This window comes from Xenopus tropicalis, chromosome 8 (genome assembly GCF_000004195.4).
Source record: "Xenopus tropicalis strain Nigerian chromosome 8, UCB_Xtro_10.0, whole genome shotgun sequence".
Lineage (NCBI taxonomy): Eukaryota > Metazoa > Chordata > Amphibia > Anura > Pipidae > Xenopus > Xenopus tropicalis.
In genome coordinates this window covers 125,095,873-125,232,280 of record NC_030684.2, presented here as the reverse complement: position 1 = coordinate 125,232,280, position 136,408 = coordinate 125,095,873, and the positions used below count along the sequence as shown (strand labels likewise).

Here is a 136,408-nt window from a genome sequence, read left to right as displayed (position 1 = left end):
TTACAATTTCATAATTTTCATTATTATTTAAAAACCAAACTCTTGTAGAACAATAGTCAGCACTGAGAGGATAAAAAATCAAAAACTACTGCCCTCCTGGTTTTTCCTTTTACACTCCTTACATTCAAGGTCAATTTAAGCACCATAAAGTCACATCACCTTTACATACCACTGCATATATCTCCAAATCTGGAGCGAAGGTCAGTCTTTCTTCACCCACCAGCACTTCTCATTTAGCTATTACCCCACCAGAAATATCTTGTATTGAATCCTCTTGATCTTCCACATTTCCTACTACTCTTAAAGAGTTGTTATCTGAATCAGACCTACATCTTTTGCAATATGTTCTTTTTTGCTTACTAATTCTCCATCAATTCCAACTTCCTGTCTTTCTTCTTCTTATTTTCTATATCTACTGTTTCAACACACTAAACCCAAATAAACAAAGGTCATCTCCAAACGTTAGTCCTTGAAAAGGAACAATAGCTACAGTTTCTTCTCTTTGCACATCTGCTTCTTTTAGCTTAATCACTGCTGTTTCTTTCACTTCCTTCTCTCTTTTTCTTGCTTCCACTTTTTACCGCATCCACAAAACCCATTATCCTTTTAAGGCACACTCTATACATATGCCCACGTTTTGAACATTTTTTTCATTTGTACACTCAGAATGTCCAAATTCCAAACAATTTGCGCACATAGTTAGCCTTGATTCACAATCCTGTAGATACTAGTTATCGCACCTATGCCAATATTTCGGCATCCCACAATAAAACATAAAAGCCTGTTCTGTACCCACCCTAAAATTGGATGGGGGGGGGGGGGGTGTAACATGCCATCATCAAACAGGACCCTTTCATAAAACTTGACCCTGAACAATCTCTTCCCATTCCACATAGCAAAATGATTTACATTTTTCAGAAACACAATCTCATCTTCATTTTTATCAAATGTTTCGGCACTTCTTCCATTTTCGCATACAGGTTGTACATCTGCACTGTGAAGATTTTTGTTGTGTCTGGATGCAATAACTTTACTTCCACATCTTTGAATATGGCATGGTCTTTATTTGCCTTATATATATTTTTTTAACTTCCAATCCCCTCTGTTGTAAAGAAAACTTTATATAATCTACTTCTCGGAAATTCTGGAAGGCTAAAAATATCCTAGAGCTCAAGTAAACTGATCTTTATGACCATCTGTTTAAGCACCCCTCTGCAGTAAGTTTCAAGATCCTATAGAGATGATCACTCCCCACGCTTCATAGGCCTCTCCCTATAGCAGCTTGAGACTTTAGTCCCTTAATAAGTGGAAATATCTCAGAGCCAAGAGGTTACAAACTAGTTGCTGAACCTTCTGACACAATAACTGATTGTGCCAAAAGGCACATAATGGATTTTTACATAGAATTTTTTACATTCGCGTGGACTATGTTAAAGGAGAAGGAAAGGCTAGTAAAGAGTTAATCTCAAGCTGCAGGCATACCTTCAGTTGTCTCAATAGTGCCCTTAAGTCTCCCCATATTTCTCCCGTTCAGATGATCAGAAGCCAAACAGGAAGAAAAAAACGCTAAGCTGTGTAAAGAAAGTTCCCATAATACCTCACTCCTGCACCAAGACCCAGACCAGTGTACATGCTCAGTTAGTTAGACTATGGGGCACATTTACTAATCCACGAATCCGAATCACGAATGGGAAAAAATCGTACTGGAAACGAAAATTTCGTAAGATCGCAAATATCACGAAAATGCTTATGAAAAAATCGTATTAGTCACGATAATATCGTATTGGCGATCCGAAAGTCACGAAATTTTCGTACCGAACAATTGTAAACAGCGGTAAAACCTTTTCAGATTTTTTCGTGCAAACGTCCGAAAAAGTCGAGCGCCGTACGAAAAAGTCGTGCGGACGCCCGAAACATACGATCGCAGCGTTCGCATGAACGCTCGAGCGTTTGTGCTTTTGTAAATGTGCCCCTATGAGTCAGCTTCCTGCTGATTGGCTCAAATCCACATTCCTAAGGGGGGGGAGTGAGTTCTTAGCATTCTTGAGGGAGGGGGAGCAGGAGAGGGCTGCATGTCTCTGGCAGAGGAAAACAGACACAACAAATCTTTTGACAGAGAACTCAGTGCAGCATTTCTGTGAGTGCTTATGGCTGTATTTACATTGACCTTTCTGATAAAGCTTACTTAGTTTCTACCTTTCTTTCTCCTTTAATGTTAATTAACATGAGTGTCCAATTTTTAATTCCCCAATGCAAACAGTATCAAATCTTTTCATTCCAGAGTGAAAAATAAACTGGCAAATGTGTCTCAGAATGTGGTAAGTTTTACTGGATAGTTGTAATGTAAACATTAGGCCAAAACCCTAACGTTCTCCAGGCACTGATTCCAGATATTGCTTGTGTTAAACAGAATAATTCCCTTACAGTGATGTCACTGCCAGTATCTCAACTCCTCTTTAATGACATCATTGGACATATCCTGCCCTTCTGCTGATGCACAAATATTCAAAGTTCAAAGGTCTGGCTGGTTTGGGCACAGATATAAAAAGCACAGGCACTAGGAGTAGGAAATTCCTGACTGGTGTATATCACTACTGTACAGCTCCCTGCTTGCCAATGGGTTACACAATCACTTGTGGTTTTAACCTGTAACAAGACTATGATGTCATCACAACTTCTGATTTCACTTTCTTTGTCTTTAACCTACAAATATCAACATCTCAGAAACAGGTTTATGTGATAGTAATGATGTGCAGGTCAGCTGGAAACTCTCACTTGCTCCAGCACAAGGTTTGCCTGGTTTATGTGCATTTAAGAAATGGCGCTAAAACTAGGAAATACCTGGCAGGTCCATCACTGCACTTCTACCTGATTGCCAGTGTAAATGTATACATCTCAGAATGTAGTAAGTTTTATGGGATAGTAGTAATGTAAACGTTAGGCTAAAACCCTTTCTCCAGGCACTGATTCAGGCCTTGCTTGTGTGAAACAGAATCATTCCCTTACAGTGATGTCACTGCCAGTATCTCAACTCCTCTTTAATGACATCATTGGACATATCCTGCCCCTTCTGCTGATGACTCTGTGGGGTCAGGCACAAATATTTAAAGTTCAAAGGTCTGGCTGTTTTGGGCGCAGATATGAAAAGCACAGGCACTAGGAGTAGGAAATTCCTGACTGGTGTATATCACTACTGTACAGCTCCCTGCTTGCCAATGGGTTACACACTCACTTGTGGTTTTAACCTGTAACAAGGCTATGATGTCATCACAACTTCTGATTTCACTTTGTTTTTAACCTACAAATATCAACATTTCAGAGTCAGTTTTATGTGATAGTAATGATGTTACTTGCTCCAGGCGCAAAGTTTGCCTGGTTTGGGTGCAGATAAGAAATGGAGCTAAAACTAGGAAATACCCGGCAGGCCTATCATTGTACTGCTACCTGACTGCCAGAGGGTTAATAATCACTTATTGCCCTATAAGGCTGCTGACAGGCAGGGCACTTTCCTTGGCCCCAGGACAGGGGCCGAAGCGGGAATAACATTTATTAATCACTAATGCCTCCCTAAAGCGCCTCAACCTCCCTGCGCTTGCTTGCCTTTAGCTCAGGCCCTGCTCATGTCAGACTCTGAGCCCCCGCCCATAATAACACAAAGGGCGTTACACTCACTAAACTACCTAACCAGCGTAATTACTGTTTGCACACACATCCTACTCCCTTCAGCCAAACCCCCAACCCGAAACCCAGCCGCCTATCAGTGACCGGAAGTACCTCGCAGATACAGAGCGGCCATCTTGGTAAAGGGAAAGCATGGTTCTTGAAGGCAGTGACATTGCGGAAGTACTGCTCCGCGATCCTGACCGGCCATTTTGGTAAAGGGAAAATATCGTAGCCGGTGCTGTTCCTCTTTCCTTTTTGGGAACAGGGATCGGGCGGCTGGAGATGCAGCGGCTGCCCCCGGGGGACCTGGACAATATGGTTAAGGTGGGGGAAGGAGGTTTCGGGATGGTGTACAGAGCATGGAGCCGGGCGCTGGGGATGGAGATTGCGCTGAAGAAGTGTCAGCAGCATGACGGGAGGTGAGAGACATCTGACTAGAAATGAGAGACATCTGACTAGAAATGAGAGACATATGACTAGAGATTGCGAAATATGACTAGGTGAGAGACATATCACTAGAGATGAGAGACCTGTGACTGGAGGTGAGAGACCTGTGACGGGAGGTGAGAGACCTGTGACGGGAGGTGAGAGACCTGTGACGGGAGGTGAGAGACCTGTGACGGGAGGTGAGAGACCTGTGACTGGAGGTGAGAGACATATGACTAGAAATGAGAGACATATGACGGGAGGTGAGAGACCTATGACGGGAGGTGAGAGACCTATGACGGGAGGTGAGAGACCTATGACGGGAGGTGAGAGACCTATGACGGGAGGTGAGAGACCTATGACGGGAGGTGAGAGACCTATGACGGGAGGTGAGAGACCTATGACGGGAGGTGAGAGACCTATGACGGGAGGTGAGAGACCTATGACCGGAGGTGAGAGACCTATGACGGGAGGTGAGAGACCTATGACGGGAGGTGAGAGACCTATGACCGGAGGTGAGAGACCTATGACGGGAGGTGAGAGACCTATGACGGGAGGTGAGAGACCTATGACGGGAGGTGAGAGACCTATGACCGGAGGTGAGAGACCTATGACCGGAGGTGAGAGACCTATGACCGGAGGTGAGAGACCTATGACGGGAGGTGAGAGACCTATGACGGGAGGTGAGAGACCTATGACGGGAGGTGAGAGACCTATGACCGGAGGTGAGAGACCTATGACGGGAGGTGAGAGACCTATGACCGGAGGTGAGAGACCTATGACCGGAGGTGAGAGACCTATGACGGGAGGTGAGAGACCTATGACCGGAGGTGAGAGACCTATGACGGGAGGTGAGAGACCTATGACGGGAGGTGAGAGACCTATGACCGGAGGTGAGAGACCTATGACGGGAGGTGAGAGACCTATGACCGGAGGTGAGAGACCTATGACGGGAGGTGAGAGACCTATGACGGGAGGTGAGAGACCTATGACGGGAGGTGAGAGACCTATGACGGGAGGTGAGAGACCTATGACGGGAGGTGAGAGACCTATGACGGGAGGTGAGAGACCTATGACCGGAGGTGAGAGACCTATGACCGGAGGTGAGAGACCTATGACGGGAGGTGAGAGACCTATGACCGGAGGTGAGAGACCTATGACTAGAGCTGAGAGACCTATGATGAGAGGTGAGACATAGTGGAAGCACAGGGCGTTACTGAGCTTATGGGACATTCACTACTTGAATTCATTCCGTTTGTCTCCTTCTTTAAGCCCAAAACATAAGCAGGACAGATATAGAGTGCACAGGCAGACTCTGGCTTTCACTTTTTGTCCCAGGTGGTTAGAACTGACCAACTGCATAGGAGTATTTCAAGGATCATTGGTGTAACTAAAGCCTGTAGGGAAGGGGCCAACTGACCCCCCCCCCCCGCCCCCATCAGGGCAGCCAATTACTTTCACTTTTCATTCAGCACTTTGTAGATGTCACCGCTCTCCTCACTTTCTCCCCCCCCCCCCACTGTCTTATTGTGTAGTCAGTGCATGGCCATCGGCATCAGGTCCCCCATTCTGGCACGTAAACAAGATTTTGGCATGGTGCAAAGCTTTCTTTCCTAACAAAATGGCGCCTGCCAAGATTTCAATCATTTATATAGTGTAAGTCAAGTTTATTATGCTTGACTAACCCGATAGAAAAGAATGGGAAATTATTTCTTGGGTGACAGGTTTCCCTTTAATCTTTCATTCTTCTTTAAACCTAATTCCCAAGGATAGTCATACACTGTATATTGCTACACAAACACTATGTATCTTTAGTTTTATCCCTACCTGCCCCTTAACATGATTATTATTTGGTTCCAGTAAACTGGAGGATCTCATGAAGGAAAGAGATCTGATGCACAAAGCCAATTTCACATACGTCCTTCGTCTTCTTGCCATCTACGAGAGTTTGAATGGAGGGTTCTGCGAGTACGGCCTCGTCATGGAATACATGCCTCACGGATCCCTCCACACCCTTTTTGAGAAGATCCCAGATGTGCCGTGGGCCCTGCGGTTCCGTATCCTTCATCAGGTGGCCCTCGGCATGAACTATCTCCATCACATACTAGATCCTCCTATCATTCATCGAGACCTCAAACCCCGGAACGTTCTCTTAAACAAAATGTTAGACATTCAAGTGAGTAGAAATTAGACTGATTGTTTTACCAACACAAACGCAAGAATGCAGATGATTGTTATTTTCCAATACACAGAGCCATATTCACTAAGGTACAAATCCGAATCACGAAATCCAATCGTTTCTGATGATCGCAAATGTCATGAAAATTCTTTCCATTTGAATACGAAAATTTCGTAATACGATCCGAAATTTTCGTATCCAAACGATCATAAACGGCTGGAAAACCTTTCTGACTTTGGTCCTTCTGTGCATGATTTTGAAAGCCTCCCATAGGGCTCAATGGCACTCTGCAGCTCCAACCCGGCCCAAGGAAAGTCTCCCATAGGGCTCAATGGCACTCTGCAGCTCCAACCCGGCCCAAGGAAAGTCTCCCATAGGGCTCAATGGCACTCTGCAGCTCCAACCCGGCCCAAGGAAAGCCTCCCATAGGGGTCAATGGCACCCTGCAGCTCCAACCCGGCCCAAGGAAAGTCTCCCATAGGGCTCAATGGCACTCTGCAGCTCCAACCCGGCCCAAGGAAAGTCTCCCATAGGGCTCAATGGCACTCTGCAGCTCCAACCCGGCCCAAGGAAAGTCTCCCATAGGGCTCAATGGCACTCTGCAGCTCCAACCCGGCCCAAGGAAAGCCTCCCATAGGGGTCAATGGCACCCTGCAGCTCCAACCCGGCCCAAGGAAAGTCTCCCATAGGGCTCAATGGCACTCTGCAGCTCCAACCCGGCCCAAGGAAAGTCTCCCATAGGGCTCAATGGCACTCTGCAGCTCCAACCCGGCCCAAGGGAAGTCTCCCATAGGGCTCAATGGCACTCTGCAGCTCCAACCCGGCCCAAGGGAAGTCTCCCATAGGGCTCAATGGCACTCTGTAGCTCCAACCCGGCCCAAGGAAAGTCTCCCATAGGACTCAATGGCACCCTGCAGCTCCAACCCGACCCAAGGAAAGTCTCCCATAGGGCTCAATGGCACTCTGCAGCTCCAACCCGGCCCAAGGAAAGCCTCCCATAGGGCTCAATGGCACTCTGCAGCTCCAACCTGGCCCAAGGAAAGTCTCCCATAGGGCTCAATGGCACTCTGCAGCTCTAACCCGGCCCAAGGAAAGTCTCCCATAGGACTCAATGGCACTCTGCAGCTCCAACCCGGCCCAAGGAAAGTCTCCCATAGGGCTCAATGGCACTCTGCAGCTCCAACCTGGCCCAAGGAAAGTCTCCCATAGGACTCAATGGCACTCTGCAGCTCCAACCCGGCCCAAGGAAAGTCTCCCATAGGGCTCAATGGCACTCTGCAGCTCCAACCCGGCCCAAGGAAAGCCTCCCATAGGGCTCAATGGCACTCTGCAGCTCCAACCCGGCCCAAGGAAAGTCTCCCATAGGGCTCAATGGCACTCTGCAGCTCCAGCCTGGCCCAAGGAAAGTCTCCCATAGGGCTCAATGGCACTCTGCAGCTCCAACCCGGCCCAAGGAAAGTCACCGTACCGAAGCTTTAATGAATCCGAAACTTTCATACTCGTTGCGGCAATACGATTTTGTCCCACAAATTGTCACAAAGTACAAAAAAGTTGCTCAAATTAACAAAAAAAAAATAGCAAAAAATATGTACAGTTCAGAAACTTAGAAAAAATATGATTTTTTTGTATTCGGACTCAATCGTACTTTGATGAATGTGCCCCCTAATTGTGTATTTTTTTCCCCTTTCAGCTGACAGATTTCGGTTTGTCCAAAACCTTGACTTCAACATCCAACTACTCATCAGGTGGGACGTTGGCTTACATGCCTCCAGAATCTCTAGATGATATCAACTACAAACCAACCAAGGCGTTCGATGTGTACAGGTGTCTCTTTAACTTTATATAATTAGGGAATGCATTGGTAAAAAAATTTAACTCACAATGTCGTATGTGGCTACCCTCTGTTTACTGGGGAAGGTAACTTTCATGTTGACTTTTAGTATGTTATAGAATGTCCTATTCTTTTCTGCCTCTTTGCAACTTTCTATTGGGGGTCACTGACCCTGGCAGCCAAAATCCTATTGTTCTGTGAGGCTACCCTTCAGTGATGTCAGAGATTATCTGAAGAACGATGGCTTGTCGGACCGGGTGCGATTGACAAGTGGGCGGGTTAGGGTGCAGGTAAACAAAAACTCTTAAATCCCTGGGACTGTGTCAGCACTATGTTTTGGGCAACTCCTGCTTGAAGCCAAATTTCTTCTTCTTTAAAGGAGTAGAATAGTAATTTTAGCATTTTACTGCCAATAGATTTGCCACATTAGTGCCACCTATAACGCTATGTTTATTTTGCAGAAGTTTGTTTAAGACTGCAGCTGCCATTTTAGCTTGGTCTCAGTAGCTTCCTGTTGCAGGTCTAGCTGCTGGTAGGTCAGATCACACATTCCTAAGGGAGGGGGGAGCAGGAGAGAGCTGAGTAGACTCTGGCCCCCACAATGAAGGATTTTTCTGAGAGAGGAAGTCTGATACCGAAGAACATGTTTACAAAAAAGGAGACAAGAAATCCTGTGTTTCTTTTGATAGAGGACTTCTGTGAGTGCTTATTGCTGAATTTATATAGACCTTTCTGATAACGCTTACTTAGGGCATAGCTTTTATGTTTACCTGGCAGGTGTGGAGCATTGATGCAGTCCTCTCCTAATCAATCATGATAGTCTCCATTAGGATTAAATGTTGGCCAATCTTACCCCCTGAGTGGCCAAATCAGACAGTGATCCGCTCATTTGGTGACCTCGCTAGTGAACCGATTCATCAGTGTATGGCCAACTTTACTTTTCTGTCATACGAGACAAACAGTCAAGACTTTGATTCTCCCATTTCATTGTGTTACAGCTTTGGCATCTTAACCTGGTCAGTATTGTCAGGTCAGGAACCATATTCTGGTACGTCCTCTTCATATATTCATCCCTTTTTGCTTCTTTTCTGCCACATACATCCTTTCTGTCATCAACCAATTAGCAGGTTCAGCAACCAATCAGCAGGTAGCATTTCCTGGTCACTTCTTTAAAAGCAAACTTGGTTATGGTCACTATGGGTTACTTGCACCTGGGCCTTTTATTACCGGGCCGTTGCAGTTTTCTCATGGGGTTTCAGGTAAGTGATTAACATCACTGGGGGGGGTGGGGTCTAGCATTTTGCCCCCCCCCCCCCCCAGTGATTGTAATTTCTTCAAGTAACAGCACTCTGAATACATTTTTAAAAAGCCTTAAATTCTCATATTTTCAGGGCAGCATAGTATTCAGCGTTTCGAGTGGCACTCGAAAACACCATTAGACCACATGGCCTTCTATACTCTTGGATATTCTGCCATCTAGTGTTGTAACTTTTAATTACACATTAGAATGTATCCCGCATTAATAAGTTACGATATTATTTTAAAAGATGCCACTTATCTGGCCATGTAAAATACAGAATATTCTTGTCACAGGCTACAATGTATACAACCAATTAAAATATAGTTAACATTGAAATCCTTATTATTTAAATAGAAATGGATGCAAATTATATCCGTGATTAAGCCTGAGGGTGGGACAGAGCTCCTAATTATATATCCATAATGCCCCCCCCCCCCTCCGTAGTAATTATTTGTCCCTGTTCCCTCCATGCCTCCGTTATGGTATTGAATCTAGAACTTGAAACCTCAGTTGGCTTATGGTGCGGCCGACAGGTTTTGTCACAAGGGCATTTAAAGGGATACTGTTTACATGGCAAATAATTACTCTACTATTTAAAATTTTATTCTTGAACCAAAAATTGTATTTTTTTTTAGCTGTAATATTGGTGTGTAGGTGCCATCTCAGTGCATTGTGCCTGAGTCTGAGCTTTCAGAAGGAGCCAGCGCTACACATTAGAACTGCTTTCAGCTAACCTATTGTTTCTCATACTCCCATGTAACTGGAGGAGTCCCAAGCTGGACTTGGATTTCTTACTATTGAGTGCTATTCTGATACCTACTGGGAGCTGCTATCTTGCTCCCTTCCCATTGTTCTGCCGATCGGCTGCTGGGAGGGGGGGGATATCACTCCAACTTACAGCTCAGCAGTAACGTGTGACTGAAGTTGATTAGAGCACAGGTTACATGGCTGTGGCACCCTGGGAAATGAAGAATATGGCTAGCCCCATGTGAGATTTCAAAATTAAATATTAAAAAAATCTGTGTTTTTGAAAAACAGATTACAATGCAGGGTTCTGCTGGAGAAGCTCTATTAACTGATGGGTTTTGAAAAAAACATGTTTTCCCATGACAGTATTCCTTTTATTTCATTAGCGTCATAAGCAGATGCACACGTGTAGTAACCGCTAATTGCAATAGGGATACCCCTCAAAGGGTGATGTATCCATTCTCCTTTCACAACATCTCGACACTGACTGCGAGCACATAAAGGATAAGTTCTTTGGAAAATTCCTTTTCAAAGGACCTTTTGATATAAGGCAAATGATATCCCTTTGCCTTAATTTTCTTCTCCATTTCTTCCAACCTTTCAACTAAAAGATCAGGAACACACAGGTACTTGCACAATGCTGTGTGTCCCGGTGCACTCTATCCTCCTAAACTACCATTTTTTGGGTCTTAAATTCTGCCTCTAGATGGGGCCTAGCCGCTAGAGTGTAAAGACTTGCCAGCAAAACACAATAGAAAACCCCATAGACCACGCGTCACCTGGTAGCAATTTATTTTTTTCTTTCTCCATGTTAACTGGAAGAGACATAACTCAACAACATGATAAAGGCACTTGTCTGCATCTATATACAGGTATGGGATCCGTTATCCGGAAACCCTTTATCCAGTAAGCTCAGAATTACCGAAAGCCTTTCTCCCATAGACTCCATTTTAATCAAATCAGATTTTTAAAATTGATTTCCTTTTTCTCTGTAATAATAAAACAGTACCTGTACTTGATCCCAACTAAGATATAATTACCCCTTATTGGGGACAGAACAATCCTATTGGGTTTATTTCATGTTTAAATGATTCCCTTTTCTCAGTAATAATAAAACAGTACCTGTACTTGATCCCAACTAAGATATAATTACCCCTTATTGGGGGCAGAACAGCCCTATTGGGTTTATTTAATGGTTAAATGATTCCCTTTTCTCTGTAATAATAAAACAGTACCTGTACTTAATCCCAACTAAGATATAATTACCCCTTATTGGGGGCAGAACAGCCCTATTGGGTTTATTTAATGGTTAAATGATTCCCTTTTCTCTGTAATAATAAAACAGTACCTGTACTTGATCCCAACTAAGATATAATTACCCCTTATTGGGGGCAGAACAGCCCTATTGGGTTTATTTCATGGTTAAATGATTCCCTTTTCTCTGTAATAATAAAACAGTACCTGTACTTGATCCCAACTAAGATATAATTACCCCTTATTGGGGGCAGAACAGCCCTATTGGGTTTATTTAATGGTTAAATGATTCCCTTTTCTCTGTAATAATAAAACAGTACCTGTACTTGATCCCAACTAAGATATAATTACCCCTTATTGGGGGCAGAACAGCCCTATTGGGTTTATTTCATGGTTAAATGATTTCCTTTTCTCTGTAATAATAAAACAGTACCTGTACTTGATCCCAACTAAGATATAATTACCCCTTATTGGATGCAGAACAATCTTATTGGGTTTAATTAATGTTTTATTGATTTTTTTTAATAGACTTAAGGTATGGAGATCCAAATTACAGAAAGACCCTTATCCGGAATACCCTTGGTCCCGAGCATTCTGGATAACAAGTCCTATACCTGTATTGTAAAATACCTTTCATAGAGGCAGCCGTATATAATAAACATGCATAAAGTAAATACACACAGATGCTAAAATGAGACTTGATATTTCTTAAAATAAATGTAATTATAAAATAAGACACAATGTTGCAAATATATTTACACTTAATCACCAGATGATAGATACTCTGTAAATGCCAGTTTTGCCATAGACGCTTTCAGGAATTTAGGAACTGTTAGGGGAAAAATCACTGGAACAAATATCAATATGCATGAATTTCTTTTTTTCTCTCTTTTTTTATTTTAAAGTCTCTGCTTATGAATCTACAAATCTAAAAGTTTAGCTCTTATTTCAGGTGTAGGCAGCAGAATGGTTGTATTCCGTATACCTCAGGGTGATAGGCCATCGGAGAAAGAGGTTGACAAGTGGGCAGCTGAGAAGATGGTCCCCCAGGCTATCAAGCTGATGAAGGAATGCTGGGATGGCCGGGCAGAAAAGCGACCAAGCTTCAGTGGTAAGGCTTGTTGCATCTGTACATTATTCAGGAATTCATAGGTACTAAGCAGTCATTTCTACTAGTCTAGTAACCCATAGCAACCATTGAGCAGCGGTAGTATTAACTAGTAAGCTGTTAGAAAACATCTTATTGGTTGCTATGGGCTACTAGATATACAGAGTTTGTTTTAGCTGAGATAATGGCATTTGGCAGTTAAAAAGCATGCATGCAGCCTTTGCCCTTGCTTCTACATAGCACAGCCAATAACATAGATATGAATATCCAAGGACAAATAAAGTAAAAAACTACTGGGGGGTGCCAAACAAGAGGTACACCAGCCCAGGGTACAAGGTTAAAGGAGAAGTAAATGCATTTTGGCATTTTACTGCCAATAGATTAGCCATGTTAATGCAAGCTAGAGCACAATATTTATTATGTAGAAAACTTTACCATACCTGAGTAAACAGCCCTAAAAGCTCCCTCTGTTTAAGATAGCAGCTGCCATTTTAGTTTGGTCTCAGTAGCTTCTGTGCTGCAGCTCTCGCTGCTGGTAGCTCAGATTACACAGAGTTGGGAGGGGGAGCAAATTCTGATGGGAGGGGAAGCAAATTCTGATGAGAGGAGCACAGGAGAAAGGAGGGGGAGAGGAAGAGAGGAGCAAATTGAGCAGATTCCTGCCCATGCCCTAAAGGATTTTTTCTGAGAGCGGATGTCTGACACTGAAGAACATGTTTACACAAAATAAGAAAATAAATCCTGTGTTTCTTTTGATAGAAGACTCAGTGTAGAGTTTCTGTGAGTGCTTATGGCTGAACCTTACTTAGACCTTTCTGATAATCATAGTTTTTACCTTTCCTTCTCCTTTAATGTCTTAACTTGACCTTTAAATAAAAATCTTGGCCTTTGTCTATATTCAAACAAGTACTACTCAATAGAAAAAAATTCTCATGCAAAGCACAGTACATATCATTTATTTTAGATCTTTCTTTTTAATCTTAAATACACAGACTCTAATGGTTTCTGCTTTTATGTCAGACTGTAAACAGGTAACTGAGTCCATGGCAAATGAATACATCGGGCAAATCGATTCAGCTGTAGAAGAAGTGTTCAGTCGACTTAAGGACCTCACTGCACAGGTATTCCAAGAAGTCTCTCCTTGTTCAGCTGCTGATGTTCTCATTGAATTGACGTAGAAGTTACACGGGGACTACCCTTTTTATAAAAATGGCACAGAGTAATTTAGGTATAAAGTTGGATACTATGACTTTTTTTTTTCCATCTTGTCTGGTATATAATATATTTGTCCCTACCACCAAGATCTTCAGGCACATCTTCTCTAGTGTAACCAATGCTGGCTTGTTTACAATATCTTTGTGGTCAGAATCTTAGTAAACTCCAAACTGTGTGGATTCTGATGACTGAAGGGACATAACTGGCTGGTCACCTAACCCTAACCCACAATGGCATGTTATGGGTAGTAAGCTTTTATATGGTGGGAGCGTTCAGGAGGACATACATGGACCAATAAAAGCTTCCATATAGACAAGTCAGTGGCTTAAGAAAAAATAATCTAGGCAGCACTTTAAGCAAAAACTCTAATAAGCAAGTTTCAGCTCATGAAGACTCTGTTGGGGAAGAGCTTCAGCTTTTCTAGACATGTATTACAGATATAGGATCCAGAAACCTGTAATCCAGAAAGCTCAGAATTACAGGAAGGCCCTTTCCTATAGACTCCATTGTAGTCAAACAATTCAAAATATTAAAAATGATTCCCTTTTCTCTGTAATAATAAAACAGTACCTGTACTTGATCCCAACTAAGATATAATTACCCCTTATTGGGGGCAGAACAGTCCTATTGGGTTTATTTCATGGTTAAATGATTCCCTTTTCTCTGTAATAATAAAACAGTACCTGTACTTGATCCCAACTAAGATATAATTACCCCTTATTGGAGTCAGAACAGCCCTATTGGGTTTATTTCATGTTTTAATGAGTTTTAGGTAAACCAGGTATGATGATGGAGAATCACCTATAAAATGCAAATACCAACTATAATTTGAGCAAAGGGTTGCACTTGATAGTTGTTGCATTTATTTCAGTGTCAGCAACCACATTTATATGTATGAACAATTATTATCTACTTATGAACAATTCACATTTTGCATATTCGTATGCAGAAACAAATAAACAATATTCAGCCTTGTATTGACTTAAAGTGGCCATACAGGGGCAGATTTTATGATTTTATTATCTGCCCGTGTGTGGGCACCCCCAACAGACCTTCCTGACCGGTATCTGGGCTAAAATTTCCAAATCTCGATTGGGCAGGTTTGATTTTCCCTTCGAAACGGGGACCACATTGGCTGATTGATGCCTTTTTAATTCGATGGGCCCTAGAGCCAAACGGTTGAATTAGCCCAATATTGGAATCATGTATGGCCACCTTTATTCAGCCTTAGAGCAGTGAATAGGGTTATTACTGTTCATTGTTTTTATCAGTTAAAACTAGGGATGCACCAACCATTATTTTGGGGTTTAACACAAGTCCTATTCATTGCACTCATGTTGAACAAGGGGCCGAACAAGGCACTATTATGTGGGCAGAGGTTTAAATCCTGAATGAAGCATCCAGGGCAGAGCAGATTGGCACACACTTTTACGTTTACATAGGCCATCAATATACTGTTACAGGGAAGCAAAAGGTTTGTTCATAACCCATTATGGATTCTCAATCTTCTGCAGGCTAACCAGGAACCCAGCTTTGTGGACTCGAGCACTGTCAATATGACATCTGGTACTTCTGCAGGTCAGTCGGCCAAATCATTTACTTTATTATTTTTATTTAGCATTTTTCTTCTTCCTAAACTTTCATTTTCACTCTGGTTTTAGACATCAGCATTTTTCGCCACATGCTGAAAGATACAGTTGATGGACCACCTCCGAATGTAAGTTCTTTTTCTCCTGATGTCTCCCAAAATGTAGAGCACACTGTAGGCAAGGAGGGTCACCTTTAGAATATCTTTCCGAATGAGGCATGCCAGAGAGAGGGTCTTACAACTCTTCTGCCCCACCTTTGCTCCATAAATTCTCCAACCCAAACCCTCTCCCTCAGTTCTGATCGCTTTGTGCTGCTGCTCAGTGGCCAGAATGGAAGGGGAAGTGTTGGTAGTTTTACCTACCAGAACCTTATCTTATATAACAAGACTCAGAGATAAGGTCGTTTAGCAGAAACAGCTGCTTTATTGTAAGCCAAAAAATACAGAGTCTTGGGAAGCATTCAGCCACACAGAATAACATGTATCACAGAAGACTTCAAATGTGGCTTTACAACTCACGGCTTTTATAACAACTGCAAATGACATGAGATGCACAAAATCACTAGTAAGAATCTTATAGGTTAATGCTAACCCACTCAGAGGATCCCATTGGCCTAATCTAGTCTACTCAAAGAAGTTCTGCATAGACAGCATTTATAGCATTTACATGGCCTGTTAACTACTAAAACTGCAGTGCAGAGATAATGGGTTTTTAGGTAAATCATCTTTTTGTTCGGTACATCTTTTGCCTATACAAGGAATGGTTTATGTGTCTGTATTATGTAATATATTTGTATATTGCGTATCCCAGTATGTCTCACCTGCCTAAGTTCGTCTTTCAGGTGACACCTATGGGGATCTTAAACCAGTTTGGACAGATAGCAGAGGGCTGCTCTAAAATGCCATAAACAGTTACCACTTATTATACTGATATAAGCCCTTTGGGGCATTGTTTACCTATAATACCAAGGCCTAATTTAAATTCCAGTCCGGACATGGACTCAGGTGTCCCTTCAGAACGTACCCGTCATCAGTGTGTGTCTAAATCAAAAGCCTCCAGCTGAACTTTAGTCCCAGCCTTTAGAGGCTCATATACAGCTCCTACAAAGCAAAGAAGAGTCAAAAGTGCTGTGCCCCCCCCAGCTCACATTTTTCATGAGCTGTGTGACTATTCCTTTGTAGAAGGCAGCAGTAGGGTAGCTCCTGTATATGCAATAAAGAATGTACTGGAGATAACAGACTGGATATCTAAAGGTGGCCATACACAGGCAGATCTACTTGTTTAGTGAGGTTGCCAGACTTGCAGATCTGGGCCCAATTTTGCCACCCTTGTGCTGGGCCAAATCATGATGATCGACCATTGGCCATAGTGGAGCCCACGGAGAGCTGTTACGCTTCTTGTTGGATGGGAGTTGCCTATTTTTTGCCCAGATACCTGTCGGAAAGGCCTTTAGTTGGAGCCCGTGTCATTGGGCCAAATAGCTACCGGATTGTGTGGAGGGACCAAGTTGGCAGTCCTTTTTTGCCCGTGTATAGCCATCTTCAGGGCAGCCTATTTTAGTTCAATAGGTTGCTAATAGTTTCTCATACGCTCACCCTTATTTCTGAGATTCAAAAATAGATTAATTGTTCATTTTTTTTCTTGTTTGTAGGTGAATTCCACAAGGAGAACAAATTTTAATGCCCCCCAAAATTCTAAAGGTGAGTAAATACTGCTTTATATTATGGCAGTGTGCTGTTTTTATTGATAATCTCTATTCCAATACACTTGTATTCTCCTATTCTGAGAGCGTTACTGTAAACTCTTCCTTCTGCCTCCTGGAGATCTTACCCTCTGCTTTGTCTCCATTTACAGAATTCATAAGGAAGAACTTTTCCACCATTGTTCAGGGCCGACCTGACATCAGTGCCGTCTTGCCCGTTCTTTTCTCTGAGAGGATCTTCAACCAAGAGGAGCTTAGTGTCATTGAGAGCAGTGGGACTGTTGAGAATCAGACCAGGAGAGCTTTGCTAGACATCATAAACAAAGGCCAGCGGAGTTGCGTTAGATTTCTGGAACTGTTGGCAGAGCACCACCCTGCTCTAGTGGAATCCTTAGCACCCTTGTAGAGGATTTGTTGCTTTCTTTTTAGGCTCTGATCTTTCAGAATGTTCACCCTCTTCTCGTAACAGTATTCAAGGTATCACTTGTTACCCTTCATCATCTACTAAACTGTACGATTACTCTACCAGCATTTATTGTCTCTGTTTTTGAGCAGCAGATCCAACGCCTGTCATGGGCATTGGGGAGCCAAGAAAACCATTAATGATTGCATTGACTGGTTCAGTGCCCTATACTGGTACCTATCAATTACAGATGCACCAGATCCAGTATTCGTCTGAGCTGAATACGAACCCATAAAGTCATGTGACTTTAAAGCTCTGGGCAGCTGAATGCAATCATTTTAGTGTACCTTTGGCAGTGATATTCTGTTCTTTTGCGCCATCCTAGCATCCAGGCAGTGGATTTAATGACACACTGATGAGAAATTATTTAGTTTTGCATTCCCAACTCTCTAGTTTCCCAGTTATCCTAGTCTCTTATTTCCTACAGTTTCTTTATTTGATCTGTTCCTTGCTGGCATTTCTCCACTGCTGCTCAGAAATAACCAGCAACTCCTTTATGAAATAGTAATAGTGTCTCTTGGAGTGTTGGTGACCAGGTTACTGGCCCTTACCCCTGTAGTGTGTTTAAACAAGGATAGACTTATCTGTATAAAATAGCCCCTTCTTTCCTCTAACTGCAGCTTGGGTCTCAGTCTTACAGAGAAGGAGCAGTTTGTTATGTAGGGAGTTTAAGTGGGGCTTTTTCCTTCTCTCATATCTGATGCGGTGCAGTAGGGTGCATTATATTTAATATGCAGCTTCTGTACTTCACAATATGCAGTAGCGGCACATCTCTTTAGGCATTGAAGAGGTCCATGGAAGCCAGAAAGTCAGTAACGGCTGTTCAGGGAGCTCTCCCTTAAAGGAAAACTGTACCCCCAAACAATGTATCTATAGGTCTCTATAAAAATATATTGCATGAACAAGCTTATTTGTAAAACCCTGCTTCATCTAAATAAGCCATTTTCATATAATACTTTTTGTAGTAGTAGGTGCTATGGGGTAATCTTAAATTGAAAACTGCCATTGTAAGAATTAAGGGCCGCCCCCTGGGATCTAGGCCCCTTCAGCCAATGAATGTGAGTTGTGCCTTTTGCTCCCACACTACTTCCTGTTACGGTTAGAGCTGCATTATTGCTGGTCATGGGATCTCTGATAAAAAGAAGAAATTATGTATTGGCTTTAGTTGCCCACCATTATATAACCTATTAAATTGCTGTAACACTATAATATATGGCTGCTGAATCAGTATGGGCATGCAAAGTACTGAAATGGTAGGTAACGCAGCTTTGTCACCCGATTTAAACAGAAGAACCAGCCCAAATCTATCGCTGTTCTTTGGTACTGAAGTGGGCCTTGTTTATTCCCTCTGTATAAATCAGGGGTACATGGCAAATGCTGGTATTCGGTACAATTCTAGGGAACTTCTAGTTAATTCTCCAATAAACTACAATGATATAAAACTTACTTTCTTGCCTTATAATGATCCCTCCCTCGGTTGCCAGTTAATACTTCGCCACAAGCAGTTATTTACAATTGGAAGCAGAACGTTGCAGGAAGGGAACCCTCCTCCCCACTTAACAAATCTAAATATGGCCGACAGCCCTGTCTGTGCCGGAGCATTCACAGAGAAATATATAAACTACACAGTCGCCAATTCCCAGCGCAATTTTGAATTAGCTGCTAAAGGCCTATTTTGAATATATTGTCTGACCATGGAGAAATCCTATGGAATAGTTCCGAAATGATACAGCGAGATTTATTTGACTGGAGGCCAAAACTAAATAGAAATTGGTGTAGTATGTGGTGGCCTAATTCCTTGTGCACTTCTGCCATCTAGTGTCCAAACAGAACAATGGCAGTTGCATGGATAGATGAACATACACAGAGAGACCCACCTGGGCCCCAATGTAGCTCCGTTCATAATAAGGGCCTGTTGGGAGAGGACTGGCTATTCTAACATGTAGTTGACTCTTCTAAACTGATATTTTTGCTATTGCCAACTGCATTTCATACATTTTGACTGTCTAGAGAAGATACCTCCTTCCCTCCTATGGGAAATATTAGGTCAGGAAAGGAAATACTTTATATCGGGTGGCCACCCAATCTAACATGTAAACAATTTGAATTCACTAATTTGGGGGGTGAGATATTTCAGATTAATATATCTGGGGAAAAGAAGGGGCCCTGTGTATTGGGACAAGCCAACAGCCTGCCCGAGGCCAGTTCAAAAAATATCCCTTACCAGAGGAACGTACTGACGTGATGCTGCTATCCTCTCCCAACTGCCATATGTCTGTTTGGGCACTAGATGGCAGATGTACAGAAGGAATTAGGACAGAACATAATTTCTATTTAACTTTGTCCGACAGTCAAATAAATCATCTTGGAAATATATAGGGGTTTCTTACAATGCAGGATGCAGTGAATTGCCTCATGCTTCGGCACTTTGTGCTAGCCCCAACTGCTAGAACAGAAAGCTGCATGTGATAGGCTGTGCTTTATCCATGATGGCCGAGCAAGGCACAGAGACGTCCCCACTCACCCATCCCCTAACTTGCAAATGCCCCTACTGCCCCCTTTAACTGGTGCTTTAGGCAACACTGGCAGGCACAAGGGAGCCCATGCGCTGCACCTTATGCTGGATTTTTAACCCGCCATGAAGTTGAGAGTGCAGGTATGCCCCTGATGCCAGTGCTTACTAAATGGGCAATGAGAGGTGCTCTAGCACTGGCATCCAGGGCATACGTAAATGAGGCTAATAGACTGGGGCACATTAGCTGTTCTTAAACTGCAGAATCCCATCATATTTTGTATCTGCCAAAGAATTCCTCCGAATATCCGACTGCAGCAGTCACTCTGTTGAGTCAGATTTGTGACTAATGGATACTATATAACTTTTATTACTACAATTAAAATGACCTTATGTCAAAAAAGAAAACAGATTCAAATAACAGCGCAGAAAGGTAGAATAGGAGATTTACCGTTTCTCCCATAAACATTGGTATATCAGGGGACCCCTTAGGGAAATATATCACCATGGATATTGTTCAACACTCGTATTACTAGCCCACCACCATTTTATCCATTTATGAGTCACAAATCTGACTCAACAGAGTGAGTGGTGCAATGTATGGATCGCTTAGTGACTTCTTTTCACAGAAAATGTTTCTAAGCACTTAGCAATTTTTTATTTCCTGCCACAAATGTATTGTTATTGTTACTGTTTATTACATTTATTTCTGTTTAGGTTCTTTATTATTATTAATATTAACATTTACTTATAAAGAGCCAACATATCCCGCAGCGCTGTACAATAAGTGGGTTACATACATTGGACATACAGAGTAACATATAAAGCAATCAATAACCAATACAAGAGGTGAAGAGAGCCCTGCCCAAAAGAGCTTACAATCTACAAGGAGAAAGGGTTGAGACACAAGGTGTGGGAATGGGCATGACCAGAGTTGTGAGAGGTGGGGCACAGGGTATTGCTAAACTAGATTAGGGTAAGCCTCTCTGAATAAATGTGTTTTTAGAGATTTCTTGAAGGCAGAGAGATTGGGAGAAAGTCTGACAGTTTGTGGGAGCGAATTCCAGAGAAGGGGGGCAGCCCTTGCAAAGTCTTGAATGCGAGCGTGTGAGGAGGGAATGAGAGAGGAGTTGAGGAGCAGGTCAGTAGAGGAGCGTAACAAGCGGGTTGGATGGTACCTAGAGGTAAGTTCAGAGATGTAGGGTGGGGCAGAGTTATGGACTGCTTTGAATGTGAGAGTCATTAGTTTGAATTTTATCCTGGATGGTAGGGGAAGCCATTGCAGGGATTGGCAGAGCGGCACGGCAGAGGAGGAGCGGTTGGAGAGGTGTATGAGCCTGGCAGCAGTATTCATTATGGACTGGAGAGGGGACAGTCTTTGGAGGGGAAGGCCAATTAATAGGGAGTTACAGTAGTCCAGGCGAGATATTATAAGAGAGTGAATAAGAATTTTGGCAGCATCTTGGGTGATAAATGATCGGATTGTGGAGATATTTCTTAGGTGGAAGTGACATGATTTGATAAGTGATAGGATATGAGGAGTGAAGGACAGGGTAGAATCAAGGATAACCCCAAGGCACCGGGCCTGGGAAGATGGGGTGATGGTAGAATTGTTAACCGTTATGGATACCTCGGGAACAATGTGGGCGTTGGATGGGGGAAAGAGAACCAGTTCAGTTTTAGAGAGGTTTAATTTAAGGTAACGTTGGGACATCCAAGTGGAGATAGCGGACAGGCAGGAAGAGACGCGAGTTAGAAGCTCTGGGTTGAGATCAGGAGAGGAAAGATAGATCTGAGTATCGTCAGCATAGAGGTGGTACTGAAAGCCAAAAGAACTGATTAATTTGCCATTGAGGAGGTATAGAGAGAAAATAGTAAGGGGTCCAGGACAGAGCCTTGAGGAACCCTGACAGAAAGAGGCAAGGGAGAAGATGATTCCCCATTGTAAGAGACACTGAAGGATCGATCTGAGAGATAAGATGAAAACCAGGATAAGGCAGTGTCACGAAGGCCAAGAGAGCGGAGAGTCTGGAGGAGAAGAGGTTGATCCACAGTGTCAAAAGCAGCGCAGAGATCGAGAAGTATTAGTAGCGAGTAGTGTTTTTTGGCTTTAGCCGAAAGAAGGTCATTTGTTAGTCGGGTTAGAGCAGTTTCGGTGGAGTGTTGTTGTCTAAAACCAGATTGTAGGGGATCCAGGAGGTTATTGTCAGAGAGGAATAGCGTCAGTCGGTTGTATACTAGGCGCTCAAGCAGTTTGGAGATGAATGGGAGCAGAGAGATAGGTCGGAGGTTAGTAGGATTGGAGGGATCATGGGAGGGTTTTTTCAGAATAGGTTCTCTATTTACTGTATATCCCAGTCTCTCTTTCAAACTACTGCCTGGTTGCTATGTTAAATTGGCCCCTAGCAACCAAACTGGAGAGCTGCTGCACGAAAAGCTAAATAATTCAAAAACCATCAATAATAAAGACCAATTGCAAACTGTCTCAGAATAACCTTCTCTACATCATTTAATTAGCATTTGCTAAGCGTCGTTATGTTGCTGGACTACAGTAATGCAGGGGCTTTTCTAGTGGGATGAGACTGCGTTACCCTTTGCCAACAACTCAGAGGTAATAACTGCTTTACAGAGGGACACACATTCATGGTAGTGAATTGCAGAACAGCTGCAATTATTTTGGAAATTCTGGGGGGGGGGTAAAATACATGGCAATTTGCATCCAGAACTGTATTTGCATTGGTTAATAACCCCTCTAGTCTGCCTGGTTGCCGGCTTTGCTGACACTACAGTTACAGTCGGGGATTTTATAGCAAACATTCATTTTTTTCCTTCAGTTTCAGAGCTATTTAAGTTTTTCTTTTGGCAATATAATATTTTTTTTTTTTAAACCAGTGCCACCTGCTGGTCAGTTCCTGTAACTGTATAGTAAGACAGAGAGATATGCCTTCAGAAGGGAAACAGAGAAGGGTTCTGATGTTGCTCTGCTCAGGAAGAAGATGGGAAAGGGCATCCGAGGCTTCTAATGCCCTTCCTGAGCAGAGCAGCATCAGAATTAGTGATACATTTTTTGCCAGGTTTTGTCGTGAAAAAACACCCATTGACTTCAATGCATATTCATACATTTAAAACATTTTTTTAGCAAAGCAAAATGGGACAGACTCGCTCAGGACTAATCAGAACCCTTCTCTGTTTCCCTTCTGAAGGCATCTCTCTCTGAGTGTACAGTTACAGGAACTGACCAGCAGGTGGCGCTGTTGTTACAAAATATATTATATTGGCAGTTAATAAAAACTTAAATAGCTCAGAAACGGAAAAGAAACAAACAAAAATAAACAATAATGAATGTAAAATTTCAAAAGTAATTAGAAAACCACCTTGAGAAATTTTACCTTCAGTTTAAATGGTCAAGTGTGAGTATGCTGTATTCCTGTTCTGCATATATGTATTTAGTGGGAGCTGTATCATTTCTGGCCTCTGCTGATACGTGTGTGTCAGTTGAGCCCTATGTATTTCTATGTTCCTAGTGAGCAGCAGCGTTGGCCAATCTCTATGCTCTCTGGGCAGCTGTATGAATGGGATCCGGCTGCAGTAATGGGATTTGCTCACAAGATGGCAGTAGAGCACTTCTGTTGAAAATCTCTGGCTACATTTGTAGCCTTTTTCCCCCTTAATTTCTGTTTCTAAGAACTATACACCCTGTCTGGGAAATCTCAGAGGAGAGTAAGGAGGAATATAGTGGTGTGTCAGAAAGTGTAATAAATAGAACGGCTATTCACTCTGTAACAGAAACTGCAGCCGCTAATAAATTGTTTCCTGTGACATATAATTTAGTGCTGGGGGAGAAGGTGTTTTGGGAATTGATTCATGGGGATTAGAGCTCTGATTCATCAAACTGTCCAAAAACTTTCTTTTTTTCATGAGAAGGAATAGATATTTCATCTTCTGATTCACTCTCTATCAGGGAGGTAGTTTAGTGCTAGGGTTTGCAGCCATAGATGATATACAGTAATAGCCATGGAACATTTCTATATTTAACCACTAAACTGCCATAGAATGTAGACTCCGCGGCTGTCAAGGACCTTACTGCTTCATGCCATAGAGTCACCCTTTCCACTTCCCATTCTCTATCCTGGGCCCAACATTGTATTGGGTTACTCTATTCTATCTCAAATCCCTTCATTGCTGTTCTACTGCGGCCCCATCTCATACCCTGCCCAACTGCCCCCTGCGTCCCAAAGGGGTTGGCCTTGTCAATAAGTGGGTGGGATTCTGGGCAGAAAAGGGTTTGTAATTGGAGAACAAGGTGTGTTAAGGAAGTATGCCAACCATATTGATTCTGGGAAATTATATTATTTGACAAGAGGCAATACAAGCCCTTAAATGTAACTGTGTATTACCATCTACCCAGTGGTGACACTAGGGGGCAATGTGGAGACCATTTCTGGCCTGTACCTTATTGCCAGAATGTATTTGTATGTAACTTTATTTATAAAGCGCCACAAGGGTACGCAGCGCTGTACAGTCTTACAGAATACACAATTACACACAGGGAGGGCAAGTGTTATAATAAATAAATACAGTAAATATAAATATATATATATATATATATATAAGTGGCATGTGGTATGTGACACAGTGGGAAGGAGGTCCCTGCCCCGTAGAGCTTACAAGTATTTTAATATGTGGGACCTGTTAACTAGAATACTTGGGACCTGGAGTTTTACAGATAACGGGTCTTTATGTAATTTGGATGACTATACAATATGTTTACTAAAGAAACATTTACACATTAAATAAACCCAATAGGATTGTTTTGCCTCCAAGAAGGATTAATTATATCTTAGTTGGGATCAAGTACAGGTACTGTTTTATTATTACAGAGAAAAGGGAATCATTTAACCATTAAATAAACCCAATAGGGCTGTTCTGTCCCAATAAGGGGTAATTATATCTTAGTTGGGATCAAGTACAGGTACTGTTTTATTATTACAGAGAAAAGGGAATCATTTAACCATTAAATAAACCCAATAGGGCTGTTCTGCCCCCAATAAGGGGTAATTATATCTTAGTTGGGATCAAGTACAGGTACTGTTTTATTATTACAGAGAAAAGGGAATCATTTAACCATGAAATAAACCCAATAGGGCTGTTCTGCCCCAATAAGGGGTAATTATATCTTAGTTGGGATCAAGTACAGGTACTGTTTTATTATTACAGAGAAAAGGGAATCATTTAACCATGAAATAAACCCAATAGGGCTGTTCTGCCCCAATAAGGGGTAATTATATCTTAGTTAGGATCAAGTACAGGTACTGTTTTATTATTACAGAGAAAAGGGAATCATTTAACCATTAAATGAACCCAATAGGGCTGTTCTGCCCCCAATAAGGGGTAATTATATCTTAGTTGGGATCAAGTACAGGTACTGTTTTATTATTTCAGAGAAAAGGGAATCATTTAACCATTAAATAAACCCAATAGGACTGTTCTGCCCCCAATAAGGGGTAATTATATCTTAGTTGGCATCAAGTACAAACTACTGTTTTATTATTACTGAGGAAAAGGGTAATAAAAAAAAACACAGAATCATTTTATTGAAATTGAGTCATTGTGAGATGGCCTTTCTGGATAGCAGGTTCCAGATACCTGTATGCTACAGAGGGACATGTGTTATTCTGATAGCAGCTCTGGTTAAAGGAATTCTGTTGTGGGGCTAGCCATATTCTTCATTTCCCAGGGTGCCACAGCCATGTGACTTATGCTCTGCTAAACTTCAGTCACACTTTACTGCTGAGCTCCCCCTCCCAGAAACTGATCAACAATGGGAAGGGAGTAAAGGTGGCCATACACGGGTCGATTCTAGCTGCCAATATTGGTCCCTTAGACCGACTCGGCAGCTTATCAGCCCGTGTAGGGGCACTAATGATGGGCCTGCCCGACCAATATCTGGCCTGAAATTGACCAGATATCGATCGGGCAGGTTAAAAAATTTAGTCGGATCAGGGACCGCATCAGCTTGTTAATATGGTCCCCGAACCGACTGCGCCTATTCTGGCATTCTAATTTGATCATTTGGCCCCATGGCCAAACGACCAAATTAGCCTAAATTCTGCTGATATCACCTACCTGTCAACCGAGTGGATCTTAACGCGTATGGCCACCTTAAGATAGCATCTCCCAGTAGGTATCAGAATAGCAATCAATAGTAAGAAATCCAAGTCCGGCTTGGGACTCCTCCAGTTACATGGGAGTAGGAGAAACAATAGGTTAGCTGAAAGCAGTTCTAATGTGTAGCGCTGACTCCTTCTGAAAGCTCAGACTCAGTGACACTTTACTGCTGCGCTGCAAGTTGGAGTGATATCCCCCCCCCCCCCCCAGCAGCCGATCAGCAGAACAATGGGAAGGGAGCAAGATAGCAGCTCCCAGTAGGTATCAGAATAGCACTCAATAGTAAGAAATCCAAGTCCAGCTTGGGACTCCTCCAGTTACATGGGAGTAGGAGAAACAATAGGTTAGCTGAAAGCAGTTCTAATGTGTAGCGCTGGCTGAAAGCTCAGACTCAGGCACAATGCACTGAGATGGCACCTACACACCAATATTACAGCTAAAAAATACAATAGATGGTTTAAGAATAACATGTTAAATGACAGAGTGAATTATTTGCTGTGTATACAGTGTAATTTAGAAATAAAAAGTACTCCATAAAAATCAGTATCTCTTTAAGGAGGGTCATAAATAATAGAGCTTGATTTGTTTCTCTGGCTGGATTTTACCTGTGGGGTACCTGGTCCATAAAGCTCTGTAATGGGTAAAAATAGGGACAGCTGCCCTGGATTAGGAAAGTAAGCCCTTGAAAAGGGAGCCCTGTAGAATATAGAGTATAGAATTTTGGAGTGGAGGAAGTGGGCCTTTCCGTATAGGAGCCCCATGTTGGGGAGCTTGCCCTAGGCCCCTAGAGAACTGGGGGCTGCCAGTCTATGGATAAGTTTCTTTAGTTGTAGAAGAATGTCTACACAACCTCAGCACTAGTAGCTGATGACTAGTAGACATTACAACTGAGGACTGGATAAGTAACATAAGCACCCCAGGACCCCATTCACACATGGCAGGCCTAGAGGCTGCTGGCTCCTTACCTCTGTTTTTATGTACCTCTCTGTTAAGAAATCCTGCCAATTAGATCTGCAGTTGGTCTTGATTTTGCATTATTTGTAGTTTTTTGTTTTTACGAAAACTCCAGTTTGAAATTTCAGCAGCTATCCGGTTGCTAGGGACCAAATTACCTTAGCAACCAGGAACTGGTTTGAAACAGAGACAGGACTAGTAATAGGAGAGCCTAAATAGCAAGATAAGTAATAAACAGTAACAATAACAATAAATCTATAGCCTTACAGAGTAATCGTTTTTTTGGCTGCCGGGGTCAGTGACTCCCATATTAAGATTGAAAAGAGAAGAAAAATGAAGGAAAAACTATAAAATATAAATAATGATATCCAATGCTTAAAGAGTTTCCCCCTACTCTGGTGTGGTTCCCAGGTTTATTATTCTACTACAGGCTATGGATAAAGATGGTAAGACACACTTAGCCAGATAGGAGTCAATGTAATCACTTAGATTATAAACTGGCTTGAAAAGCGTCCCCCGCACAGGGCAGTTTATATTACGGTATGTACCAAGCCTGAGCTGGTTCAGTGAATTCTTAAGATGCCCAGGCCCAGATTTATGGAGAGGCCACAAAGGCCTGGCAGAAACCTGGGGGCGCCCCGCCGCACAAAGATCTAAAAATTTGTGTTCCCATACGGAGCAATGCTCCCCAAGCGCTCGCACCCCCCCCCTGCAGTTCACGCATGCACGCTCGCACCCCCCCCCCCCGGATTTGTAAATCCGCCCCTGGGGATGCCAACCCTGCTATTAGCTTCTACTTCTCTACTATGTTTCCTTGTCCTTGAAGCAAAGGCTTCTTTCAAGGATGCTCTATTTTCAATTGTATAGAGCTCTATAGTCATTTCCACAAATAAAGACTTATTGCTCCACAAAGAAGAAGCCTACCCGGCAGAGGAAAAGGAAGCCATATAAACTCACCATGTAGGTTTTCCAGGGGTTACTCCTGGATTGGTTAGATTTCAGAAGAAGACATGGATAAGTTCAGCTGGGAACAAAGCGTGATTCTGGAAAGAGGTGGTTCAACGAAATGTTTATGAAGACATTGGCATGGTCTTTATAAACAGCTTGCTGGATCTGATTGGGTTTAAGGATCAGGCTATGGTGGGGAGCCAGGACCTTAATTATAAGGAATGCAAGTCCTATTGTGTAGGCCCAGTTACAAAGGGCAGCTCTCCAGTAGATCAGAAATGATATCAAGAAACTCCAAAAGCAATATCCATGAAGCTGTCTGTGACTGTAGAGGCAACAAAAGCTGTAACAAATATTACTTTGGAACCCAGTGGGATCTGGGTAGGACACAGGAAATGATGCGTGGCTCTTTAGGGAGAACATTCAATACCCAGGTGAGCCAACTCACATCTAGCTACTGGCATTTCCCTGGCTTTTGTGGGCAGCTATTGGCAAAGTGGACTCACCCACTAAGATGTTTCTTCAAGAGTCTTTTTAATTTTGGGGCCAGTATAGGCTGGAATCAACTGCCACTTTCCTTCTCAGCCTGATGTTCATGAAAGTTTCTACTTTAATACTGAGAACAAAGACCTCCACTTTGATGGGTATCTTTGAGCTTATCTGTCAAGCCTTGCCAGAAATTCCACACTAAGAACTCATCATTGTAACACAAGTAACTATATGGTTCTTTTAGGTTTTTTAGGGTCTATCAACTCTTTTTCTTGATATAAACCTTACTTAGGACCCAGTGTTATTGGAAGCTTTCTATGTTGGGTCTGGCTTACTTAGACCACCAGGAATAAAATGTTTATTCAACTGAATATAGCTCTGCTTTTTCTTCTGCATCTTCAGGACCTCTGCAGCAAACACCTGGACTCTACGTTACACTGAGACAGTATTTGTCAAGATTTACTGCCCTTCATCAGGACTCTGGCCAATGAACTGGGGAGAAATGTGATTGTTATATTTGTTATTCTGTTAATGCTGTGGGAGATGATGGTGGTATATAAACATTAATAATATTTATATTATATTAATTAATAAATTACTGCACTAGAAGAGCTACTAGAGGATCCATCTGCAGTATAAAACTGGTCTCAGTCTAAAGGTCTGATGGGAGATTTGTCGCCTGAGTTAAAAGTTCACCGCGGGGGACAAATCTCCCCAAAAATGCCTAACACTTCATTAACCTTGGAAATGCAGCAAGTATGGTAATTTGGTTCTTTTAGGGGTTTTTTTTGGTCTATCAGCTTTGTTTTGGAATGGGAATAGCCACAACAAAATTACATTGCCTGTATTCACAATTTTCCGTGATTGCGCCGTAATGTAATTTACTTGCAGTAATTTCCATGTTAGTGTAGGCAAGGCATTTGCAGGGAGACCTGTCATTTCTTTGAACCTCTAGGAACTTATAGTTGCCATATATTTGGTCATGATTTTTGTCTATTCATCTGCCTATCTCAACATTAACTTTATGATTCCAATGCCACCTCAAACTGAAGCTAACAAAAAGTGAACTAATGATCTTTCCGCATAAGCCTGGTCCTACCCCCCCTTTACTATCTCTATCGATGGCACGCTCATCAACCATGTCAATTCGGCACATTTTCTGGGGGTGATCTTTAACTCCAGTCTCTCCTTCTCTGACCATATTAACACCACTGTCAAAAACTTCACTTTTTCTTACGCAATATTGCCAAAATCCATCCCTTTCTTTCTACTGCAACAGCTAGGCTGCTCATGCATGCTCTCATCCTGTCCCGACTGGACTACTGTAACCTGCTACTAACCGGCCTCCCTAACTCCCGTCTTTCCCCCCTACAGTCTATATTAAATACTGCTGCCAGAGAACCATTTACTGTTTCTTGGCATCGATACACATGGCATACCAACAGTCTCTGCTCCTAACTTGACTGTCTGCTCATATAATGACTCCTCATAATATAAATTCAAAATTACAAAATCTGTTTAGCAAATTTTTTTTCCGCCACCAAAGTTGTGGCGTAACTTGGACCCAGCGTGTGCGCATACATATTTGCATATCCAGGATGCTCTGAATTATGGGAAGTCCATCTCCCATTGACTTTTTCTCTGTAATAATAAAACAGTACCTGTACTTGATCCCAACTAAGATTTAATTACCCCTTATTGGGGCAGAACAGCCCTATTGGGTTTATTTAATGGTTAAATGATTCTTTTTTCTCTGTAATAATAAAACAGTACCTGTACTTGATCCCAACTAAGATATAATTACCCCTTATTGGGGCAGAATAGCCCTATTGGGTTTATTTAATGGTTAAATGATTCCCTTTTCTCTGTAATAATAAAACAGTACCTGTACTTGATCCCAACTAAGATATAATTACCCCTTATTGGGGGCAGAACAGCCCTATTGGGTTTATTTAATGGTTAAATGATTCCCTTTTCTCTGTAATAATAAAACAGTACCTGTACTTGATCCCAACTAAGATATAATTACCCCTTATTGGGGCAGAACAGCCCTATTGGGTTTATTTCATGGTTAAATGATTCCCTTTTCTCTGTAATAATAAAACAGTACCTGTACTTGATCCCAACTAAGATATAATTACCCCTTATTGGAGGCAGAACAGCCCTATTGGGTTTATTTCATGGTTAAATGATTCCCTTTTCTCTGTAATAATAAAACAGTACCTGTACTTGATCCCAACTAAGATATAATTACCCCTTATTGGGGCAGAACAGCCCTATTGGGTTTATTTAATGGTTAAATGATTCCCTTTTCTCTGTAATAATAAAACAGTACCTGTACTGGATCCCAACTAAGATATAATTACCCCTTATTGGGGGCAGAACAGCCCTATTGGGTTTATTTAATGGTTAAATGATTCCCTTTTCTCTGTAATAATAAAACAGTACCTGTACTTGATCTCAACTAAGATATAATTACCCCTTATTGGGGCAGAACAGCCCTATTGGGTTTATTTCATGGTTAAATGATTCCCTTTTCTCTGTAATAATAAAACAGTACCTGTACTTGATCCCAACTAAGATATAATTACCCCTTATTGGAGGCAGAACAGCCCTATTGGGTTTATTTCATGGTTAAATGATTCCCTTTTCTCTGTAATAATAAAACAGTACTTGTACTTGATCCCAACTAAGATATAATTACCCCTTATTGGGGCAGAACAGCCCTATTGGGTTTATTTAATGGTTAAATGATTCCCTTTTCTCTGTAATAATAAAACAGTACCTGTACTTGATCCCAACTAAGATATAATTACCCCTTATTGGGGGCAGAACAGCCCTATTGGGTTTATTTCATGGTTAAATGATTCCCTTTTCTCTGTAATAATAAAACAGTACCTGTACTTGATCCCAACTAAGATAGGCAAAACAATGCTATTGGGTTTATATAATTTGTACATATTTTTTTAGTAGATGTTGATGATTTCATGGCAGGGATTATTTTACTGTCAATATAATAAAGATAAAATTCCATATTTGTTTATGTTACATGCACTTCTAAAACTTTCTACAATACACGGCAACTAGTTCCTCGCTCGGCATTGCATCATGTCAGCGACTTGTTTACCATCTGTGCCTGGGTTTATTAATACACCGGCTAATTCTGCTGTGTGTGTGTGTGACGTTAATGAAGGAAAATGAAAATTACAGAGGAAGGGAGCTCGGAGACTTGCCGAGGGCAGGCCGGTCCCAGCTCTCTAAGGATGAATCAGAAATAAACAGTAGCGAAGCCGCCAATGTCCCCGCAGACCCTGTTTCTTTTATTATAGTAATTGGCTAGGGGTGGCGCAGGGCCACGCAGCTGGGGTCCGGGTCCCGGGAGGAGGGATACGAGTGTACGACATGCTATTAGTAACAGAAGCAATTACGGAGAGCACAAAGAACCAACATGGCTGCACGGTGTTTTGCTTCTATAGCTACAAGGGCCCCGGAGGGACGTGCCTTAATTGCACCAAGTCTGCACAACTGTTTCCTATTCTGATATTTTAACTTTTAATTCCTAGTTACTGTATATGTCTCTGACTGTCACGGGCACATGGGAAATCTCTCTTAATCCTCCCTTCCAGCCTGTTTCTGTTTTACTGTATTGTACTGTATTGCTTCCCAGTGCTGAGTTTCCACAATGATGATATGCAAGTAGCACACTTGCATATGACCCTTTAGTGTGTGTCTTTTCAAATTGTATATATATATATATATATATATATAGTAATTATAGGCCAGGGGTCCCCAACCTTTCTTACTCGTGAGCCACAGTCATATGTAAAAAGACTTGGAGAGCAACACAAGCACCATAAAACAGTGCACTTCTAAATCAGTCGTGCTGGCTGATACATTATATAACTTTAAGAAGGGGCTGGATGGATTCTTAGCAAGTGAGGGAATACAGGGTTATGGGAGATAGCTCTTAGTACTAGTTGATCCAGGGACTGGTCCGATTGCCATCTTGGAGTCAGGAAGGAATTTTTTCCCCTCTGCGGCAAATTAGAGAGGCTTCAGATGGGGTTTTTTGCCTTCCTCTGGATCAACTAGTAGTTAGGCAGGTTATATATAGGCATTATGGTTGAACTTGATGGACGTATGTCTTTTTTCAACCCAACTTACTATGTTACTATGTTACTATGTAAAAGTTCATGGAGGAGCCAAATAAGGGCTGTGATTGGCTATTAGGGGCCTCTATGCACCCTATCAGCTTACAGGGGCTTTATTTGGTAGGAAATCTTGTTTTTATTCAACCAAAACTTGCCCCCAAGTCAGGAATTCAAAAATAACTCCCTGGTTTGGGGGCACTGAGAGCAACATCCAAGGGGTTGGGGAGCAACATGTTGCCCCAGAGCCACTGGTTGGGGATCACTGGTAAAGGCCTTGTGGTCATTTTTACTACAGGCAATAAAATAGGAATACAGTAAAAACTGAAAACCTTAAATAAAGGCCCTTCTATTTGAAATAATTTAATATACACCTGTAAAATATTTATTTGTATACAGCAGTTATAATTGGCACTTAGTGATATTGTGCCGGCTAAGTTCCCGCATACTTTATTCATAAAAAGCTATTTCATTTGTCAGAAATTATCTATCTCATTAAACCATGCTGATTATTACTAATAATGCCATTCTTTTCAGAGCTGATCCAGTCACTCTGGCTTCACTATTATATAATACATTAAGGAAAAGAACTGATAAAGCCCATTTGGTTTTTCATGGGTTCCTTTTAACCAAAATATATCTTTTACTTGAAAAATTGCAAAATGCGGCTACCACAGAGCAACACCAGAACCCTTCTCTGTTTTCTTATCACTGACTGTATAGTTACAGGAACTGACCAGCAGGGGGCGCTGTTGTTACATAATGTATTAGTAGCAGTTACTAAACAGCTTAATAGTTTTGAAACAGAAAAAAATAAAGTAAACTGCACAAGTGCTTAGAAAACATTTTGTAACCCAAAAACTGGTTAAGAACCAAATATATATCTCATAATTATTGGGGATGTGCTAAATCCAGGATTCGGTTAGGGTTTAGGCCAAGATTTTGCTTTTTTCGTCAGGATTCCGATCCGGCCGAATCCAAGGGCCTGGCCACACCCAATACAAATTCATTTTTTCCCCAACTCTTTACAGCTTTCAAATGAGGGGGTCACTGACCCCAGAAGCCAACAAACTATTGTTCTGTAGGGCTACAATATTATTGTTATTGTTATATTTTATTACTTGTCTTTCTATTCAGGCCCTCTCCTATTCATATTCCAATGTTTCACTCACATCACTGATTGGTTGCCAGGGTAATTTGGACCCTAGCGACCAGATTGCAGCTAAAATTCCAAACTGGAGAGCTGCTGAACAAAAAGCAAAATAATAAAAAAAAAAACCCACACACTATAAAAAATGAAGACCAGTTGCAAATTATTGTTGCTAAATCTTTACGAAAGGAATCGGGGTTCAGCCGAACCCAAAAAGAGTGGATTTGGTGCATCCGTAATGATTAGAACTTATTTTATCATAGGAAGACACTTCACATTATTAAAGGGGATCATAGGGGATCCACTCTAAACAATGAGGGGTCCCAGTTTTAGGCCTCAACACATAAGTAAAATGTCCCTGAAGATATTGGAGCATATTGGAAAAGTGATCCCTAAGCACAGTGGCATTGCAACAGTCTCCCCCCCTCGTAATTATTCCACTGGCGTCTGGGCCCCTACTGACATACTGACCCCCGAGGTACATACTGGCACCCCATTCTTTTACCATTTAGGCAAAGAACCCCTTATGTTTTACCACAAAGAAAATCCACTTAGCCGTCAAGGTCCTAATATAAGTCTGATATATCTTATATATATATATATATATATATATATATATTGCTGCTCTGCCCATTCATCATTAGTTCTGTGGGTTCACACAAGGCCCAAGCTCTCTTTATTCAACTCACTCCCTGCTGAACCCCGTATTACAGTATATCAGTGCTCTCCAGCTGGTAAAGTACAATATTGGGAGCAGCTGGGGGGTGAGCAATGAGGCTTGCTGGTCTGGGGGCTATCATAGTGGCTCATCTGACATTATAACTCGATGCTGATATCTATTGTGGCCATAGGGCAGGTGGTAAGGACAGGGTCTGTTGTGGGCTTCCTACTGCTCTATAATGTGTTGGCAGTGGAGCCCCCTCTCTCCCACTTCGCGCTTTAGTGTTGGAGCGGGTCCAGAGGGGGCCGCAATGCTAGTGCAGATAGCACTAATTTGCACTAATGTAGCAGAGCAAAATTTTTATTTAAAAAAACCAAAATGTAAAGCCTACATTTGCCTACAATGTACCGGTTTATCAGTTGGGCCCGTCTCCCCCACCCTAATGGCTTTATTTGTACTGCATATATCCCCTCTGCTTGCCAGCACCATCACATTTTCCTAAAGCAAATAGCAGCTTTCACCCGGTGGCCATTTTCCCTCTGATACATAATCAGATACATTTAAATCTGCAAACAGCATACACACACAGACCCTTATTCAGCATACATTGCATCAAGAATACAGGCTCACACAGAACTGTCTGATAAAATTTCTGCTTTGTTTGAGCTGAGCTCAGGAGAGGAGGTTAGGAGAAAAAAACTGAAGCAGACAGCTTGAGCTGAGTTTCTATGGGAACCAGCAATGTAATCTCTTCACTGGCTGCTAGACTGGAGGGCGTGTTTAGGAACCTGAGCTTAGACCAACTGAGCATGTCTGGCAAGTCAGTAGTCAAAGCAAATACCTGAGGGAGGGGGCGAGTGGGTTACAGGAGGAGAAGGAAATCTAAGTGATTAAGGGGACACCCAGCCTTACTATTAACATCTGCACAACCAGTCTGGCAGGTATTGAAAGGTTTCAAAGAGACTGTTCACTGATTACATTTTTGTTTGTGGGGTTTACATGTCCTTTAAAGTTACCAGAGATGGCTTTTTGCCGCACCTGGTAACTGGCTGCTCACTGCCATCTAAGGCAAGAGCAGCCCTGTGTTTAGGGGTACCGGTAGGGGGACCTACATGTTCCCCCACACCCCTCCTCACAGTCATCATTTAAAGGACTAGTCGCAGGTCTCTGCACTCTGAAATGGAGGCACCGCTCCATCCAAGAAAGGCAGGCAGGGCGGAATGTATACCCCACCCCTACCTATCCCTTAGTATGCTGCTGATTGCATGCCGCTGAATATTCGGTAGGACCCCACCTAAGTCCCCCCTGAGTGCTGACCCTTGTATCACAGGTGTAAATTGCACCCAAAAAAAATGCTAAATTCACTATCCTGTGCAATGAAAATATGCAAAAAAAATAGTCCACTGTACCGTACATCTACTATAAAGACACTCCCTCCCCCAACAGGTAGGTTCCTCCTCACAACTAGGGGCTCTATACTGGTCGGCACACTCAGTGTAACGTACCCCCTACAGAAACTCCATATTGCCTGAAAGTGTTACTGGTTAGAGTGCAATGTGTGTGCACATTCATACTCCTATTTATCCTATAATAATCATGGCTGTCATAGCAGAGAGAGAAACCCCGAGGTGCAACCACTTTGCTTAGCTCGTCTGCATGGAAACTATATATAGTTGTACCAGTTCCTTTTATTTCTGTTTCATTCTCTCCCTTTAGTGCTGTTATATTGACTGTGCCTTCTGAACCTCCTCTCTAAGTCCCACCAGCCTCTCAGCATCACCGGGGCCTCCAATCTGGGTCTGTTTTAGAACATTAAGATTGACAATTCAGACCCTGAAGGCAGCCAAGTCCATTCCAGCCCATAATTTTGGGTTTTTTCACCCCCCCCCCCCCCACATAAGCATTTGACACTTGTGTATAAAATGGTGTCATCTCTTTCAGTATAGCCTTGGGTGCAAAGCCAACCGTCGCCTCCCAGTTAGCTCTATCTCATTCATGAAAAACTTGGAGATGCTAAAAGGACATGTAACCCCCCCCCCCCCACACACACACACACAAAAAATATATTTTTATATTTAATTTTGAAATTTCACATGGGGCTACCCATATTCTTCATTTCCCAGGGTGCCACAGCCATGTGACCTGTGCAGTCACACTTTACTGCTTAGCTGCAAGTTGGAATGATATCACAACAAAACACGCCCTCCAGTCTAGCAGTGATGAGATGGCATTGCTGGTTCCCATAGAAACTCTGCTCTAGCTGTCTACTCTCCTAACCTCCTCTCCTGAGCTCAACTTAACCATTACAGTGCATGTGACATGTCCTTCACAATCAGACTCACATTTTGGTCTAAGTATTGCACTCGACTTGGACCTGCAGAGATTTCAGCATGGCATGTGTTCCATTTTAGAGGTGAAGGTTGGAAGTTAAGTCTTTGGGTGCTCACAGTAGATACAGAATTTGACTTCTTTATTTTGACCTCTTATCTCTGAAGTGCAGACACTTAGGCAGCCATCACTTCCCCTCTTTATAGATTAAAAGAATACCAGGCATCTACCTGTTTACAATATGAGTATCAAGCCCATTAACCTCTGGTAGCTGCTTTCTGCCCGCCATAGCCCAGAAGCCCTATAACACCCAGACGCCCTATAACGCCCAGACGCCCTATAACACCCAGACACCCTATAACGCCCAGACGCCCTATAACACCCAGACGCCCTATAACGCCCAGACCTCCTATAACAGTATCCAGACCTTCAAAGTTATCCACATTTATTTGCTGACAACTGTGGGCCCACTTGGAACACAACCTCTAGGGCCCATCTGATCACTCCGACCACCTTAGATCTTCCCTTCTAAATGCACGCTGCACCCCACACCTACTGCTGTAGGTCTCCCCCATTTAAGGCATTCCAACCCAACCCCACCGACCAGCTTGCTCATTGCTACCTTCATGCAGGCAGGTTAACAGATGAACTAGTAGGGGGCCCAACTAGACCAGGGCCCACCAGGATTTGTATCTGGTATACCAGTGGCAACTCCTAATACATTTAGTCCCCCATTTAAAGAGCTTTTTTAGGAGCCAATGAACGTGTCTGGGTGTTTGCATACAGGTGTAGGAGGGGTATGAGGAGGAAACCCCCAGAAAATATACAAACACCAGGTAGATGATGTCTTGGTCAGAATTAAAGTCAGGAGCCCAGCACTGCCCTCCTACCTCCCCTTTCTGTATTACACAGTGTCTCCTATTTATATCTACCCTGTCTCCCCTCTCTTTATTATACTGTTCTCCATATACTATATATATATATATATCACTCTCTTTGTCTGTATCATCCTCCTTGTGTTGTGTGTATTAACCCTATATTACTGGGTTCTGAATGTTTCCTCTGTGTACTACAATTCACTCTATTCTACCTTAGGTTATACTGTATATGCATGTTATATCTTATATTGTACCTTGTACTGTGCATCCTCTCAGTATATCCTCTATATAGGAGGTATTTATACATTCTGAATGCCCCCTGTGTTCCCCCTATTGCATGCCATGGCAGGAGTCTATCATTGCTCTATACACAGTGAGGGCTTACTAGGCATGCATGGCTGTCTCACTATGCCTTTATATTGAGACGTATAAGGAACCGAGTGACTGTAGCTGGATATACACAGTATTGCTGCCCTATGTCAGTGTAGTGTGATGCTCTGCTATGTGGTCTCTCTCCCTCGCTGCCTCTCCCTCTCTCCCCCCAATGTGCCAGTGTTTCAGCCATGTCTCCCCTCCCTACAGGGCATGTATGAGAGCGCAGCGCATACATTTATCCTCAGATTCCCCAGCACATTCCCTCCCCCCCTACAATCCCTTCCATATGGATGAGCTGTCAGTCTGATGTCTCTGCCTGTATCCTCTCGCATCAGCATCCGCTGCTCCGCTCCGCCTTTTCTGCCTCCCCCTGCTATCAGCCTATGTGCCTTGCCTTGTTAGGGGGATGCTCCTGCATACCCAGTTAACCCCTTCCTCCCCTTACATACCAATCCTGCAGCCGGCGAGTGCCAGCACGTGGTGCCGACGGTGCATTCCAGCATCCTGCTTTTCCAGCATTCCCTGGGAGAAGGGGGGATGCAGAGATGATGCAGAAATGATGCTGAGGATGCAGAAGGTATGTTCTTTTTCAGAGCTGGTGCTGATGCTGAGCGTGCGGTGAGGTCTCTGTGGCGCAATGGACGAGCGCGCTGGACTTCTAATCCAGAGGTTCCGGGTTCGAGTCCCGGCAGAGATGGTTCCCACTGCGTTCTTTTGCTTTATAATCAAAATGTATTATTCTTGGAAATATGCTGTATGCGCGTCCATAAATCCTATGCAATAAATCCCAAAGTGCAGATTCATTTTTTTCTTTTATTGTCATTGATTTAGTATCCTCGGCTGAATGTATTTAGACAACTCTATATAAATCAATCATTTTATATCTGCAGTACAATAATCCAATTTGTATTTTATGAATTCTAATGTATGATCAACTACTTTCTGAGATATTCTGAAGCAATAGGCAAATCACATGTTTTCGTAGTTTTATTGCAGCTCTTAAACTAATATAGGCACCAGCTCTCCCTACTATACCTGCTATCCCACAGCCCCAGTCCCTTCCCAGAGGCTATTATCCCCCCACTGCTACTATAGGCACCATCTCTCCCTACTATACCTGCTATCCCACAGCCCCAGTCCCTTCCCAGAGGCTATTATCCCCCCACTGCTACTATAGGCACCATCTCTCCCTACTATACCTGCTATCCCACAGCCCCAGTCCCTTCCCAGAGGCTATTATCCCCCCACTGCTAATATAGGCACCATCTCTCCCTACTATACCTGCTATCCCACAGCCCCAGTCCCTTCCCAGAGGCTATTATCCCACTGCTACTATAGGCACCATCTCTCCCTACTATACCTGCTATCCCACAGCCCCAGTCCCTTCCCAGAGGCTATTATCCCCCCACTGCTACTATAGGCACCATCTCTCCCTACTATACCTGCTATCCCACAGCCACAGTCCCTTCCCAGGGGCTATTATCCCCCCACTGCTACTATAGGCACCATCTCTCCCTACTATACCTGCTATCCCACAGCCCCAGTCCCTTCCCAGAGGCTATTATCCCACTGCTACTATAGGCACCATCTCTCCCTACTATACCTGCTATCCCACAGCCCCAGTCCCTTCCCAGGGGCTATTATCCCCCCACTGCTACTATAGGCACCATCTCTCCCTACTATACCTACTATCCCACAGCCACAGTCCCTTCCCAGAGGCTATTATCCCCCCACTGGTACTATAGGCACCATCTCTCCCTACTATACCTGCTATCCCACAGCCCCAGTCCCTTCCCAGAGGCTATTATCCCACTGCTACTATAGGCGCCATCTCTCCCTACTATACCTGCTATCCCACAGCCACAGTCCCTTATATAATTTAATGCAGTTTGTCTGACTAAACTGAACCATTAATCGACACTAAATGTATGTGTATATATTGGCTCAAGTATCTTTGTGAATAGCATTTATGTGTGCACAATTTTGCAAATATTTTGGGTTCTGCACTTGAAATTGCTATTCTGCATATCCTGTGCATGTTTTGGTGGACTGAAAGTTTAGTAACCCTTTATTCGGTCAGTCCCCTAAGATTATGTTATTCTTAAAGTATTTTCCTGGCAGTTCAGTAATTAGCCAGGAGATTTCATGGTCCTAGTCCTTCATGGGGAAGCCAACGTGTTCTCGGCCTATTCGTATCCCACCTGTTGGAGGAGGTAGATGGTACTCAGAGTCTGGGAGGGGGTAGGCCAAGTAGGTGAAGATAGTTGAGGATAGTTTTGTAATAGCTTGCTCTAGGAGTGAGAGTTAAGGTTCCCATACAAGGGCCAATTCTAGCTGCCGATATCGGTCCCTTGGACTGATTTGGCAGCTTATCGCACCAATGATGGGTCTGCCCGACCAACATCTGGCCTGAAATTGGCCATATCTCGATTGGACAGGGTCCACTTGTACAGGAGGAGCTGTACTTGTACACTTTAGAGTAAAGCAGGCCATACACACACCGATATTATCGTATGAAACGAGGTTTACGTGTATGGTGAATTGAAAAAGCGACCAATATCCCAAAACCCTTGGATATTGATCGATCGGGTGGGACAAAAGATTTTTATCAGGAGCCATTGAAGGTGCCCGAGCAAAGGCAAATGTTTAGGGCTGAATCTACCTGTTTCTACCTCCATATAGTGGAGTATAACAACAACTACTGGTCGCAGGAAAGATCATAATTGTAACGCGTATGGCCACCTTTAGAGTAAGGGGCATAATTATTATAGTCTGATGGTGATGGTGCCCATAGCAACCAACCAGCAATTAAATTTGAACAGTCACCTACAATTTAGACAACAAAAGTAAAGCTCTGATTGGTTGCTATGGGCACCATCACCGGTGACGTTTATCACAGTTTACGAATAGGAAACTCACCTCCTGGATGGAGCCTAAAACCAATTATTACACCCCTTCTTAGTATCTAAAGATGAAAGCTAAACCTTATTATTGCCACCTCGCGTGCGTCGGTCCCAGGGAACCGGTTATAAGACACCGGCGTTCCCATTGCTATAGTCATTACTTCTGTTTAAGTTTTGTCCCCTTGTCACACACCGTGTCGCTGCCTCCGCGCATTTATTGGCGACTCTTTTCACCCGGAGTTTTTCCATATTTTCAGCATTTTTGCTGATTCGCACTTCTGAGCATCTGACAGATATTAAATATTCAGGAGAATCTGGGCAGCCCAATCTACAGGATCAATACCAAATAAATGACATATTGCATAATTCATAGGCCGCGGATCCTTGGCCGCAGCGGTATTTTCTCAACCTGCCATTTATGTGATAAAGCTGCGCTTGGGATCATTCTGCGGGACAGATACAGAATAACTCAGTGCTTCTCTGTTAAAGGGCAACTAAACCTTCATGTTTTCTCTTGCCCTTATTTATCTGCAATAAAATGTACATATAACTTTCAGTCTATTGAAAATGTTGTTTCAAATTACATTTTCTTTTATTATGTAAAAGAAAAAAAAAACATCTTGGATGGAGTTCCCCTCTAAAAGATGAAGTACAGGTAGGGGATCCCTTATCCAGAAACCCATTATCCAGAAAGTTCAGAATTATGGAAAGGCCATCTCCCATGGACTTCATTATAAGCAAGTAAATTTTTTTAAAAAATGATTTCCTTTCTTGCTGTAATAATGAAACAGTACCTGTACTTGATCCCAACTAAGATATAATTAATCCTTATTGGGGGCAGAACAGCCCTATTGGGTTTATTTAATGGTTAAATGATTCCCTTTTCTCTGTAATAATAAAACAGTACCTGTACTTGATCCCAACTAAGATATAATTACCCCTTATTGGGGGCAGAACAGCCCTATTGGGTTTATTTCATGGTTAAATGATTCCCTTTTCTCTGTAATAATAAAACAGTACCTGTACTTGATCCCAACTAAGATATAAGTACCCCTTATTGGGGGCAGAACAGCCCTATTGGGTTTATTTCATGGTTAAATGATTCCCTTTTCTCTGTAATAATAAAACAGTACCTGTACTTGATCCCAACTAAGATATAATTACCCCTTATTGGGGGCAGAACAGCCCTATTGGGTTTATTTAATGGTTAAATGATTCCCTTTTCTCTGTAATAATAAAACAGTACCTGTACTTGATCCCAACTAAGATATAATTACCCCTTATTGGGGGCAGAACAGTCCTATTGGGTTTATTTAATGGTTAAATGATTTTTAGCAGACTTACGTTAGGGAGATCCAAATTACAGAACGATTCCTTATCCAGAAAACCCCAGGTCCCGTGTATTCTGGATAACAGGTCCCATACCTTTACTAATTATTTCCCTCTGTAGCTTCTATAAAGGTGTTGATGAATTGGCTTGTGGCCACCTTGGCAACTATGTCACCTACCTGACTCTATTTGATGTAGCCTGCCCTATGCCTGCCCCAGTTGTCACTGTGATAGCAATCCATTTGATGCTGCAGCCATTAGGCAGCTCCCATATTATTTAATATTGCTTTTATTAAAGTTGCTATTTACACCCAAAAGAGGAAGGGTTGACACCATTACTTTCTGCCAAAGTCCAGAGATACTGTGGTGGGGATGTGCCCTAAGGTAGAGCTGTTTGCACCTATAGCACTGCATTTAGCTACACAGTCATTATACTAGCCACTATAGGGCTTGCACCCCTGTCCCATCTGATGGCAAACATCTTGCTGGGGGGCACAGACCCAAGAAGGCAGCCGGGTACATGAGCGATCAACGGCAGGTTAGCAGTTACTGGCCACAATTTATTGCATCAACATCGGCTCATTATTTGTATTTAAAATGTATTTCCAGACAGATATATACACATGGCACAGAGTTGTTACTAATGCTAATATAAATCCCGTGTTAGGTTGGTACAACTCTCCTATACTATGGGCAGTGGCACCAGTGCAGGGACCCAGTTTTTGCTCCTATATAACTCATACACAAAGCCCTTGTGGTCCTGCCCAAGTACTGACTGTGCTCTGCCCCATGCTCTGGGCCGAGTGCAGTAAGAGAGGGGGATTGATCAATTCACACTCCCTGGTCCCCTGTTTCATAACTAATTTAGTATCTATGCTAGTGCATGTATTTTCAAAAAACAGGGGTTTTTAGTTACAAAATTATGATTATAAAACTGGTAAGCCACCATTCCACCCCAAGGTAAACCCCATATGGTGGTCCTATCTATTTACCTCTGGTCATATTTTTCAAAGACTGGCACCTCCCTGCAGAGCAGCATTTCTTGGCATAAGAACATTGGTTTTACAGGCTTAATACTCCCCCACGTGTGGCTTGTAAAGGAGATTATACATGCAAGGGAGCCCTGTACTTAAAACTTGCCCCTATATGGCACTGTAAGTTTTATTTACTATCTTTGGACAAATTTGCACCTACAGGCACTGAAGCAGGGGCACAGTAACTGCAGAGATATTGTCCAACCTGCAAGAATGTTTAAAGAAAATGGAATCCTATACAGGTATAAGACCTGTTATCCAGAATGCTCGGGACATGGGGTTTTCCGGATAAGGGCTCTTTTCGTAATTTGGATCTCCATAACTTAAGTCTACTAAAAAATAATTTAAACATTAAATAAACCCAATAGGGCTGTTCTGCCCCCAATAAGGGGTAATTATATCTTAGTTGGGATCAAGTACAGGTACTGTTTTATTATTACAGAGAAAAGGGAATCATTTAACCATGAAATAAACCCAATAGGGCTGTTCTGCCCCCAATAAGGGGTAATTATATCTTAGTTGGGATCAAGTACAGGTACTGTTTTATTATTACAGAGAAAAGGGAATCATTTAACCATTAAATAAACCCAATAGGGCTGTTCTGCCCCCAATAAGGGGTAATTATATCTTAGTTGGGATCAAGTACAGGTACTGTTTTAATATTATAGAGAAAAAGGAAATCATTTGTAAAAATTAGAATTATTTGCTTATAATGGAGTCTCTGGGAGATGGCCTTTCCGTAATCTGGAACTTTCTGGATAACGGGTTTCCGGATAAGGGATCCCATACCTGTATATTATAACTATAGTAATCCAAATTTAACTTGTACAAGACAGTATGGAATAGCCTTAGGGTGCTGAGTTCAGTTCTGACCAGGGCACTTTAATTAAGGAGCTTGTTTGGTCTCCCTGTGTTATTCCTTCCACCTAAACCAACCAGAAAAGGAACTGTGCTCTTCTCTGCCTTATATAACACTGATGCTATTAGCTGGGCACACAGAGGCATCTAGTGGCCATTTTTGAGTACTGGCAGCAGGATATCTAGTATTTTATTCATGTTAAACCAAGTACATATCTTGTTAAAAAGTAACTATAAACAACACTAGAAAGATATTACATATAAAATAAAGACATATTTATAGTATGGTATGGGATCCATTATCCAGAAACCCATAGACTCCATTTTAATCAAATAATTTAACATTTTATTTTCTCTCTAATAATAAAACAGTACCGTGTAGTTGATCCCAACTAAGATATAATTACCCCTTATTGGGGGCAAAACAGCCCTATTGGGTTTATTTAATGGTTAAATGATTCCCTTTTCTCTGTAATAATAAAACAGTACCTGTACTTGATCCCAACTAAGATATAATTACCCCTTATTGGGGGAAAAACAGCCCTATTGGGTTTATTTCATGGTTAAATGATTCCCTTTTCTCTGTAATAATAAAACAGTACCTGTACTTGATCCCAACTAAGATATAATTACCCCTTATTGGGGGCAGAACAGCCCGATTGGGTTTATTTCATGGTTAAATGATTCCCTTTTCTCTGTAATAATAAAACAGTACCTGTACTTGATCCCAACTAAGATATAATTACCCCTTATTGGGGGCAGAACAGCCCTATTGGGTTTATTTAATGGTTAAATGATTCCCTTTTCTCTGTAATAATAAAACAGTACCTGTACTTGATCCCAACTAAGATATAATTACCCCTTATTGGGGGCAGAACAGCCCTATTGGGTTTATTTCATGGTTAAATGATTCCCTTTTCTCTGTAATAATAAAACAGTACCTGTACTTGATCCCAACTAAGATATAATTACCCCTTATTGGGGGCAAAACAGCCCTATTGGGTTTATTTCATGGTTAAATGATTCCCTTTTCTCTGTAATAATAAAACAGTACCTGTACTTGATCCCAACTAAGATATAATTACCCCTTATTGGGGGCAGAACAGCCCGATTGGGTTTATTTCATGGTTAAATGATTCCCTTTTCTCTGTAATAATAAAACAGTACCTGTACTTGATCCCAACTAAGATATAATTACCCCTTATTGGGGGCAGAACAGCCCTATTGGGTTTATTTCATGGTTAAATGATTCCCTTTTCTCTGTAATAATAAAACAGTACCTGTACTTGATCCCAACTAAGATATAATGAATCCTTACTGAAGGCAAAACAATCCTATTGGGTTGATTCATGTTTAAATGATTTCTGAATTGTATCCAAAATACAGAAAGACCCCTTATTTAGAAAACCCCAGGTCCTAAGCATTTTGGATAACAGGTCCCATATCTGCAATAGGCAACTTCCAGTAGGAGGCATTAAACCATGCACATATATAGTGGCTGGTATCTGTTTTGGTTGGTTAACCCTCTCTAAAGCTTTATTATTTTCCATGTAACTGTACCTGTTAAGACTTCAGACTTTGCACCTGTGGAATTTATAAATGAGACCAGGATTTTAAGCTGCAGGGTGGACTGATTTACTAATATGCTGTAGGTGCTACATTGCATACATACAATCAACCAATACAACCAATGGCAATCACTTACTATAGCTTACAAAAAAAAAAGAAATGGTAAGAGCCCTATGCCACATAACAATCAAATTAGAGTTAGATTCAGTTAAGGCTTCTTTCTCCTTTATTACTTGCTCATAATAGCTTTTCTATAGCCTACATGCACAATGAAGCTCACTCAGACATGGGGATACAGATATTTTACCAGCAAGAATAATGTTTTAGGGTTCCCTAGACGCACATTACTAGAGGTAGTGCCATGACATTTTATTCATTTCAACATGAGAATGTGCCATTTTCCTTGAAAGATTCCACTTAAAGCTATCTTCATTTCATTGTTCCGTAAACTAAAAATGATAGGGTTCAGGAAAGGGGTGAATACGGTATAAACCAGGGAAAATAGCTTTTCATAGTTGGCAGTCTGGGGTCCCTTCGGGCTGCCGTAAACACTAAAAGCAGAGCCGTAAATAATTGCCACGATGATCAGATGAGAAGAACAAGTGGAGAAGGCCTTCATTCTCCCTGCGTTGGTCTGCAGCTTCATAATAGCCCATATAATATTTATATACATGATTAGGATAAATATGAAATTAAACATGATGGCAAAACCTATGACAGAACTGTTAATGGCAATGGTGAATGAAATGTCTGTGCAAGCCAAGGCCAGTAAAGGTGCTAGGTCACAGAAGTAATGATCTATAATATGAGCTCGGCACAGAGGAACATTTATAGTCATTGCCAACGGAATGCTTATAGTCAGAAAGCCAAAAGCCCAGCTGAGAGTGGCCAGACATCTACACATTCTGTCATTCATGATAGTGGTGTATCTCAGAGGGTTACATATCGCCATGCAGCGATCAAAGGCCATTACAGCCAGTAGGGCACAGTCCGTCGTGCCCAAACTATGGAACATATAGAGCTGAGCAAAGCACCACCCATAGGAAATTCTGTTGTCTTTGGAAAGTAAAAGGGACAAATGCTTGGGAGCCGTGGACGATGTGTACCATATCTCCAAGAAAGAAAGGACCTTGATGTAGAAGTACATGGGTGTATGAAGACGAGCGTGACACTGCACTGCCATGATAATTAACATATTTGCTGTCAGAGTGAGGAGAAACATGGAAAGGAAGAAGACAAAGAGCAATATTCTTATATCTTCAATGTCTGACAAACCCAGCAGGATGAAGCCATTGAATTGTGTGCGGTTCATCTCCTCCATGATTCTTTTAATCAAGTATTTTCTGCATGGTGGAACCACATGAAATTTGTTTAGATGTAGAAAATATACATGCATGTCCCATATCCAGGCATTTCAGGTGTCTTCAGATCTTCTGTGTTCATGGCTATAAAGAAATGTCAAGAACAATTTAACATGTGCCATAGTATATTGTACTAGAGCTGCACAAAGAAAAGGTCCTTCAGGTATGAAATTGATTCATACTGGGGCAGATTATTAGAAGAGTGTGGTCTAACAAGTGTAATTATTAGTCCTGATGCATGAAGTTAATTCATTGGGTCAATGTGATGGACCACATTGAAGGTTGAAGTCCTATCGGTCATTATTTAAATACCACTGCATATAAGAGTTGGACAAATAGCAATATTATGAATTGTAATGACCCCCTCATGTCCCCTGGGTGAAGCACAAAGAGGAATGATGCTGTGTCAGTACTTTAGCTCACATAAATCTACTCCATTTAGGATACTGTGCAAATTTACAGACATGGACATCCTCCTACTCACTAAATAAATTCTAAGTTTTAATAAGCAAAACCATTGAAGCTGAATCCCTTCCACCATGTCATGGGTAACCTCCAACATTGGCTATTTCTCAAGCAGACCACATCTGTAGATCAATGACTCGTAACCTATCCATATGGGTCATCAGCTCCTATATGGAGACACATCTATGCCCACACCACCTAGATCTGATAGATACTCAATCAGTTATCAATAAAGAAGGTCACAAACTTCCTTTATGGATGTAGTCTTCTCCAGGCTGGTTTGAACATGGTCTCTATGTCATTAGAGGTGACCTACTGGCCAATCAATCAAATAGACTTGATCTGCCCAGCAACCTTTGTGATCCATCAAATGGTACAACCTCTCCTAGTTTATAACAAGACATATGAAATCAATTACAGTAATAATAATTACAGTGCTGCTGTAGTTCCATAGAGATTACATGGGCATCTCCCATCACTTTATGGGACATTACAGCATCCCCTATAACTTTGACATTGTCATCTTCAATGTTAATTGTCTTACAAAATGATTTCATCCCGTTATCCACAACCAATTAGATGTTATAGTTACCCACCTTGTGTCTTTATGAGTGCTGGGAAAACAAACCCTCCCCTGCAAGTGCTCTATTTATACCAAGTAGTAAGGGTAAAACATGTACTCATGTCTCTTGATTGGAGGCAGAAGGGTTTCCGGATCTGGGACTCTGGGATGTCACTACCATTTGTTTACATCATTAAGCGTAATTTTAATTTGGCATTAACTAATTAACCCTCTGAGTCTTGTTATTTATCAGTAATGTCTTTCTGTATTTGTGTTGTGGGAGTAATGGCACTATAACATATTCTGAAGCAAAACCTCTATGGAGCTGCTTCTGTAAAGCAACACTCTCTACAGGGCCCCAGTTCTTTTACTGATGGTACATGCAGCTTATTCCCTGCCTTCATTTTTTTCAGCCGTCAGGGAAGTCTCCAAAACCACTAGTGCCATCTGGCCAAAAATTGCACTGGTTTTGGGGCAAAAACAACCTGTTACCAGCAGTTTTCGCCAAAGCTTTATAGCCTCTGACTATAAAGTGTTGGTGGAGGATGAACCCCATGTCATCCCAACTCCACCCCCTAACTATAAACAAAGCCACAAAATTAAATGACCTCTGACTCTGCATACAACAGATTTGTAACCTTGCAACCAATCAGATATCTTCTGTTATGCATTAGACTGACCAATGCAAACTCCTGTTGCCATGGGTTACTGCACTGGAGCAAATGTGCTCTTGAAATGGACATGGGTGAAGAAGCGCAAATGTTAAACAATAGCAAATAAATCAGCTATGGAGAAAAGCTATAAATGCATTGTGCAGTTATTGTGGGAAGATGTTGTCTTGATGTTGGCTCTCTAGCTGCTTAAAGAAGAGCTTCGCTTGAATTCACATGATCACTTTCTTTTTTTAACCATTGAGTTTTATTTAGAAACAGATTACAGACATAGTTTCCAATCAGGACATGAAACATGATCACTTTCGGATCACTGCTGCTCTACTAAAGTCCTTCTATATGAGAGATCAGAATGGAGAAGAATGAATGCTGAGTGACTGATTTCAGCACTCTTATGGGGGTGTCATTTCACCATCAATCTCGCCCCCTACTGAAGAGTTATTTCTGCTCCCTTGAGTTGTGCAGTAGTGCAAATGTATAGGCAAAGCTTGCTGTAAGTTGGGTGCAAAGTGCCTGTCTCCCTTGGCTGCTCTTCTACTGGTACTTTATTTTACAGACACAATGTCCTTATGTAGGTGCTTATGGATCCTGGAGTTTGTGTGCCCTAAGGAAGAGTTTCTTTGCACCTTTTGCATTGCAGTTTGCTAGCCACTATGGCACATTCATCAATTCCCAGCTGGCTTCCTTGACCTTACCACAGCATTGGTCCCAAAGAACATGCTACAAGACACACACCAAAATGGAAACCATAATCTACTCTATGGGGCTGGCCAGTCAGGTACTTGACTGATCGAAGGCAGGTTAGAACTTACTGGCCAGACTATTGCATCCATATCAGTTTATCCTTAGCAGCCAGATAACCATATGCACATGGTACAGAGTTGTTGCTATGGCTAATATAAGTTGTTACACCTCTCCTATGCCATAAGCAGCTGCACAAATGCTGGAGCTCACTATTTGCTCCTCTTACAGCCCATACACTACTCACTTGTGGCCCTATCCAGGTTCTGATTGGGCACCCATTATACATGCCTGTCATTATATGGCATTGTAAAGCTTATTTATTATTTGCCCATGCACAGTAACGGATCACAACCAGTTAGAAGTTAGGTTTAATAAGTCAACTGCAGGTAGAATAATTTGTAGGTAGATCTCTGATTTTTATATCAGGGTTTATTTGCCCGGTTTGAATAGGGCCCCACCCTCATAGGCACCAAAGCAAGACACATCTAGTGCTCATTTTTGGGTAGGGGCCGCTGTTTACAGACACCGGTATTTATTTACATTATACAATATATATATATTTTGTTATAAAATAAATGTAAACAACATGTAAAATACACATACAATACCGACATATTCAAAGCAAATACCATTTCATAGTGTGGCCTATAAAATCAGTTTATAAAACTTCTACTACATTGTTACCCCAAAGCAAAATATTTTGCTCAAATTATATATCAGGAGTATTTTGTTGCCTTATTCCTCCTTTCTACTGCATATTTATGTGCTTTCAATAATAGCAGACACCACCTTTTTTTTAATAATGAGCACAGTTGATACCTTTTGTAAGTGGAATAAGACTCCTTCAATAGCCCTTTAGTGAAGCTAATCACCATTGGACGAATAAGGACAGTAGAGATAATGGGAGTGTGAGGCAGGGTGCACAGTTAAATAAGTGGGTGAAAACTACCATGTTTTTAAACTTTGGGCCAGATTCGGTTCAATGAGAAAAAGTTTTTTCATGGTTTATCACGTGAAATCTCATGGAAGAGATTGAGAAAAAACTTTTCTCCTAATCCAGTTCCATTTTTTCCCATAGATTTCAATATAGTTTTCACGTGATTAGGGCTTCCAGGACAAAGAGCTGGCTTCCAGGACAAAGAGCTGAGGGAAGAAGGGGATTAAACAATTGGTACATGTCCCATTGGGTAACACATTCAGTGAATAGCTGGGGTTGGAGCAGCATCCCGCCCAGCCATTGTAATCCAGAGAGTAGTGCGGCTCAGTTAAGGGGGTTAGGCTGGTCATGTGGAGTATGTTGTTGCAGTTTTCTTAGCAAGGGAGTGCTTACCAGAGTGGGGGTAGTAGTCCCCCATTCGGTGGAGTTTGATTGATTCATCCCTGAGTAACAGTCCCGGGAGGTAAGGGTTTGAGTGAGGCTCACCTGCTTCTACTTGCCCATCCGAGTGCAGCAGCACAGGGAGGGCTGGCTTGGCGGGGGCCTGTTTCCTTGGTGGAGTACATTGGGCAAGTATTCCGGTTGAGTAATGTTTGTGTTTTTTGGAACTGTCACTTTACGGTTACATGTTGGTTAAATTGTTAATAAAGCTGGGGCCTAGTTCAAATCTATCCAGGTCTCCTAGTGTCTTTATTTCTACTAGGTAAAGGGAAGGTCAAAGCAAGGTAAGGACAACCGGTGGCCTTGACCAGGTCAAAACTTTGAGATAAGTTTTTAGAATTTAATTGCATCTCAAATTGAATCTCGTCTTTGAGTTTTCGCATGATAACACTTTTTTTCAATGAATTAAATCTGGTCCTTTGTGTCCTGCCCATAGACCCAGGTCTTTACACTCCAGAAAGCACAACAGACACCCATGCCTCTCCCATGTATACATCACTATCTGCGCGTAGTAGCACTGTATTCATTAGGAGCAGGCCAGGGGGATATGCGGCTGTCCCCTTGGATGCCCCCTACGTTGCACATCATTCAGAGATAATCATTCAGAGGCAATGCCAACCATAATTAGTTTGGGTGAGACTATTATAATAATGAAAGCAAAGGTGTGATTGCTATTGGCAACTGTACTGGACCAATGTTAGCACTTATGTTGGTAAATAAGCCCCATGGAGTAATATAACAGCCCTTTGCCAATTAACAATCATATTAGGGCTACATAGAGGCTTAAGGCTTCAGTTCCCCAGGTAACTGAGGATTTGGTTATGACTTGGTTGTATTACTTTGGAGTTATTCACAAAAATAGCATGCATGCAAAATATGATTCTGTATTCAGGCTGATACTGTACCATTAGATGATGTCAAGGTGTTACAGTCACTTCTACCTTTTCAACTATTCCAACTATATTTAAAAAATGCTCAATATTTTCTTTTCATGCCACAGTCACACAGTCCCTAACCATCATCTCTAAGACCTTTCAACTTCTGCTTAACCTACCTTCATCTCCAACTCAATTTATCCTACTAAAGTACTGTTAAATAACCAGATAATATGTTTAAGGCTTCCTGGTAGGTTTTAGGGCTTCCTAGTGGTAAAAAAGACCTTGATATCAGGTTCTCTGGTGGGTCCTCACTGCCCCAGATCAACACTGGGAATAATTCAGACTATAGAACATCACTTTAAACATGATCATTTATCTTATACCTAAACATTTTATGAACTATTTCATTCTAAACATGTGTAGTTTTCCTTGAAAGATTCCCCTTATAGCTGACTTCATTTCATTGTTCCGTACACTATAAATAATGGGGTTTAGGAAAGGGGTGAATACGGTATAAACCAGGGAAAATAGCTTTTCATAGTTCACAGTCTGAGGTCCCTTTGGGCTGCCGTAAACACTGAAAGCAGTGCCGTAAATAAGAGCCACATCAATCAGATGAGAAGAACAAGTGGAGAAGGCCTTCATTCTCCCCGTGTTTGACTTTAACTTCATAATAGCCCATATAATATTTATATACATGATTAGGATAAGTATGAAATTAAACATGATTGCAAAACCAACAACACATCGATTAATGGCAATGGTGAATGAAATGTCTGTGCAAGCCAAGGCCAGTAATGGTGCTATGTCACAGAAATAATGATCTATAATATAAGATTGGCACATTGGAACCTTTATAGTCATTGTCAATGGAATGGTTGCAGCCAGAAAACCAAATGCCCAGCAGATAATGGCCAGAACTCTACACATTCTTTCATTCATGATAGTGGTGTATCTGAGAGGGTTACATATCGCCATGCAGCGATCAAAGGCCATTACAGCCAGTAGGGCACAGTCTGTCATGCCCAAACTATGAAACATATAGAGCTGAGCAAAGCACCACCCATAGGAAATTCTGTTGTCCTTGGTTAGTAAAAGAGACAAAAGCTTGGGGGCCGTAGTCATTGTGTACCACATCTCCAGGATAGAAAGGATGTTGATGAAGAAGTACATGGGTGACTGAAGATGAGCATGACACTGCACTGCCATAATAACTAAAATATTTATAGTCAGAGTGAGGAGTAACATACAAAGGAAGAAGACAAAGAGCAATATTCTTACATCATCAATGTCCGAGAAACCTTGAAGAATGAAGCCATTGAACTGAGTGTGATTCATCTCCTCCATGACTTCTTAATCAATTATTTTATGCATGGTAGGGCTGTGGGAAATCTTTTTAGATGTGAGAATATACATGCATGTCACATATCTAATCATTCTTTGTCCAGACCTTCTGTCTTCATGGCTGTAGAGAAATGGCAAAAACGATTTAACATATGCCCATTAAAATAGGGTTGCAAAAATATACCCCAGTGACCTGTATAAGGCCAAATACAATGACATCTTGGCAACAAGTTCATTTCTTGAGTCTAAGTGATGGCCCCCATGGAAGGTGGAAGTCTAGTCAGCCATCATTTAAAAAACTGCATATAGCAAAATTCTGAATGCTAGTGATTTACACAAAGAGTGGGATAATGTTGCACATAATTCTACTCCCATTTATGATACTGTGTAAAAATGGCAGACTTGGACATTCTGCTAATATCTAAATACACTATACTTATTCATGAGATAAACTATTTAGCTAAATCTATTCTATTGTGTCATTGGTAACCCCCAACATTGGCTATTCCAGACCACATCTCTAGATTAATTCTTAACCTGACCATACATGGTTGCTGGCTTGGAAAATTCCTGACTTATCAGCTTATATGTGGGGTCAAATATATTCCCACACCAAATATACTTGATAGGTACTCAATCTATTATGATAAAGAAATTGCCAAACTCCCTTAATAGCCATCCATTGGGCTATGGATGTACTCTTCTCTCAACATTGGCTATTCATCCTTGTTACATCAAGCAGGCCACATCTCTAGATGAATAACTCTTAATCTGACCATACATGAGAGTTGGCTTGGAAATTCCTGTCTGACTTATCAGCTCATATGTGGGGTCAAATATATACCCACACCAAATAAACTTGATAGATACTCAATCTATTATGATAAAGAAATTGCCAAACTCCCTTAATGGCCATCCATTGGGCCATAGATGTACTCTTCTCTCAACATTGGCTATTCATCCTTGTTATATCAAGCAGGCCACATCTCTAGATGAATAACTCTTAACCTGACCATACATGGTTGCTGGCTTGGAAATTCCTGACATATCAGCTTATATGTGGGGTCAAAAGATACTCAATCTATTATGATAAAGAAATTGCCAAACTCTCTTACTGGCCGTCCATTGGGTCATAGATGTACTCTTCTCTCAGGTGGTTTGGACATGGCTCTATGTCACTGAATAAGTGGCCCAGGGGGCAGTCAATCATATGAACCTGACTTGCACACCATTTTTTTTAGTCCAACACTGGTACAGTCTTGTTAGCTCATAAAGTTACAGATATATGAAACCATGGTCATTACAGTGCTGCCATAGTTCTATGGATACTACGTGGGCATCCCTCTTCACTGTTCTCGATTCCCCCTAAGACAGCCAGACACATAACTTGGGCATCAGCATCTTCAATGTCAATCACAGGTTACAAAATCCTTAAACCTCCTCACCCTGAAGATATTATAGGTACCCACCTTATGTCTTTATGTGTGCTGGGAAAACAAACCCTCCGCTGCAAGTGCTCTATTTATACCAAGTAGGTGTCTTTAGCTGCCATCGGTCTGTTACCAGGATCCCAAGGTTGCGAGTAAATTCTCAAGTCTCTTGATTGGCGGCACAAGGGTTTCCAAATCTGTTTCTCTGGGATGTCATTCCGGATTGTTTACATCATTAAATTTAATTTGATTTTGGCATTAACTAATTAACCCTCTGAGTCTTATTATATATCTGTAATATCTTTCTGTATTTCAGTTGTGGGATCTATGGCACGGTAACATATTCTGAAGCAAAACCTCTACAGAGCTGCAAACACTCCAGGGTCACAGTCCTTTAGGCCAATGGTATTTGGGACATATTTTCTGTCTGTATTTTTCCAAGCATCAGAGTAGCCCCTAAATCCAATAGTGACACCTGGCACAAAAATCTGTTGGTGGAGGATGCGCTCCATGTCACCTACAAGGTCCCACATAACAACAGATATTCTGGTTTTAAATTGTTTCTATTTTACCCCACCCAATAAATCTACATGTACTCCTGCACTACAAAGGACGTGTGTGACAATCCCATGTTTTAGGCAGTGTCAGTAGGGGCCTTGCTATTCTGTGACCAACCTAAAATGGAACCCAACTCCACCCCAACTATAAAGACACCCACCTCAGACCCTATAGCAGATACACAACCTTGCAATCTATCAGATACTTTCTGTTCATTATAGACAGCTCCTTACACCCAAAAAAACTTGTCATATTAAGGATCCCTGCACCCTTACGTACATAGTAAGCAATACACAGCAAAGCTCAAGGGCTGAATATATATATATTTATATGTATATTTGAACCAGTTCTTTGGTTAGTATAGTGCAATTTCATGTGCAAGATGGAATGGTTTTTTTTTTATCAGGATACAGGCTATTGGGGTGAGGGCTGCATAAATAAGCCAATGTGGTCATCACTCCAACAAGATTTTAAAAATCTGTGCAATTAATAGCTGGCCAATTTTCAACCAGACATCAGTCCCACTGGAGTGCCCCATACTCAGGCAGATAAGCTGCCAAATTAAACTGATGGAGCTGAAACAGCAGCTAAAATCTGCCCATGTATGGGTACAATGTATGGGTACCTTTAGAAAGCTTTGTATGGGGAAAAGGAAAATGGGAGCTTGATCTGAGGTTTTTGCATGCCAACAAATTTATCAGAATCCCTGCTAGTACTGTGAGGTATCGGCCAGATGTTCTAGGTATTCTTTCTAATAGCTGGTAGATAAGCCTCTCTAGTAGTGAAGGAAAAGGAAAAGGATTATGGATATAGTAGATTTGATTATTAGGAAAACAGGTAGGGAAATCTGTCATCCAGATCTCTACACATTATTCGGTGGGGCTGGGCATGGCCCCAGCTGTCTTTGTACATACTGGTTATAATGACAAAATTAATGGTAGATTAAATAGTGAGTTCAGGGATCTAGGATGTAAGATTAAGAAAAGGTCTTCCTATGTTATTTTATGTGAAGTTTTGCCTGTGCCATGTGCATCTTTGGAAAGATAGTAGGAGCTAAATGCTGGGTTAATGTTTTGTTTGGGATCCTAGAGCACTAGAATAATTTTTTCTTGGTTTACAATTTATATAGCCATAACAGATTGTACCTCACCTCAATGGAAGGGGGTCCACTGTACAATGGGAGAGAGTGACTAGGAGGCTGGAGGAGTGTTTAAAGTAGGCAAGTGGGAGGGAGTATCAGGAAGCTAGTGTAGATAGGGCTGTGGGATTAGAATAGGGGCAAAGAGGAGGAGTGAGGAGGGCACATACCTGTTAAGGAGAGGCCTTACCACTAGGCCAAGTTTTTATTAGTGAGGAGCGAAACTGGCCCATTTTGCTTTGCCCAAAAAAGGGTATTCCAGTAAGGAGCAAAATATATCAAAATTATTTTTTACATTTGTAAATAGAAGCAAGAAGGTTTGGGACTCTTAGTATCAGAGGGAGTTTTTTTTGTCTGTCTACACAACTAAGAAGCCAACTAATAAATGTTTCCTGTTTAATAGGAAAGCTTTTGGAGGGGTTTAAAAGGGATATGACACTGGAACACTTTACAAATGAATACTAAGGCTAGTGCCACAACAGGTAGAGGCTCAGCCCATTGAGAAACAGAGACCAAGGATCAGTCCTTCTCTCATAACTGCTGATGTGCACAGAGAGAGAGGATGAGCAGTAACCTAGACTCCAGGGTGGCAGTGGATGTGATCTGCTTAGATTTGGATTTTAGAGAGTACCATACAGACGGTTACTGAATAAATTAAGGAAATTGGCCTAGAATACAATATTTGTACTGGCTGAAGGATAGATTACAAGGATGGAACATTTTCTAATTGAACCAGGGTTGTTAGTGGAGTACCCCAGGGGTCTGTCCTTTTGTCTTTCCTTTTTCATTTGTTTATTATGTCTAGATTTTTGCTGATAATAGTAAATTGTACAAAACAATAAATTCAATGCAATTCAATTTTGCAAATTGGCAAATGAGGTTCAATATTGATAAATGCAAGTTTATGCACTTTAGTAGAAATAACATACATGCAAACTATACAATAAATGGAGAAGGAAAAAGCTAGTAAAGAGTTAATCTCAAGCTGCAGGCATACCTTCAGTTGTCTCAATAGTGCCCTTAAATCTCCCCATATTTCACCTGTTCAGATGATCAGAAGCCAAACAGGAAGAAAAAACACTGAGCTGTGTAAAGAAAATTCCCATAATGCCTCGCTCCTGCACAGACACCCAGACCAAGTGAACATGCTCTGTTAGTAGGACTATGAGTCAGCTTCCTGCTGATTGGCTCAGATCCACATTCCTAAGGGGGGGGGGTGAGTTCTTAGCATTCTTGAGGGAGGGGGGAGCAGGAAAGAGCAGAGAGCTGCGTGTGTCTGGCACAGGAATTACAGACACAACAAATCTTTTTTCAGAGAAGTCAGAGCAGTGTTTCTGTGAGTGCTTATGGCACATAGACCTTTCTGATAAAGCATCCTTAATTTTTACCTTTCCTTCTCCTTTAATGAAGAAGGATTTGGTGATTTTTGTGTAACTCTGTCAAGGATGGGATTGTCTTTTCTGGAGGAAAGGCACTTGTGAAGGGACATGATTACTCTTTACAAGTGCAATAGAGGACATTACAGACAGATAGTGGAGCAATTTGTTTCCCATAGAAAATATCAAAGAACAAGAGGTCACCCCTGAAACACAGAATTGTTAAAGTTGGACTTTCATTAGAAGCAGCCAAGGTGGTTTTTCCACGGTGGAGTCAGTGAGGTTGTGGAATGGCCTGCTTGGTGATGCTGTGATGGAAGATTCCATTAATGCCTTTAAGAATGACATAATATACAGGGCTATTTGTGATCTTGTGATCTACAGTAAGTTTTGTATAGTTGTCGGTATTTTATAGTTTACATATGTAAGTGCATGAATAGATCTGTATAAGTATGTGCATATATACATACACTGGGGTTCATTTAGAAGGGTTGAACTTTATGGACCTTTGTCTTTTTATAATCTAAATAAACTATGTAACCTATTATGTAACTGCAATCCTCCATTCCCCTCATTAACCAAAGCCTCCCTTCTCCACATCATATTCAACTCCATAGTGTCTGTTTAGGGCAATGGACACTGGACTGTACAACATACTACATACAATATAGGGAATGGGCTCTCCTGCTTTGCCATTCAAGTGGGTGGATTTTCTGCTTTGACACATACAGAATATACCATACCAACAGCTTGTGGCCCTTTGCAAGATTTTTCTGTACAGTGACTTTGGGCATAGCTCAACTTTGAGCCCCCAAAATGTCCTTTCTTCTCTTCTGTCCCTAGAAGCTTCTTACTTCTATCCATCCATGCTACAGATTTTAGCCATGCAGAAAGATTCAAATCATGAAACATTACTTTTAGTGTGTGAATATGTTTATACTATGCACAAAGATGAAACATTTTAGTCACTTTAACCTGAATATATCTAGCTTTCCTTTAATGATTCCTCTTAAAGCTATCTTCACTTCGTTGTTCCGTAAACTATAAATAAAGGGATTTAGAAAAGGGGTGAATACAGTGTAAACCAGGGAAAATAGCTTGTCATAGTTTACAATCTGGGATTTGTTTGGGCTGCCGTAAACACTAAAAGCAGTGCCGTAAATAAGAGCCACGACAATCAGATGAGAAGAACAAGTAGAGAAGGCCTTCATTCTCCCCGTGTTTGACTGTAACTTCATAATAGCCCATATAATATTTATATACATGACTAGTATAAACATGAAATTAAACATGGTTGCAAAACCAATGACACATCTATTGATGGTATTGGTGAATGAAATGTCTGCGCAAGCCAAGGCCAGTAAAGGTGCTAGGTCACAGAAATAATGATCTATAATATGAGCTCGGCACAGAGGAACCTTTATAGTCATTGTGAATGGAATGGTTGCAGCCAGAAAACCAAATGTCCAGCTGAGACTGGCCAGACATCTACACATTCTGTCATTCATGATTATGGTGTATCTCAGAGGGTTACATATCGCCATGCAACGATCAAAGGCCATTACAGCCAGTACAGCACACTCCGTCATGCCCAAACTATGGAACATATAGAGCTGAGCAAAGCACCACCCATAGGAAATACTATTGTCTTTGGTAAGTAAAAGAGACAAAAGCTTGGGGGCTGTAGTCATTGTGTACCACATCTCCAGGCCAGAAAGGACAGTGATGAAGAAGTACATGGGTGTGTGAAGACGAGCGTGACTTTGCACCACCATGATAACGACCATGTTTCCAGTCAGTGTGAGGAGGAACAAAGAAAGGAAGAAGACAAAGAGCAATATTCTTATATCTTCAATGTCCGAGAAACCTCGCAATATAAAGCTGCTGAATTGTGTGTGGTTCATCTCCTCCATGACTTTTTTAATCAAGTTATTTGTGCATTGTAGCACTATGTGAAATCTTTTTAGATGTAAACAGTATTCATGTATGTCCCATATCCAGGCATTTCAGCGATTTTTTTCTTCTGTCTTCATGACTATAGAGAAATGGCAATGAAGAATGAATCTGTGCCAAATTACAAAATTAAATAGGATTGCAAAAAAATAAAACTATCCATCAGGTTAAATGCTTTAACATCAGTGACCCATATCAAGCCAAAAATATAATGAATTGATTCATACTGGGGCAGCTTTATTAAGCTCCAGAAGAATAAGTAATGTGGTCTCACAAGTGTAATTATTGGGCTTTTACACTATGCTGCATTAGGTGACAATGTGAGTGATGGGCCCCATAGAAGAGCTATGTCCCATTGGCTGTTTACAATGTAAGATGCACTTCATATTGAAGTTTACAAAATAGCAATATTTTGCATGGTATTCATCACTTCATTTGCCCTGGGTGCTGGACATTTCTGACATCACTCCATTGTTATCTGATAGAGGTATCCACCATCACTTGGTAGGGTCTCCCTTAGGTCATAAAATGCTACAGATGAAATCATGGTCATAACAGTGCTGCTGTAGTTCCATATATATATATTACTTAGACGTCCACCTTGCCTGTGTTGGACTTCCCTTAGATGCCAACCCCAAAGCTTAGTGTCCAACAGCATTCCAGTATTTTCAGTGTCAGTCACAACCTAAAAAAATCCTTGAATCTCCCAGCCCATAAACAATTAGACATTATAGTTACTCACCTTTTGGTGCTGGAAAACAAAACCACCTCTGCAAGTGCTCTATTTATACCTGGGGGTCATTGACTGCTGTCAGTCTGTTACCAGAATTCCAAGGTAATGGGGGAAGGCTTTTATCCTGTCTTTTTATTAGTGGCCACACTGGGATGTCACTCCCATTGTTTACATCATTAAATTTAATTTGAGTTTGGCATTAACTAATTAAGCCTCTGTTATTGTTATTGTTGTATTGTTATTTATCAATGATACATTTCTCTTGTGGGATCAAAGGCACTATAACATATAAATATAATAAGTTATGGATAACACTGGGGTAGATCATATAGTAGGCAAAAGCAAACAAATGTTGTACAAGAAGCTGTACTTGGGTAAAGGGGCAGAATTTAAGATGACAGGACCCCTTGTATGTAGGGCTAGGGCTGTATCATAGGAGAGGAACATTACCTGAGGATCTGAGGATGTATGTTCAACCTATGGTCCTTTAGATGTTGTTGAGTTCCACAACTTCTACGATCCCCTCCAACAGTCTATACACAAGGGAAGAGAGTTGGCATTACCCAGGTACCACTCAGTACCAGTTAGAACGTGATAAATGACATAAGTAATAACTTGCACCAGTGGAGTTACCAGTAGAAGCCAGTCAGGATTTAGTTATGGTTGTTATGGGCAACTGCATTTGTGCACTTTAGAATCTATGTTAGAAAATCAGCCTAGCTCTCTCTAACCTAACAAAATAAAATACATGATGGTTTAGCATGACGCTTGCTCTAGCTTTATTTAATGCTACAAACAGTGCAAAATTGTAAAAGTTTATTACTGAGAAAATGCTTCTCCAGAAGTGATCAACACCACCCTCTAACTAACCCCCCTAAGATATGCCCAAAGCAGAACCTCTGTAGGGCAGGAGGAACACTGAAAGAAAGAAGACAAAGAACAATCTTCTTACATGATCAATGTCCAAGAAACCTGTATAAGTATGCCATTGAACTGTGTGGGGTTCATCTCCCCATGACTTGTTTTTTAATCAATATTTTCTGTGAGAACTTTTCAAATGCAGACAGTCTTTGTCTAATTCTTTTATCTTCATGGCTGTAGGGACATTACAAGAAAGATTTAACATGGGCCATATCACATTGTTAATGGAGAGCTAAAGCTTAACTGAAGAAGAATCTGATTCGCGAAACAGAGGAAAATTTGTGTAGTGGTGAAAATGTCATGAGTCAAAAAATTTTTCCCGAGAGACATGACGCACGTCTCTTTTTTTTGACACAGGAGACAATTTGATTTTTTGCACAGCAAATTTTTCAGCTCTGACTTTTGTCGTGTGGTGGAAAATACGCCAGTGGCGAAACGTGGAAATTTACCACAAATCCACGTCTGCCAAAAAATTTTGCCCTTCACTATTTAGTAGGGAAAATTTGTGCCCCCAAAGATGCCCCCAGTAGCCCCCTATCTTCTTTCCTGCTGATTCCCTACACATCCTCTGTGCTGCTGGCACTTACCTGAGCTTAGGGTCCGACTCACTATTTACTGTATATATACACTATAACTGTCACACTATACTGTATATATACACTATAACTGTCACACTATACTGTATATATAGAATATAAATGGCACACTATACTGTATATATAGAATATAAATGGCACACTATACTGTATATATAGAATATAAATGTCACGCTATCCTGTATATATAGAATATAAATGTCACACTATACTGTATATATACAATATAAATGGCACACTATACTGTATATATACACTATAACTGTCACACTATACTGTATATATACACTATAACTGTCACACTATACTGTATATATAGAATATAAATGTCACACTATACTGTATATATAGAATATAAATGGCACACTATACTGTATATATAGAATATAAATGTCACGCTATCCTGTATATATAGAATATAAATGTCACACTATACTGTATATATACAATATAAATGGCACACTATACTGTATATATAGAATATAAATGGCACACTATACTGTATATATAGAATATAAATGTCACGCTATCCTGTATATATAGAATATAAATGTCACACTATACTGTATATATACAATATAAATGGCACACTATACTGTATATATAGAATATAAATGGCACACTATACTGTATATATAGAATATAAATGTCACGCTATCCTGTATATATAGAATATAAATGTCACACTATACTGTATATATACAATATAAATGGCACACTATACTGTATATATAGAATATAAATGGCACACTATACTGTATATATAGAATATAAATGTCACACTATCCTGTATATATAGAATATAAATGGCACACTATACTGTATATATAGAATATAAATGGCACACTATACTGTATATATAGAATATAAATGTCACACTATACTGTATATATATACAATATAAATGGCACACTATACTGTATATATAGAATATAAATGGCACACTATACTGTATATATACAATATAAATGGCACACTATACTGTGTATATAGAATATAAATGGCACACTATACTGTATATATAGAATATAAATGTCACACTATACTGTATATATAGAATATAAATGTCACACTATACTGTATATATAGAATATAAATGGCACACTATACTGTATATATAGAATATAAATGTCACACTATACTGTATATATAGAATATAAATGTCACACTATACTGTATATATAGAATATAAATGTCACACTATACTGTATATATACAATATAAATGGCACACTATACTGTATATATAGAATATAAATGGCACACTATACTGTATATATACAATATAAATGGCACACTATACTGTATATATAGAATATAAATGGCACACTATACTGTGTATATAGAATATAAATGGCACACTATACTGTATATATAGAATATAAATGGCACACTATACTGTATATATAGAATATAAATGGCACACTATACTGTATATATAGAATATAAATGGCACACTATACTGTATATTTAGAATATAAATGGCACACTATACTGTATATATACAATATAAATGTCACACTATCCTGTATATATAGAATATAAATGGCACACTATACTGTATATATAGAATATAAATGGCACACTATACTGTATATATAGAATATAAATGTCACACTATACTGTATATATACAATATAAATGGCACACTATACTGTATATATAGAATATAAATGGCACACTATACTGTATATATACAATATAAATGGCACACTATACTGTATATATAGAATATAAATGGCACACTATACTGTATATATACAATATAAATGGCACACTATACTGTGTATATAGAATATAAATGGCACACTATACTGTATATATAGAATATAAATGGCACACTATACTGTGTATATAGAATATAAATGGCACACTATACTGTATATATAGAATATAAATGGCACACTGTACTGTATATATAGAATATAAATGGCACACTATACTGTATATATAGAATATAAATGGCACACTATACTGTATATATAGAATATAAATGTCACACTATACTGTATATATACAATATAAATGGCACACTATACTGTATATATAGAATATAAATGGCACACTATACTGTATATATACAATATAAATGGCACACTATACTGTGTATATAGAATATAAATGGCACACTATACTGTATATATAGAATATAAATGGCACACTATACTGTGTATATAGAATATAAATGGCACACTATACTGTATATATAGAATATAAATGGCACACTATACTGTATATATACAATATAAATGGCACACTATACTGTATATATAGAATATAAATGGCACACTATACTGTATATATACAATATAAATGGCACACTATACTGTGTATATAGAATATAAATGGCACACTATACTGTATATATAGAATATAAATGGCACACTATACTGTGTATATAGAATATAAATGGCACACTATACTGTATATATAGAATATAAATGGCACACTGTACTGTATATATAGAATATAAATGGCACACTATACTGTATATATAGAATATAAATGGCACACTATACTGTATATATAGAATATAAATGTCACACTATACTGTATATACACAATATAAATGGCACACTATACTGTGTATATAGAATATAAATGGCACACTATACTGTATATATAGAATATAAATGGCACATTATACTGTGTATATAGAATATAAATGGCACACTATACTGTATATATACAATATAAATGGCACACTATACTGTATATATAGAATATAAATGGCACACTATACTGTATATATAGAATATAAATGGCACACTATACTGTATATATACAATATAAATGGCACACTATACTGTATATATAGAATATAAATGGCACACTATACTGTGTATATAGAATATAAATGGCACACTATACTGTATATATAGAATATAAATGGCACACTATACTGTATATATAGAATATAAATGGCACACTATACTGTATATATAGAATATAAATGGCACACTATACTGTATATTTAGAATATAAATGGCACACTATACTGTATATATACAATATAAATGTCACACTATCCTGTATATATAGAATATAAATGGCACACTATACTGTATATATAGAATATAAATGGCACACTATACTGTATATATAGAATATAAATGTCACACTATACTGTATATATACAATATAAATGGCACACTATACTGTATATATAGAATATAAATGGCACACTATACTGTATATATACAATATAAATGGCACACTATACTGTGTATATAGAATATAAATGGCACACTATACTGTATATATAGAATATAAATGGCACACTATACTGTGTATATAGAATATAAATGGCACACTATACTGTATATATAGAATATAAATGGCACACTGTACTGTATATATAGAATATAAATGGCACACTATACTGTATATATAGAATATAAATGGCACACTATACTGTATATATAGAATATAAATGTCACACTATACTGTATATATACAATATAAATGGCACACTATACTGTATATATACAATATAAATGGCACACTATACTGTGTATATAGAATATAAATGGCACATTATACTGTGTATATAGAATATAAATGGCACACTATACTGTATATATAGAATATAAATGGCACACTATACTGTATATATAGAATATAAATGGCACACTATACTGTATATATAGAATATAAATGGCACACTATACTGTATATATACAATATAAATGTCACACTATCCTGTATATATAGAATATAAATGGCACACTATACTGTATATATAGAATATAAATGGCACACTATACTGTATATATAGAATATAAATGTCACACTATACTGTATATATACAATATAAATGGCACACTATACTGTATATATAGAATATAAATGGCACACTATACTGTATATATACAATATAAATGGCACACTATACTGTATATATAGAATATAAATGGCACACTATACTGTATATATACAATATAAATGGCACACTATACTGTGTATATAGAATATAAATGGCACACTATACTGTATATATAGAATATAAATGGCACACTATACTGTATATATACAATATAAATGGCACACTATACTGTATATATAGAATATAAATGGCACACTATACTGTATATATACAATATAAATGGCACACTATACTGTATATATAGAATATAAATGGCACACTATACTGTATATATAGAATATAAATGGCACATTATACTGTGTATATAGAATATAAATGGCACACTATACTGTATATATAGAATATAAATGGCACACTATACTGTATATATAGAATATAAATGGCACACTATACTGTATATATAGAATATAAATGGCACACTATACTGTATATTTAGAATATAAATGGCACACTATACTGTATATATAGAATATAAATGTCACACTATACTGTATATATACAATATAAATGTCACACTATCCTGTATATATATAATATAAATGGCACACTATACTGTATATATAGAATATAAATGGCACACTATACTGTATATATAGAATATAAATGTCACACTATACTGTATATATACAATATAAATGGCACACTATACTGTATATATAGAATATAAATGGCACACTATACTGTATATATACAATATAAATGGCACACTATACTGTGTATATAGAATATAAATGGCACACTATACTGTATATATACAATATAAATGGCACACTATACTGTATATATAGAATATAAATGGCACACTATACTGTATATATACAATATAAATGGCACACTATACTGTATATATAGAATATAAATGGCACACTATACTGTATATATAGAATATAAATGGCACACTATACTGTATATATAGAATATAAATGGCACACTATACTGTATATATACAATATAAATGGCACACTATACTGTATATATAGAATATAAATGGCACACTATACTGTATATATAGAATATAAATGGCACACTATACTGTATATATAGAATATAAATGTCACACTATACTGTATATATACAATATAAATGGCACACTATACTGTATATATAGAATATAAATGGCACACTATACTGTATATATAGAATATAAATGTCACACTATACTGTATATATACAATATAAATGGCACACTATACTGTATATATACAATATAAATGGCACACTATACTGTATATATAGAATATAAATGGCACACTATACTGTATATATAGAATATAAATGTCACACTATACTGTATATATACAATATAAATGGCACACTATACTGTATATATAGAATATAAATGGCACACTATACTGTATATATAGAATATAAATGGCACACTATACTGTATATATAGAATATAAATGGCACACTATACTGTATATATAGAATATAAATGGCACACTATACTGTATATATAGAATATAAATGTCACGCTATCCTGTATATATAGAATATAAATGTCACACTATACTGTATATATACAATATAAATGTCATAATATAAGGCTTATTAGTAATAAATACAGATACATACTACATGGCAGCTCTAAAACAAGTAAACTAGCATCAGAATTTAATAATCCCTGTAGCATCAGTTTATATGACAAACCTCATTTTCTGCTTGATAATTTGTGACGACCCCTAAGCTTCGCTTCCCAACAGCTGCTCCGACTGAGCATGTGTAGCGTCACTGACACTCTAAACAGAATCCAAAATGAGAAGCTCCTGTGACAAGTTTGAAGGCCTGATTTATTGCTTCTATAGAGATGCTATACCTTTAGGCTGGTGCAAAAAGTTCAGTATATACAATATGGTATTTCTAGCCATTTTTGTTTTTAGGGTTTAGTTCTTATTTATAATAGAGGTGCAAAATTACAATTGTCCATGAAATAAAACCCTTTAACATCAATGACCTGCATTACTTACACTACTGAGGCAGAAGAATTAGAAGAGTGTGGTCTCACAAGTGTAAATATTGGGCTAATATACTATGCTGCATGAGAGAACAAGTGAATTCCTTCGACCAAAGTGATGGACCCCATTTTCGAGGCAGGTAGAATGCAAACATACCATTGGCCATTTAAAATGTACAAACTGTTGCATATTGGAGTTGGAAAAATAGCTGTATTTTCAGTGGTAATCACCACTTCATTTCTACTAGGTGATGCACAAAGACATCATTTTGCATTGGTTCTACTCCCAATTAGAATATTGTCTAAAATGACTGACTTGGCCATTCTCCTAATATCTAAATAAAGTTTAGCTCACGTGTTATTGAAATGCCCTAATTCAATTTCAAAATTCCACTTGATTTCATTCGAGATGAACCATTTAGCTGAACCTCATCCATTGTGTCATGACTAACCTGGCTATTCATCCGTATTACAGCAATTCAATCACATTTATAGAAGACTGATTCTTTAGCTAACCATACATGGTTGGTTGCTTGGAAATTCCTGACGTTAGTTCATCAGCACATATACGAAGTAAAAATTATGCCCACACCATGATATCTAATAGGTACTTGATTAAGTATCAATCAGGAGGTTTGGAAACGCCTATCAGTGTTGGACTGGCCCACCAGGATACCAGGAAAACTCCCGGTGGGCCCAGGGTACAGTGGGCCCTCCTGCTCCTGACCATTTGGGTTACTTCATGGTCATTACCTTATTCTGAATTGGAACAAAGAGGAGAAATAGATGGAAGAATAGATGCTGGCATGTAAATAAAAGAGACTATAAGAATAAAGAGATTGAGTAAGGAAAGGAGGAAAAGAGTTTGTAGACTATTGGTCTATGGTTTCTGGTGGGCCCCTGGGGTCTCAGTCCGACACTGATGCCTATAATGGTAGGAGAGCATTGGGCCATGGATATAGTCTTCCTCTAACTAGTAGATGTAGTCTTCATCCAACAATTGGATCCTGCTGATCCCCCCCCATCCTTTGTAGTCCAATACTTAGTATGGCCTCCCTTAAGAGTCAACTTGTTTCTGTCTATCTATCTATCTATCTATCTATCTATCTATTATCTATCTATCTATCTATCTATCTATCTATTGAGAAGAGGAAGGGCACATTGTGAATGTGGCCACATTGCCATTGTAGATGTAAAAAAGTTTTGAGAATGGGCTACCTGAAATCAGTTACCCCAGCTGGTATACCTTAGTGCAGGGGTCCCCAACCTTTCTTACTCGTAAGTCACAGTCAAATGTAAAAAGACTTGGGGAGCAACACAAGCACCATAAAAGCCCATGGAGGTGCCAAATAAGGGCTGTGATTGGCTATTAGGCAGCCTCTATGCACCCTATCAACTTACAGGGGGCTTTATTTGGTAGGAAATCTTGTTTTTATTCAACCAAAACTTGCCCCCAAGTCAGGAATTCAAAAATAACTCCCTGGTTTGGGGGCACTGAGAGCAACATCCAAGGGGTTGGGGAGCAACATGTTGCCCCAGAGCCACTGGTTGGGGATCACTGTCTCAGACCCAGTCAGATTGGGTTTAACTTGCAGCAACATCCGGTAGGGCATGTGTTACAAGGCACTCTTCTCTCTCAGGCTTCTCTTTACTGTTATAAGAAGGGTTACACTGTATCATTCCCATAAAACAGATAGTAGTAGTAGTTCTTTAAAACAATTCTCTATAAAGCTGTTATTTAATTACATGACATATAGGAATAAAAACATCTATGCAATGAAACAGACTCACTTTTATCTACTTAAGGTTTTATTATTATAAAGTGATTTGACAAAGCTCAATGAACATTTCAAGGGAACATGTAATGTTACACGGGATGACACAAGGACACAGATACACATGTATACAGTATGCTAGTTGATCCAGGGACTGGTCCGATTGCCATCTTGGAGTCAGGAAGGATTTTTTTCCCCTCTGCGGCAAATTAGAGAGGCTTCAGATGGGGTTTTTTTGCCTTCCTCTGGATCAACTATCAGTTAGGCAGGTTATATATAGGCATTATGGTTGAACGTGATGGACATATGTTTTTTTTCAATCTAGCTTACTATGTTACTATGTATACAGTGTTCGTCCCCCCACACACAAAAAATAACAATAAGATTTTTCTGTTAATTACCCTGCAATCTCTATGAGTTACTATTCGCCCAAGAAAAGCACACTGGTGCCCGTAAACCAATATGTGATAAAAGGTTGGCCCATTTCACAGGTGGTGGTGGCGCTTGGTAAAAGATCTCTATCACTATAAACTCAAAAAAATTAACTGATGCAAAGTTACTCATAGTAGTCCTTGGAGCACTCCCGCATTTTGCATTAATATTCTATTTTAGGTTGAGTGTCTCAATGAAGTGCAAGGTAGGGGATGGGAGGATGCCTATGATTACAGTGTTGCCAAACATACACAGTGCTCTGTTTATTGGTGTGACTGCACCTCTCCGCTTTCTACAAAAGAACACAGAGACCTAAAGCAATTTATTAAAGCAGGGAGGCAGTGTTAATTGTCCACAAATGGAGGATTGTGTCTGTTTTTTGAGCATTGCAATTGCTCATAATGAGTCTAAAAATGCTGTTAGCAGAGAACACTAAAATAGAGCATAAATGTACATTAAAAAGGAACTTAGAGAAGCTTACATTAATTCATTATTTTTTATTTAGACAAAGCCTTTCTTTCTAATAGCATTAATACATAGTTGTGTGTTGGGGAGCCACACAAGCATGAAAAAGGGGATGCCAAATAAGGACTGTGATTGGCTATTTGATAGCCCCATGTGGACTGCTGGCCTGCAGGAGACTCTGCTTGAAGTAAAACTGTGTCTATGTGCTTCTAAAGCTTGCCTCCAAGCCAGAAATGTAGTAATGGGCACCTACTTTGAGGCCACTGGGAGCAACATCAATGGAGGGGTTTGAGCAACATGTTACTCACGAGCCACTGGTTGGGGATCACTGATGTAAAGCATCAAGAAGATTGGTCAAACTTGCTGGAAAATCCACTATTTTGACATCCATTAAGAATTTCCCTTCAACACATGCATGCAACTCTTTTCTACGGATGCTATGAAGGTCGTGGGCAATGGATAGAACATTACTTTATTCATACATTTTGTTGCTCTGCCCAGACTTTCATGGTTACACAAACCTGACGTTTACCCATTTTCTTTGTACAATTCCCTTTAAAGCTATCTTTATATCATTGTTCCTTAAACTGAAAATGATAGGATTTAGTAGTGGGGCCAGTACAGTATAAACCAGGGAAAATAGCTTGTCATAATTCACATACTCAGGTCCTTTAGGGCTGCCATAAACAGCAAAGGTGGTGCTATAAATCATCAGTACGACAGTCAGATGAGAAGAACAAGTGGAGAAGGCCTTCTTTTTCCTTGTGTTGGACCCTAATTTCACAATAGAAACTATAATATTTAGATACATGACTAGGATAAATGTGAAATTGAACATAATAGCAAATCCAATGACACTTCTGTTAATCATAACAGTGACTGAAATGTCTGTGCAAGCCAAGGCCAGTAGAGGACCCAGGTCACAGTAGTAATGGTCTAATAGATAAGGCCCACATAGAGGGACCTTTATGGTCAATGTGGTGGGAATGGTTGCAACCAGGAACCCAAATACCCAACAGAGAATGGCCAGAAGCGAACACATTCTTTCATTCATGATAGAGATGTATCTCAGTGGGTTACATATTGCCATGAAACGGTCAAATGCCATAATAGCCAACATAGTTCCCTCTGTAATGCCCAAACTGTGGAACATATAGAGCTGGGCAAAGCACCACCCATAGGAAATTCTGTTGTCCTTGGTTAGTAATATAGATAAAAGCTTGGGACCGGTGATCATTAAGTACAAGAATTCCAGGACAGAAAGGACGGTGATGAAAAAATACATGGGGGTATGAAGACCATTGCGACACTGAACTGCCACAATAATGAGCATATTTCCAATTAGAGACAGGAGAAACATAGAAAGGAAGAACATAAAGAGCAATATTCTTACATCCTCAATGTCCGAGAAACCCAGCAATATGAAGCCACTGAATTGCGTGTGGTTCATCTCTCCCATGTTATTTATGATTAAGTATTTAATACTATCATATCCAGGCTTTGCTCATGATCTTTGTCAACATCTTCTTGCTTCAATGCTGTGGAGACATATTGATAATTACTTAATGTAATATAGACAATAAAGGGGCAATTTACCCACTTAAAAGTTAGTATTTTCAAATGTTTTTCTAGATTTTACAGTTTCATTTGTTTAATATACTGCCTTTTGTGGTTTCAGGTAGTGTCTGAGCAAGCTGATTGGTTACTTTATAAAGTGTGATAATTCTATACAAGGCTGTACATGGCATGGCTAAGCTCCAGCTCCAGACCCAACTGAGCGCGCTCCCAAAACCTTGCTAATATCACAGTGATAACATTTGATGCATTAATTGCTGGTATTTCTCTGACACTGATCAATTAATGCCTCATATAATCACAGTTTAACCTATTTGCAACCTAGCTCGCTGAGCGTATGTGAGAATGAGGAAAATTAAACAAATTCATAATTAAAACTGAAATTTTTTAAAAATGGTAAACAATAGAAAATAGATATGAATTCGATATTGGTCAGCCTCAGATCTATGGCTGATTTAGTTGTTCTAAAGCCATGATTCCTGAACTCTCAGGCCAGCCTTACCTGTAAGAGTCATTTGCAATCCTGGTGAGACCCTTGCTCAATATGATACATTACCCAAGGTATGTTTAACCTAACTACAATTCCAAAGAATGGCCTGGTATCTACATCATTCCTCTGTACCTTAAGCGACTGACTTGTTCTAAAAGATCATTCTTAGTCTTGCTATTTGCTCAAAATTAACCACCAAGCACTGAAACTTGCACCTTCCTGTTGGGTGAGGCTTTTTTCTATGGAGACATACGTCCATCAAGTTAAACCATAATGCCATTATTCTGTATAACCTGCCCAACTGCTAGTTGATCTAGAGGAAGGCAAAAAACCCCATCTGAAGCCTCTCTAATTTGCCTCAGAGGGGAAAAAATTCCTTCCTGACTCCAAGATGGCAATCGGCCCAGTCCCTGGATCAACTAGTACTAAGAGCTATCTCCCCTACCCCTGTATTCCCTCACTTGTACTGAGAGCTATCCCCCATACCCCTGTATTCCCTCACTTGTACTGAGAGCTATCCCCCCTACCCCTGTATTCCCTCACTTGTACTGAGAGCTATCTCCCCTACCCCTGTATTCCCTCACTTGTACTGAGAGCTATCTCCCCTACCCCTGTATTCCCTCACTTGTACTGAGAGCTATCTCCCCTACCCCTGTATTCCTTCACTTGTACTGAGAGCTATCTCACCTACCCCTGTATTCCCTCACTTGTACTGAGAGCTATCTCCCATACCCCTGTATTCCCTTACTTGTACTGAGAGCTATCTCCCATACCCCTGTATTCCCTCACTTGTACTGAGAGCTATCTCCCTTACCCCTGTATTCCCTCACTTGTACTGAGAGCTATCTCCCATAACCCTGTATTCCCTCACTTGTACTGAGAGCTATCCCCCCTACCCCTGTATTCCCTCACTTGTACTGAGAGCTATCTCCCCTACCCCTGTATTCCCTCACTTGTACTGAGAGCTATCTCCCATACCCCTGTATTCCCTCACTTGTACTGAGAGCTATCTCCCATAACCCTGTATTCCCTCACTTGTACTGAGAGCTATCCCCCCTACCCCTGTATTCCCTCACTTGTACTGAGAGCTATCCCCCATACCCCTGTATTCCCTCACTTGTACTGAGAGCTATCCCCCCTACCCCTGTATTCCCTCACTTGTACTGAGAGCTATCCCCCCTACCCCTGTATTCCCTCACTTGTACTGAGAGCTATCTCCCCTACCCCTGTATTCCCTCACTTGTACTGAGAGCTATCTCCCCTACCCCTGTATTCCCTCACTTGTACTGAGAGCTATCTCCCATACCCCTGTATTCCCTCACTTGTACTGAGAGCTATCTCCCATAACCCTGTATTCCCTCACTTGTACTGAGAGCTATCCCCCCTACCCCTGTATTCCCTCACTTGTACTGAGAGCTATCCCCCATACCCCTGTATTCCCTCACTTGTACTGAGAGCTATCTCCCATACCCCTGTATTCCCTCACTTGTACTGAGAGCTATCTCCCCTAACCCTGTATTCCCTCACTTGTACTGAGAGCTATCTCCCCTACCCCTGTATTCCCTCACTTGTACTGAGAGCTATCTCTCCTACCCCTGTATTCCCTCACTTGTACTGAGAGCTATCTCCCCTACCCCTGTATTCCCTCACTTGTACTGAGAGCTATCTCCCCTAACCCTGTATTCCCTCACTTGTACTGAGAGCTATCTCCCCTACCCCTGTATTCCCTCACTTGTACTGAGAGCTATCTCCCCTAACCCTGTATTCCCTCACTTGTACTGAGAGCTATCCCCCCTACCCCTGTATTCCCTCACTTGTACTGAGAGCTATCTCCCCTACCCCTGTATTCCCTCACTTGTACTGAGAGCTATCCCCCCTACCCCTGTATTCCCTCACTTGTACTGAGAGCTATCTCCCCTACCCCTGTATTCCCTCACTTGTACTGAGAGCTATCTCCCATAACCCTGTATTCCCTCACTTGTACTGAGAGCTATCTCCCATACCCCTGTATTCCCTCACTTGTACTGAGAGCTATCTCCCATACCCCTGTATTCCCTCACTTGTACTGAGAGCTATCTCCCATACCCCTGTATTCCCTCACTTGTACTGAGAGCTATCTCCCATACCCCTGTATTCCCTCACTTGTACTGAGAGCTATCTCCCATACCCCTGTATTCCCTCACTTGTACTGAGAGCTATCCCCCCTACCCCTGTATTCCCTCACTTGTACTGAGAGCTATCTCCCCTACCCCTGTATTCCCTCACTTGTACTGAGAGCTATCTCCCATACCCCTGTATTCCCTCACTTGTACTGAGAGCTATCTCCCCTACCCCTGTATTCCCTCACTTGTACTGAGAGCTATCCCCCCTACCCCTGTATTCCCTCACTTGTACTGAGAGCTATCTCTCCTACCCCTGTATTCCCTCACTTGTACTGAGAGCTATCCCCCCTACCCCTGTATTCCCTCACTTGTACTGAGAGCTATCTCCCCTACCCCTGTATTCCCTCACTTGTACTGAGAGCTATCTCCCATACCCCTGTATTCCCTCACTTGTACTGAGAGCTATCTCCCCTACCCCTGTATTCCCTCACTTGTACTGAGAGCTATCTCCCCTACCCCTGTATTCCCTCACTTGTACTGAGAGCTATCCCCCCTACCCCTGTATTCCCTCACTTGTACTGAGAGCTATCTCCTCTACCCCTGTATTCCCTCACTTGTACTGAGAGCTATCTCCCCTACCCCTGTATTCCCTCACTTGTACTGAGAGCTATCTCCCCTACCCCTGTATTCCCTCACTTGTACTGAGAGCTATCCCCCCTACCCCTGTATTCCCTCACTTGTACTGAGAGCTATCCCCCCTACCCCTGTATTCCCTCACTTGTACTGAGAGCTATCCCCCCTACCCCTGTATTCCCTCACTTGTACTGAGAGCTATCTCCCCTACCCCTGTATTCCCTCACTTGTACTGAGAGCTATCTCCCCTACCCCTGTATTCCCTCACTTGTACTGAGAGCTATCTCCCCTACCCCTGTATTCCCTCACTTGTACTGAGAGCTATCTCCCCTACCCCTGTATTCCCTCACTTGTACTGAGAGCTATCTCCCCTACCCCTGTATTCCCTCACTTGTACTGAGAGCTATCCCCCCTACCCCTGTATTCCCTCACTTGTACTGAGAGCTATCTCCTCTACCCCTGTATTCCCTCACTTGTACTGAGAGCTATCTCCCCTACCCCTGTATTCCCTCACTTGTACTGAGAGCTATCTCCCCTACCCCTGTATTCCCTCACTTGTACTGAGAGCTATCTCCCATACCCCTGTATTCCCTCACTTGTACTGAGAGCTATCTCCCAAACCCCTGTATTCCCTCACTTGTACTGAGAGCTATCCCCCCTACCCCTGTATTCCCTCACTTGTACTGAGAGCTATCTCCCCTACCCCTGTATTCCCTCACTTGTACTGAGAGCTATCTCCCCTACCCCTGTATTCCCTCACTTGTACTGAGAGCTATCTCCCCTACCCCTGTATTCCCTCACTTGTACTGAGAGCTATCTCCCATAACCCTGTATTCCCTCACTTGTACTGAGAGCTATCCCCCTACCCCTGTATTCCCTCACTTGTACTGAGAGCTATCTCCCCTACCCCTGTATTCCCTCACTTGTACTGAGAGCTATCTCCCCTACCCCTGTATTCCCTCACTTGTACTGAGAGCTATCCCCCCTACCCCTGTATTCCCTCACTTGTACTGAGAGCTATCTCCCATACCCCTGTATTCCCTCACTTGTACTAAGAGCTATCCCCCATACCCCTGTATTCCCTCACTTGTACTGAGAGCTATCTCCCATACCCCTGTATTCCCTCACTTGTACTGAGAGCTATCTCCCCTACCCCTGTATTCCCTCACTTGTACTGAGAGCTATCTCCCATAACCCTGTATTCCCTCACTTGTACTGAGAGCTATCTCCCCTACCCCTGTATTCCCTCACTTGTACTGAGAGCTATCTCCCCTACCCCTGTATTCCCTCACTTGTACTGAGAGCTATCTCCCATACCCCTGTATTCCCTCACTTGTACTGAGAGCTATCTCCCATACCCCTGTATTCCCTCACTTGTACTGAGAGCTATCCCCCTACCCCTGTATTAATATAATTGACCAATAATTTTATCTGTTTAGATAATGTAATTACCCACCTTGTGATTTTCCATGTTCTAGAAAATGAATCCTTCTCCCCAGATGTTCTATTTATACCCAACTGGTGTCATTAACGGCAGTCGTTCTGTTGCCAGGACCACAAGGCCGTGGGCAGAATATTTTACATTTCTCCTGATTAGAGAGGATGGGTTTCTGACGGTAGCACTCAGGGATGTCACTCAGTTGTTTACATCGTTAAATTTAATTGAAATTGCCATTAATTAGCTAATCCTCTGAGTCTTATTATTTATTGTTTACATCTTTTGTATTTTTGTTGTAGGAAATATGGCCTTGTTACATATAGACAAATATTGCTTCCAAGGAATCTGCACTTTTGGGCCTTACGAGGCTCAGGAGCGCCAACGCTTTGGGAATAATATTTAGACTTCTTTTAATGATGCGACATAAGTGTCTGCTGCATTCATAAAAAAGTGAGTGTTAAAGATGTTGGGTAGACCCTATACCAGTGACTTTTTTGGGGGTGCAAGCCCCTGTTTGTGGTCCTATATTCAGTCACATATCCATTTAATTCACAAGAAGATTGGCAATGTATAGGTTAATATTGCTATATCAGTTATCCTGTTATAGTTCAGGGAATATTTAGGGTACTTGGGTAATTCTCAGAAATCTTACACCAATGAAACAATAAAGTATGCTGTAGGGAATATCACTGACTACAAAAAGTATTCATTCCAACTATCACTCTAACTGGCCTTCAGGCTGTTATCCTATCCATGGCTTTGGGCCTCACTTGTGGGGGCAACAAAAAATAAAACCGAGGGAAACTTTGCTGTATTCTGAATGATTGATATTCAGTTTATATTCAAATAATGCAGAGGAGTATATAATGAGTATATAGCATGTAATTTACCTACATCACAATAAAAAGGAATATTTGTGTGACAGCATACTGTATCTAAATGGGTTAGGATGCTTTTGCTGTAAGAGTTTAAAGGTGCCCATACACCTTAAGATCCGCTCGCTTGGCGATGTCGCCAAGCGAGCGGATCTTCTCCCGATATCCCCACCTACGGGTGGGCAATATCGGAGGAATTTAGGCATAGGCAAAGTCGATCTAAGGGACCGATATCAACAGCTAGAATCGACCTGTGTATGTGGACCTTAACGGTAACAAGCTTTCAGACCTCACAGGGCCCTTCTTCAGATCGAAAGGACAGAAGGCAATGAATGTAACTTAAGGTCCCCATACACGGGCCGACTATAGCTGCCGATATGGGTCCCTTTGACCGATTCGGCAGCTAATCGGCCCGTGTATGGGGAGAGCAGAGTGGCCTGGCCGACCGATATCTGGCCTGAAATTGGCCAGATCTCGATCGGCCAGGTTAGAAAATCCAGTCGGCTCGTTGATGCGGTCCCTGATCCGACTGCCCCATTGCCGCCCACATAATGGGCCAAACAATCAGATTATTTTTTTTTTCCCCCGTAGGTGGGGATATCGGGGGAAGATCCACTCGCTTGCCGACATCGCCAAGCGAGCGGATCTGCTCGTGTATGGCCGACCTTTTTGGTCGGACTCTGGAGTAACTCATTGGGGTGATTGCACAATGATATCTAAAAAAACCCTAAATAACTCTTTGGTCTCTAGAGAAAGACTAACCACTCTCTGATCACTTTACAGGAACACAGCTCTGACTGTAACAGGAAGAAGTGTGGGAATAAAAGACACAGCTCTGTCCATTCATTGGCTGATGTGACCTTGCGTGTATGTGTGCCCCAAGTTTGTAAGTTAGTACAGTGTTTCCTATGATCCAAAGGGTTGCAATTAGTGATGAGCCAATATTTTCACCAGGCATAGATTCGCAGCGAATTTTGTCATTGGTGAAATATTTTGCGAAACTTCTGAGAAAAAAAGCATGCAGTCGCTTCAAAATGGGCACGGGTGACAAAAAAAGACGCGGGCGACAAAAAAAATCGTGCAACAAACATATTTTGCGGATTTTTCTCCGTGTTAAGAATTTTGCTTTAGTTTCGCAAATTTTTTGGCGAAATGGGACAGATTCACTCATCACTAGTTGCAATTTTTCAATGTGGGCTTATGCAATGGCACATACTATTATCAAAGTATTATATCAAAATACTTTATTTCAAAATACTGTTTTTGGGCTGTTTTTGTGATTTATTATCATAGATCCCAACAATGTTTGGGGGATATAGTTTAACTTTTTTTTGGGTGTCAATTATTGTGCAGTGCATAGAATGTTTCACATAGGTTATTCAATACAAGTTCCAAGAGCATACAGGTATCGGACCCCTTATCCGGAAACCCGTTATCCAGAAAGCTCCGAATTACGGAATGCCCGTCTCCCATAGACTCCATTTTAATTAAATAATTCAGAATTTTAAAACTGATTTTCTTTTTCTACGTAGAAATAAAACAGTACCTGTACTTGATCCCAACTAAGATATAATTACCCCTTATTGGGGACAGAACAGCCCTATTGGGTTTATTTCATGGTTAAATGATTCCCTTTTCTCTGTAATAATAAAACAGTACCTGTACTTGATCCCAACTAAGATATAATTACCCCTTATTGGGGGCAGAACAGCCCTATTGGGTTTATTTCATGGTTAAATGATTCCCTTTTCTCTGTAATAATAAAACAGTACCTGTACTTGATCCCAACTAAGATATAATTACCCCTTATTGGGGACAGAACAGCCCTATTGGGTTTATTTCATGGTTAAATGATTCCCTTTTCTCTGTAATAATAAAACAGTACCTGTACTTGATCCCAACTAAGATATAATTACCCCTTATTGGGGGCAGAACAGCCCTATTGGGTTTATTTCATGGTTAAATGATTCCCTTTTCTCTGTTATAATAAAACAGTACCTGCACTTGATCCCAACTAAGATATAATTACCCCTTATTGGGGGCAGAACAGCCCTATTGGGTTTATTTCATGGTTAAATGATTCCCTTTTCTCTGTAATAATAAAACAGTACCTGTACTTGATCCCAACTAAGATATAAATAATCCTTATTGGATGCAAAACAATCCTATTGTTTAATTAATGTTTTATTGATTTTTTAGAAGACTTATGGCACTGAGATCCAAATTACGGAAAGACCCCTTATCTGGAATACCCTTGGTCCCGAGCATTCTGGATAATGGGTCCTATACCTGTATTATCATTGTGCATTACTCCAATTGTCTAGTTTTATGGTATCTATATGGCTTGGGAAGATCCACGTATTATTAAAAAGCAGCTGTTTCTGTCATAAAAATCGTGGATCACTGGATGCACTGCTAAGGTATAATTGTTTGTTGTAATAGACCTTTAATTTTTTTTTTTTTTAAAGTCTTTTAAAGGACATGAACACCCTGATTCTTTAGGGGGTGCCAAATTTCTATTTGTTTTCCTGCAGCCATTTTACTTACCAGCATCCCGGTGTTTGGTGTGCAAGTGTGCGCTCTATTCTTTTAGTGCAAGTGCACTGTGCAGAGGGAACCCTGGAGCTACCATTTGGTCAGGAGGCGGCAGTAGCTCCAGGGTTCCCCCATGTCCATAGGCGCTGTGGAACAGAAGGCAAGAAGGACTGAGCAGTGCTGAGTGCAACGTATATATATATATATATATTCCCCAGCCAGTGCAGAAACAGGAAAAACGTAATTTGATTATCGGGGAAGGAGAGTGCCTAACATATTGACACCCATAAGTAAATAAGGGTTTCTGTGTCCTTTAAAAATACCATAATTAAGACCTTCTAATGTCCCTGAGGTAGCTCAACTGTGTAACTACCAGCCCCTTCTTTATTTCATATTATTTCCCAAAAGGCCATTCCCAATTGGAGCCACCCATCATTGGCTTTCTCCAGGCTGTTCCACTATTTCTCCTGCTGCTTTACCCATTCCATATACTCTCCTCCTGCAAAGTCTGGGGCTTTTTATAACTCCCTATAGTTTTGTGTCAAAATTGTGGTAAATTGTCAAGCAAAAAGTGTCATGGCGGTCAAATCACTAGCAGCAGGTAAAATGTCCACCTCCTTATTGCTGGGAGACTAAAGGTGGCCACGGGCCGATTCTAGCTGCCGATATTGGTCCCTTAGACCGATTCGGCTGCTTATTGGCCGTGTATGGGCACTAACTACAGGCCTGCCTGACCAATCGGGCAGGTTTGAAATTTAGTTGGATTGGGGACCACACCGGCTCGTTGATGCGGTCCCTAAACCGACGGACGCCTATACCTGTCGTTCAAAATCGATTGTATGGCCCCAGGGCCAAACAACCGAATTAGCCTGATATTGCCCACCAGTAGGTGGGGCTATTGGGAGAAGTTCAACTTGCTTGGTGACCTCGCCAAGTGAGTGGATCTTAGCGTGAATGGCCAGTTTAGCATGTGTGTGGGGAGGGTAAGGTGGGCAAGGGTGGCATTCACATCCCCCACTGATTATAAGGTTGCCATGTATATTTCTAAGGAAAGACTGGAAGGTGTGGGGAAGTCCATGAATCTATAGGTTGAATTAAGATAGGAAAATAAGTAAAAGACAAGGGCAATTATACAGGAAGGTTGTTATATCATAGCATTAATCTAAGGGATTATCATTTTGAAGAAAATGTGAAAAAATATTTACCCTCAATGCTGTAATTCTGGGATTATAAAAAATATAACCCGTAAGAGTAAATGTGAATTATGATGGTTCAGTATAGGGGTGATTGTATTACTGTTGTGCTAAACATTTATAAATTCAACTAAGGCGTAATAATTAACGGTATTGTTCTCTCCTTTACCTCCAATGGCAATCATTTAGACATTTGCTTACATTGTTATACTCAACTGATGAAATCTCTAGGGATTCACATGACAAACAAAGCATTGCTAATGCCTAACAATGTAAAGGTAAAATTAGATGTGAAATGACATCATGGGAATAAACAGACAAACACATATCAAACAATTATACATTATTTTACTAATATGTACAAAGAGAGGATATTTTAAAAACATTTTCTAGAAGGCCCTAAGGGTTCCCTGTAGTATATATCTTTCTCTATGCATCTGAGAGTTAGTTCAACAGACAAGGTAAAGCACTTATTATTATTAAACATTTATAAAGCACAAACAAATACTGACAGATAAAGGAGGCAAAATAGACACATCACACCTTTATATTTAATTAGAATAAGAACTCTATTCAGTCATCTTTAATATGGAATATTGTATCAAGTAATAGCAATTCATTTGGCAATGAGTTCACAAAAGTATTTTTCAAATGTCCGGTGAAAAGTCTGATAACTGCTACGTAGTGGATGTATAGCCTATCCCACATATTTCATTAAGTGTGTCCCTGTGTAGAACTAGCACATTGGATGACTGGCATCTTAACAAACCTGAAATTGTAATAATGTTATTTACAAAGATGGGAATAACACCATGTAATTAGCAAGAGATGTGACCCATATCGTATAGTTCAGGGGTGGGCAAACTACGGCCCATTTGCCTTTTTAATCCGGCCGCCGACTCCTGATTGGTTGCGCCCCGTGCATGCGCGTGACGTCAGAACGCACGGGGCGCAACAGTATAAAACTTCAGATGCAGCGGGAGCCGGGGGACTGACACAGCCGGAGGAGGCAGGAGGTCTTGGAGGATGGAGCCAAAGGAAGCAGTAGGTCGCGCGGGGGGGGGGGGGGGCGGGGGGAGCTGGTGGGAGGATGTTGAGGAGGATGATGGGAAGAACGCTGGGGGGAGCTGCAGGATGCTGGGTAGGATGCTGAGGGGGGAGCTGAAGGATGCTGGGGGGGAGCTGAAGGATGCTGGGGGGAGCTGAAGGATGCTGGGGGGAACTGCAGGATGCTGGGGAGTGGAGCTGGAGGATGCTGGGTGGGATGCTGAGGGGGGAGCTGGAGGATGCTGGGGTTTAGCTGAAGGATGCTGGGGTGGGGAGCTGCAGGATGCTGGGTGGGAGCTGAGAGGCCCCGTGATTTCTAATGGCGGCCCTGGGCGTAGCGCTGGTCCGGCCCGGGCCGTCTGTAAGTCAATGTGGCCCCTGAGCCAAAAAGTTTGCCCACCCCTGGTATAGTTAGATGGAAGTTTGTGTCAGTTTCCCATTCTGACTAGGTTGGACATGTCTTCTTCTATATGCCTCTTCTATATGCCTCTTCTATATGCCTCTTCTATATGCCTCTTCTATATGCCTCTTCTATGAAGCTCTATCCATAAGAACATATTCAAAGCAATGACAATTTGACAATTTGAGAAAATCAAAATTCATCTAAATGAATTAAGTAAGGAAAGTAAATAAACTACTACATTGTGAAAAACTACGAATTCCATGGAAGGTGCTGCCACTTGAAAGGGTCAGCAAATTGGCAAATAAGGTTCAATGTTGATAAATGCAACTTGGGTGGAAATAAACGAAATGCAAGTTATTGTTGGTCCTGCTTGGCTCTTTAAGGGTTTATAGTTGGGACCGAGGAGGAAGCTTGAGTACAGGCAGCAAAACAGTCCAGAATCGCGGTACCAGAAGGATTGATCCATCTCAAAATGTGTCCCAGGCACGGGTTGGTTCAGACGGCAAACAGGATGGTCAGAAGCAGGCAGGAGGGTAAAATACCAGTAGATGAATAGAAAAAACATTTTACGAAGCAAACAGGAGCTTACTAAGAAAGTCCTATACTTGGGCATTGAACATAGGTCTTTGGCATGTATTTATTTAAAATTTTCATGCCAAGCACAGTGTCGTGGCATGTCGGCATGATGAGATTAGGTCAATAGGGTGCTGCCATCTTAACTTTTTCTACGAAGTGGAGCATTGCTAAGAGGAGCGCCCCTAACCGGAGCACTACTGACAGTTATACAATATGTTGAAATCTAATTGCTGATTGGTTGCCCTGGGCAACATCACTGGTAATGCTTCACTCCACTTTTTACACAGCATGATAAATATACCCCTAAATAGTGGTGTGTTGGGGGCATCCTTAATTGAGTAAGAATTGAAGATTTTTGTAAATAGACTGTACAACTCTAGGCCAGTTGCTACAAAAGTACAACTCTAGGCCAGTTGCTACAAAAGTACAACTCTAGGCCAGTTGCTACAAAAGTGAATAAAGTGCTGACTTGCATACAAAATGGCATTAACTTGACTTTTTAAAGTCCTTTTTTAAGGCCTTTCCAAGGCCTTACCTAAAGTATGGAGTGCCGTTTTGGGCCTTAGTCCTTAAGAGGTGTTATTACCGAGTTGGAAAGAGTGCAGAGATGTAACTAAACTGGTAAGATAAATGAAACAACTGCACTATGAGGAAAGAGTAGAGTAGGCCCTTGTGGATATGGGGGATATGCCTACTATAGACAGATAGTCTTTTTTTGAAAATAAAAGAACAAAAGGCCATTCATTTGAGAAGAAAATGTTCACACTTGAAGCAGAGCAAATGGTTCTTCCCAATAATGTTGTGGAATGACCTGCTCATAGTACGTAAACCAAATATCTGGTCTGTTTTTCAACACAAGGTTTTTCTGTAGTATCTGTTCCTTCATGATTGTAAGGGTCTGTTTACTTAGATTACAATTTTGTTATACTGATTTTTTAATAGTCAACACAATTTAAGTGTCACCCTTTTGCTTTGTATTGTTTCTTTTAAAGCTATCCTTACTTCATTATTCCGTAAAGTGTAAATAATGGGATTCAACATTGGGGTAACAATAGTATAAACGACAGCAATTAGCTTGTCATAGCTGGTGGGCCACGATCCTTTTGGAGTGGCATAAACTGTAAAAGCGGTGCTATAAAACATCACTACAACAATTAGATGGGAAGAGCAAGTGGAGAAGGCCTTCATTCTCCCCGTGTTTGACCGTAACTTCATAATAGACCATATAATACTTATATACATAACTATGATGAATACAAGGTTAAACATGGTGGCAAATCCAATGACGCTACTGTTCATGGCAGAAGTGAAGGAAGTGTCTGTACAAGCCAAGGCCAAAAGGGGAGCTAGGTCACAGAAATAATGGTCAATATAATGAGGTCCACACAGAGGGACTTTGTGAGTCAATGTGGTGGGAATTAATGAAGCAAAGAACCCAAATGTCCAGCTCAGAATGGCCAGAGCTCTACACATTCTTTCATTCATGATAGAGGTGTATCTCAGAGGGTTACATATTGCCATGCAACGGTCAAACGCCATTACAGCCAGTAGAGCACACTCCGTCATGCCTAAACCATGGAACATATAGAGCTGAGCAAAGCACCATTCATAGGAAATTCTGTTGTCTTTAGTTAATAAAATAGCCAGAAGCTTGGGGGCTGTTGTCATTGTGTACCATATCTCCAAGAAAGAAAGGTTGGTGATAAAAAGGTACATTGGTGTGTGAAGACGAGTGTGACATTGCACCAACAGGATAACTAGCATATTCCCAGCCAGAGTGAGGAGGAACGTTGAAAGGAAGCAGAAAAAGAGCAAGATTCTCAGGTCATTAAGATTCAAAAATCCCTCTAACAAGAAACCATTGAACTGTGTGTGGTTCATGTCCCTCACAACTTATTCAGCTATAATGAAGAATCAAAGTAATAACTGGAAATCATTTCAGAGATGAAGAAAAAGGATTTTTTTTCATATTCTGCGCCAACATCTACTAGTCTAAAAGCTGTGGAGGAATTAAAAACAAGATTTGAGGTTATCACTATATGAATATACCGTTTATTAATGGAGCGATAGTTTCTTTATTTATCAACATTTTCCTGACAGTCAAGAAAGGGATTCGAGGAACTGACAGATTTATCAGAGAAGATTCATGTGTCAGTTTGTTTGAACAGATAGATGGTCTTGGGGTGTTATCTTAGCAGAAGTGTTGGGCTGTAAATAGTTAAAACCGCAAACAGCAATAAAGGATTCTAATCATTTTTTTTCCAAGTAGAATCTAAAGAGTTAAATCTGAATTATCCAATATCCTTTTACTAAACAGTAGCCATATATATGTATAACAATCAATCAAGGACAATACTTTCTGTGTTATTCTGTAGGACTTCACAACAAGCAGGAAGCATCGTACCATACACAGACAGACAGAATGGGTTGTCTTAGGCCTTCCTGGGGCCGCCATCTAAAGGCCCCACCACCCTAGTCAAGGGGGATTCCCCACCCCCATTGCAAATCCCTCCCCCAGACTTGCCACGAGGGCCAAAGCATACCAGTTTTCTTCCAGCGCCACGCCGCCCAAGTCTGACACTGTATGCAGGTATCTAATACTCATGGGGGGAAGCTTCAAAATTCCACTCACCTCACTTGTTTGGGAACCCCTAATCTGTATGTTAAAGCATTTTAATTGGCACAATCCTATGTCCATTTTGTTACCCATCAATCACAGATGAACTCAGTGTCTTTTAAACAGTGGACCAGATAAAGTTTATAACTACAGTAGAAACAGTCTGCAAATAACTTTGCATTATGTTTATTCCACCCCCATCTTGCCTGTTGGTTTATAGCAGTGATCCTCAACCAGTGGCTCGGGCAACATTTTTAATTCCTGACTTGGGGGCAAGTTTTGGTTGAATAAAAACAAGATTTCCTACCAAATAAAGCCCCTGTAAGCTGATAGGGTGCATAGAGGCCCCTAATAGCCAATCACAACCCTTATTTGGCTCCTCCATGAGCTTTTATGGTGCTTGTGTTGCTCTCCGAGTCTTTTTACATTTGACTGTGGCTCACGAGTAAGAAAGGTTGGGGATCCCTGGTTTATAGAAATGGTGCCCAATAAGGGATACTGGGATCCTCAGAGTGTTGCCAACAAACAGCCCTAGTCAGAGGTATTCAGTATAAAGAACAGGTAGTACCATTATTTACTAATGGTTATTCTTTATAAGCCATTCACAATCTCGTAATTACATATATTAACAAAACCATGCTATATATATATATATATGCTGTAATGTTTAAAAAGGGCAGAGCACAAGAGTACAAAAACATGTTTGTTTTTTTTTACTTTGCATCTTTCCCTGCACTTGGTGAAGTAACCGGTTTTTATGTGTTGCCCAACCTGAAGTCCCTAAGCTGTTAAAGAACAACCCCCAGCACCCAACATAAAACTGTTGTGGCTCCAGTAGTTACAGTTCAACAATAGCTGACAGGCCAAACAATATATACTCTTACTTTATAAAGTTTTTATTCTCTCCAGTAAGAACCAGTGTTGGACTGTCCCACCAGGATACCAGGAAAACTCCCGGTGGGCCCAGGTGTCAATAGTCCTGCTTCTAACTATTTGGCCAATTGCATGGTCATTCCCTATTTCTGTATGGAAAAAAGAGATAGAAGGATAGAGAAAAGGGACTTGGATAATAAAGAAGATGAAGGAGGAGAGGAGGAATAATAGTTTAGAAAGTGGGCCTATAGTCTAAAGGCTTTCTGGTGGGCCCCTGGCATCTCAGTCCAACACTTTGTTAACAGCCCTGGTTCAGATAGGGGTAACCTAAATTAGAGATAAGTGAACCCTCTATTTTAATCTAATTGGCGCGTAGCATTTACTCAGTATTGCATTGTCTTGTTTGTTCAAAATAATTGGAAGGGGAAATAATCCTACACACATAGTACTCACCCAACTTGTCTATTTACAGGAGATGGGAGATGAGGCATCTATAGGTGCTCTATTTATACCTGGTGGGTGTAATTACCTGGAGAAATCCTTCTGCAACCAGAAATCCCTTAATAAGAGGCAATGGGATTTCTGATTCTAGCACTGTGGGATGCCATTCCTATTTGTTTCTATTATTATAATAGAACAAAACATTGATTAATTAATCCTTTGAGTCTTTTTGCTAATTAAAGATATTTGGCTGGATTTTATTTGTGGATTCAAATGCAAATGATATAAAAGTGTTTTTAAATCTTTGTTGTTTTGTGAATAGATTGCAGGGTTTAAATCTGTAAAACCAGATGCAAATTGTATGTATGTATGTATAACTTTATTTATAAAGTGCCACAAGGGTACGCAGCGCTGTACAATCTTACAGAATACACAATTACACACAGGGAGGGCAAGTGTTATAATAAATACAATAAATATAAATATATATAAATGCACAGGGAATAAGTGCCATGTGGTATGAGACACAGTATTATTATTATTTATTTATAAAGTGCCAACATATTCCGCAGTGCTGTACAATAAGTGGGTTACATACATACAGAGTAACATATAAAGCAACCAATAACCGATACAGGAGGGGAAGAGAGCCCTGCCCAAAAGAGCTTACAATCTACAGTAGGAAGGAGGTCCCTGCCCCGTAGAGCTTACAATCTAAGTGCAAGTGAAAGCAGCTTTTTTTTTCTTAAGTTTAAGAGGTGGGTGGCAAATGCCAAATGCACTGATGGCTGCAAACTGCCTGAGCTGCATCTCACAATGCTAATACAGTTTACCATTAAGTAAATTTAAATTTCCTTTACCCCTTAAACAAACCCAGTCTCAAACCTGAGAATAAGGTTCCGGTCTCCTGACTTCAATTCCAACTGTGCCTGCAGAACTGCCACCCAACCCCATACCATTGAGGATGAGATAATGATCCACCCCAGGCCTTTTTGAGAACTTATTTCACGTTATCAGCTGATGTGCATAGGAATTCAGACAAAAAACAAAAAAAAAAATGGGGTTGGTTGACACCTCTGACTGTGCCTGCACCTTCCCATTTGGCTGCTTAGAAGGAGGCCCCCAAATTCCATACACCAAAACATGTTTTTCACCATTACGCCACTTCAGACGCACGTGACTTTAGGCGTGGCTGTCTAGAGGGTCACCTACTCAGTCTCACACACAGGTCAGACTAGCGTCACAGCATCCCAAAGACCAACCAACACTCACAAACTCATACACAAAACTTGCTGCCACCACTCTCATATTTCTTACACTGGTGATGAGAGATGCCAAGCACTCTAGTAGCAAAGGGTTAATGTAAGAAACTGACACACACGCTCTTCCTACCAGCAGTCAAGAGGTTAATCAGCATACAGCATGCAGAGGGCTAAGGCACACAGTTACACACTTGAAGGTTAAGTTCGCTTTAGAGCATCAATGACAAAACATATTCAATTTTATATTGAATATTATAAAAGGTGTAACAGTGCAGTTGTACAACACGATTTTAGAAAAAGGACATACGGAAAAACAAGTACAAACAGTTTGTAAAATAAAAGGGAAAAACATAGAAGTCCTATACTGTACCAGAGTCCTTCTAATCCTGGAGGCAAGGGGGAAACCAATGGGATGAACTTCCAATTGAAATTGGTCCTCCAAAGTAAATCCAAATTGTAGTCAGAAGAGCTGACTATTTATCCCAGTTTGCAGGGGCATCAGGTAACTGGACACTCCCCCCTCCCTCAGGAATGCAAGGGGAGTCACCACTAGCAGGACACAGAGTGAGGTTTATTACCTCCTGAGTGTATGGACTTGACCAATGATAAAATGTCCATATCTCCTTATGGGAACATAATAAAAAGATGAAATTAAATTCATCAATTTTAGATGATCCCTCCGGTCCCATACAGACTAAACATGACTACTGTGTGACCTGCCCCTGCCCAGACATTCCTATCTGACAAACCAAGTACCCAAAGCCAGTCAGGTTTGGACTCGTTTAACAGGCAATATCCAATGAAACATACCCAGTTTTTGATACCGCTGGTATAACAGGTATGGGTTCTAGGAAGATAAATGTGTGTGAGGTTATGTTCTGGTGTGACCTCCACATCACCTATGATGGGTCCTGATGGGTTCCGATCATTCCCAAATCCAACCCTTCTCAATTCGATCTAACTGAAAAGTCTCCACTGGGGCACTCAGCAAGTGTACAGCCCTAAATCCTAGGTAAATTTGCAGGACTCTCAAAAGTCAAACAAGCTGACTGCTTATTAATTGCCTTGAAAATCTCAGATTGTCAGACACAAAAACCAATGGCCTGTTGACCTAGATGAATAATGCAAGTAGCCTCAGGTGTCAAACAACTTTGGCCACCCCATATAACTCCCCATTAAGGGAAGGCTTGTCACATGATGGAGTTATGGCCGTAGGTACAGCATCCAAAATAGAGGGAAGTGAGAGAAACATTTTCTAGATGTTCTTGGTAGGGATGTAGCGAACTTTGCGAACCCCATAGACTTCAATGGGAAGGCGAACTTTAAAACCTAGAAAAGCCATTTCTGGCCAGAAAACTGATTTTAAAGTTGTTTAAAGGGTGCCACGACCTGGACAGTGACATGCAGGAGGGGGATCAAGGGCAAAAATTTCTCTGAAAAATACTTTGTTGACACAGCATGCGTAAAACCGCAAGCTATTCCTATGTATACACAAAGGCAGCTGGCAGACCTAGCAGAAATACGCAGCGTTTTTTGCTATTTCGCACTATTAGCACCATGGAAACGGGATTTGCTTACACCAGTACTAGGCTGAAAAACGCCATGTGTGGCTTGTGCTGCGTTTTTAGGCCAAGAAAAAATGCAGCGGAAAAACGCCTAAGGCGAACCCAAATCGCGAAAAGTTTGCGAACTTGCGAACACCCGATGTTCGCGTGAATTAATTCGCCGGCGAACAGTTCTCTACATCTCTAGTTCTTGGATCTATAGAAGTGTAACTGATGTAATATTGTTTTAATGTATCTCTATCTAATCTAATGTTCAGCCTACTCAAAGTTGGTTCCCAATGAGGTGAAATTTAAAAAGTTTGAAAACCCTAAGCAAACAAAACAACAACAGATACAAATTTTGCTTCTCTTTCAATATAATATATTGTATTTCTTTCACTAATAACATAGCATATTTCACCACTTTTGCTCAACACCTTTTGTCTGTAGATTTGTATTTTAGCATGCCTTATCAAGTGATGGCATCTTCTGTTGAATATATTTGATATCCATGTGAATAAAGGAACCCTAATTCTTTTTTAAAATGGAGTTTGACACAAGTGTTTTGGTAGTAGTGACAGACTACTTGATTTGAAGCTTAATTTGAATTGAGATATTTACAAGAATAACAATAATGGAGATGGTGCAAATAATTTTTTGAGCAGAAAATAATACAGTTCTTGAAGTGAAGACTGAGTTACAGACGGTAGCTGAGTGATGCTCCTGGAAAATACAAGGAAATCTGTATACACAGTGTAGAAAGGTAGATTTGCTAAGAGGACATGGGAAGTTGCTGCAGCAAAAAGTTCATACAGGTTTTTTTACCTTTAAAGTTTTTGACAGAGTTCCTGTCTTCAAGCTCAAGACATGAATTTAAACAGGAGTTCAGGCTCAAGACATGAATATTTGATGAAACAGATGTTGGGAATTAAGACAGAAATACTTGATTGAGCAGGAGTTTATAATCAAAGCAGAGATCACTGGAACAGCTGGTTGGTCAACTCAATGACCAAGTAGAGATCATTAGAAGGGGCTGGTTATGGTGACCCTTCATTAACTGACTATATGCAGGTGCAGTTAGTTCATGCTGGGATTGATGACAGACTGGGTGCTTCCTGCGGGTGACAAAGCACCTTAGATTAACTTTTTCTCTGGATGGATGAATGAAAGAAAGTGTTTTCATGTGATTTTGCTCTTGTGCCATACGTAGAGTCTTCACATGTAGTCATTTCTCTTCATCCAGAGGGAAAGATATGTTTGGGTGCTTTGTCCCCTGCAGGAGAGGAGATTTAGCTCTGGTAACAAAGCCCTCATCCAACACCATTAATGCAAGTGCATCTTCGAGTTTGGAATTGCCCTAAAGTGCTGGTTGTTTGTCTTTTCTGTGGTATCAATGGGGTGACAATCTCCCCTGCCTGTGCTCTGGGCTGAACAGCATGGAGGAGGACAGGGTGTGTGGACACAGTGGATATTTCAGGCCGCTAAGCCAAAACCAGGACCAGATCCTGTAACTAGTACATGATACCTCTAGTCAAGGACTGAATATGACCAACTCTTTTTTGAGTTACAGTCTATGCACTCTTGTTTTTTTAAATACTCAATGGAAACTAGAACTTTCTTAGGGACTTTCTCTTAAAAAATGTCCTTTTTAGGGCTGTCTTCATCTCCTTGTTTCTTAGTGTATAGATGACAGGGTTTAAAGCTGGTGTAATAACTGTGACAAGAAGAGCAGTCAGTCTGTCCTGCTCCAAGGTTTCCTTGTTAGAAGGCCCCAGGTAGGTACACATGGCAATTCCAAAATACAAAAGAACCACAACCATATGAGAAGTGCATGTAGAAATGGCTTTGCTATAACTTTGTTTGGAACCTACAGGCATGTTTAGCAAGTGGGACCCAATAATGATATAAGAAATCATAACCAAGATAAAAGTGCTGGTAGAAACAAATCCTGATATTATGGTCAACAATCTTTCATTTAGTTTTGTATTGGCACAGGCCAGTTTGAGAAGGGGCTTAATATCACAGTAAAAATGAGTTATTTTGTTCATATTGCAATATGGCAGTCTGGATGTAAGTATGGTGTGGGACAAGGAATAGACAAAGCCAATTACCCAGCAGTAAGAAGCCATTTGAACATAAACCCTGTTTGACATAAGAACTTGGTAGCGTAGAGGATTACAGATAGCAATGTATCTGTCATAGGACATTAAGGTCAGCAGTAATGCCTCTGTACAGCCAAACAAATGAAAGAAATACAGTTGAACCATGCAACTCTGAAAAGATATTCTCATATCTCCCATCATCAATCCGGCCAACATCTTCGGGACTGTGGTAGATGAGAAGAATAAGTCCAGACAGGAAAGGTTGGCCAAAAAGAAATACATTGGTCTGTGCAGACCATGATCAATAATCACCGCAGCCAAAATACTGAGGTTTCCTAATAAGATAAACATGTAAAAAAAGAAAAACGTAATGAAGAGTACGATCTTTAAATGTTCGATATTGGTGATTCCCAGTAGGATAAATTCTGAGACTGAGGTTTTATTTAAACTTTCCATGAATCCCGAGCAAAAATGTTTAAAAACAACAGAATATAAGATTTGTTGGTCTTGGTGGTATTTGTACTGGTTGAATGATTGTGTAGAATTAGTGGTTGTCTGTAATTGTTATTTGCCATACGGTACTCTACTCATTCCTTTTTTTATTAACCTGTTCATTTAGCATTTGGAAGAGGTCATTGAAACCATGAATGAATCAATGATGTGTCAGATTTGCAGGGGGATCCTTCCAACCTGGCGCTCTTGATGGCTAAGTGGCAAATGAGATTCATGGAGTGATTTATCAACGTTAGAATTCAACATTCAAATATTTTTGTGCTATACCTCCCAAAAAGATTCCCCAATTTTTTTAGTATTTATTTAGTGCAAAACCCTGGAAAGCTCAAATAAAAAATTAAGCTTGTGGGTTCATGTAGAAGTCAGTGGGAGTTGTCCTAGGCAAGTCAAGCCATATTTTCAATTCAATTCATGTATACACGGTGTATAACAGAGCTGGTAAACCCCAGGGAATGCCAATATCTGTGCAAGAGGGGTTTAGAGGAAGATCAAGCTTGGATCAACATAGCACATTCCCAAGCGATGTAAAGAAAGACTTCTGTAACCCTTTCTTGGCTGTAACCAAGCCAACAGCACGGCTAGATAGGTCTAGAGCATGGGGTACACGCAACTCAGTCCTTCAGGATGGGCCTTCGCTATGTGGAAGTAACCAAACAGAGCTATGGTGTAATGCAACTACAACTCACTGTAGCTGTTTGCAGTGCAAAATAACAAATGGGCGCCAGAAGGTTCTTGCAGTTGAACAATAGAATCAGTTTATTGTCAGAGACAATCAATATGCAGGGTTGGTGCAATATATTCACATACATCATAGCACATAGCATTTCCCTGAGGACAGCACAGAGAGGGTGCACACCCATTCCTCCCAACTCCCCTTGAGCCTGGGCAGGGTCAGTGCCACCGGTTCAGTTGACCACTCTCTGGAACAGTCAGCTTGGCTACCACACTCCTCAGGTTGAACACCTCTAGCCCTCAGGGCCCCACGGCAACTCTGGATCAGGGGTCACACACTACCTGCCTCCTATGGCTAAACCGTGGCCCTACGCTAAGGCAACAGTGCCTGTCTGGAAGGGACTCCCACAGCTACTTTCCTCTGAGCCAAACTGCTCTTGCTCTCTTCCCTCACTATCTCACTTTCCTAGAAAGTGCTCCACAAAACTTGCTATCTAACTGGTCCTCATTCACGGGGTCCCTGTCCCTGACTTCACCAGAGTGGATGACAACACTCTGGGGCACATGGCTTACTGGGGCCTAGTTCTACTCCAGGCGCAGGGGTCCTTCCCTTGTGAGCAAAGGCAGCCAAAGAGACAGACCCACCCCCTGCTAAGCACTATATCTCAGTGCCAAGGGAGTGGTCTCCCTGTTAGCCAATAAACACACAGATGAAAACTCAAAACTGATACATGGGTCTTTGCCCAGTAACAGCACAAAACAAGGAAGCTGCAGGGTTTAAAGCCATAGGGACTAGTTAACCCTATGGATCCCTACACTTCCAAAAAACAAGAGTGTCATTCAAAGAATAACACTCAAGCTGGGGTTTTATATACTTTCGTAATGGGGGCAGGGAAGCATTGGAGTCACAAGAGTTCTAAAGAAACCCACACAGACTTAGGGAGAACATAGATAATTTTTGCAGACAGAGCCTTAGTTGGAATCAAACCCTGGAACCCAGTACTACACTGGGGCAATTATAGTCACTGAGCCATCATACTGCTGTAAGTTGTAAGTATTTGAAAGTGCACTATACTGATCGGTATAGGAACCTGTAAATTCCCCGTATTCCTGTTCTCACAGAGTAAAGAAGGGGGACCCTTGTTGTCCAGAGCCGGAAATAGGGGAAGGCAGGAGAGGCACGTGCCTAGGGCACAATGGTGGAATGTCACTAGGAACATACCTCTTATGTCACCTACCCCTAGTCAGGGCCCTTGTCACTGTGCTTGTTTGTGTGCTTCTTCATCAGTGGTGCGAAAAAAGAAAATCAAGCAAACTAACGCACTCGGGCCGGTGACAGGGAAGAGCAAGATGTCCTGGGTTCTATTCTTGACAAATGTCAGCATACAAAACAACCAACCATTTTTTTATTTTCAAAAATATTATCCAGCATTAATCATTTGTTTATTTTAAAGAAAAAAATGAAAAGGCAAAATGAATGGTAATATGTATACCGCCTTGCTCAATTTAGCTGGCAGATTCATTGAATAATATGTCGGAGTTTCTGCATCTCGCTACAGAATTCCTTACTAAGTGCTTCTCCAGGAGATGGTGCTGCAGGACTGGCAATGAAGTTGTATGACATACAGTGACTGGTATTCACTCCTGTGTGAACAGTATCATATTCTGATCATGGGTTTTATAGAGCTAGAAACACCACAAGGGAGAATGTCTTTGTGGGGAACTCACTAAGGTGTAGAAGTCAATCCAATGATTAGATACAGGTACAGGATCTATTATCTGAAAACTTCTTACTGAAGTAATTTGAACATTAAATAAACCCAAAAGGATTGTGTCGTCATATATATAGAACCATGCAGCTAAATTACCATCAAGTACAAGGTACAGGTATGGGACCTGTTATCCAGAATGCTCAGGACCTGGGGTTTTCCGTAATTTCTGATAAGGGGTCTTTCCATAATTTAGATCTCCATACCTTAAGTCTACTAAAAATCATATAAATGATAATTAAACCCAATAGGCTTGTTTTGGCTCCATTAAGGATTAATTATATCTTAGTTGGGATCAAGTACAGGTACTGTTTTATTATTACAGAGAAAAGGGAATCATTTAACCATGAAATAAACCCAATAGGGCTGTTCTGCCCCCAATAAGGGGTAATTATATCTTAGTTGGGATCAAGTACAGGTACTGTTTTATTATTACAGACAAAAAGGAAATAACTTTGAAAAATTAGAATTATTTGCTTATAATGAAGTCTGTGGGAGATGGCCTTTATGTAATTCAGAACTTTCTGGGTAATGAGTTTCCGGATAAGGGGTCCTATACCTGTACTGTTTTATTATTACAGAGAAGGAAATCATTTTTAAAAATTAGGATAAGGGATCTCATACCTTTAGTACTATTTTGCATTGCAGTCAAAATAGAAGGTAAGTGCTTCATTTTGGCAGCAAGAAATAGTGAATTTGAAGTCTGAGTTTTGCAAACTCAAATTTTCAACTAAAAAATTCGCCAACTTAAACCTGGCACACGTCCACATAAATATATAGGTGTATTTTCAGCATTTTTAAGTAGAATTTTAAAATTGAATTAAATACTGGGTTTCAGCCCACCGGGGCTGCTGCCCTAGGAGTGCTGCAGGTGCCCCTCCGGCTGCATCCCCCACACCTCCTAACCCCCTGCTGAGCCTCCCATACCCCCTCCACTGAGCCTCCCAAACCCCCTCCATTGAGCCTCCCTTACCCCCTTCACTGAGCCTCCCTTACCCCCTTCACTGAGCCTCCCTTACCCCCTCCACTGAGGCTCCCTTACCCCCTTCACTGAGCCTCCCTTACCCCCTCCATTGAGCCTCCCATACCCCCCCACTGAGCCTCCCTTACCCCCTCCACTGAGCCTCCCATACCCCCTCCACTGAGCCTCCCTTACCCCCTCCACTGAGCCTCCCATACCCCCCCCCCTGCTGAGCCTGCATAACGCCCCGCAGGGTCCCCCACCTGATATCCTCCCCTGAGTGCGTATAAGTTTAACACGTCAGGCGTGGAACGGTTGGCCAGGGAACTATTTAAGATTTTTTGTTTGCAACAGTGTTTCAGAAAAAACTCAAATTCAAAAAATAGTGTATGGTTATTCTCTGATTTAGTGAAATGAAATGACCGTGCAGCATCAAGCTGGCGGGGTATGTCCCTACATTAGTAAAACTGCACACCTGGCCCAATACCTTCCCTTTATCTTACTTTCCCCAGCAGACAATAAAGAGATCCAGGCTGGGATGGAAACAGGTTACAGCAATATTACCAAACATGTAAGAGATGATACTGTAAATAGTATAACAACAACAAATTATTGTAAAATATTCCCTGCTACTTCTCTCCTCCTGACCTTCTACCTAAGCCCTAGTCTAACCAACCCCATCTTTCTGCTCAGGGTCATTGTGGTCAAATTGTGGCCTTCCAGCAATGAGGCTCATCTCGCCAAAGTAGAGAAATTTGAACCTGGGCAGTTTCCCATGGCATGGGGTACTATCCAGGTCCTAATTTGCCAAGTGCTGGTTAATGAACCCTAGTATGCTGCAAGTGAAAGAAGTTGGACTTTATATAGCTAATCCTATTCCACAGAGTTTTACAGAGATAATATACCAGTCATTTTAGTCTCTACCCCTGTGGAGCTTACAGTCGAAAGTCCCTACCACACTGACAATAGGGTCAATTTCATTAGGAGTGAATTTACCTACATTATATTTTTTGGAGTTTAAGAGTGTAGCCTGTAGGGGACCCATAGGGTTAAATTTCCCCTAATTCTCAGAAAGTCTAAGTGGGAGGGAAGTATTACCATTTTGCCTTGGGGTGTTACATCGGTTTCTCATCACTTAATGCAGGGCTATCCAACTGGAGGCCCAAGGGCCAGCTCCCAGTCTGCTTTAGGGATTCATAGACTTCACTGCCCTAGTGTATAGAAAGGAAGGGAATTCCCATATCAGAAGGTGGATCTGCTAGGGGCCCTGATGTGAAGACATCAGTATTGAAGTCCAAGACCAAGTTGTAATTAAGTCTGGGTACAGGGACCCTATAAATGAAGCTTAGCAATTGACAGCCTAGCTCCTATCATAGTACACTCCAACAAAATAAATAAAGGAATAATTTATTACCTGCAAACCACTTCTGTCACTTGCCAACAAAATAATCTATGGACATGATTCTTTAGAGCACCATGCTTATTGCCCCTGGCTACTGTGGAGCTAACACCCCCAGGGTTGTCCTGCCTCAGTAGGTGCACTGGGCTTAGTATGGAGCAGAAAGTGGGGGGAATCGAATTTTTTTGCCCAAATGTGCCCAAAATTTGAACCAGCATTTTCAGATGATAGCTGATTGATGGCAAAATGGTGTCAAGTAACAAAAGTACATACTTATCCTTAAGGGGAGATTTAGCAGAATTCAAATTCCATATTTCTCGCTATATCTTGCATGAAAAGAAGTTTGAAAAAGTAGTCTGAACTTCTTGACTGTTTTCTTTCTGGGTATTAACTATTTGTCCCTTGGGTTGCTGATGTGCCCAATGGCTTGACTGGATCTGTAGAGAGCAATAAAACAAAAATAACCAAATAACCAAACCAAATAACCAAATATTATTTGAAAACGATGCAAAAAAAAAAAGGTAAACAGAAAAGAAATTATGATCTTGACAGTTTATTTTCCTCAGTGCAACACTACAATCTGTAAAAATATTAGTCTTACTGAATCACTTAATCTTTATTTTTCAAGAGCTCGCTTGGATGTCTTCTTCTTTGTAGTGTGGCTATTTTCTACCAAGGTCACTTCCTGTCCCTCTCTCTTAGATAAAATTACATACTACTCCTACAAATATCTCAGGCAGACATTATTATTATATGTTTAATTGCTTGCTTTTACTTTACTGATATTTTGTACAATGTCATTTCATATGGAATACCTGTTGGTCCAACAAAGTTGAATATTACTCTTTATGCAATCTATACCATACCATTCTCTTTTCACTACCTCTGTACACCCCTTTCAAACTGAATGTTTGATTCTTATTGGTTAAAGTTGAAAACAAAGGCTCAAAGTTAAAAAAATGAAAATAATTGTCCATTACTTGTATGATATTTGTATTGGGTATTTTGGATTCATATAGATCTTAGTGCTGTTGATGAGATATACTAATTGCTAATAATTGATTGAATATGATTGCGTTTAACTTCTCAGAGCAGTTAAACCCATTCCAATGAACTGACTACTTGATCAGTTTTGATAATTAATGTGTCCAAAATGTTCCTGACTGTCAAGAAAATGTTCCTAATGGAATAATAAATCTAGAACGATTCCCAGCAGTTCCCAAGTTTCCTAAAAACATTTTTGTTAAAGCTCTTTTCACATCTTTGTTTCTAAGTGCATAGATAAGGGGATTTAATGCTGGTGTTATGACTGTGAAGAGCACTGCAGTAATTCTGTCCTGCTCTAAAGAGTCATTTGTGACCGGTCTCAGATAAGTGCAAAAGGCAGTTCCAAAGTATAACAAAACAACGGTCATATGGGAAGTGCAGGTGGATATGGCTTTGTGTCTACTGTGAGTGGACCGAATGTTCAGGAGATGCCTACTAATGAACGCATAAGATATTGTAATCAGTATAAATGTGAAGAGAGCTACAAATCCAGTAACTATAGACACTAAACTTTCATTGAGGTGGGTGTCAGTGCAGGCAAGTTTGAGAAGGGGTTTAATATCACAATAAAAATGAGTGAGTTTGTTCATCATGCAGAAAGGCAACCTGGAGGTCAGAATGGTGTGAGACAATGAATAGACAAAGCCAGTTGTCCAACATATAGCAGATAACTGAATGCATGTAGCTTTAGCCATGAGAACACAGTATCGGAGTGGATTACATATAGCAACATACCTATCATAGGACATGGTAGCGAGAAGCATAGCCTCTGTGCTTCCTAAAAAATGAAAGATGTAGAGCTGAGTTATACACCCCTGAAAAGATATCCTCTTTTCCTCCACCACCAACCCAGCCAGCATTTTGGGTACCGTAGTGGATGAGTAGAAGAAATCTAAAAAAGACAGATTAACTAAGAAGAAATACATAGGGTTGTGCAGATGATAATCAAAAATGACTACAAATACAATGCTGAGATTGCCCACAAAACTTAAGAGATAAAATACGAGGAACACAGTGAAAAGAAAGAGCTGTAGCTGTGGTTGGTTGGTGATTCCTAAAAGGATGAATTCTGTTACCATTGTCTGGTTCATTTTGGTCTCTAACTAATGACAATCTGAAATGATACACAAGGTTTTGTATCTCGATAAAGGTGGATTTCCTTGAAGACAGCTAACATGCATGCTTTTAACTGCTTCACTCTTAACTTACATGGAGCATCTCCATGTATCCAGAGTAATTCTTGCCAAAAATGAAGAATGTCCATTGAGTTTATCAGCATTGCTACAGTCTTCAAAAAGTGCGAACTCCAATAGTTTTCCACCAAAACCAATTAAATGACAATAATGTCTGATCAGGGAATTATCAGGCTGTAGTTTTTGGGATCTTCTTGTAAGGATTTGTTTGCCCCTCCTTGGTCTTCTGGAATACATTATGGAAGGCTCTGCAAAAGCTGCACGTGGAGATTAGAAGGTTCTGTAAAGGCTGAACGTGGAGATTAGAAGGTTCTGCAAAGGCTGAACGTGGAGATTAGAAGGTTCTGCAAAGGACGAACGTGGAGATTAGAAGGTTCTGCAAAGGGCAAACGTGGAGATTAGAAGGTTCTGCAAAGGACAAATGTGGTGATGAGAAGGTTCTGCAAGGGCTGAACGTGGAGATTAGAAGGTTCTGCAAAGGACAAACGTGGAGATTATAAGGTTCTGCAAAGGCTGAATGTGGAGATTAGAAGGTTCTGCAAAGGCTGAATGTGGTGATGAGAAGGTTCTGCAAGGGCTGAACGTGGAGATTACTCTCTTTGCAGCCTCAGTAACTGTGATACATACAAATTCTGCCATAATAAGTGGTTTCTATTTGTTTTTTATCATAAGTATTTGTTTTATTACTTGACCTATATAAATGATGTGTCTCACTGAGGTTTATTCTAAAAAATATTAAAAACACATTCAACTAAAGCTTTAAAATGAACAGAAAAGGCAATTTCTTGTTTAGTGTTTTAGTATTAAGCCAACTGTAATTATTTCTTCAGAGAATGAAGCCCATGGTACAGGTCATGAGGAATCCACTACTTGTTGAGATCTGTTTTAAGAAGCAGAAAGCATTTAGCTCTGGTTACAAGAAGACATTGTTTTCTGGGAGCAGACTGAATGGCTGTAGACTCATTTCCAGATGTTAATTGCATGGTTAATTGCAATAACTGATTTTGGAAAGCTCATAACATAAAAGAGACAACATATTAGTCATTCTTGAAAGCATAACTGTATTTGTGTAATGTCTATGATTACACCTATAATGAATAAAGCTGTAAAAAAAAGTAGAAACAGTAGCATTCATGTGGAATGTACTTAATGTTTTTTAGTTTGAGAACTAAAGTGTTCTTTATAAAACACTTGCTTTTATATAAAACCTATGGAACAAATGTTGGAGATTTAATGATGACTACTACCCTTTGAGAGCCACAAATGGCAATGATATGTCCATTGAGACACTAGCTCTTGAAATGCACCGGGGGATTATCTGCATACAGTTAATGCATTGTATGGCACTTTTTTGAAAGGCTTCTAAGCTTAATTGTGACCAAAACATTTTTACTTTTTCTGATTTCTCTGTAAGTGCTGTAGAGAAAGTAACACTGAGACACTGTATCCCAAGCCAGTAACAAGGGTCAATAATGATCAAGGGACTAAAGGTGTCGATTTTCGATCTTCCAATCCGCCACTGATGTTCAGGGCTGAAACGTCAGATATGGAGGGAGAAACAATAGGATTTTTACCTCCTTCTGCCGATCCAGCCCTGAAGGCAGATTTCGCTTAGGCGCCTTCTATGGTGCCATACACGCACCGAATATCATACGAAACAAGGTTTCGTACGATATTATTGATGCGTGTGTGGCCAGCTTAAGGATACCAGGTCAAGGAGATGAGCCTACTTAGACAATTTCCCTCAATAACCAAGTCAGAAACCTGCGGTAGGGTTGGTACTAGTGATGAGCGAATCTGTCCCGTTAAGCGTCGCCAAAAAATTAGAAAATCTTTCAAAAGATTCACGAAATGGCAAAAATGTTGCGCGGCAAAAAAAATTTGCTGGCCGCAGCTATTCTTTTGTCGCCCGCGGCTATTCCTTTGTCACCCGTGGCTATTCTTTTGTTGCGCTGCTACTCTTTTGACGCCAAGACTATTCTTTTGACGCGGGCGACAATTTTTGGATGCGCAGTGAATTTTTCCAAGGCAAATTTATTCATCCGTTTTGCGAAACAATCCGCTAATGGCGAAACACGGAAATTCACCGCAAATCCATTCACCCATCACTAGTTGGTACATAAATAGGGGAAGGGCAGGAAACATGCTTTGGATTGGACCAAGCCAGAATGGATTCCTAACAAGAGTAAAAATGGGGCATGTTATTAATGATGGAAGCTGTGAGCGGAGATGACAAGAGAGATAAGAGACATAAGAGAATCAGAACAATTATACCATAAATAGGAGGACTTAGTAAGGAAGAAATGGTTTATGTCTGTAGGTGTGGGTATCTAAGTAGATGGAACTAATCACTTTTGAAGTAGTCAGCAAAATCTGAGGAGAGTGTATGTAGCTAATTATTCAGTTTAGTAGGGATAAAATCATGTTTGGATTGGAAATCAGTGGCAAAGGGTACACATATTTACTAGCATATAAACAACAGAGGGAGACTTAAGGAAGAAAAGACTGGAGCCGATAGAGATACATAGATCTAATCCTTCAATAGCATTAGACAGTGGAAGTAGTATTAATTAGAAGTAGAGAGTGTAAGAAAAAGTAACAAAATCAGCAAGAAATCACAGCTAAATTTGGGATTCATATACACTCGGCTAAAGATTTATTAGGAACACCTGTTCAATTTCTCATTAATGCAATTAGCTAATCAACCAATCACATGGCAGTTGCTTCAATGCATTTAGGGGTGTGGTCCTGGTCAAGACAATCTCCTGAACTCCAAACTGAATGTCAGAATGGGAAAGAAAGGTGATTTAAGCAATTTTGAGCGTGGCATGGTTGTTGGTGCCAGACGGGCTGGTCTGAGTATTTCACAATCTGCTCAGTTACTGGGATTTTCATGCACAACCATTTCCAGGGTTTACAAAGAATTGTGTGAAAAGGGAAAAACACTTTCCCAGCCTTTTGGCCACCCACGTAGATTTATGCTAATTAGCATATCACACCACCATTGTTACCATGACAACCTTATCAGTGGTCAGAGGTTTTGCATGGTGTCAAGTTTCACAGCTGTTAGACCACCCACATAGATTTAGCATCATACCACCTCTGTTACCATGACAACCAATCAGAGGTCTCTTAACCCCTGCTAAGGTTGTCATGGTAACACTCTGTTACCATGACAACCTTATCAGTTAATCAGATAAGAACAGAGTTTATGGCTTCACAGCTGTCATTTGACATCTAGATGTCGACGGATGCAGTCACCTCTTAGTACTCAGTGCTAAGTACACAGTGACCATCCAGGTGATCCAGGTGATATGGCTCCAAATCTTTTTGGAAAACCAGTGAAAACAGTAATAACTATTTTTGAGAATGCCATTGCAAGAATCATTGGCATTTCAGCAGGTACTAATCCTGTTGCAGCTCCAGTTGGAGCCAATGCTGGCATTGTGACTGGTCAATCATCCAGTGCAAATGTGCCCAGCAATTCCAGTGCAGGTCCAAGGACCAGCTCTTCCAGAAGGAAAAGAGCATATTCTCCTCAGGACCAGACTTGCAGTAAGAAACGTCACAATTCAGAGGCAACTGCAAGTACCAGCTTCTTTTGGATGAAAAGGGTTCATTCCCGATCAGAGGCAACTCCTAGTACTAGCTCCTCAGGGACACAAAAAGCTTGTTCCAGTTCAGAGGCAACTCCTAGTACCAGCTCCTCTGGGAGAAAAAGGGTTTATTCCAGTTCAGAGGCAACTCCTAGTACCAGCTCCTCTGGAATAAAAAGGGTTTATTCCAGTTCAGAGGCAACTCCTAGTACCAGCTCCTCTGGAATAAAAAGGGTTGATTCCAGTTCAGAGGCAACTCCTAGTACCAGCTCCTCTGGAATAAAAAGGGTTGATTCCAGTTCAGAGGCAACTCCTAGTACCAGCTCCTCTGGGAGAAAAAGGGTTCATTCCAGATCAGAGGCAACTCCTAGTACCAGCTCCTCTGGAATAAAAAGAGCTTGTTCCAGTGAGGAACAGCCCGGAAATGAAAAAAGGCAAGAGGCTGATAAACACAATGCAGCTAATAAAAATGACACAAACACAAACAGACCAACTTGTAAAAAATCTACTAAAGGTAGAAAGCCCACCCGATATAATCGGCACCAGGTTAGTGATTTCAAATTATTCCAGGATGCAGTTGCCAAAGTTCGTGGAATATCAAAAAGTGAAACAAACACTAGCGTTGTCACTAGCCCGACAACTGTTCCACCAGTAATGACTGTCACCAAAGATACTAGCACAATACCAAGTACTAGCTCTATGGTGAGAATTAATGATGGATTTAAACCACAGAACATTAACACTGGGAATATTGCTGGAATTCCATTGCCAGCAACAGATACCAGAATAATACCAAATATTAGTTTTTCCATGGCCCGGAAAGACAATTCTACTCAACAGCAATGTAACATTATGAAATATAATCAGTGCAATGCCCCTCAGAATCCTTCTAATACAACCAGAGGAATATATGAATATATAGCATTAAGTGACAGGGAACGTGCCATTCAAGCACATCAGCAGCAGATTGCTCTACAACAACAAATGGAACATCTCAGACAGTGCCCATATGAAGATTCCCCTCTATTTAGGATCCCAATTCCTGAAACAAGGAAGAGAAAGTTGCACCCCAACCCTGGTGATGTAGCTTTATGGAACCCCAAGCGTTTCAGGCTGAGACTGGGCAAAGGACCTAGGGTACGTCCCAAAGCCCTAGAGAGAAAGCCAGACACACAAAATGTACAAGACAAAGAAGATGATATATTTCCACCCGCATCAGTAATAATGGCAAGATTAAGGGCAAGGGCACAAGGAATGAAGAGAAATGATCTCAGCAGGTCTGAACAGTCTGACAAAAAAGATGATTCCCCATCAAATTAATTATACTTGCAGAGACCATTAAAGAAATGCACAAGAAAAGCAAGGGATAAGAAATATAATTTTCACCACTGTATTTAATTTATGAGCACAATTCTAGACCAAAAGAAAAGATGGATGAACACTACTAACATCTGTTCTCCATATAATGTTACTTTTCCACTCAGACCCATAATGGAATGCTTGAGATGAGCAGTAGCAAACAATCTAAAGGCAAATTATTCAAAATGGGAGGTTGGATGGGAGATTGGGATGGATTTCCAGTACTGCTCAAACATAGAAAGGGAGGTTGGATGGGAGATTGGGAAGGATTTCCAGTACTGCTCAAAAAGATGAATGCATGAGGAGTAAATATATACTGCATTGAACTCAAGCTGAAGAAATTAGTACAAATTCAAATACCATTGCTTCTGGGAGGAAATGACAGTCTGGACAGTGCACACAGTCTAACACCATGAATAGCCCAACAAACCCCTCTGGGTGGTGCCCTGTTGAGTTTTATTTTTGCCTACCAGAAGGCAGTAACTTTGAATGTTTCCCTACTAATTCAGTAACCTAAAGTATTTAATTAAGTACATCAAATGCCAGTGTTACTGCTGAGCACAAAGCTAAAGTTAAGGAAATATAACCCAGCTACAGAATCCAGAATTGTGCAATGAACTATTTTATCTATTGGACAGAAAGACAATTTCCACAGTGACAATACAGCTGCTGACTTCGATATTCATCTCACCATTGGCTATATCTTTCCTATCCAGGTGACCTCTGAAGCCTGTAGGTTCCCTGTCAGAACTGCAGCAGAAAGTTCCGGGGCCCCAAAAGGGCGTCGGTGAAGACCAGTGCTGACAGGGGTTCTCTTGCTTCATGGGAGAGGTCTACCTACAGCTGTCTCCTTAACATTCCACATAGACACTTTTAACATAGGAGAGTAGAAGAAAGTGTTTCTTTTGCACAATATCTAGATTACAGATAGAAGGAAACAAGTCTTTAAGATCTATCACCCTTAGACAGTGATCCCCAACCACCCCCTTTTATGTTGCGCCCAGTGGCCTCAAAGTAGATGCACACTTTTTATTTCTGCCTTGGAGGCAGGTTTTGGGAGCACGGAGTTCTACTCCTAGCAGTCTATGTGGGGCTACCAAATAGCCAATCACAGTCCTTATTTGGCATCCCCAAAGAACTTTTTTATGCTTGTGTGGCACACCAACATTTTACATCTGAGTGTGGCTCACAATAATAAAAATCTTGGGATCACTACCCTAGACTTACCTTAGACTACAAAGGATATAGATTTTCTGCTAAAGTCAGCAAGTTTAAAGGAGAATGAAAGTAAAAAATCACTGGGCGGTGCCAAATGATAGGCTCCCCCCCTAGCGATTCTGACTTTCGGAGCGCAATTGCGATATTTTCGTACAACCGAGAAAAGAATTATCGTGACATTTTAGAACATCAGAAATTATCGTGGTTACTACAAATTTTCACCATATCGTGATTTAAGCCCAGAAACCATCGGATCTTAGTGAATGTGCCCCAAAGTGTTTGCATATTTTCCCTTAAGTGGGGTTTTTTGGGGGGGGGGTATTCCAGTTTTAAAAACAGATTGGCAATTGAATTGGCTCTTGGTAACACTGACCATAGAGAGTGTAAATGTGACAGGGATATTAGAGTGTAAGCCCCACTAGGGCAGGGAATGGTGTATCATCGCTATAAAGTGCTGCTTAACATGTCAGCACTATATAAGTAAGAATAACTAAACAATCTCTGTGACTTGGTTTCCTTGGAACAGTAGCTTTGTGTATATTCTTTACTTGCTTTACTTTGCCTTTGTACCAACAATCTGTATTGCTTACACTTGAAAAACTATCCCCAGAGCCATATATTTTTCCACCATATGGGGTTTACCTTGACGTGGTATGGTGGCTTGGCAATTTTATGATCATAAACTCTCTTTTTTTAGCCTCTCTTTTGTATATTTTTATTTACTTTTGATTTAAGTAAATTAAAGTAAGTTAATGAGGTTTCCCTTAATTTGTTATGGAGGCTTGGTAATTTTATGATCATAAACTTGTAACTAAAAACCCCTGTGTAAAACAATTCAAATATAAAAACGTATTGTTCATTTATATATATATATATATATATATATCAATCCAAATGGTGTCCGCACTCCAAGGCTCAATATTCTGCGGGGTGCTTAGCCAAAATTATGTATGCATAGAAAATAATCATCTGTGGCCAGCACACCCTTCAATGTTTCATCAAAAAATTTTTTTATTGCAGATATATTGTTAAAACCAACGTTTCGGTCCTCGTTAGGACCTTTCTCAAGGATAAAAACAATAGTGCATCACATCACATCTAAATACCTGTATACCCTAGCATGTGAAATTAGGTGCCCAATGCACTATTGTTTTTATCCTTGAGAAAGGTCCTAACGAGGACCGAAACGTTGGTTTTAACAATATATCTGCAATAAAAATTTTTTTTGATGAAACATTGAAGGGTGTGCTGGCCACAGATGATTATTTTCTATATATATATATATATATATATATATATTTACATATATTGGCCATTTGTGGACTGGCGACTGCGGATTCACTAATATCACTATAACTCCCTGCATCTCTTGTACCGTCTCCTGTCGGCCCTTTACGCTCCCTGTTAACCCTCGTATGTCTTTCTCACTTTTGTGATTTTAGTGTGAAAGTTTTCTGAAATATCTCTACAAAATACATCTATATTAAATGTACTTATATGAAAAATCATCTATATTTTAGATAGTGATAATAAAAAGTCTCCATAATTAATGGATACAAGTAAAAAAGCAATAAGGAATGTAATAATAACCATACGGTAATTAGTAATAATAACCATATTCACTGTTAAAATTGCACTAACTTACAATATAATACAATTAATTTGCTATATTATGATCATAAAAACCCTATAAAAAAAATACAAATATCCAAAATATCCAAATACTACCCATATTTTAAAAACCCATAACAGCCTACATATAAACAACGGGCAATGACTAACAACACAATATTCAAAAACACGCCCATACCTAAAATGGAATACAGTGATTAAAAAAAAGTCATAAAGAAATAGTTATTTTAAATTAAATTATATTTAGATAGTTTCTTATTTCAGTAAATGTTCATTTTTGCGATAGTTCCCCTTTAAACACAACAAAAGGCCACACCTTAAATAAGCCCTATAATAACTACCAATGACTTAATAATAACCAGGCCCAGATTTGTGGAGAGGCCACAAAGGCCCGGGCCTAGGGCGGCAGAAACCTGGGGGCAGCATGCTGCCACGCCGCACAAAGATCTAAAATTTGTGTTCCCATACGGAGCAATGGGGACTTCTCCCCACTGCTCCGTATGGAAGTCAAATTTGGCCTATGGCGCATGTGCGCTTGCAACCCCCCCCCCCCCCACTGTTCCCCCCCCCCCCAAATTTGAAAATCTGGCCCTGATAATAACATAGTGATATCAAGAAACTATAAATATGTAAGACGTGAAAAATACCTTTTCATAATAAAAGAAATATTAAAAAGCTTTCCATAACTTGGAAAACAAAAGGCCAATCTGATTGGTTATAGTTTAATTGAATAATGAGATAACTGCAATGGGGCTTTTTTGCCCAACCCCCAGTGTACATGTGTATAGGCTGTAAGTTAGATACATAGCCCATAGTGTATACACGTCCAATTCATAGTCCAATGAAGGATAAGTCCATATAGTTTCCACTTGTACCCTTGTATTGCGTACAGCCGACATAGAGTCCATACACTGGGAACTGTAATCATAATACATCGAACATTTGGCTCCACAAAGAAAACAATGCTATAAAGCAAATGGCCCAATTACAATTGTGAGGCTCAAACGATGAACATATTGGCAAAAGCAAAAAAAAAAAATGAAATGAAACTTTAAATAGAGCAGCCAATCTCTATTCATACAATACTAAGCACCCATAATTAAGTAGACATTACAAAAATTAATACAATTATTATTTAAACCTAAAAGCAGAATGTCACTGTCAAACTAGAATTTTTCAAAAAATATCCATAAATTCCAAAATCTATTGCATCTTTAATTCTCATGAAACTGTAATAAAATTAATTTCCTCTATATTGCTTGTGTGTGTTATTTATTCTTCCGTACATTCATTTTTCCTATTACTACATAGCCCCAAGTTCAGCAGGTGAAACTACGGTTGCCACCTTTTTTCCTATTAATAAAAGGCTTTAGAGTGGGGGCGGGTCATGATGTCATTTGGGGGAGGGGAAATGGGCGGGCTAGACAGTGGACGGATGGGGAAATGGGCAGATCGGGCGGGGAAGTGAGCTGATGAGGCAGGACAGAGGCTGGCCTCTATATACAAGTCAGGGAGGGATTTAGTCCTTAGGTGGGTGCCTATCAACCAGCCCCCAGGAGCAGAAGTCTGGGCACTGGTCTCAACTTGTATCAGTCGGTTAGGCAACTAACTGCTAGTGACAATAATCCCCTCCCTACAGGTGTCAAATACATATCAGAGCTGGCTTAAGGGTAACTGAGGTACTATGTAAGGTAGTGCTTTGTGGCCCCCAACTTCAGCTGGGACACAGGTACCGAAACTTCAAACCTCCTGTCCAATTGGAAAGCAGTTTATACCAAAGAAAAGAAGTTCGGTGCCCAATACTATACCGTTTGGCCCAGTGCCCCAAATTTACCCCCATCATCTGGCCCCCACTGCCACGCTTTAAACTATGTATTTTTATATATATACAGGTGCAGAGAGGAGCACAACCCTAAAAATGTAGTTAACTGCCTGGGTGCTGGTCAAAATAAACTAAATATAGAGACAGAGCACCAACTTTTTTTCTGTATACTGAGTCCTAGGGGCTGATTTACTTACCCACGAACGGGTCGAATGGAGTCCGATTGCGTTTTTTTCGTAATGATCGGTACTTTGCGATTTTTTCGTATGTTTTGCGATTTTTTCAGATTCTTTACGAATTTTTCGGATCCAATACGATTTTTGAGTAAAAACGCGAGTTTTCCTATCCATTACGAAAGTTGCGTAAAAAGTTGTGCATTTTGCGTAGCGTTAAAACTTACGCGAAAAGTTGCGCATTTTTCGTAGCGTTAAGTTTTAACGCTACGAAAAATGCGCAACTTTTCGCGTAAGTTTTAACGCTACGCAAAATGCGCAACTTTTTACGCAACTTTCGTAATGGATACGAAAAACTCGCGTTTTTACGCAAAAATCGTATTGGTAACGAAAAATTCGTACAGAATCCGAAAAAATCGCAAAACATACGAAAAAGTCGCAAAATGTTCGTTTTCAAGTCGGAACTTTTCCAATTCGGGTCGGATTCGTGGGTTAGTAAATCAGCCCCCTAGCGTGTGGTACACTCACCCTCTCTCTCTCTCTCTCTATATATATATATATACACAGAGTTTGCACAGTGCTTATGGGCTTATTTATCAATTTTCTAATTAGTGAATTCGAGTTTGTTTGTTTTTAAATCAAATAAAGTTGCGTATCAAATGGTCCCTTATTTATTAATAAGGAAAACTTGTTCGGATAGAAAAACTCAAAAAATTTGTGTTTGAGAATATGGCTTGACTTTGCCTATGGCAACTCCCATTGACTTAGAAACTCGCAAGCCATTAGATGGCAAATTTTTACATTCAAGTTTTCAGGTTTTTTGCACTTAATAAATAGCAGACCTTGAATTGAGAAAAAAAAAATCAGATTTGACATATATATATATATATACTGACACAGACACACATACATATGGTATTAGAGAGGGCACATGCCAACCACTATAATAACCTAATAACCTGGCACCGTGTGTTGTTGTTCAAACTACCATTTCTCACTGAAATAAGAATCTTTATAAATATAATCAATTAAAAATGTGGTTTTTTTTTCTGAAATAATCACATTATTCTTGTCTCTCTTCACTGTCTCTATAATTATATCAAAATAACCAACTGCCTTCAGGCAGTAACCCATGGCAGCCAATGAAATTGTTGCATTCATCGTTCCACCTGCAGCTGGTTGAAAAAAGCTAATTACTGATTAGTTGCTATGGATAGGAAGCCCCCTAAAAGATGTATTAGATCTACCTGTCAATCAAAATCTGACCCCAACTCCTGCATTAAAGGGGTTTTTCACCTTTGCATTAACGTTCAGTGTAACGTAGAGAGTGATAGTCTGAGACAATTTGCAATTTTTTAATTATTTCAGTTTTTGTTAAACAGCTCTCCCTTTTTGGATCTTCAGCAGCTATTTAGTTGCTAGGATCTGAATTAGCTTAGCAACCAGGGTGTAGTTTGAATGAAAGACTGATATATGAATAAGAGATCTCATTTCCTGTGATGAAATAATAAAATAAAAACAATGACTGGGGGTACCATTCCCACAGGGACAGACTGAGCCATCGGAGCACAGGAAAAAATCCAGTGGGCCCCAGCGGCCCAGACCCGATCCGTGATGGTGCCCCCCCCGGCCGCTGGTGTCCCTTCCTTAATGCATTTCAATTACTCAAGTTCAGGGAAGAACATTGAGTGGGTGGTGGGGGGCCCTGTGGGGGTGCAAGGGACGTGGCCGCTGAGAGCACCTTAGGGGGTGCGGGGCCCCTGGGGCGGCAGCCATTTTGCAAAATAATCCACCAATGGGGAAACGCGGAAATTCGCCACAAATCCATGCCAGATGGAAAATTTTGCTCATCACTATATACAGTATAACAAGGGGCCCGGTATTTACCTAGTTTATTTACTATAGTGATAGGTGATAGTGTAGTCCCATTTCCAGTGGAGGTTGCATGCTGATGAATGAGAGCCTTCTGCTTCATTTCTGAGCATTTTTTAATAATCTGTGGAAGTTTTGCGAAACAATTTGCCAATGGCAGAATGCGGAAATTCACTGTGAATCCAAGCCTGGCAAAACAATTCATTCATCACTAGTCTTGAGTAGTGATGAGCGAATCTGTTCCGTTTCGCTTCGCCGAAAAATTCCCGAATCTTTCAAAAGATCCGTGAAAAGGCGAGAAATTTGAGAAACGGCGAAAATGTCGTGCGACAAAAAACATTGTCGCTGCGGCTATTACTTTGTCGCGCGGCTATTGTTTTGTCGCCCGCGGCTATTATTTTGTCGCGCGGCTATTGTATCGTCGCCCGCGGCTATTATTTCGTTACGCGGCTATTGTTTTGTTGCCCGCGGCTATTGTTTCGTCACCCGCGGCTATTGTTTCGTCGCCCGCGGCTATTATTTCGTCGCATGGCTATTGTTTCGTCGCTTGCGGCTATTATTTCGTCGTGCGGCTATTATTTCGTTGCGCGGCTATTCTTTTGACGCCCGCGACAATTCTTTTTTTTAACCCCGCGACAATTTTTGGACGTGCGGCGAATCCATGCCTGGCGAAACATTTTGCCCATCACTAGTCTTGAGTAGTGGTAAGCAAATTTTTTCGGCAGCCGCGGATTTGCCGAGAAATTCCACAATTCATTATTGGAAAATTGTTTTGTGGTTGTGGCAAAAAAAGGCGCATTAGAAGGACAAACCTTTGGCCTGTTATCTTAAACATTTAAAAGTACCCAGAATGCACCCATATTTTCAATAAAAACAGATATGTCTTGATTAAGCTTCCCGCGAGGAGAGAAACATTGACTCAGAACACTGGTTTAATTATGATTAAGTCCAATGAATGCACCATATGCAGTATTATGTATGTAATGGGTGATAAAGATCAGAAAATGAGCATAGAAACTGGTTATTTTTATGCATTAATGCAAAAAAACAATAGATAGATAGATGATAGATAGATAGATAGATAGATAGATAGATAGATGATAGATAGATAGATGATAGATAGATAGATAGATAGATAGATAGATAGATAGATAGATAGATAGATAGATAGACGATAGATAGATAGATAGATAGATGATAGATAGATAGATAGATAGACAGACAAATAGATAGATAGACAAATAGATAGATAGATGGCACAGTGACTGGAGAGGGGAAGTACATAGCCCCCAAAATGCTTTATTCTGGGAGGCCCAGCAAATGAGGACAATATTAAATAAATTCCTGCGCTCCCCCTGGATACTGACGTTGGGAACTTGACAGCTCTGTGTGTAATCAGGCGAATATAACCAGTGCTGGGAGTGATGGGACATTACCTGGGGGGGGGACTCTCTGCCAAGGAAGCAGGAAGTAGGAAGTAGGTGTTATAATAAGGAAATGGGGGAGAGTTGATTAACCCGCTGGTGCATATAATCACTTGCATCAATGAACAGAATATTACAATGGAATTAGACACTCTGGGTCCTAAATAATTTCTTGCTGTATACCAAGTGCTTATTTTTTTTTTTTTTAACAGCTTTAGTAGAAAAAGGAAAAAAAAACACTGCAATGAATAAAATATATAACAAATACAAAATGCTAAGATCTATATTAACAATTAATTATACACTTTAAAACTTGGCTGGCCAGCCTATAACTAATGAAATAACAGCTAACAAATCAGTTAATAAGGCATCATAAGAATTCAATTCATCTTTTACATTTGTACAGGTATAGACACAATTCAACAATTCAGCTCACAGTGTTATTTTATCTCCTAACAATAGGTGGCAAATTCTGTTGCTGGGCTTTCCATCATTAAGGTTTAATTGGGTTTAAACATGGCACAAATTCCCTATCATCTATCTATCTATCTATCTATCTATCTATCTATCTATCCTCTATCTATCTATCTATCTATCTATCTATCTATCTATCTATCTATCTGTCACCATCATTATTTATCTATCTATCTATCTATCTATCAATCAATGATTATCTATCTATTTATCTATCAACCATCTATTATCTATCTACAGTATCTATCTATCTATCTATCTATCTATCTATCTATCTAATCTATCCTCTATCTATCTACCATCTATTATCTATCTATCTATCTATCTCTATCTATATCTATCTACAATCTATTATATATCTATCTATCACATGCAAATGTGAATACTAATTAATGTGAGTTCTTTTTTTTAAGTCTGTTTTGTTCTTGTCAGTTCTAAAAAGTATGATATAGCACTTGGGAATAAATATACACCCCAAAATTCCAGAGCTAGAAGATAAGATAGCAAATATTTCCACTGCCACAACATATTTCCCTTTAGTGCTTAGATAGGTTGGAATAAAAGAGACCCACACACTGCAGAACAGCAACATGCTGAAGGTGATAAACTTGGCTTCGTTGAAGATATCAGGTAATGTCCGAGCAAAGAAAGCGATGATAAAACTAAGAGCTGCCAATAATCCCATAAATCCCAGAATGCAGTAAAATCCATAGCTTGAATGTTCATGGCACTCGGCTACTATCATCCCAACTATATCATCGGTGTTATAATAAGGAAATGGGGGAGAGTTGATTAACCCGCTGGTGCATATAATCACTTGCATCAATGAACAGAATATTACAATGGAATTAGACACTCTGGGTCCCAAATAATTCTTCAGTTTGCTTCCAGGCCTGGTGGCATTGAAGGCAATGACCACTGTTACAGTTTTAGCCAAAACTGAAGAAATAACAATAGAGAAGATGACACCAAACACTGTTTGTCTTAGAATGCAGGTCACATGGCGGGGATGGCCAATGAACATCAAATTACATAGAAAGCAAATCTTGAGGGACACAAGGAGGATGTAGCTGAGATCTCGGTTATTGGCTTTAACAACCGCTGTGTTCCTGTATTTAGTGAAGATCATCAGAACCAAACAAGTCATGATACAAAACAGAACTGATAGCAAAGCCAGTGATGCACCTAGGGGCTCATGATAGGATAAGTAAATGATCACTTTATCAGTGCAAATGGTTCTATTTAAATTAGGCCATTGGTTTATTGGACATTTAAAACAAGTTTCTCTATCTGTAAAGAAAAACAATTATCAATTATTTATTTTTACTATTAATTGCATTTTTTATATATTTCTTTTTGTTTGTTTGCTTTTAACATTCTTGAAATCTTGCTCTCTGCTCTAATGTAAATGAAGTAAAAAAAATATTGAATTGTTTCCAAGAGCAGTATCCCAGCAATCCATTGGGCAAATGAAAAGGGCTGGGTTTTTAGAAAGTCTCAAATAGTGGGCCCTGGGCATGGGCACGGCTAACTCAAAGGTATATCCTTAATGAAAATGTGAAATTCACAAGACTCTTCTAGATAGCAAAGATAGGCTATTTTATGTATGTATTGGGTATGTATTACCATCTGGAGTTACATTTATAGGACATTCCACATAATTTAATATTCTATATTCCAAAAGATTTCCTCCTATTCTATAGAGGTAAGAACGATATTTAATTCTGTTTCCCATTCCTTAAGGAATATCTAGTAGAAGTAAATGTAGAGCAACTGGACTCGCTGAGTAATCATTGAAGGTGTTTCACTACTCATCTGAGCAGGATTAGTGGAAGAGTACATATGCTGAGGACTTCCCATACCAGTCAGTTGAACTGAAGAAGCTGCTCGGATGAGCAGTAAAACGTTTTCAATGATTACTTAGCAAGTCCAGTTGCTTTCAATTTACTTATACAGGTATGGGATCCCTTACCCGGAAACCTGTTATCCAGAAAGCTCTGAATTACAGAAAGCCCGTCTCCCAAAGACTCCATTATAATCACATTATTCAGAATTTTAAAACTGTTTTATTATTAGAGAATAATAAAACAGTCCCTTTAATTGATCCCAACTAAGATATAATTAACCCTTATTGGGGCAGAACAGCCCTATTGGGTTTATTTAATGGTTAAATGATTCCCTTTTCTCTGTAATAATAAAACAGTACCTGTACTTGATCCCAACTAAGATATAATTACCCCTTATTGGGGGCAGAACAGCCCTATTGGGTTTATTTCATGGTTAAATGATTCCCTTTTCTCTGTAATAATAAAACAGTACCTGTACTTGATCCCAACTAAGATATAATTACCCCTTATTGGGGCAGAACAGCCCTATTGGGTTTATTTAATGGTTAAACGATTCCCTTTTCTCTGTAATAATAAAACAGTACCTGTACTTGATCCCAACTAAGATATAAATAATCCTTATTGGATGCAAAACAATCCTACTGGGTTTAATTAATATTTTATTGATTTTTTACAATACTTATGTATGGAGATCAAAATTACGGAAAGACCCCTTATCCGAAATACCCTTGGTCCCAAGCATTCTGAATAATGGGTCCTATACCTGTACTAGATATACCCTGACCTGGATGAATGAAAATCTTCATAGTCATTCCTTGAGGAAGAAATTTCTCAATAAGTATAATTTTATAGAAAGATATCAAGGGTAATATAGTCTTATTTTCCCCAATAGTGTAGCTTCCTATTTTATATAATTATTGGCCCTGTTTTTAAACTGTGGTCCCCTCAGGAAATAATAGAGTTGGTGGTAGCATCACTGTTTCCTGGGTTGGTGTCCCAATAATTTGAATTAGAGCTGGTTTAAGTATATATTTTTGCATAGATAAGATTTCTAAGAGCAATTAATGTTACTGTGTGTTCTACTTCTAACCATTGTTGGCATTATCTTGCAGGTACCAGTGAAAGATGCAGACTATGGGACAGATTTATCAAATTGTGAAATCCTTCCTTTCATTCCTTTTCATTCTGGGAGATTTATCAGCCCATATAAACCTAATGATATATGATCTGTTGTATCTAAAGAAATATCTGGGAGAGTTTGCAGAAAGGTATCATTAACATGAAGGTTAAATCTTGCCACGCAAGTCCTAATCCCCTAGAAAAGTATAATTGCTTAAGGTGGCCATACACGCTAAGGTCCGCTTACTTGGCGAGGTCGCCAAGCGAGTGGATCTTCTCCTGATACCCCCACCTACGGGGGTGCCAAACGATCAAATAAGAACGGTGGATCAGTTCGGGGACTGCATTAATGAACCGATATGGTCCCCGATCTGATGAAAAATCAAACCTGCCCAATCAAGAGCCAGATGTTGGTTGGACAGTCCCGTCGTTATTGCCCATACACGGGCTGAAAAGCTGCCGAATTAGTCTAAGGGACCAATATCGGCAGCTAGAATCGGCCCGTGTATGGGGACCTTTAGCTAATTTGCCCAGTTAAGGGTTTAAATTAACCTGATACAGCTTAGTCAGGGTCTTTGGGATCTGAACCCCTAGGTATTTAATGCTGGTAGAAAACTAACAAAAAGATAAGCTTTGTTCCATAGAGATTAAGTAGAAAAGATTAGGTTTATATTCAAAGTTTCCAAATAGCCGAGATTCATTTTAAAATTGAAAAGTTTTATGAAGTTAATTAACATCAAATTTAGTCGTAAAGCAACAGGTGTATTTGTTACTATTCCCTACATGCCAAGGATGTTTCTTGTATGGGAGAGTAGGGTCTCCATCACTACGTAATATAAAATAGGGCAACGTGCGCAGTATTGTTTCATTTTTTTTGAACTGGGAAAGGCTGCCATTAATCCTTGTGTAGTTGGACAGAGCAATCATTTTCTTTATAGTCACTGTTCCTATATCAAACCCATTTAGAGTCTCTTGCAAGGAACGGGCATTAAAAGCCCTTATCAACAAGGGTGGTTTAGGCTTATTTTACATCCATTCATAAGAAGCCTACCATCTCAATATAGTACAGTAACTGTACTGGGCTATACAGGAGCAGTATTTTAAAACATGACATTACTTCTTTTTTTTATATTAACAAGTCTTAATTTTTTTAAATTTAATTAAAGAATTTGTCTTTGGAATAAATGTATGTAATATATTTTGGCCATAGGATTCCTTTCTGGGCTTATCTACAAGTACCCCTTGGTACTTACCCCTTCTCCATCAACGCTTTACCTACTTTAGTACCATTAAAGGTATAAGGGGCAGATTTATCAAAATGTTAGCCTAGACCTTAATACATAAAAACACACCCATATTTTATTCATTCCTATGGGATTAGGAAAAATTTGTATTTATCAATGGGTGAGAGTTCACCCAATGGTTAAATATAGTTCTTAAATTCCCATAGGAATGAATAGGACGTAGGTGAGTTGTACTGAACTCTAAACTCACATTATTTATAAATCTGCCCTTTGAATCTTGCATTTCTTTAAATTGCTTATATTTATCAACCCTGAATTTTATGTGCCACTTATTCATTCTATGAAGGGTAAAAGATGTTTGCATAATGTTTCATTCAAAATATATTAACACTTCATATATATTACACACCTAATATTCAAAAAGAGATTATTATTTTAATCTGGCAATTATAGACCTGTAAGTCTGACATCTATGTAGTGGGCAAGTTATTTGAAAGTTGTTAAGGGATCACATTTATAAATAGATTATGTCAAACAAATGATGGTGTAAGGTGGAACTTGGAGAGTGGGGTCACAGGAGATGATCTGCTTATCTTGATGTAGTTGGATGATAGCAAAGTTACAGTGCAGCTTAAATGTTTCCATTTCAACATAAGGTCTGTTGGTTTTAGCACTGCAACTTGTACATGGATAGAAATCTGGCTCTGTATTGGATCCACTTTTATTCAACTTTTTTTTTAAGACTTAGGGGAGGGCATTGTAAGTTATGCACAAAGCAATGTATGGAAAGTCTGAATTAGGCAAAGGCTGACCAAGTTGTGATTATGTACATTGGAGAGGATGTGCTTTAGGGGGACATGATAACTAATTAAAATTGTAGTAAATAAATTATAAAATATAGAAAATATTATATCTTTAGGTCACTCACCTGTCTGGTTGGATATCTCTCCCTCTGGGCAGGGTGCACAGTCATTGCAGCACTCAGGGAATCCTTCTTTAGGTTTCTTCCTAAACCCAATAAGGCAGGTTTCACTGCAAGGTGTACGTGGGGTCTGAATAATATATACGTTTTATTGTGTTATAATATAACTAAATAGATATAATATAATGAATCTAATTAACATACATGCTTAGACTTATTTCTGACGGAGACTACAAACAAATGAACTACTTTACCTTAATGTATTGATTACTAGCTGAGGGGCCTGGCATTGCCTAGGAGATCTATATTTATACAATAACAGTTGTTGCAAATGATTTGAACTACTCTAGTGCAATGGAATGCTGCAGTGCCATTAGTCAGATAGGTAGGCAGCTATGAACTAGCCAGGCAGCATTATTGCCTAGCAAATGAGCCAGGTTTAGAGGCAAATAAAAACCCAACTCAGCACCCTAATGAACCCTGGTGTATATAGTTTCTGCTTTGCAACAATTCACTGCTAGTTCTCTTCATAAATACTATGGAATTGTGTACTTTGCCACAATGTCCAGTGGAGCAGTTCTAGGATACTATGGAATGGCACAATCTGATGGTCAGATAGGGGGTGAGTAGTGATGGGGGAAATAAGTCGCCAGGCATGGATTCACAGCGAATTTCCGCATTTCGGATTGTTTCCATTGGCGGATTATTTCGCGAAATGGGCTATAAAATTTGCTGTGCAACAAAAAACTTGTTAAATTTTGTCAAAAAAACATGCATGCAACATTTTCGTCGTTTCACACATTTTCACATTTGTTCGAAAGGTTCGAAGAGAAACCGGAAAGATTCACTCATCACTAGGCATGAGGGATTTTCGGGTAAATGAATGGTAAATGAAGGCACAGTACAGGTATAGGATCTGTTATCCAGAATTCTCGGACCAAGGCTATTCCGGATAAGGGGTCTTTCCATAATTTGGATCTCCATACCTTAAGTCTGCTGAAAAATCAATAAACATTAATTAAACCCAATAGGATTGTTTTGCATCCAATATGGATTAATTATATCTTAGTTGGGATCAAATACAGGTACTGTTTTATTATTACAGAGAAAAGGGAATCATTTAACCATTAAATAAACCCAATAGGGCTGTTCTGCCCCCAATAAGGGGTAATTATATCTTAGTTGGGATCAAGTACAGGTACTGTTTTATTATTACAGAGAAAAGGGAATCATTTAACCATGAAATAAACCCAATAGGGCTGTTCTGCCCCCAATAAGGGGTAATTGTATCTTAGTTGGGATCAAGTACAGGTACTGTTTTATTATTACAGAGAAAAGGGAATCATTTAACCATTAAATAAACCCAATAGGGCTGTTCTGCCCCCAATAAGGGGTAATTATATCTTAGTTGGGATCAAGTAAAGGTACTGTTTTATTTTAACAGAGAAAATGGAATCATTTAACCATTAAATAAACCCAATAGGACTGTTCTGCCCCCAATAAGGGGTAATTATATCTTAGTTGGGATCAAGTACAGGTACTGTTTTATTATTACAGAGAAAAGGGAATCATTTAACCATTAAATAAACCCAATAGGGCTGTTCTGCCCCCAATAAGGGGTAATTATATCTTAGTTGGGATCAAGTACAGGTACTGTTTTATTATAACAGAGAAAATGGAATCATTTAACCATTAAATAAACCCAATAGGACTGTTCTGCCCCAATAAGGGGTAATTATATCTTAGTTGGGATCAAGTACAGGTACTGTTTTATTATTACAGAGAAAAGGGAATCATTTAACCATTAAATAAACCCAATAGGGCTGTTCTGCCCCCAATAAGGGGTAATTATATCTTAGTTGGGATCAAGTACAGGTACTGTTTTATTATTACAGAGAAAAAGGAAATCAGTTTTAAAATTATGTATTATTTGATTAAAATCGGGTCTATGGGAGACGGGCTTTCCATAATTTGGAGCTTTCTGGATAATAAGGGATCCCATACCTGTACCTCTGAAAAAAATTGGTTCATTTTGTTGAATTTGATCTTACTCTACAAAATGAAAAATGTTAGCTAAAGCTAAGATCTGTCCCAGCCAAGTGTTACATAATGAAGTGTTGAATTAGCACTGATCCCAAATACATTTATTGTTTGTTGCCACGCTGGGAAGAATAGAGAAAAAATAAAGCAATACTAGATATTTATAAATATACATTACTTTCTAATATAAGACTCTGGAGAATCTGAAAGCTGCTATATAACCCTTGTGCTGTTTGTTTTGACACATTAAAGCAAATGAGTTACATCCCACTTTTTCAGATCATCTATATGACATCTCAGGGTTTTCCATCCCAATTTTTGCCTCCTGCACTGCTTTGGCAAATGTATAACGGGAAGTCAGGTGGTCTTATAGGGCAGATTCATTTTAATTGGTATAAGTCCTACCTCCTGTCTGGGAGGGGCAATGCTGCCCATGTATACTGCCATGGGGGGAGGCAGAAGAAAAGGAGTTTCTTTTACAATGTGGGGCAATGTATATGCTATTGTAGAGCAATCATTATTTAACTGCTGTCTGATTTCCCCTTCCCATCGATGCATTTCAACTAAATGTCAAGTTTATGTAAAGTTTTATGCAAATTAAAAAACACCACAATTTTGCTCACCGCTACTGCTAATTATAGTTCTGAGCAAATCTGTCCCATTTCGCTGAAAAATTTGCTGAGCGGCTTAATTGACGCTTTTCAAAAAATTTGTCATGACGTGCGTGTAAAAAAAACGACTTGCGTGACAATTTTTTTGACTTGCGTCAATAATTTCAATAATGCGCACAATAATTTCTGGTCGTGTGGCTAATTTTTCCACTGTAAATTTTTCTGAACGAATCCACCAATGGCGAAACATTGAAATTCGCCATAAATCCATGCCTGCTGAAAAATTTTGCTCATCACTTCTCCTAATTATATAGGCCCCCCATCTGCCCCAGTGGCATTGTAAGGCATTTTTACATCTTTGATTATACATGTTCTCCATGCATCTTACTTCATTAAAGAATGGGCTCCATCGTATTAGACTTTCATTTATTCTCAGTTCCTGGGAGGCAGATCTCTGTGCATATGTTCCTACTTTGATGCCATCAAGAGTCTGATTTGGGTAGACAATCCAGTTTAAAATGTCAAAGTCAGAAGGCAGATCCCCATTCTCATCAAAATGTAACTCATTCCCGTCACTGTCTGTAATACTAACTTTCTTTATATACTTGTGCATCTAAATAGAGAAAAACATTCCGTCACTGAAACAGGTCAAAATGTGCAGCTGGTCAAAAATGATTGGTTATTTTCAGTTCTGACTCACTTCCCATGCCTGTATTTTATGTCGACCATGGGTTTCTTCCCTTTTCTGTAACTGCAAATAATGCAAAGCGTCTGATAAAGTGTACACTGTATTATATATACTGTAGCTGTAAATGGATATATCTCTGTAAAAATGCTCATATTGACTCTGTAGTTGCTCTGTGCCGGTGCATTTCAAATCTGTTGCATTGGTTTTCCATGAACAAATGTACAGTTCCCACCATGCAGCATCAATAAAGATATCATTTGGAAAATCATTCGGAGTTATGTTTAGTAAAAACTCCTGAAAACCTGGAATGGAACTGGCATGAAGCGTTAAAGCCAAACTGCCATTAAAAGGGTCAAAACGTAAAAAAGGTAAATCAAATCCACTGGCAACATCCCACTGGGAGGAAATGATCCACACCTTTTCAGATATAGGAAACATATACAATATAAGATGTAAAGTAAGCATGTAGTCTCTGTCACCATAAGCAATGATAACATTGATAGCTGAGTTACTCAGACTTCTAACAATCTTTAATTTCTTGGTATCATCCAAGGCCTTACGGTATGGGATGAACTCAAGGAAGGCAAAACATATTCCATTGAGTGCAAATTCCTTCTGTAACATTTGGCTCATCTTTAGGCCGGATTCATTGTCTGAAACCAACACACCCACCCACGTCCAGGAAAAATATTTTATTAGCTTTACAAGTGCATCATACTGGGCAATTTCATTAGGCACGGTGCGGTAAAAAGATGGAAACTGATTTTTATCACTTAATACTGGATCCATGGATGCATAACTAATCTGCAAAGACAACACAAAGCCAGGATTTATTATGGTTAAATAAAAATACTAAAAACTATTAAATTAGTTCTGTCAAAGCTGCTCTGTACTGCTTAACCATCAACAAATTAATGATGGATTACATTAAAGGGGTTGTCATTGGCCAGCACTTTGGCAGAAGGTATAGAGCTTAGTCTTCTCCAAAATCCCATGGGCATTTGTGTTCCATGGATAGGTCCTAAGGTGGTCAGTTTTGTTCAATTAAAGAGCTGGCTATCCCAAAGGAATTGTTCAAGAAATCATCCAAGGTATTCGTAAAGGTATCAACAAAATCTGCCATCGCAACATCACTAGGAAGGGCCCCAACCTCACTGCCCTCATCATGACAAAAACCCTACGCTGCCTCTGGTGCGCTGATCGTTTATATGGGAAAAAAGAACATCCCTTATCTGCCTATAATCCCCTCTAATGTACAGAGTAATCATGTCCCCTCGCAAGCACCTTTTTTTCCAGAGAAAACAACCCCAACCCTGACAGTCTAACCTCATAGCTTAAATCTTCCATCCCCTTTACCAGTTTAGTTGCAGTCTCTGCACTCTCTCCAGCTCATTAATATCCTTCTTAAGGACTGGAGCCCAAAACTGCACAGAGAGCCATAGCCATAGAGCCCCTAGCATATATGCTAAGTCAAATATTGTAGGGCTTAAAGTGCAGATGCTTAAAGAGAAATTCTCACTATATGCAGAAGATATACTTTTATATGTAGCAGACCAAAGGAAGTCACTTTCAAAGATGCTGGCGGTGGTCATAAAATTTGGAGACTACTCAGAGTCACTTGGGGAGAAATTGCCGCTGTTCCCCATTGATCCAGGGGCCCTCAGGGACCCATACCATTGTCCTTAATTACATTAGGAAAAATCCTTTACATACCTGTAATAGACTGTAATACTTCAGGACCCCCTTTAATATGTAGAATTAAACTATGCCCCAATTTCTAGATCCATCAAAATGAAGCTTTAACATTAGACTTGCTTACAATTGTCCCTCCCAAGTCACATCAGTATTTTGAAAATGTTCACTGAAACTCCTCAATGCTTTCCATAATTCACCAGTCATACCCAACAGGCAATGGTTCACAGGACTGGACACATACATAACAGAATTGGTATGGACTGGGGAGAGGCCGCAGCTCAACATGCAGATGCTGTAAGACTTATACAGGGAGGCCTTACCCTCCCAAATATTCTGTTGTACTATGCAAGTCAGCTATTATATCCCTGGTGGTGGCTTAACCCGGACTCAAATATCAGCCACTAGCCTTGAGGCACTAACTACTTGGTATAAACTTGGTATAAACTCATCCTATGAAAATGTGCACCTGGGTTGGGTGGAGCTATACCACGTGTCCAAATTCAACCTTAACCCGCACACCCTTGGCTCTCCAAAATAATTACCGCTCGGTGCACAATGCCTAGGGGGATCGGCACCCCCTCCACAGATTCCAAGCAAACAAATAGCAGTGGCACTCAAGAGCTTCAAATGGGACTAGCCCTTAAAATTGTTTATTGCGGAAAAAACATGCAACGTTTCGAGGCAGAAGTGCCCCTTTGTCAAGCTTGACAAAGGGGCACTTCTGCCTCGAAACGTTGCATGTTTTTTCCGCAATAAACAATTTTAAGGGCTAGTCCCATTTGAAGCTCTTGAGTGCCACTGCTATTTGTTTGCTTGGGTGGAGCTATACCCAGTGACTATATTGATAAAGTAGCCCTAGTTAGTAAACTGATATAAACCATGTTATTAAATAGACAAGCATGTGGAAATATAATTTAAACAATCAAAAACAATTTTCTAAAATATTCCATGTGAAAAAAGAGAAGTAATCAGTTTTCAAAAATCAAGACAGCTATTTCTTTGAAACAAGAGCAACACTGCAAATAAATTCCTAGATTTTTATTCATATACTAAGCAACAATGTAGGGTTTTTGTACCTGTGGGAGTCTGTAAATGCCAAACATTCTGGCTATAAGGAGAGTCACTTTGGAAGATATGCCATCCACAACAGCCACCAAGTTAGGTGAAAGGCCCCAGCGATAGTTAGGGATGGGAAGCCCTTTTCCACTCATAATGTCAATCATTCCAATTGTTGCCATTGCTTCAGTCAAACAGTGATCTACAATATGGAAGCCCAGAGTAATATTGGGCAGCAGTCTTGGGTTTTTGTTTATTTCAGTGACAGCAAATACAAAGGCCAAGAGACTCTGATAATTCCTGATGTCTATTCTGATGGGAAAAAAAACAAAACAAGAAAATCTTAAATTGAATAAATATATAAAATAATGAAAATGTAACAAAAATTGCATTTCAACATTTCACTCACTGCCAATATTGATATTTTAGCCGATGCACAGAAAAATAAAGTAAGAGGCAGTCTGTGCTGCACAATTAGAAACATATTTTGCACTAAATACAAAAAAAGTATTGGTGGCCCCCATACAACTAAATCAGTGGCACACAAGCAATCAGGCAAACAAACTAAACAAATAAAGAAATGCAAAAGAACTTACTCATGTTTTTTGTATAATTAAATACCTGATTGTGATCCTTAAGTAGTTATCAGTAGCCTCGCTAACCTTTTTATTTAATATATTTTGTTACTTTTACTTTCAGACTAATGCCAAAAGTACATTGCATCTGCATCGGATGTAAGTAAGGGTAATTCAAAGCAGCAAAGAATTTGTTGTAAGAAATTTCAATTGAATGAAATCATTCCCAGCTTCAGGAATAGGTGGGACTGTGCATGGTGCACTGTGACATTAATGTGCCAACATATATTGTACTGCTTTGTATTTACACAGCTTTATAATCATTCTCCTATCATTTATACACATCAAAGAGAATAAATTGTAAATCTTTCAAAATGTTTATTGTGCTGAGACATCAGATCTGCCATTGACGGTTCATATTTTCATCTTTGTTTACATATCGTGTCATACAGAAGAATAGGGCAGACTCTAATACAGTGTTTTTATTTGCAGGCCTAATTTATATAAAACTTGAGTCTTTGTGTGGCAACATTACATCTTAACATTACATCCATGCTGATGCTAAATAGTATAGTATGGTATGGGATCCATTATCTGGAAACCCATTATCCAGAAAGTTCCGAATTATGGAAAGGCCATCTCCCATAGACTCCTTAATAAGAAAATAATTCAAATTTTTAAAAATGATTTCCTTTTTGTCTGTAATAATAAAACAATACCTTGTACTTGATCCCAACTAAGATATAAGTAATCCTTATTGGTGGCAAAAACAATCCTAATGGGTTAAAATGATGTTTAAATGATTTTCTAGTAGACTAAAGTTATGGTGATCCAAATTATGGAAAGATCCCTTATCCGGAATTTCCTGGGTCCCGAGTATTCTGTATAAAAGGTCCTATACCTGTGCTCATATCCTACAGTATGTTCATTTTAGTTCATGGGTATGTATACTCCCTTCCATAAAAGTATTGTAGCGCAGTTGTTAATAAACAGATTAACAGATAGATAGATAGATAGATAGATAGATAGATGGATGGATAGATAGATAGATAGATGATAGATAGATGATAGATAGACAGATAGATAGATAGATAGATAGATAGATAGATAGATAGATAGATAGATAGTAGCCAGCTAGACAGAGAGAGAAAGAGAGACAGAGACAAAATTGTGAATGTACAATTAAAATGTGCAATGTAATAAATGTCACCTAACGGATATTATATAATGAACTGATTTTTATTCATAATTATGCTACTGTTTTGTTTTTTTTTACACCATTTGATAAATTAATTTAATAGCGTGTTGCTTCTCATGTCCTGGATTGACAAATAGTTTTTATAGGCAAGACTTTTCATTTCTTTTTTGAGACAAGAGTGGAATGGGAAAACACAATATCTAAAATTGAAACTTGATGCTGCAGCTATTCATGCCTTGTGCAATATAACAATAGAACGACACAGGAATAGAGATCTTACTCACACTGTCTTACAATATAAGCTACTGGGTTTGGTTTTGAAGTCGAACTTTACATGTGAAAAATATGTCATGACAGTAATCAGCCCCCCCAAAATGTAATCTCCATCCTGCTGATAATGGGCTGAGTGTGGGAATGTGAGGGCACATTTAGGCTGGATGAGGTTTGCCACCAGGTGAGGGAATAACAGCAGGATCAGCACAACACAGAGGGAACCACTCATTTTTCAGCAGAAAGTCGCTCCTGGATTTCAATATTTCTCATTGAGTTGTTGCCTATCATTATGCTCTTCAGAGGCAATAGTTCTAAGGGAAAGCCCAAGGCTCCATCACAGGAACGCACATCTCGGCCCATCTACGAAGTTGTCTGTGTACTGAGTTTGCCTTTCGTATTTATATTCTTCTGTACTAAATGTGGATGAGCTTCCATGTAATTTTTCTCATTATAATTAGGGAGCAATTATAGATTGCACATTACACTATGTTTCAATGAAGGGTCCTATTATTAGTTTTTGTTTTGTTTTTTTGTCATTGTAATTTTTAACAGGTTTAAATGTTCCAACACACTTTTAGTATAGTAAAAAAAAAAGTAAAGTATTCATTATACAGACTCCATAATAGAAAATAAGTTAAGCTGGACATGGGTTACACTGGACACCATAATATTAGCCACGGCCCTCACATTGGATGCAGTGACTGTTAGGATGCAATTCCACCATTGTTCCCAGGTATAGGTAAGCGCATTGAAACAGCGGCTATACAGCAGTAGAGTGAACAGCAGCCATTTAAGGGCAGTAACACAAGTGTAGTGTAAAACTTGTGCTACACCCCAATAAGAATCTAGACACAGAATATGCAGAGACTTGCTATACTATCACCACAGCTACCTGCAATTAGTATTCTACTCAGCTAGAAGGCTATGGCCTTTCTGTCCTCAAGGCTGTGTCCAGGCTCATCCCCACTGGAATTTATGCCACGTAGGCTTTCCTTGGCCTCTCCAGCTAAGGTAACTGATAAGGGGGCAGGCAGACTCCATACAGAGCGGGGCCTCCTGATTAGAGGAGAAGGGGGTAAAGTGCAGCCTGCAGCCACAGAAGGCCCTGAATGCAGGGAAAGCTTGTCCATTCTTGTGACAAGGGAGCAAAATAGTGCAGGATGCCTGGGCTCCATGATTACCTTGTAGGAACAAGTCCAGCAGTTGTGGTGACAGAATGGACAACTGACAAGAGAAATCACTCACCTCCTTTTTCAGTTCAACTCCACACCACCCATAGTAGTGCACCACCGCCTTTAGTCTCTCTGGGGTTATTATCTTCCAATAGTTGCTGGCCCAAGATTAACAAATGTTAGAGTACACAGTAGGGGGACAGCCCCTCGTAGGACCTCTAGGTCTTCCCTGGGTCTTCTATCCAAACCCTGCTATCCAAACCCTTGTCCACTATATGGAGGTTGATGAATAAGCGGATATGTGCATCCCACACACTTCTGGATTCACAACCGCAGTCCGGGGGATGTGGGTGATAGCAGGGATCTTTGTGTAATATGAGCTGTATGTGCTAAATAACCTTAGAGTTGTGCTTAATAACTGGCAGAGTATGGGCACTGTGAACCCCTAGTACCTAAAGAAAGAACCTCAGAGCCTGAGCCATAGCCAGATACTTTCCACCCAGCAAAGCTGCGTTTGTTAGATTCGCTCATCACTGCTCCATATTATGAATTAGCTTAACCATTTTAAAACCATGTTGCTGGACTTGCCTTTCCTCTTGATGCCCAGTACCAGCTTCATTTACATTTTGTGCCTAATATATGACTTTGTTGAGGTGCCTCAAGCTGTTTTCCATTTATGTTCACTATGGGGGGAGCCTGGGATGTGCCATTAAAAAATTATACAAACTAGCCAGACAGTTAAATGCCAAATGAAGACAAATATTTAATTTTATAGGTCTGTGATCTTTTCATCTAGTATTTGCATTTGTAGTGCACTGAATAGTACATGACAGTATAGTAATCTTTGTAGGTAAAACATACTATGCTGACCCTAACCCTAATACACCTAATACAATTTGAGAGGTCAAGTGTTCAAATAATAGAGAGAAGTGTGATTTCTAACTATTTTTTGGGATGTATGCTAGTTTTATTCCATATATATATAAATGCGAACTGTTATGAAGAATGCCCAGGACCTGGGTTTTATCAGAAAAGGGATCTTTCTACTAAAAAATGATTTAAACATCAAATAAACCCAATAGGATTGTTTTGTTTCAAATGAGAATTCAATATATCTTAGTTGGGATCAAGTACAGGTACTGTTTTATTATTACAGAGAAAAGGGAATCATTTAACCATTAAATAAACCCAATAGGGCTGTTCTGCCCCCAATAAGGGGTAATTATATCTTAGTTGGGATCAAGTACAGGTACTGTTTTATTATTACAGAGAAAAGGGAATCATTTAACCATTAAATAAACCCAATAGGGCTGTTCTGCCCCAATAAGGGGTAATTATATCTTAGTTGGGATCAAGTACAGGTACTGTTTTATTATTACAGAGAAAATGGAATCATTTAACCATGAAATAAACCCAATAGGGCTGTTCTGCCCCCAATAAGGGGTAATTATATCTTAGTTGGGATCAAGTACAGGTACTGTTTTATTATTACAGAGAAAATGGAATCATTTAACCATGAAATAAACCCAATAGGGCTGTTCTGCCCCCAATAAGGGGTAATTATATCTTAGTTGGGATCAAGTACAGGTACTGTTTTATTATTACAGAGAAAAGGGAATCATTTAACCATTAAATAAACCCAATAGGGCTGTTCTGCCCCCAATAAGGGGTAATTATATCTTAGTTGGGATCAAGTACAGGTACTGTTTTATTATTACAGAGAAAAGGGAATCATTTAACCATGAAATAAACCCAATAGGGCTGTTCTGCCCCAATAAGGGGTAATTATATCTTAGTTGGGATTAAGTACAAGTTACTGTTTTATTATTACAAAGAAAAGGGAAATCATTAAAAAAAACTGAATTATTTAATTAAAATGCAGTCTATGGAGATAACCTTTCCGTAATTCGAAGCTTTCTGGATAACAGGTTTCCAGATAATGGATGCCATACCTGCATACCTTTGCACTTTAATGGCTGCATACACAAGGTATGAAATGTTGAGGGAACATACATATTCCCCGGGTTGAGCAGAATTACAAACAGTTAACCCTGTGAAAGAACTTTTAGTATTCCTGGACACATGTACATGGTCAAGATCCTTTCAATGTTTTCTGTCATCTGCCTTCCTGGTATGAGGTCTGGTTTTTTCTAGGTAAATAAGCATATCCAGCCTGTTGGCTAATATTTTATAGACTTATAGTAATAAGCCTTTCATATATACCTATAGTTGCTCACTGTCTGAAGTCACTTTTCTGTAATATCCTATTAGTATAACAGAGGTTTGCACTTTAGAGTAAAAACTCATATTAATTTATTTTGAATTTATGTATAAAAATATAGGGTTTGTTTAGTGGGGGGGTCACACTATTGCACTATCCAGCTGTGTAAGAGGAACAGGAGAAGTAATTAAGGAAAAGTATGTGGCACCCAGATTTATTACCTACAGGTAACATAGTAGATACGGCTGGAAAAAAAATATATACATCCATCAAGTTAAATCCCAACTGATATAATGTAACCAAAAGGCTTGTGGTTTTTTTTTATTCATTCATTCCAGTTTTAACATTAGGAAGTAGTGATTAGCGAATCTGTCCCGTTTCGCTTCACTGAAAAATTTGTGAAACTACCGGAATGGCGAGACCATTTTATTTCACGCGACCGCGCCTATTTTGATACAACCCCGCCCAGAATAAGAGGAAGGGAAGAAAAAAAGCAGGCCCTGACGTAAACTCCATTACATAATGGGTTACAGGTATGGGATCCAGTACCTGGAAGCCCATTATTTAGCAAGCACCAATTTATGAAAAGACTGTCTCCTATAGACTTCATTATAACCGCATAATTCATTTTTTTCCTCTGTAATAATAAAACAGTACCTGTACTTGATCCCAACTAAGATATAATTACCCCTTATTGGGGGCAGAACAGCCCTATTGGGTTTATTTCATGGTTAAATGATTCCCTTTTCTCTGTAATAATAAAACAGTACCTGTACTTGATCCCAACTAAGCTATAATTACCCCTTATTGGGGGCAGAACAGCCCTATTGGGTTTATTTAATAATTAAATGATTCCCTTTTCTCTGTAATAATAAAACAGTACCTGTACTTGATCCCAACTAAGATATAATTACCCCTTATTGGGGGCAGAACAGCCCTATTGGGTTTATTTCATGGTTAAATGATTCCCTTTTCTCTGTAATAATAAAACAGTACCTGTACTTGATCCCAACTAAGATATAATTACCCCTTATTGGGGGCAGAACAGCCCTATTGGGTTTATTTAATGGTTAAATGATTCCCTTTTCTCTGTAATAATAAAACAGTACCTGTACTTGATCCCAACTAAGATATAATTACCCCTTATTGGGGCAGAACAACACTGTTGGGTTTGTTTATTTTGTTTTTAGCAGACAGGGTATAGAGATCCATAGAGATCCAGATTTCCCAGATAAGACCTCTTATCTGGGAAATCCCAGGTCCCAAGCATTCTAGATAACAAGTTCCATACCAGACCATAGGCATGTTAGGCACTGTCCTTGGTTGAAGATGTGGCAAGTATGAGACCCAAGATTATTTAAAGTTTATCCAGGCAACCTTTGCTCAGATAGATCATCTAATAGACGGGAGGGCCTATTTTATTAAATATTTCCAGAATTTCAAAGTAGATAGGCTTCCAGGATAGGGTTATTATTTTTAAATATTGAAGTATAAATGCCTCAGGAGGATACACTGGTATCTGCCAGAATTTTGCTCTCAACCAATCCTAGGAAGCATGCTTCTGAGAAACTCACATTTGACATATTTAAGGTCTACACTAAAAAGTGTATGTGTAAGATGTGTTCCGTGTATCGTATTATATTACCCTTTGATCAATACAACACGAAAAACCCTATATAGGTGAATAGAGAGCTGTGTCTTTTCATCTTTTGGCTTTATTGTTATAATGCTACATGTATTTTGGGGATGTAAGCACATAAATAGATGCCCCCCTACCCTAACCAACCATGCCAGACCCAAACAATGCCAAGTGCTTAGTGGCACATCAGTACCGATCCCCTTTCCTGCCCCCGCGCTGTTGCTTTGCAGACTGTACCACTGCTTATTCACACGGGAGCCAGAGTCTCCCAAGCAAGGCGCCTGAGCATTTTCCACAATCTAAACAACCATTTCTATAGTAACGCTTTCCCGGCCTTTTGGCCACCCACATAGATTTATGCTAATTAGCATATCACACCACCATTGTTACCATGACAACCTTATCAGTGGTCAGAGGTTTTGCATGGTGTCAAGTTTCACAGCTGTTAGACCACCCACATAGATTTAGCATCACACCACCTCTGTTACCATGACAACCAATCAGAGGTCTCTTAACCCCTGCTAAGGTTGTCATGGTAACACTCTGTTACCATGACAACCTTATCAGTTAATCAGATAAGAACAGAGTTTATGGCTTCACAGCTGTCATTTGACATCTAGATGTCGACGGATGCAGTCACCTCTTAGTACTCAGTGCTAAGTACACAGTGACCATCCAGGTGATCCAGGTGATATGGCTCCAAATCTTTTTGTAAAACCAGTGAAAACAGTAATAACTATTTTTGAGAATGCCATTGCAAGAATCATTGGCATTTCAGCAGGTACTAATCCTGTTGCAGCTCCAGTTGGAGCCAATGCTGGCATTGTGACTGGTCAATCATCCAGTGCAAATGTGCCCAGCAATTCCAGTGCAGGTCCAAGGACCAGCTCTTCCAGAAGGAAAAGAGCATATTCTCCTCAGGACCAGACTTGCAGTAAGAAACGTCACAATTCAGAGGCAACTGCAAGTACCAGCTTCTTTTGGATGAAAAGGGTTCATTCCAGATCAGAGGTAACTCCTAGTACCAGCTCCTCAGGGACACAAAAAGCTTGTTCCAGTTCAGAGGCAACTCCTAGTACCAGCTCCTCTGGGAGAAAAAGGGTTTATTCCAGTTCAGAGGCAACTCCTAGTACCAGCTCCTCTGGAATAAAAAGGGTTTATTCCACTTCAGAGGCAACTCCTAGTACCAGCTCCTCTGGAATAAAAAGGGTTGATTCCAGTTCAGAGGCAACTCCTAGTACCAGCTCCTCTGGGAGAAAAAGGGTTCATTCCAGATCAGAGGCAACTCCTAGTACCAGCTCCTCTGGAATAAAAAGAGCTTGTTCCAGTGAGGAACAGCCCGGAAATGAAAAAAGGCAAGAGGCTGATAAACACAATGCAGCTAATAAAAATGACACAAACACAAACAGACCAACTTGTAAAAAATCTACTAAAGGTAGAAAGCCCACCCGATATAATCGGCACCAGGTTAGTGATTTCAAATTATTCCAGGATGCAGTTGCCAAAGTTCGTGGAATATCAAGTGAAACAAACACTAGCGTTGTCACTAGCCCGACAACTGTTCCACCAGTAATGACTGTCACCAAAGATACTAGCACAATACCAAGTACTAGCTCTATGGTGAGAATTAATGATGGATTTAAACCACAGAACATTAACACTGGGAATATTGCTGGAATTCCATTGCCAGCAACAGATACCAGAATAATACCAAATATTAGTTTTTCCATGGTCCGGAAAGACAATTCTACTCAACAGCAATGTAACATTATGAAATCTAATCAGTGCAATGCCCCTCAGAATCCTTCTAATACAACCAGAGGAATATATGAATATATAGCATTAAGTGACAGGGAACGTGCCATTCAAGCACATCAGCAGCAGATTGCTCTACAACAACAAATGGAACATCTCAGACAGTGCCCATATGAAGATTCCCCTCTATTTAGGATCCCAATTCCTGAAACAAGGAAGAGAAAGTTGCACCCCAACCCTGGTGATGTAGCTTTATGGAACCCCAAGCGTTTCAGGCTGAGACTGGGCAAAGGACCTAGGGTACGTCCCAAAGCCCTAGAGACAAAGACACAACATGTACAAGACAAAGAAGATGATATATTTCCACCCGCATCAGTAATAATGGCAAGATTAAGGGCAAGGGCACAAGGAATGAAGAGAAATGATCTCAGCAGGTCTGAACAGTCTGACAAAAAAGATGATTCCCCATCAAATTAATTATACTTGCAGAGACCATTAAAGAAATGCACGATAAAAGCAAGGGATAAGAAATATAATTTTCACCACTGTATTTAATTTATGAGCACAATTCTAGACCAAAAGAAAAGATGGATGAACACTACTCACATCTGTTCTCCATATAATGTTACTATTCCACTCAGACCCATAATGGAATGCTTGAGATGAGCAGTAGCAAACAATCTAAAGGCAAATTATTCAAAATGGGAGGTTGGATGGGAGATTGGGATGGATTTCCAGTACTGCTCAAAAATAGAATGGGAGGTTGGATGGGAGATTGGGATGGATTTCCAGTACTGCTCAAAAAGATGAATGCATGAGGAGTAAATATATACTGCATTGAACTCAAGCTGAAGAAATGAGTACAAATTCAAATACCATTGTTTCTGGGAGGAAATGACAGTCTGGACAGTGCACACAGTCTAACACCATGAATAGCCCAACAAACCCCTCTGGGTGGTGCCCTGTTGAGTTTTATTTTTGCCTACCAGAAGGCAGTAACTTTGAATGTTTCCCTACTAATTCAGTAACCTAAAGTATTTCATTAAGTGCATCAAATGCCAGTGTTACTGCTGAGCACAAAGCTAAAGTTAAGGAAATATAACCCAGCTACAGATTCCAGAATTGTGCAATGAACTATTTTATCTATTGGACAGAAAGACAATTTCCACAGTGACAATACAGCTGCTGACTTCGATATTCATCTCACCATTGTCTATATCTTTCCTATCCAGGTGACCTCTGAAGCCTGTAGGTTCCCTGTCAGAACTGCAGCAGAAAGTTCCGGGGCCCCAAAAGGGCGTCGGTGAAGACCAGCGCTGACAGGGGTTCTCTTGCTTCATGGGAGAGGTCTACCTACAGCTGTCTCCTTAACATTCCACATAGACAGTCCTTACGCTTTTAACATAGGAGAGTAGAAGAAAGTGTTTCTTTTGCACAATATCTAGATTACAGATAGAAGGAAACAAGCCTTTAAAATCTATCACCCTTAGACAGTGATCCCCAACCCCCCCCCTTTGATGTTGCGCCCAGTGGCCTCAAAGTAGATGCACACTTTTTATTTCTGCCTTGGAGGGAGGTTTTAGAAGCACAAAGTTCTACTCCTAGCAGTCTATATGGGGCTACCAAATAGCCAATCACAGTCCTTATTTGGCATCCCCAAAGAACTTTTTTTATGCTTTTGTGGCTTACCAACATTTTACATCTGAGTGTGGCTCACAATAATAAAAATCTTGGGATCACTACCCTAGACTTACCTTAGACTACAAAGGATATAGATTTTCTGCTAAAGTCAGCAAGCTTAAAGGAGATCGCAATTGCGATATTTTCATACAACCGAGAAAAGAATTATCATCTTAGTGAATGTGCCCCAAAGTGTTGGTATATTTTCCCTTAAGTGGGGTTTTTTTTTGGGGGGGTACTCCAGTTTTAAAAACAGATTGGCAATTGAATTGGCTCTTGGTAACACTGACCATAGAGAGTGTAAATGTGACAGGGATATTAGAGTGTAAGCTCCACTAGGGCAGGGAATGGTGTATCATCGCTATAAAGCGCTGCTTAACATGTCAGCACTATATAAGTAAGAATAACTAAACAATCTCTGTGACTTGGTTTCCTTGGAACAGTAGCTTTGTGTATATTCCTTACTTGCTTTACTTTGCCTTTTTACCAACAATCTGTATTGCTTACACTTGGAAAAACTATCACCAGAGCCATATATTTTTCCGCCATATGGGGTTTACCTTGACGTGGTATGGTGGCTTGGCAATTTTATGATCATAAACTCTCTCTTTTTTTAGCCTCTCTTTTGTATATTTTTATTTACTTTTGATTTAAGTAAATTAGAGTAAGTTAATGAGGTTTCCCTTAATTTTGTATGGAGGCTTGGTGATTTTATGATCATAAACTTGTAACTAAAAACCCCTGTGTAAAACAATTCAAATAATATTGTTCATTTATATATATATATATATAGTAGGGCTAAGGGTTTATATAAATGTTTCTTTCATGTCCCTCTATAAAGATATTTTTTACATTGTAAGTTCTTTTGTGGAATTAGCCTCTTTACCTCTTGTATTGATTATTGGTTGCTTTTTATTATGTAATCTGTTCAATATATGCACCCATTTGTTGTACGGCACTGCAGAAGGTGTTGGTACTTTGTAAATACATATTATTACATATAATAATAATAATAATAATAATAATAATAATAATAATAATAATAATAATAATAAGGAAGACACTATATTTCTTTCAGGGGCAGGAAGCTGTTATTCTGCCCATTATAAAAATACAAGTCATGACTTTTTTGGAAGCCTGCATTGTCCCCGGAAGCACACATGGTGCCACCTTCTCATCATATCCCCCTCACCTTTCTGATACCGTTGGATGGGGCATCTTTACCATTTAGAAGCAATGTAAACCATTTGGACCATTCTGCTTCAGAAAATGATTTTCCTAATGTTCTGAATAGCTTGGTATTCACCTGAATTTCATTTCTCCTGCCACATATACTGTTAATAAAATGTTGCGTTTAGGTTTTCCCAGGGAAAACTTCCACAGTCTGTTAGTACTCTCTGTAGTAATATTTGATTTCTCGTAGCATTAAACCCATGTTTGAGC

At 40.1% G+C, this 136,408-nt stretch overlaps 8 protein-coding genes, 1 non-coding gene and 1 pseudogene across 10 annotated transcripts; 2 read left to right on the top strand and 8 right to left on the bottom strand.

Moving 5' to 3' along the window:
• The first annotated feature begins 3,717 nt into the window (after nucleotides 1–3,717).
• Nucleotides 3,718–18,923, top strand: LOC100490663 (receptor-interacting serine/threonine-protein kinase 2). Of its 2 annotated transcripts, none has more exons than XM_002937755.5 (10): nucleotides 3,718–4,082; nucleotides 5,950–6,265; nucleotides 7,959–8,092; nucleotides 9,098–9,147; nucleotides 12,353–12,511; nucleotides 13,529–13,629; nucleotides 15,238–15,301; nucleotides 15,385–15,440; nucleotides 16,964–17,012; nucleotides 17,167–18,923. In XM_002937755.5, the coding sequence occupies exons 1-10, from the start codon at nucleotides 3,946–3,948 to the stop codon at nucleotides 17,418–17,420; spliced, it is 1,320 nt and encodes a 439-aa protein (XP_002937801.2). In that variant the 5' UTR covers nucleotides 3,718–3,945; the 3' UTR covers nucleotides 17,421–18,923. The 2 variants fall into 2 exon arrangements, with proteins under 2 accessions (XP_002937801.2, XP_017952365.1); XM_018096876.2 differs by having other exon boundaries at nucleotides 3,719–3,987.
• A 19,788-nt stretch (nucleotides 18,924–38,711) lies between these two features.
• On the top strand, nucleotides 38,712–38,785 carry trnar-ucu. The gene has a single exon. It is a non-coding gene; the product is annotated as a tRNA-Arg (tRNA).
• A 7,369-nt stretch (nucleotides 38,786–46,154) lies between these two features.
• LOC100491338 (olfactory receptor 6N2-like) lies at nucleotides 46,155–47,102 on the bottom strand. The gene has a single exon (XM_002937759.2). The coding sequence runs from the start codon at nucleotides 47,100–47,102 to the stop codon at nucleotides 46,155–46,157; it is 948 nt and encodes a 315-aa protein (XP_002937805.2).
• A 5,137-nt stretch (nucleotides 47,103–52,239) lies between these two features.
• Nucleotides 52,240–53,187, bottom strand: LOC101734010 (olfactory receptor 6N2-like). The gene has a single exon (XM_004917501.2). The coding sequence runs from the start codon at nucleotides 53,185–53,187 to the stop codon at nucleotides 52,240–52,242; it is 948 nt and encodes a 315-aa protein (XP_004917558.2).
• Nucleotides 53,188–58,651: 5,464 nt separating this feature from the next.
• On the bottom strand, nucleotides 58,652–59,599 carry LOC116406834 (olfactory receptor 6N2-like). The gene has a single exon (XM_031891790.1). It carries the CDS (start codon nucleotides 59,597–59,599, stop codon nucleotides 58,652–58,654), a length of 948 nt encoding a protein of 315 aa, XP_031747650.1.
• An 11,195-nt stretch (nucleotides 59,600–70,794) lies between these two features.
• On the bottom strand, nucleotides 70,795–71,859 carry LOC116406833 (olfactory receptor 24-like). The gene has a single exon (XM_031891789.1). It carries the CDS (start codon nucleotides 71,857–71,859, stop codon nucleotides 70,912–70,914), a length of 948 nt encoding a protein of 315 aa, XP_031747649.1. The 3' UTR covers nucleotides 70,795–70,911.
• A 12,350-nt stretch (nucleotides 71,860–84,209) lies between these two features.
• LOC116406832 (olfactory receptor 6N2-like) lies at nucleotides 84,210–85,148 on the bottom strand. The gene has a single exon (XM_031891788.1). It carries the CDS (start codon nucleotides 85,146–85,148, stop codon nucleotides 84,210–84,212), a length of 939 nt encoding a protein of 312 aa, XP_031747648.1.
• A 6,463-nt stretch (nucleotides 85,149–91,611) lies between these two features.
• Nucleotides 91,612–92,562, bottom strand: LOC101731654 (olfactory receptor 12D2). The gene has a single exon (XM_031891787.1). The coding sequence runs from the start codon at nucleotides 92,560–92,562 to the stop codon at nucleotides 91,612–91,614; it is 951 nt and encodes a 316-aa protein (XP_031747647.1).
• Nucleotides 92,563–97,022: 4,460 nt separating this feature from the next.
• Nucleotides 97,023–99,558, bottom strand: LOC100492011 (olfactory receptor 12D3). Its single transcript, XM_012968882.3, has 4 exons — nucleotides 98,625–99,558; nucleotides 98,201–98,235; nucleotides 98,041–98,117; nucleotides 97,023–97,053 (listed from the first exon to the last, which is right to left on the bottom strand). The coding sequence occupies exons 1-4, from the start codon at nucleotides 99,556–99,558 to the stop codon at nucleotides 97,023–97,025; spliced, it is 1,077 nt and encodes a 358-aa protein (XP_012824336.2).
• A 14,057-nt stretch (nucleotides 99,559–113,615) lies between these two features.
• Nucleotides 113,616–124,634, bottom strand: LOC100492180 (annotated as a pseudogene).
• Nucleotides 124,635–136,408: the final 11,774 nt, after the last annotated feature.

Bases quoted from the DNA above. Each gene is read 5' to 3' on its own strand.
- LOC100490663 (XM_002937755.5), top strand. From the start codon at position 3,946: ATGCAGCGGCTGCCCCCGGGGGACCTGGACAATATGGTTAAGGTGGGG. The intron at 4,083-5,949 runs GTGAGAGACATC...ATTTGGTTCCAG, and splicing joins TGTCAGCAGCATGACGGGAG to TAAACTGGAGGATCTCATGA. The intron at 15,302-15,384 runs GTCAGTCGGCCA...CTCTGGTTTTAG, and splicing joins GACATCTGGTACTTCTGCAG to ACATCAGCATTTTTCGCCAC.
- LOC100491338 (XM_002937759.2), bottom strand. From the start codon at position 47,102: ATGGAGGAGATGAACCGCACACAATTCAATGGCTTCATCCTGCTGGGT.
- LOC101734010 (XM_004917501.2), bottom strand. From the start codon at position 53,187: ATGGAGGAGATGAATCACACTCAGTTCAATGGCTTCATTCTTCAAGGT.
- LOC116406834 (XM_031891790.1), bottom strand. From the start codon at position 59,599: ATGGAGGAGATGAACCACACACAATTCAGCAGCTTTATATTGCGAGGT.
- LOC116406833 (XM_031891789.1), bottom strand. From the start codon at position 71,859: ATGGGAGAGATGAACCACACGCAATTCAGTGGCTTCATATTGCTGGGT.
- LOC116406832 (XM_031891788.1), bottom strand. From the start codon at position 85,148: ATGAACCACACACAGTTCAATGGTTTCTTGTTAGAGGGATTTTTGAAT.
- LOC101731654 (XM_031891787.1), bottom strand. From the start codon at position 92,562: ATGGAAAGTTTAAATAAAACCTCAGTCTCAGAATTTATCCTACTGGGA.
- LOC100492011 (XM_012968882.3), bottom strand. From the start codon at position 99,558: ATGAACCAGACAATGGTAACAGAATTCATCCTTTTAGGAATCACCAAC. The intron at 98,236-98,624 runs GTTCTAGATTTA...TTGGACCAACAG, and splicing joins CTTGGGAACTGCTGGGAATC to GTATTCCATATGAAATGACA. The intron at 97,054-98,040 runs ATAAAGATTAAG...TGGGTCCCCTAC, and splicing joins TCCAAGCGAGCTCTTGAAAA to AGGCTACACTCTTAAACTCC.